At 32.7% G+C, this 111,332-nt stretch overlaps 13 protein-coding genes across 24 annotated transcripts; 4 read left to right on the plus strand and 9 right to left on the minus strand.

Annotated features, from left to right (window-relative positions):
• Positions 1–5,520: 5,520 nt before the first annotated feature.
• LOC8274135 (phosphatidylinositol 4-phosphate 5-kinase 1) lies at positions 5,521–10,040 on the minus strand. Of its 2 annotated transcripts, XM_015716052.3 has the most exons (9): positions 8,462–10,040; positions 8,201–8,365; positions 7,851–8,016; positions 7,617–7,727; positions 7,333–7,526; positions 7,110–7,240; positions 6,902–6,995; positions 6,068–6,424; positions 5,521–5,988 (listed from the first exon to the last, which is right to left on the minus strand). In XM_015716052.3, the coding sequence occupies exons 1-8, from the start codon at positions 9,613–9,615 to the stop codon at positions 6,115–6,117; spliced, it is 2,325 nt and encodes a 774-aa protein (XP_015571538.2). In that variant the 5' UTR covers positions 9,616–10,040; the 3' UTR covers positions 5,521–5,988; positions 6,068–6,114. The 2 variants fall into 2 exon arrangements, with proteins under 2 accessions (XP_015571538.2, XP_002513822.2); XM_002513776.4 differs by having other exon boundaries at positions 5,521–6,424; positions 8,462–10,039.
• A 10,819-nt stretch (positions 10,041–20,859) lies between these two features.
• Positions 20,860–31,152, minus strand: LOC8274133 (oxysterol-binding protein-related protein 1C). 2 transcript variants are annotated; one of them, XM_025156402.2, is made up of 10 exons: positions 30,044–31,152; positions 29,599–29,955; positions 26,993–27,092; positions 25,783–26,228; positions 25,431–25,586; positions 24,538–24,705; positions 24,320–24,460; positions 22,513–22,743; positions 22,078–22,191; positions 20,860–21,203 (listed from the first exon to the last, which is right to left on the minus strand). In XM_025156402.2, the coding sequence occupies exons 1-10, from the start codon at positions 30,605–30,607 to the stop codon at positions 21,036–21,038; spliced, it is 2,445 nt and encodes an 814-aa protein (XP_025012170.1). In that variant the 5' UTR covers positions 30,608–31,152; the 3' UTR covers positions 20,860–21,035. The 2 variants fall into 2 exon arrangements, with proteins under 2 accessions (XP_025012170.1, XP_015571546.1); XM_015716060.3 differs by having other exon boundaries at positions 25,783–26,231; positions 30,044–31,151.
• Positions 31,153–42,502: 11,350 nt separating this feature from the next.
• LOC8274130 (biotin--protein ligase 2) lies at positions 42,503–48,601 on the minus strand. Of its 3 annotated transcripts, XM_015716048.3 has the most exons (9): positions 48,135–48,592; positions 48,004–48,065; positions 47,777–47,925; positions 47,301–47,421; positions 47,002–47,157; positions 46,513–46,558; positions 45,720–45,786; positions 44,991–45,067; positions 42,503–42,901 (listed from the first exon to the last, which is right to left on the minus strand). In XM_015716048.3, the coding sequence occupies exons 1-9, from the start codon at positions 48,497–48,499 to the stop codon at positions 42,859–42,861; spliced, it is 1,086 nt and encodes a 361-aa protein (XP_015571534.2). In that variant the 5' UTR covers positions 48,500–48,592; the 3' UTR covers positions 42,503–42,858. The 3 variants fall into 3 exon arrangements, with proteins under 3 accessions (XP_015571534.2, XP_015571535.1, XP_015571536.1); XM_015716049.3 differs by lacking the exons at positions 42,503–42,901; positions 44,991–45,067 and adding an exon at positions 45,074–45,180 and having other exon boundaries at positions 48,135–48,601; XM_015716050.3 differs by lacking the exons at positions 42,503–42,901; positions 44,991–45,067 and adding an exon at positions 45,074–45,175 and having other exon boundaries at positions 48,135–48,600.
• Positions 48,602–49,684: 1,083 nt separating this feature from the next.
• Positions 49,685–54,536, plus strand: LOC8274129 (histone-lysine N-methyltransferase ASHR1). 4 transcript variants are annotated; one of them, XM_002513770.4, is made up of 15 exons: positions 49,687–49,820; positions 49,908–50,037; positions 50,111–50,256; positions 50,378–50,512; positions 50,586–50,640; positions 50,774–50,892; positions 51,304–51,392; positions 51,468–51,549; positions 52,021–52,125; positions 52,566–52,656; positions 52,731–52,850; positions 53,031–53,137; positions 53,282–53,351; positions 53,703–53,766; positions 54,040–54,536. In XM_002513770.4, exons 2-15 carry the CDS (start codon positions 49,938–49,940, stop codon positions 54,203–54,205), a joined length of 1,449 nt encoding a protein of 482 aa, XP_002513816.1. In that variant the 5' UTR covers positions 49,687–49,820; positions 49,908–49,937; the 3' UTR covers positions 54,206–54,536. The 4 variants fall into 4 exon arrangements, 3 of the variants coding, with proteins under 3 accessions (XP_048226875.1, XP_002513816.1, XP_015571533.1); XR_001534858.3 differs by lacking the exon at positions 54,040–54,536 and having other exon boundaries at positions 49,685–49,820; positions 53,031–53,187; positions 53,703–53,768; XM_048370918.1 differs by lacking the exon at positions 52,021–52,125 and having other exon boundaries at positions 49,686–49,820.
• A 665-nt stretch (positions 54,537–55,201) lies between these two features.
• Positions 55,202–61,335, minus strand: LOC8274128 (serine/threonine-protein kinase MPS1). Of its 3 annotated transcripts, none has more exons than XM_048370917.1 (6): positions 60,899–61,335; positions 59,688–60,110; positions 58,424–59,472; positions 57,296–57,496; positions 56,651–56,800; positions 55,202–56,006 (listed from the first exon to the last, which is right to left on the minus strand). In XM_048370917.1, exons 1-6 carry the CDS (start codon positions 61,053–61,055, stop codon positions 55,431–55,433), a joined length of 2,556 nt encoding a protein of 851 aa, XP_048226874.1. In that variant the 5' UTR covers positions 61,056–61,335; the 3' UTR covers positions 55,202–55,430. The 3 variants fall into 3 exon arrangements, with proteins under 3 accessions (XP_048226874.1, XP_015571607.1, XP_002513815.1); XM_015716121.2 differs by having other exon boundaries at positions 56,651–56,812; positions 60,899–61,334; XM_002513769.3 differs by having other exon boundaries at positions 56,651–56,812; positions 58,424–59,403; positions 60,899–61,333.
• Positions 61,336–65,842: 4,507 nt separating this feature from the next.
• On the plus strand, positions 65,843–67,767 carry LOC8274127 (probable basic-leucine zipper transcription factor R). Its single transcript, XM_002513768.4, has 2 exons — positions 65,843–66,731; positions 67,060–67,767. Exons 1-2 carry the CDS (start codon positions 66,032–66,034, stop codon positions 67,692–67,694), a joined length of 1,335 nt encoding a protein of 444 aa, XP_002513814.2. The 5' UTR covers positions 65,843–66,031; the 3' UTR covers positions 67,695–67,767.
• A 5,001-nt stretch (positions 67,768–72,768) lies between these two features.
• LOC8274126 (esterase) lies at positions 72,769–74,613 on the plus strand. The gene is made up of 5 exons (XM_002513767.4): positions 72,769–73,125; positions 73,205–73,414; positions 73,514–73,668; positions 73,811–74,075; positions 74,169–74,613. The coding sequence occupies exons 1-5, from the start codon at positions 72,888–72,890 to the stop codon at positions 74,444–74,446; spliced, it is 1,146 nt and encodes a 381-aa protein (XP_002513813.2). The 5' UTR covers positions 72,769–72,887; the 3' UTR covers positions 74,447–74,613.
• A 541-nt stretch (positions 74,614–75,154) lies between these two features.
• Positions 75,155–76,515, minus strand: LOC8274125 (glucan endo-1,3-beta-glucosidase). Its single transcript, XM_002513766.3, has 2 exons — positions 76,367–76,515; positions 75,155–76,189 (listed from the first exon to the last, which is right to left on the minus strand). The coding sequence occupies exons 1-2, from the start codon at positions 76,482–76,484 to the stop codon at positions 75,219–75,221; spliced, it is 1,089 nt and encodes a 362-aa protein (XP_002513812.3). The 5' UTR covers positions 76,485–76,515; the 3' UTR covers positions 75,155–75,218.
• Positions 76,516–78,085: 1,570 nt separating this feature from the next.
• LOC8274123 lies at positions 78,086–83,016 on the plus strand. The gene is made up of 9 exons (XM_048371233.1): positions 78,086–78,560; positions 78,689–79,185; positions 79,371–79,632; positions 80,014–80,264; positions 80,642–80,984; positions 81,412–81,621; positions 81,729–81,898; positions 82,020–82,284; positions 82,528–83,016. The coding sequence occupies exons 1-9, from the start codon at positions 78,314–78,316 to the stop codon at positions 82,791–82,793; spliced, it is 2,511 nt and encodes an 836-aa protein (XP_048227190.1). The 5' UTR covers positions 78,086–78,313; the 3' UTR covers positions 82,794–83,016.
• Positions 83,017–87,424: 4,408 nt separating this feature from the next.
• LOC8274122 lies at positions 87,425–89,965 on the minus strand. The gene is made up of 2 exons (XM_002513763.3): positions 89,050–89,965; positions 87,425–87,999 (listed from the first exon to the last, which is right to left on the minus strand). Exons 1-2 carry the CDS (start codon positions 89,330–89,332, stop codon positions 87,632–87,634), a joined length of 651 nt encoding a protein of 216 aa, XP_002513809.1. The 5' UTR covers positions 89,333–89,965; the 3' UTR covers positions 87,425–87,631.
• Positions 89,966–92,667: 2,702 nt separating this feature from the next.
• On the minus strand, positions 92,668–97,670 carry LOC8274120 (long chain acyl-CoA synthetase 9, chloroplastic). The gene is made up of 12 exons (XM_015716012.3): positions 97,519–97,670; positions 96,943–97,410; positions 96,772–96,852; positions 96,318–96,587; positions 96,038–96,169; positions 95,690–95,863; positions 95,336–95,565; positions 94,351–94,468; positions 93,983–94,114; positions 93,741–93,875; positions 93,466–93,672; positions 92,668–93,057 (listed from the first exon to the last, which is right to left on the minus strand). The coding sequence occupies exons 2-12, from the start codon at positions 97,390–97,392 to the stop codon at positions 92,893–92,895; spliced, it is 2,094 nt and encodes a 697-aa protein (XP_015571498.2). The 5' UTR covers positions 97,393–97,410; positions 97,519–97,670; the 3' UTR covers positions 92,668–92,892.
• Positions 97,671–98,224: 554 nt separating this feature from the next.
• LOC8274118 (small glutamine-rich tetratricopeptide repeat-containing protein 2) lies at positions 98,225–104,911 on the minus strand. Of its 3 annotated transcripts, XR_007214636.1 has the most exons (12): positions 104,664–104,911; positions 104,079–104,341; positions 103,325–103,358; positions 102,319–102,455; positions 102,049–102,115; positions 101,682–101,781; positions 100,481–100,644; positions 99,847–99,893; positions 99,713–99,763; positions 98,709–99,189; positions 98,436–98,631; positions 98,225–98,337 (listed from the first exon to the last, which is right to left on the minus strand). XR_007214636.1 is itself a non-coding variant. In XM_015716013.3 (10 exons), the coding sequence occupies exons 1-10, from the start codon at positions 104,734–104,736 to the stop codon at positions 98,848–98,850; spliced, it is 1,278 nt and encodes a 425-aa protein (XP_015571499.1). In that variant the 5' UTR covers positions 104,737–104,911; the 3' UTR covers positions 98,648–98,847. The 3 variants fall into 3 exon arrangements, 1 of the variants encoding a protein (XP_015571499.1); XR_007214635.1 differs by having other exon boundaries at positions 98,225–98,631; XM_015716013.3 differs by lacking the exons at positions 98,225–98,337; positions 98,436–98,631 and having other exon boundaries at positions 98,648–99,189.
• Positions 104,912–109,248: 4,337 nt separating this feature from the next.
• LOC8274117 (ribosomal RNA-processing protein 14-C) lies at positions 109,249–110,947 on the minus strand. The gene is made up of 2 exons (XM_002513758.4): positions 110,793–110,947; positions 109,249–110,531 (listed from the first exon to the last, which is right to left on the minus strand). The coding sequence occupies exon 2, from the start codon at positions 110,518–110,520 to the stop codon at positions 109,456–109,458; it is 1,065 nt and encodes a 354-aa protein (XP_002513804.2). The 5' UTR covers positions 110,521–110,531; positions 110,793–110,947; the 3' UTR covers positions 109,249–109,455.
• Positions 110,948–111,332: the final 385 nt, after the last annotated feature.

Raw genomic sequence — 111,332 nt, forward strand, 5'->3', positions numbered from 1 at the left:
ATGTGGGCATTTAATTTTTGAATAAATATAATAAATATATGTATGGCCAACATTTGAGATTATATTCATATTTGGACATATCACACGTCGCTTTGCAGAAACTCTGTCCACGCAGACAATAACACAACAAAAATTTGGATGTTTCCAATATTATCGCATCATTATCCAACTGTGCTTCTCGATATTCTCATTGTCAATGATAATAAATATTATGGAGAATTTACATTATATTAACACTACCATTCATCCAAATACAGCTATGTTCATCTTTTTCTTTTTCTTCTAAAATTAAATAAATACATAAAGAAAAATAATCTCCGTGAATTGACCCTAATATTATGGATGAGTAGGTTAAAAATGTAAAATAAGGATTTGGTACAACTAGCCAAACAAATGAATTTTATTATAATTCTATATTCTATGGATTGGTAGGTTAAATCCAATGGAAAATTGAAGTGTAGAAATATAAAATGCACGCGAGCAGTAGCTATCACGCATAACTATTATAATGACTATTCAGTTTCCGAACTGGGGTCTGCTTGACCTATTCCTATGCAGAAAATAACATTAAACATAAATAGAATTACATTCTGAATGAGATATAGTACTGATCTTTACAAATCAAAAGCTGTTATGTTCCAACTATAACTATATTTATTACAAAAACTCTACACTCGCCTCTCCTTCCCACCATCAGTTTTGTTGGTCATGTATATCATTTGGTCACGTATCTATCCACACGTGTATATGCATATACATGTATTTAGTACACATTTTAAACCTTAATTCACTCTTCTTTTCTTTTCATTTGAAGATTAATATCGAAAATATCACAACTGGGGTCATGTTTTTTTGAATGTGTAGATAATAAGTTCAGAATTCGAATAATGTGAGTCTCCACATTGAAGTAATGGCGAAGGAAAAGACTATCCTGAGTTGGGATAATGTAAACAGGCATCCCAAAATGTAAGAAACAAACAGTAGCTCTGGGTGGCGCCTGGTGTGGTGTGAAGGAGAGAAAGATGACAAGAAAGAGAGGAATATATAAGTATGCAAGTGCATGATGTGCAAGTATGGGACTGGTTTGTTTAACGGCTAGATATGCATGTGATAGTATTAGCCAAAGATTGGGATTGGAAATTTCTTTTAACTATTTTTCCAGTAATCATATATTATATTATATGTAATTTTGAAGTGTGATGAGTAGAACAATGTGAGGTCTCTTTTAGGTGGAAATTACTAGAAATCAAAAGCATTATCCGACTAAATTATTATATGAATTTAAGCTATTATGTCATTAAAAGAGTTATCTAATAAAATTAAAATATTTTATTTTAATATTTTATATTATTTTTATTTCTAAAAATAATTATTTGTTAAAATTATTAATTGATGTTAATTTTAGAGATAAGGTTGACACATTAAAATTAAATTAAATATTATTATTTTATTAAATGAATCATTTGATGATACAGTGAATTAAAATTGTATGATAATTTATCCATTTGTCAGACATTTATTAGTCTAATTAGGTTAATTTCGTTCCTTCTATAATTTTAATACATACAACATATGCATTAAGTATAAATGATTATACTCGTGATTTTTATTACTCTATTTCATATTAACAGTCACTCTTTAACAATTAATTGAATTAAATACATATTTAATATATTTAATTATAAAAAAAATAGTTAAATTAAATCAAATTACCCTTTATAAAATTTATTGCGCATGTTCTAATATAATGATAAAAATAAGAAAGAAGAGATATATATAAGTGATAAATAATTAATTTTTTATTTTAAAAATTAATCATTGATTGAAAAAGTAATAAAAAAGTATTTTTATTTCATATATTTTCTGTCTTATCTTATGATAATATTACAATAATGTCCTTAAACTCTATGTTTATATTGCGCTTATTACAACATATATCTAGCATGAAATATATTTTAGCTGGCTTGTTGGATGATCTTCCGAACAGTATGCTGGGCCCATGACATTTATATGCAAACTTACTAATATTTTGTAATTAACATTATAAGCAATTAACAGATAAATTGTTTTTTCATTTTCCTCTGATTGGAAAAACATACGGACTCGTGGATAAATATAATTGTCGGCTAAAACAAAAATGACAAAAAGATTAAAAAAAAAAAAAAAAAAAGAGTAAATTAAGGTACGAAAAAAGCAAAGTAGAACGTGCAAAATAATTAGCTGGTTTGGGCAATTATATCAAACAGTCAGCTAAAGAAAAAGGGTTTGTGTCTGATTTTGAAACCATGTATGTATCACAGCACAAACAAACAAATCTTTATTATGAATTGTTGCAGCCTTCTCAGCTTGCATAATGCACCTCTCTTTACTTTCAACCTTGGCAACTATCATAACTTTCCTTAATTGCCAACACCAGCCAAATTTCATTCTTTGAAGAATAAAATTATATATAATTAAATTCAATTGCTGTTAGGGTTAGGTCTTCCAAATAAGCTTATGAATAAATTTAATCGTATCAGTTTTCTTGACTGAATGATAATCCCAGAACACCAGCTGCTTTCCTCTCCTGCCAATACATTCCAGCAATACATATATAATTGCAAAAGAATTACTAATAAAACTCAGGCAGGATCCATTAATTCTAATGTTATAATATTCTCTTCCAACAAACGTATTCTTTTCGTATGTATCAAAAATTTGGTGCCAAGAATCAGAAGGGTAAAAAACCTGGAACTTAAAAAGGACATGGAACAATTAATGCATGTCTGCCGCAGACGGCTATTGTGTCTGAATTATACAAGACAAGCGAATACCGGTTCTAATAATTAATTCTTAATCCCTGTTTACTTCGACTAATTAATAACTAAAAATAAAATCATAAAATCACACTATAAAAAGATTTCTATGAGATTGCAATTCTTCGTACATCTACTTGCTACCAAATTAGGTTTTAGATCAGACAGTACCGAATTTAAGTTTTATTTTTTTTATTTCTTTTAAAATATAATATTTTATTCTCTATATCAAATTAATATATTTACATGCTAATAAAAGAAGTTATCGTTATTTTTGTTTTTAATTTTTATTTTGTAATTTTGTTTGACGTTTATGCTTTTTAAGGCATGTGAATATTTAAAGAAATTGCAATGGCGAGGCCCTTTCTCGCCTCACAGTCGCATTGCATAGGTAGCAAATAATGGTAATATACAACCCATCTGTACATAATTTGGCAGGTCTAGGCGCTGCAAAGCTCCATTTACACGTCGGTTTCGAGATTTGTGCACCCATGTTCAATTTGGTCCCTCTTCTTTCTGTTGTTTGTTTCTTAGGAATACTGCTCAGAAAAATCAAGAATTAGAATCAGAATTAGCAATATATACTCCCATCATTCATGCATATATGGTCAATTTCTGTTGTTCTGGAATGTACTTTTCAGCCAAATATTCTTTTCATATGGCATTTCAAAATCTTTTATCACCAATCAAGAAGTCCTAAAAATATCTTAAAAAACAAAATATTGATTAAACAGTACCAAATTAGTGGATAAATGGAATAGCACTCTTTCTGTATAATAGGGGGTCCCTCCATTGTTTGTTTATTTGAGAATAAAATAGAATATGATGGTAAAACTTTCTAGGCATCCACCACATGTTTCTTGAAGACATTGTAAGTTACTGAAGACATCATAGTATTAGTTAGGGAAAATCCACCTAACCTTTTGACTATGGTTTGGTCTAAATGTTTAAAAGAAAAAGAAAAAGATGATGGGAAATCCATAATTAAAAATAAAAAAAATTAATGAGCATATCAAGATTTGTAACGAATTACAGCTCATAATGGGTATTGGTACCTATAAAACTACACCAATGACTTTTAAATAGCCCTCAAGTTGAAAGATGCACATAGTAATAATAATAATAAGGTGTTTAGGTGTTACTGAAGTATGATTATTTAATTTAAAAGTTTATTTATTTAATTTAATTAAAAAAGGGTTTAATATATTTTATCTAAATTAGAATCTTAAATACTTTAATGAAAAGGGTATTTATGTTATGCCCCACCCAGACATCTTTCTCTCTCTCTCTCTCTCTCTCTATCTGTTGTTTTTTCTTCTTTTTCTTTTTACCAAGAAAGATTCATATACTCGAGCCCTGAGGCAATCAATCCGAGTACAATGCCTCAGCAGCACAGTTTGCTGGAGGATTACGAAAATTATTTGAACCTCTTATCAAATTTTTCCAGCTCAACAAATCTCAATGTCTGATTCTGATACCTTTTTGTTTGCCATGTAAACAACTAAATAGATATGACAACCTACCAAATAAGATGTTATATATTTGGATGTCAAATATAAACAAAAACCATTAATTTCCAAATTACAAAAAAAATAATTATTATTATATCTCACTTTATATTTTCTCTCTACTTTACAAAGAAAAACAAAAATAAGAGTGAAAATTAAAAGATAGATTCTCACTTTTATATTCATACATCCAAATAAGAGGAAAGAAAATAAAACTTATTTTCCGTAACAAGATGTCCAAACATATGGGCAAGGAAAAAAGAAGAGTTTGATGGAGAAGCAGTTGTGAAGGTAGTGATAATAAAAAAAAAAAAAAAAAAGAGAAAAATATCAAATGGTAATAAAAAAACAAAAATAAGTTTAAAAGAAAGTCATAATCAGTGAGAGATCCTAGGCAGTGGACACAAAAATCAGAATGATATAGACCTGTGCTTTGGGTCCGAGCAACTCAGACAATAGAAGGTCCCAAAGAAGAGAGCAACAGCTACAGCTACCACTACTAAACTTAACACACAGGTCAAAAGAGAAACCATAAAACTATTCTACTGTTAAGGTAGGATGCCACCACATCAGGCCTCGACTACTGTCACCACTCTTTGACCCCTCTCTCTACTAACCCAAGAAACAAAAAAAAAAAAAAATTAAAAAAGAACACTAAAAAGAATAAAGATTAAACCTCTGCACCACTTCCTAGGCTCTGATTTTATACAATTCAACCACAATCACTAAAATGCCCTCCTAAGTTGTCAGGAATACTGAATACTTCCTTCGATTTAAGTGTCCAGTGGCCCCAAGGGGTAGTATATAGTAATATGTACAGCCCCTGTTTTTCTTAAGGATAGGAGCACAGGGAGTAAAATTAAAGAAGGAGAGAGAGAGAAGAGAGAGAGAGAGAAGAGAGAGAGAGAGAGAGAGATGGTAAAAGGGAAGAAAGAGGAGGAAGCAGCGCATCTCTTCTCAAAATATACACTTTCTCTGCTTTTCATGCCAATAAGATTTTAACTCATCCTCCTCTTCCTCCTGCCCTCACTGCAAAAAGGAAAGCAAGAGACCCCATTTTCTATACAGCAGGACACATACAACACATGCACTTGCACAATTTGAATGGGGAAGAAAGACTGTGTGAGAGAGAGTCAGTCTCTTCTTCTCCAACAATAAGCTGATCCAAAACATTTCTTTTTCTCCTTTTTTTCCTATTTGTTTTCAGAGTCGCACAATCAAAAAATATTATATAATATTATAATAATGATATTCACGAAATTCCATAACTATCCATCTCTTTTTGTATTAAGCTGTACACTTTTCTTATTCCAAGAGACCCCTCTCCAACCCCAATTTCTTTTCTTTTTCTTCTTTCTTTTTTTCTTTTTTTAAATCTTTTCTCTGGGAAACATTTTCCCTGTTCCCTATACCTATCTTTCAAATCTTCACAATTCATAACCCTTAGCTCCCCACAAAAAAATATTTCCAAAAATATAATAAGAATTTAAAAAAAAAAAAAGGAAATCAGAACCAAGTTTTCCTCCTCCTCCCTCCCCTGAATTTACAAGAGCTTCCACCTTCATCTTTATGGCTGATCTTCAAAATTCAGCCAGAAGCCGACACGAAAACCTGCTGCAGCCGAGCTCTTCTACCACATCAGTAGTGGCTTGATCTCTCCTTCTCAAATATTATTTGCTCAAAATCTACTGCAGGAAAAAGGCTTAATTCCCTCGGTAGTTTTTCTCTTAAAAGAATGGCAGCTCAGATTCCAGCAAAAATTACCTTTTTCGTTTAACAAGACTGGTGTTCTTGCAATTTCATCCCCATTGCTACCTGTCTTCTATAAATATTCTGCCAATGAAATCCCTGAATCTTTTTGAGTAGTGTTTGGGATCGACTGCTGAGATTGAGGTAGGATCGGCTTGTAAAGATTTGTAGGCATGCTCTAATTTCTTGCTAATATCATAGTCTTGTAAGATATCAATGATCCCAAAATAAAGAACTACTTCATATATCTCACCACTTCTAGAAGGGGTCAAATGGTTAATCCCACCAGGGATGTACTGATCAAAATCACTTCTCCGCGCCATTCGTTCTGCTCTTGCTGGCATATTTGCTCCTAACCTTATCAATGGTTTCCTGCGTAGGATATATTTTCAATTCAATTCATTACTTAAATCCACATAATTGTTAGTAAATAACACTGATATAAACATAAAAATGGTAATCAGAAAAACGAACACTTAATAAACCAATTCACCACCAACATATTCAGCCAAAAAAGAAAAAGAAAAATCAAGGAGCTGCCTTGGCTCTTATCTAGTCAAGGCATAGGACCACCACCATGTACAAGCCCCACAAACCACTGCTGTCTACTGAAATACCCCCCACAATTGTAGCAATACAAAACAAGCCACTCTCAATTATTATTCAGTTGGTCATGATAAATTGAATGATAAAAATTAATGCCCAAACCAACACTCAACCACATGCTTTGTAATTGCTAGTTCCATGAATATTTACAAGTCAACCATTAATCGTGCAAATACTTTTAGCTAACCAACATTACCAAAACTGTAGCTAACGAGTCAAAACCAGAAGGAACAAGAAATATACCGGCCAACTAAAATCCTATCTCTGTCTTGTAGCTCTGCCTCAAGAAACCGGCAGCCACGCATGAATTTTTCATTTTGATAGGAATCCTTGTTTCCTGCATAGCATATGCATTCAATTAGCCCCCGCATATTGCCACAAAAAATCTTCTCCCAATTTTTCAATAATAAAAAAAGAAAAACACATTAAGCAAGATGGTAGAGTTAATTACCGGAGCGCAAAACAAATGGTGATAGCCCCATTTTGTCACAAGTATTATCATCGCGGAAGTGAAGGCCAACCAAGAGACTGTAATCCATAATTCTCTCAGCTTCCAAAAATTCACAATCCCGATTAATTTGCCTGCACATTATTGACAAGTACGTTAAGATAAATGCAGGCGAGACCAACTGCAGAAATCAAGTAAAATACAATATTTATCCACTAAAACTTACTTGATGAGCTCCTGGTACCAATTTCGTTGAAGACGAAAAACAAAATTGAGATCCAGGTCCTTGAGAGTTGTGGTTTCATCTATCTCACCCTCAGGCTTATCTGTTGTGCGGCCATGGGAGGATCCTTTCAGGTCAAATCTCCTATGTATTGGATACTCGGAGCAAAACAAATTGCCCATCACAATGAAGCGAGTCTGGTTACAAAAATAACCACATGATCAGACATGGAAATGAAATTGGATTACCAAACAAACCAGTTGAACTCCGCACTTCCCACCACATACTTTTTGTCCACCAATTGGTTTAACACAATGGACACCGAAGAACTTTGTCACCAATGAATTTTCATACCGACAAACATGTTGGTAATAACTGGGAAGCATCCTGATTAGCACCTAGCCAATGTTAAACAAAACTTCAGAACCAAAGAAATTTCCACTTATGCACCAATTGACATTTTCATGCCTCCACTAACTTGAAACTTAATAGAACAGAAATCGATGAAGTTGGCAACTAACCTTGACTTCAGATTTCTTTACAGTCTTGATCATGAATCTGTCATCCTGAGTAAGGTAAAAGAAGCTTCCACTTTTCCCAGGAGAAGACAGCTCTCTGAGGGCATCATTTCCACAAATAGCTAGCATGTAATCAGCAGTATCCACATGGAATAGCCCCCTCAAATGTCTATAGCAAGCAAGGAGGAAAACAAAACATATACAATCAGGTTAGCACCATAACATAAATATGATTAAATAAAAGGGATCCAGAAAAAGCACCCAATCTATGACAGCATACTAGATGAAATCAATTGAGATCCTAATTTTTCACGTTAATAAAAAGCATAAGATAGGTTGTATACGAATAATACCTAAACACCATTGGACAATAATCCTTCCAACGGAACTCCACAGATTGATGTGGAGGCGTAATCTTTGATCCTTCAGCAGGAAACCTAGTCCAGAACTTCTCCTTTGGATCAAAATCACTGGGCTTCAATTCCCTCAAAATCTGGGCATGTTTCCCAACGGAACACCTAAATAAATAGTACACCGTTACAAAATTAAAACCAACCTCCAAAATGCACAAACATCAGATAGATTATTGTTAAAAACAAAACAAACATAATTACCGGATGCCCAATTGCAAATTAAGCATCAACTCATAATTCTTATGGCCTTTAGATATAGTCTCCCCAGGCTTCTTCACTTCACCACCACTAAAACAGCACGGCCCTCTTCTGAACTGTCTAATCCCCATCCCATTCCGATCCAACAACCCTTCTCTATAAATCATTGAAGCTTCAACTGTATCAATAATATCACAAGTAATATCACCGGCCTCACCATCACTTTCCCATATGCAAATCCTTGGTAAATTCACCATATTACTTCCATCCACCGACGACCTCTTCCTCGTCGGCGGCAAAACCAAATCACCACCACCACTCTCTTTACCATTTCCAGGATAAAAAGTACCGGACAGTTCATGTCCACTCATTAAATCTTTATTATTCCAAGTACCCACATAACAGCTTCCGTCGGTCCATTTAAAAATCCCATTCCCTTTTGGAACCCCATTTTCCCACTGCCCATCGTAACGATTTCCGTTAGCCCAAACCAAAACACCTCTACCTGAAATGACGCCATTTTTCCATTCCCCGTCGTACACATTCCCATTTTTCCACACGTATCTTCCTTTCCCATCTTGCACATTCTTTTTCCATGTTCCCTCGTAAAAATCTCCATTCGCATATCTCTTTTGCCCGTACCCGTGTTTTCTATCGGCGCTCCATGACCCGCGGTAGGTGTCCCCGTCCGATCCTATAAACGTACCGAATCCTTCCATCCGACCCGACTTGAATTCCCCTTCGTATGTTGCTCCCGATGGCCACGAGAACTTCCCTTTTCCCGAGGCCTTCCCACGCCGCCACTCTCCTTCGTACATGCACCCGTCTCTCCACAAATATTTACCCGATCCGTTAGGCGCATTACCCGAAAATGACCCAGTATAGAGATCGCCGTTTGGAAGGACTTTCTCCACTGTGGTAGTGGTGGTTGAGTCCAGTGGTCCGGTGTTTGTGGGTGCGACTCTACGGTTGGCGGATTGAGATCGGGTTCGGTTCACCAAAATGGGTCTTGAGCTGTCTTTACTTTCCGGTACTAGAACAATAACCTTATCTTGCTCGTGTTCCTGTTCCTGTTGCTGTTCTCCTGATTTCTTCTTCTTCCCAGTTGAAACAACGTCGCTGATTGGCTCATCAACAAGTATAACTCCTTCACGCATTTTTGGCTCATAAAAAAAATTTAATTAATTCCCCTCCTTGTCCTTCTCTCTTCTCTGGAACCCACGGATGTCTATCTTAGCACAGCATTTGGTGAGTTGGTGAATTCGTGGGAAAGAAATCGCCGGCGAGAGGAATGGTGTTTGTGGCTTTAGGTTTTTCTTTTCTTCTTTTTCTTCTCCCCCTCTGTCTCTCTCTCTCTCTCTCTAAAAACTTTTCTTTTCTTTTTGTTGTTCTCTTTAGTGCATCGCTGTGTGTTGGGGGAAATAGGGAGGTGGGCAATGGAATCCTACAAACACAAACACCACAAGCAGGACAGGGTACACAGACAGAGAAAGTATAGAATAGTAATCAAACCAATCTAATCTAAACTCAGCTCAGCCCAAAATAAAAACCAATAATTATACAAATACTTTTTATATTTTCTTTAAAACCCAAAAAATAAAAAACGAAAATTACAAAAGTGTATAATGAGCCAGCCTTTTGCCTAGGGAACGTTGCTACTAACTATGCGAGTAAATACACACACTAACACTCCAGCTCAGCTCAGCTCAGCTTTTTTATCTTGATTTACTTTCTTAGTAGAAATTTAAATAAAATATATAAATATTGACATTACGATAATACCCTTAGTATTTGTCCATAATTACAGAATGGTAAAAACAGTGTAGAAGGGGCTGAGAAATAGAATTAATACCAATCTAGTTCTAGTTCTAGTTCCATTATAACGTGACGGAATCCCATAGGAGCTTGGGTCCCAACTGGGGTATCATCACGTAATTTCTTTGTTCCTTTATTTGCCCTTCTTGTTTGTTTTTATTTCCAACAAAAACAAGAAACTGGAAACACCAAAGAAAAATGAGAAACAGAATACCTGTTTTAGGACATAAAATTAGAGAGAGGGGTTAACTACGTTGGAAGAAATCCATAATTTTTGCATTGAGGCTGAGAATCCAAAAAATATTATTTTTATTTTATTTTATTTTTCTGGTAGGTAATTGATAATATTCTACAACTGGACTTTGGGTGGCCTTCAAATATTTTCTAACAGAATCTCGTCTATCTGATGATGAAAGACACCAACATCCCACGTTATTATTATTATTATTTCAAGAAAGAAAGAACAGCGAAAAAAACCAGAAAACTCTCTTTGCAATAAGTGTCATCCGTAGAATATTATCTTCTTACTTCTTAGTTAATCCCACCAAATTATTAACATAAAACATATCATTGTCATCTTATATTATTTGTCTCTAAAATTAGCACATCCTCCTTTGACAAAAATAGGTTGCTTTCTATATATTTCTTATTATTTATAAATAAATAAAAAAGGGCAATATAGTAATTTTCAATATTTAGTGAACATACTCATCAACTCATACATCTCCAAACTTTATTTGATTTTTATTTTAATATTGAAAGGCCTGTTGCTCTCTTTGGAAATGGCGGAGGTGCAGCTATGAATCATGAAGGGATGGACTTTAAATTACCATAGTATGGCCCATTTCACCTTTTAGTGGGTTGTCCAACTGTTCTAATTTTGTTTAAGTGACGATAATAATACGACCCGAAGATTTGGAACCAGTTTAATATGATTTAAAGAGACTCATAATTAAACATCGTTTTCATCCTTAAATTTATTGATCCCAATTTCTGTTAGTTTTAGCTTCAATCTAAAGTCATCTAGAGATTACCTAACTTTTTCCAAATGCTCAACTTCCTTTACGACAGTAACTCTTAGAAGAAACAAATAGAGGTCTGTGTGTTTGTTTGGGTCAATTATTAGACTTGGGTCGTTAGCAATTGGAAACCAATGCCGTTAAAAATCTATTTTTAATTTAACATGCCATTTCCTTTTATATATGTTTACAATTTGTTGAATATAAACCATTATTGTGGCCGTCCATAATCCATCATCATATACCAATTTTTCCAAACCTATATTGTCATTCCAAATATTGTTTACAGGGAACAAGGAAGAGTATGAAAATAAAATAAATGATGTAATATTCTGCACAACAGGCTAAATTTTGAGTTTTTCTTTTATAAGGGTAAAAAGATTATTTATTAAGCTCAAACTCGATAAATCAATCGATCATCTCCGAGAGATTTTCTATTTCAAAAAAGGATACACACACTCACATTAAAATTTTTATTATGATTTTAATAAATATAATTTACACCATGATATCTATAATATTCAAAATAAAATTCCCTAAATTGTCAACTCTCTACTCTCTGAAGCTCATTTGCAACAGATTTTACAGAATCTTCTTTGAGTTTTTCTCTTATATAATTCTCTAAAAGAAGCATCACTGATTTACTCTCAAGTAACAAATGCCAAGTAAATAATATATACACGAGCATCATGATGAACAATAATTTTCAGGTTTTTTCTTGGCAAAAAAGAAATTGAAGAAGAAGAAGAAGAAGAAGAGAGTGTAATGGGATGTTGGTCTCAGAATGCATGTGGACTAATAAATTCACCTTTAAAATCTTGTGACCCCTCATCACTGAGTAATCAATAATCTCTCATCTATTTGTATGACCTTTGTTTGAGGCACTCCATCCTTTCACACCTATGCTTTCAACTCCCCCATTCTTCTGCTCATCCATTATCACCTGCCCTATTTATTTATTTCTTCTTACTTAAGAATAAAGCAAAATGTTACTCTTTCCCTCCAGAAAACGTAGCCTTTTTTATCTGTCTAAAATTATAGTTTATTCGCTAATTTAATAATCAGTTTATTAAATATATTTTAATTAATTAATATAAATATTATCACATACAATTGATTCTTGCATTTTATATTTGAAAATTGTTTATTATAAAAAAGTCTAATAAAGCTATTTTAGAAAAAAATAGTAATAAAAATAAAATTAATATTTTTTTTGATATGCATGTAAATAAAAAGTCAGACTGTATTTTTTAATAGAACTAATTACTTAAAAAAATATATGTATTTTGAGCATTTCTTTTTTTAAATTATTCAGTTCTTTTAAGTTTATTACAACAATCACTTCTTGTATAATTTGTTTTCTATTACAATATTCCCGTAAATTTGAAATAAAAGTCCAACAACAATACACATAAATGGCACCGAAGATACTTAGAATAACAATAAAAAATAAAATAAAAAATCACATTACCAAAAATATATAAATATTATTTTTTAATCTCGACACAATTTAGATCAGTGCACCGTATCAAAAAGCTATTTTATTGACACGATTTTTTATTATTTTATTTTTATTTTGACCTTAAGTATGTGTAGTGTTGTCGAATTTTTATTTTAAATTTAACGGAATCCTATAATAGAAAAAAAAATGCTTATACAAAAATAGTAATTGTTGCACTAAACTTAAAAGAATTGAATAATTTAGAAAAACCACTCAAAATACATATATTTTTAGATAATTAGACTTTTTCATATAGAGAAAGCACTGTATAAACAATATCTTTGAATTGAGAAAGTGCAGACGACATTTTAGAGGAAGCATGGGAATGGAAACCCGCAAAATACATTAGCCTTGAACAAGTAAAATCCAAAGAGGATCCTTTGCTTATTGGATTTTCCTGTCATTAACATTTGTTCCCAAACAATAAAAGAAGACATTTTAACTCTACTTTACTTACTCACCTAACCATTTCAACAATGCTTTCTATATGCTATTTGTTATAGTATAACTCATTAATTCATTTTAAATAATTATGTGTTGCAATAATGCTTTTCATTTTATTTATTCTATAATAATATTATTAATAAATAATACAAATTGTAAAGAGAGAGAATGCACAAAGTAATTTTCTTCATTCTTAAATTTAAGAGAACATGATTTTTAGAATATTTTAAAAATGGAATATGAGTTAAAAAGTCTATTAAACTCCTAGTTTTAAAATATAATTTCTATAACAGATAATAATATAATTTATTGGAATGCTCTTATAGACTCTAACTAATGATTCTTTATCATATCATTTTTTTTATTATTATTATTTCAACTACTAATAAATCCAAGCTTAGGTGGTGACCTTGAAATAATCCTTCATGATAGAGAAGTCTAATTATATAAAATGTGAGATATTTTATGGGCTTGAATTTGATATAATAATTCTATATATTATAAAAGAATATTCGATTATTTAAATTATAAATTATCGGCAAGGTGGAGTCAAAGTTGAAAAGAGGGAGTTATTTCTTAAAAAAAAAATTAAGATGGACTTTAAATATATAACGAGTCTAAAAATATTTTTCAAATAATATGAAATTGAAATTAATAAATATAAAAATATTTGTATATTTTGAATTATATATAGTATTTTCTTGAGAAATTTTAAAGTTTGAAGGACTTAAAGTCAAAAAGTTTTAAATACAAAAGTAAAATTTTAAATTTTTTGAGAAATAAAATTTTAAGAGAGGAGCCAAACAAAATGAACCGGTCAAAATATCATTTATTGATTTAATTAATCTAACCATTTGCTAAATCGGTCTAAGAAAAATTAATTATATTTTATAATATTTAAAATAAATTAATAGTAAGTTATCAAATTTTAATAATATGTAATAAATTTTAAACTAATATTTAAATAATTAAATAATATATTTAAGCAGATGCATATTAATATAATTATATTTAAGAAATAATAAATATAAAATAAATAAATTGTAAAAATATAAATATTAAATTTAAATAAAATTATTGTTCTTCTTTTATATACAACTTATAAATAATTTTAATACAAATTAGTTCAAATTTTAGTATTATATTTTTTATTTTTTAATATTTTTAATAAATATATATAAAAGTCGATTGAACCGGTTTTGTCCGGTTTAACACAAGTTCAATTTGGGTCAAATTGGTTTAACCGTAAATTTAATTTTTTTAAATAAATCATATCAAATTAACCATCCGTTTTTTGTTGACCGATCAGTATAACCCGATTTTTAAAATAATTATGCCCTTACTTAATGATATAAATAAAAATAAATATTATCTACACAATATTATAATTTTAATTATTAGTTGAATAAAATGATATATAATTAACAAATTCCTCCTCCAATAATTTTCTTTCCCAATCAATTGCTTATTTAACACTTCAATGATATTAGCATATCCTCTAATCATTTGGCCATGCAACTTTGTGACCAATTTCAATGTATAACTCTATGTACTAAATTTTTATTCATAAGCAACATACCTTCCTTTTTTAAATGTAACTTAATTCATTATTTTTTCAAAAAAGATACAAGGTTTGAATTTCTTGTTATATTATTATCTTTAAAATATGGGCATATAACTGCAATTTAGGCTCCAATTTTATAGTAAACAGAAACTAATTAAGAAAAAGAAAGAAAGAACAATTGAAATAACAAAAGGGGTCGAGCCAAACAGTCACTTTTACGGTTGGGACGGGGCGCCTGAGCTGGCAATCTCATGGGACCCACGTTGTTGTTTCAGTGTTTCTTTAGCTGTCCTGATGCGGGGGCCATTGTTAAGGAGGTCGCTGTCCAAACAGTCAGACGTGCGCCTCTGTCTGCCACCTCGACGTTTCAACGGCGACATCATCGTCGCCCATGCCTTTTCCACGTGGACGTTTCATTAACATGACACCTGTTACTCCTAAGTTGGATCAGATGTGCTATGTCCTTATGTGAAAGTCTGCTCTTCTACGCGTTTCCGTTGCCGCGTGTTTGTCCACACCATGTCCGTGATTTAGCAAATGTTATTTGTTTGTATATTCCATTACTACAACTTATTGCAGTGATGCATTACAATCAAATAATGATGATACTGTACTGCCGCTCTTAAATATAGTTTTTTGAGCATTTGCAACCATTTTTATTATATTTTTTTATTAAATTATAGCTGATCTTTTACTTTAATTTATTTCAAATTATATATATTTCCAACAATACTTTCTATTTATGTTATATTTAATTTTTATTAATAAAAATAAAATTTTAAAAAATATGTCTCTTAAATATAAATTAAAAAGATAAAATAATAAAATAGTCTTAAGTGCCAAATTTGGCTAGAAAAAATATGATTTTTTAAAAAGTTATATATAAATCTTCTCATGTTCAAGTTAAACTTGTAATTTACTCTTTTAATTAGAAATCGATCGGTTGATTTTTTATTAAAAATTTAAATAATTTTAAAAAATAAGTGATTTTCATTTTAAAATTCAATTATTGATTTTAAATCTTTAGTCAAGATTATTCAAATATGATATATTATGTTTGATGGATTTATATAGAGCTTGAAAGTGAATTTTATCAAAAGAATCTTGCCAATCAAGAGAAAAGAAAATCAATAAGCTAATGGACCCTGTATTCAAATTAGCTTTCCGAGGATTAAATTAGTTATCATAATTGGATTAGTCAGAATGATAATAAGATGAGCAGCAAAATATGAATTATGTATAGAAAAAAAGAGTACTGATTGTTGGAAGTGATGACTTGAAAAAAAAAAAAAAAAAAAAACTTTTTTCTTTATATACGAACCGGCTCAGCAATTTCATTACACCTAATAACTAGGGACGTATGACTAACTTAGATTTCCATAATGTTACAAAAAAATTTGAGATATTTACAATTTAAAATTTATAAATAAAGATATAATTGAGCTAAATTATTAACCACTCACACTATAAAATAAGATTTGATTATTAGACTGAGTGTTATAACTATTTTTAATTTTAGTTGATCTATAGGGTAGCCTTAAAAAACCATTTTTATTGCAAGACTATTTCTTTCATAATCAAATGTTATGTGATGATGACATTGAATGATCTCACAAGGTAAACAAATAGATCAGAAACTATTCTATTCCTGAAACTTAGACTCCTTCCAAAAAACAAAAGTATAAGCAAATTATGGAAAGCTTTAATATCATCGTCAAGCTATACCATGTTTGCATTTGGCATTATTGGGTCACTATCGAAGACCAATTTTTAGATAAACTTTACGGTGGGTTTGATTTCAAAATAGAGGTTCTTGAGAAAACTAGAAAAGAAATTGTCAAACATTGAGGGAAATAAAAATGACAAGAGAAGAAAAGAAAAAAGAAAAATGAAGGAAAAGGAAGGGAATAAAGATGAAAGAGAAGAAGCAAAAACAGAGACGCAATATTGTTAGATTTAGTTACTAGGCCTACAAACCATGTGATCTTTCTTTTCCCTTCACGAATTTCTTGCGCAAGAAAGAAGAAGGCAAATTGGCAAAGGAAATTGTGAAATGGTCCAATAGGCATCCTATTCGTGTATCAAACTCTACACCCAATGATACTTTTATCTTTTTCTTTATTAGTATTATTTAGTAATGCTAAGCAAGGAAAATAATTTCCTATATTTCACTATATAAATAATAAATTCTTATTAATATTAGTAGAGTATGAATAGAGAAATTCAAATTTGATATATTTTTAGATTAAAAGATTACCAAAAATGCTCAAATGAAACAGTATTTTGATTCAATTAGCAATTAAAATGTTGTTTCAATCATTACATTTAGCGAACATTCTAAACATATATGCAACCCAATAGCAGTAATAATATTTGGCATATTTTTTATAATGGAGGAGAATTCTGTGCATAGAATATAGTTTAAAAGTCTTATATATTTCAAGTTAAATAAAGTTTGAAATAGAATTGCCTCCTGTTTGTAACAAAAATAATATAAAAGAAAATAAAAAAGGAATGACAAGAGACTAACTCCAACTGAAGCCAAAAACAGACAACATGTGATTTTAGGCAATTTTTAAACAAAGAACATGCATGTGGTCTGTACACCAATTATTTCAATTCTTTTAACCAACTTACCGATCAATTTCCTTGTTTCAATAAACCAAGGAAACTCGATGCTGCTGTTTCATTTTTGTAATAAAAATTGAAACACATATTCAAATGATGGAAAGGAAGAAAGAAGACCAAAGCATCTTCCAATAATGAAATAACCATTAAAGGTTAGAAATGTGGAAGATGTTAAGCATTACAATCCTATAATACAGATATGGAGAATATGGCATAGTATTTTGGATTCACTTTGATTTGATTAAATTTAATTTTGTAATTTTGAAGATGATAGTAGACCCAAATAAACTAATTTACCAATTAATTGGTTATTAGTCATATTCATCAGTCAAGTCAAGTTTGCAAATCTAACCAAACTCTGTCGTGTAATATAATAAAATACATGCTACTTAACTTAATAATAAATAATAATACTTGCATTTTGGATAGAAAGACCCATGAAGCTACATTGTTTGGGGTTGGCTTTGGGTATCCTATGAAGGCTTTATTTTATTCAGAGGACAAATTATAATTAATTTTTAGAACACAATGCTAATGTTACATTAACAAGAAGGCCATATAAAAAAGGATATAAACAAAAGAAGCATCTTTTTTTCCCCCGAGATCCATCTAACCATCTTATTCAAAAAGCTCATGCTGCCTAAAATATGCAGCAACGGGTTGACCAGAAATTGTTGCAATTACTGGAGCTGCTAGTAATACGAAAAACTCAGCTGCCATTTATTGTCGTTAATGGACTTAAAAACTAATTGGTCCCCAGAGATACAAGACTTTAATGGGAAAAAAATGGGGTTATCTTCTTACACATAAGCACACTTTTAAAGCATTCAACTACCTTATTTAATAAGAACATTGCAAGTACGTGCCAGTCCATATGCACCCCAAACCCAAATCTTGCTTTTAAAATTTGGTTTCAGGGCTATGAATATTCTCTGGCAGTTTTAATTTCAATTTGCATGCTGTTCTTGATGACACAAAAGATTTTGGCTTCTATACTTTTCTTTGGTTTCTTGTGAATATTATATATATTAATGGAAAAGAGAGTAACTTTTGCTTGCTTATAGTGAATCTTCAACTTAAGTAATGAAAACATGCGTACCTGAAAATGCTTTCTTTTTCTTTTTCTTTTTCTTGCTAATTTACCCATATTTTATTTTGGTCATTCATGTGATTCCCATTCTAAAACTTTCAAGATGTCAAATTTTCAATATCAACCTGAAAGACATTGTTATGTTTTCTACCAGAAAATTATAGATTATTTGAACAAAAAGATAACCAATGTACTTGACAATAACACTCAAGTATCTTATCTTAACAGAGATTGAACACTGCAAAATTCAGTTAGTAACAAAAGAAAGAATCAAATACAAAAGATCATAGCTTTCACAACGATTTTTTCTTTTGTTAATAACCAAAGCGTATCTTAATTCAAGAGATAATAACTAAATGATCAAACAATGGGGTCCAAATATATAGCCGTCCTATGCTCTCTCCGTTAGCTAACAACAAAGAGCAGCGACTGTCTATGCAAGAAAGCAGGCCAGTCAAATTCTACCAGCAAAGTGTAATCTGATGAGAGAGATAAAAAGGGAACCCAAAGAAGCATGAGATGACAAACCGAAAAACAAAACAAAAAAAAAAACTGCCTCGTTTGGATGATTTGCAGCTGTGCTGAAGTAATAAAATTATGTTTGTTTGTTTCTTTTATTATTATTTAAAAAAAGAAAAGAAAAGGGAAACCATCACCGATCAATCAGAAATAATAATAACAATCTGATATTCTGACGTGGGATACTCTTTGTGACACTTAAACAGAGAAAGAACACTGCTGATCTTTCTGTTTGTTTAGTTGTTGGGATTGGTTGGTTAGTTTTGGCCTTTTTGGGTCATATCTGAAATGGGTTTCCCCATTCGAACGGTGAAGATCAATTGAAAAAGATGGGGAAGAGGTGGAGGATCATGGATTTGGGGAAATGGGATATTGTTGGGTCACACATCTATCTAATCTTAATAGCATGCCAAAGAGAAACAGAAGCACATAATAAACTTTGGTATGTATGCTTAGCAGGTATATTAATGTTTGTCAGAAAGCCAATATCAGTATTGCGTCATCTCGTGATAAACCAAGCGTGGGTGTTTTTATGTCATTGTATATGCAAGTGAGAGAGGGAAAGTTGATAATAGCCATAGGCGTGAGCTTGAGCTATCTAAGAAAGAAAGAAAGAATACTATACATGACAATGTCAGATGATTGAAGTGTAGATTGGTCAAAAGAGTGATGCATTATCCTGTAGAAAGGAAAAGAAGTAAAGAAAAGAAGAGCATGGATTCTCGGAGGATTGGAGATAGATAGATTGATAAATAAGATAGTACCTCATTTCTTTAGACAAAACTTACTAAATGAATCTTATGAAATGAAGCAATCTGCTGTCATCCAAAAACGGCTTGATGTGAACCAGATTTCCTTGGTTTGGTTACACTTGCGCTTTTCTTTCTTTCTTTCTTTCCCTGGGTAATGGATTCAGACGACCTTAAATCCCTCGAAATCAGAATCAATTTTCTTTTGGGCCACCCTTCCTAATCTCCTCAATCTCATTATTCCAACTTCAACTTCCCCTCCTTGTTCCGAGTTCCTCCCCCATTTCTACATCTTTTTAAGTACTTGGTACTTTAACGGTTATAATTCTTTTAAAGAGATGGGAAAGGTAGATTTCGCGTTTGAGATCGACGGAGGAGCTTCAAAATTCCCGCGCACCAGGCGATAAAAACACTGCATTCCTTCTTTTTTTTTTTTTGTTTTTTTGTTTTTGTTTTTTTGAACAAGATACATTAAAAGAAAATAACATACGAAAATGATAGGACAAAGAAGAAAAATGAAAAGGATATATTTACGTATTTAACATTGAAAGGTTTTTTAAGACCCAAATTGGTGAAAATTATAAAATGTGAACCCAATAAGAAAAAAAAAAAAAGCTTGTCATTTTTCCAAACATGAGTAAATTCCTTTCACTTTTATTTTCCCGTGGGACCTCAACATATTTGCTCCACCATGTGCACCATAACAGCTGCAGAGCCACTTCACACTCTCAAATTGCCATTACATATATTGCATCCAGCATTTACAAGTGGTTACAACTTTGAGATGATAAAAACAATCATAGAAAATTATATATAAATAGTAAAATCTCTTTATAGTAATTTTATATATATAATATGAAAAAATATTTATATTTTTTATTTTTGATTCCTATCATTTTACCATCAATATTAAATATTAAATTAAAAAATAATTTAATTCCCAACTTTCATTAAGTTATAATCTCTTCATTTAAATTTTATTTGATCTAAAATATATGGCTGTAGAAAGATTTTACTGTATATATTATCAACATTTAAATTGGCCGGGCATAAATAAAAAAAGAAAAAGAACAAAGAAAAAGAATATCTTTTACTATGCTTCTTAATTTTACTTACATGGATTTCATAGGGGCAACTCTCAACTGCACACACCAACGGCTGGAAAAATTCTTAGGTGAACCGAGTCCAGCAGTTGTCCACTACCTATCCCCAAAAAATTTCTCAAAAAGAATAGATGGAAATCGAACTTTAATCAGTTAGCTGTTCTGCAGGAACTTGACCAAATATATCAGGGCACGAGTCCCAAATTCCCTGTTCTCTGGCCTCCCAGTATCCACCAATATAACGGTAGCCATCACTTCCTTTATCCTTTGCAAACCAGCGCGGTTTCCAGCCCCTCTCTTGCATCTTTCGGGCCTAATCCACACCAAAACCAAAATATAATCAGTTATTACAGAATAGTATACCAAGAAAATTTTCATCATCCCATCCCATCAGATATCAAAATATCATTCGAACCAAGTGCAAGTTCTATGGCTCTTTAACAAGAACTTATTGATTCATATACAGCAGTATTTGACTTGTAAGACCATAATATGTGAATGCAATTTACCCTGGACCAGTTCCTAGATGCACCAAATACAAGAAAATGCGGAATATGTTTTTCCTCAAACAAATAGAACCCTAGATAATCATCATTTTCAATAGGCCTACTGCTTTTTCACTTCCAAATTTTTGTTTAAATTTTTGAGCTGGTGCAGGTCACTTGTACAAACAATACAGGTCATGCTTGATGAAATTGCTGGTTAATTGGGCCTAGCTCTAGCTGCCGGTCTTCATCAAACAATTTTCACCCTCTCATATAAATTCCAAGATAATTTGATTTTCAAAAGAGAGCAATGTGGCTCAAACGCAAATTTTCTCCAGAACCCCATAAAACCCATATCTAAACTTTCAAGGAAATGAAGCCTTAATGCTAGATACTGCCAATCCATAGTGATGAAACAGAAATGCAGTACACAGTAACCCTACTGAATAATGACTAATATCATTTTATATCCTTGTCCATTTTGCATGTTGCTTTTGGATCAGTCAACTGAAACAAAATAATTCAAAGTGGCCCTAATGGTACAAATTGACTCGTGAGCTTCCACAGAAAAATTAGGCGTCAAATTGTCCAACCTTACAGGAGAAGGTCTGCTCATGAATGCAGATGGAATTAATAACCCTCACGCTTTTCCCTTCCATAGACACACTACATAAAAGGAGGGAAACAAAAGAGCCAACTGACCTGGCGTTGACGCTGTTCAAGTCGCAATTTCTCTGAATTTGCCATCTCAAACTCACCATTTTCCAAGTATCTTTGATCAGGTCTAAGCCTTGAATCTGTAGGTGGCAACTTTTCCTGCATAGGGAATGCACATAAGATGTTAATATCTCCACGAATATCTAAATAAACTGCAAGAGTCGGCTATGAATTTGAAAAAAATCCTCTGCCATTTAATGTTAAAACATTCAAGTAGAATTCATGTTCTTTCAATCTGAGGACGACTATGTGCCGCACTAATAAGTAGGACTACAGCTGAACATTTGACCTGCATACTGTACTAATACTACCGAAAAATTGACTGGTATGCTGAATAAATGCACAGGACAAGACCAAATTTTATTCCATTTAACATATAAAGACACTCAATTGACCAAGAAGGGCGACAAGCTGTAAAACCTTTAGTCCTGGAGTGAGCTCATTCAATGTTATAGCAAAGCGTGTCAAGTTATATCTCGTTGGAAACTGAGGCGGCCTGCTTCTTTTCCAGAGTAATTGGGCATCGTTTTCAGACTCAAATCCTTTTCCCTTCCCAGAACAATCACCGTTGACATAATGAATACTTTCATCCCATTTTCCAAAAACAGTGGCCACTCTTTTACCATACCTATCTTGAACAATTCCTTGAACCTGCAAAACAGTCAGGATCACATAAGTTATTGGTATCCACGACAGTAAATTTCTTTACTGTCTAGAAAAGTCCAGACACTTTTCCCTAAAAAATTTCACTGAATTTAGCAGTTGAAATTAATGTTCATCAATGCATTCAAAACACAATAGCCTGCTGATCAATACCACTCGTGCTTAGAGCATCTTCAATGATAAATGTCAAATTTTATATTATAGAAGGCGGTTTTTTAAAATGAAACTCCAACTTTATTTCTTAAACGTCAATTAAAGAGTTGGTTTGGCTCTTCACGTGTGCATTTTATTAATTGATTTTTTTAATTCCATTTTTCCAATTGGCAAAAGTAGCAAAGAAAAGAAAAGAAAAATTTAAACCATTCAATTTTTGGAAAAGAAGTAAATAAAAAATAAAATCTAAAGAGTGCATTAAACTTAAATAGAATTTTTTATTTTTTAAATTAAAATATATCATAAGATGCTTTTTTTATGCAAATAATGCTCTTTAAAACCATTAGGGATACTCTACTATTATTGGAAGAAACTATTTAGCAAAATGTTAACTTCCGTACGGTAATATTGTCTTTGGTACAAGAGATGACGTTTACTCTACTCCCAGATTTACAAAATCAAGGCTATAAAGTAGAAGTCTTAAATTTCTTGTCAATTAATTCAGCCAACATTTTTATTATTCACATTTTAATATCTCACAACATAAAAAGCACCTTCTGCTGTCATAAGAAGACAAAGAATTTGCAAAAGAAAGATTATTATTGGCAAGTTGAGGGCATAATGGTACACACAAAAATCCAACATGGAAGTCCTTTCTCCCAGAGAACAATAAAGAGGTTCAAACACTACTACCTAGAATAACTTGGAAACTGGAGATTGCAATTATTGCACTCTTATCTCTAAGATAAGTGGCTATTAAAATCACTATCTACAGAACATGCAACATGTACATATTAAGCATGCTTTAGGCGAAACGCCAACTTCATCAGAGTGAGCAACAAAAACAGCAGATAACAATTTTATGGAATCATATAGGAAGTAGGAAACATATATCTGATATTTAAGTACAATAAATGAGAAACTGCACCAACTTCAAGGAGATCCATAATAGGGGCCACTAAAGCATCAAGTAAATATCATCTTTTATCACTGTTATTTCTCACTTATAGAGGATCTTTTCTGCACAAGTACTACAAAAAAACAAAAAGGCACTGCTTCCAGTTGCTCTAGGACAGAGCCACGGATAAAACTCCTGCCTTTTTAAATGGCACGTCTCCAATCCAGAATTTGCTTTTAAGTTCTTTTGAATTATTAACCATATTTTAGGATGGAGTTCATCCATGAACATCACAAATACAAGTTATCAACAAGCATAAGCAATCAAGACGAGGCTGATCCCAGACAATGTTGGAGACTAAACATCTTCCCACTTTCTTTTATTTAATGAATCAAATAGCAGAACTGTAGATTGCTAGCGAAAGGAATTTAAACAATCATCATACTTTCATGGATAAAAGCCACATATGAATCATCCAGGGAAAAACAATCAATGTAGAAAGTGAGTGCACACCTGGTGAGGATTTCGATCTATGATGGATTGTTCCTTAAATTTTAGTTTGCACGAGTACTCGCGATTTCCCTCTATTCGCATTGTACCATAGTGATCACAGTATAGTTTTCCCAATATGAGATTGTATATTGATGTTGTTACCTAACATTTAAAAGGAAACCAATTTTAAACAAACTAGAGGGGGAAAAGAAAAGAAGATATACTCTGAATGGTTGTACCTTGCTCCATTGAAAAACTTCTCCATCATCGAATTCCAAAGTCAAAACACCAACAGGATCAAGTTGAATTGAGCGACCCCAAAATTTGCTTTTTAAATTGCTATCTCCCCAAAATTTCCATCCGGTACCCTCACAGTGACAAGCAACAACCATTGGGTGGTGACTGACCTGACAACAACATTAAGCTTCTTGAGATATGGAATTTAAAAAACAAAGAAAAAGAAACAGTAAAAAAAAAATGAGAGGGCCACAAATTAATCAATGATCAAATATCAACTCTCACTAATAGGGAAGACAAAAGATGATAGAATGCAAAACCCACTAGCTGTAATTCTCCAGTTATCTTTTCAAAATAACAGCATAATCATAGCCATAAGTACTGGTGGCTCGATAACTTATATATGTTCTTTCTTATCACTTTTCCTCCTCTAGTAAGATTCATCAGCTTTATGGCCAAGTCACTCTGTTACATTTTCTTCATTTATTACTTCAGCTTCGGCTACAGCATACAACAGTGATTTCCAACAACCAAGCAACTTATAGCATTTCGAAAAAAAGGTTTCCTTGGTTTAGTTGAACCAAAATCAATACTGGCCTTATAATGATGTCAAACGCAGTGGTACAGATGAACCTCTTAACTAAACCATATTCATGTCTCAATTTCTCATATACCTATCCAAGGGAGAAAACTACAATGTCCAGACTCCGTATGAGCTCATCATATCTCAATAGTTAACCCAAAATCAAATAGCAAGTTAAACAACCTTTTCGTAGAAAGACAGTTTAGGAAATCAAGTTGAACATTGTAGTATTAAAGGAGATATGCTCAAAGATGATCAGAGAATAGACCATAGTAATAATACAATTTGAACTATCAAGAGTAGACACCTAACCTTCTCAGAGAAAAACCGAAGGCCTTTATCTGGATAGTCTGCTTCATATGTTTCCCCTAATAAGGGATTAAATGGCTTGCAAATCCTTCCCTCAGTTGAAGCATATCCAGATACAGCAAAAGCAGCCACATTAAGAATCCTCATAAGGCTATTACCCTGCAACAGTTGAAATGTAAAAGCACCATATAAGTAGCTCATCAAGGAAGGAAAGAGAGAGGGGGTTCTTGAATACTATATGAAAGTGAAGAAAGGGTGCAACCTTGTTATAATTTATCCATTCAAGAGAAAACCCAGAAAGAAGAAAAAGAAGAAGAAGAATCAGGAAAATACAAATAAATTAAAAAAGGCTTACCCTTCTTCCCCAAGAATACGCTCGGTCGAGCAGGTATGAGTATTCCAAATCTTCAAAACACTTTTGCAGAGAAGAGAGAGGTTCATTAAAATAAACTGGAAGACAAACTTTAGTGAGGTCCTTCCCAATGTTATCCTTAATCATTGACCAAAGGCTGACACCTTTTTCTTTTTCAACTGGGTCAGGTAATTTCTTCCGCCGCTTCACATGAGGATAATTTTTCCCAACAGTTTTAATAGAAGGATCAATATCATCTTCTGATTCAAGCGGAAAAAACCCTTCGTCATCAGAAGAGAAAGACGATGTCCGAAAATCAGATCCACTACTTTTGAAGGAACCTGATGATAGAAAGTCACGAGTATCAAAGAATGTATTCTCTTCATCATCAGTTTCTTCCTCTGCAGCATCAACTCTTTCATTATCATCATCAGATTCAGTAGCACTTGCTTCTGGAAGAAAAGCCGAAAATTTAGAATGTAGCCAATTAGAGATTCAATAACATACCAAGCCAAGGAAAAACAAAAGAATTTTCACAAACGCGTGGGAGCACTAAACTACAGAACTACTCTCATATAAATCTTACTGTTAAAATTATTAAAACAAGTATCCAAAGCAAAAAAAGTGGAGAGATACACTGAGAAGTTTGAAAAAGAGAAAAGAAAAAGTAACCTTGAACAAGTCACAGCACTTAAAATTTAAAGCATATTGATGAAACAAGAGAAGTGAACTCTTCTCATGTTACGTCAGAATGAACTCAGTTCATAACTGGAGCATACCACCTAAATGTAAATCCTAGAAATCATTATTAAGCTTCTACATTTCAGTCGTGCAGACTAGAAGTACTCTCGGAATCCAAGATGCATCATCGACTTTATAACAATGGAAATTGCAACTCTCCATTATGTGGAAAATATAAGTTTCCAATAGATTATGTAGCTGGCATGAAAAAAAGAATTGAAAAAAGTAACAACCGTTAAAAAATTGTAGTTATGTCGTCTTTGCAAGTGAAAAATTCAGCCACGAAATACATTAAAGTGGTTATCTTTTAATATAAGAGCAGATAAGCTTGTGGCAGCATCAGAAACAATTCATTTATTCTAAAAATGAAGATATGAAATTAAACATCAATCCGATATACATGCTTTGGTATAGTTTTATTATAGTTGCTATCATTACTGCTATTACAGAATCTCAATAAACAACCACTTACCACTAGACTTGTCTTGTCTTAAGATAGAAGAAGAGCCTTGATCATTGAACTGTCTTTGACTTTCATCAACTACTGTATTTTCCAGGTCAACCTTTTCTGTCTACAAAATAAAATAGGAGAAGCAGTTCCTCAGCAGAAATTGGAATCATGTCTAATATATAACCTTGAAATGAAAACAGGGATGAGGAGATTTTAATTGAGACATTCAAATGGAAATAAAACCAAATAAAAATTAAGTTCGCAATAACTAAAAGTCAACAGAGACTGAAAAATTATCTATATGCTAGGGGACTATATTATTAAGAAGAATTAAAGTAAAAAGTAAGAGCCAAAAGAAAAACAAAAACCACATAACTAGCAAGGTAATTCCAGTACTATGAGAATGTAAAGGACAAAAAGGCACAACTGAAGATGGAACAGACATTAGGGTAATACGTATTAGAATCCTAATTGACAATTATGGTATGGAGAATAGCTAAAAGGTGATACACTGATTAAAGGCAAGACATAACATGTGGGTACAGAGACTCACTGGCCCCATTACAGCATAAATTAGTCTTCTATTTAAAATTAAGAGTACAGCAAATAATAAAAAGTTTAAAATAAAACAAAATACGTAACCACCTCTGAAGTGAAGCATTAACAACACTATTGAACTATCTATTTTTACAAAGTATTTTATTTTTTCAGAAAAGGACTTTAATCTCTATCTTTTAGCATAAAATTATCAAATTCCATAGAACAGCAAGAAGATTCTCCATATCCCCCCTACCTAAAAGAATCTTCCCATCAAGTTGAGCAATTTCATTCCAATAGATCTTAGTGAAACAGCAAAAGTTATACTGTCGCGTATTAATTCTAGCAATCTTTAAGAATTCATGTTATTATCAAAACCTGCACTTTATATCGAGCAGTAACCAACCTTTTGTTAATTAATACACAGAAAGAGAGACATTAAATTTCAAGGGAAGTACGCGAGGGACCCTTGTCTGGGATCACTGGGGTTGAAATGACTTGTCAAAATACCAAAAACAGATTAAACACTCCTGCTGAAAGGTCTGGCTTAACAGCGAACATTAATCCTTCACCAACACCATAACAAGTTGCATAAGTTATCTTCCAGAAAGGTCATTGAAGGTAACTATGGAACTGGAAAATAGATTCTGAATTGACAATCTCCAGAAATGCACTAGATTACTAGCTACTGCACCTTAGCAAGACAAACTACAACTACAACTTCCCCTACGAGAAATTCATTTTTGTACAGGATATCGTCACTGAATACTTCAATTAATTATCTTCTTCAGTTGCTGGAAAAGGGACACATGGAAAAATATGGAAGCCACTTGCATGGTGTATTACACTTCTCATTACTTTGCAAATCATAATTAAGCATTATCTGTTTCATATTACTAAAGGGCAGCCCATTATCAACAAAAAAGACATGCATGCAAATTTAGTTGCCCGGGCCCCCAATAACTGTGACTAATTAGAAGACTTCTAATATAACTTGTTCAGGCTCAGTAAATACTGCCAGACTCTTCAGAAAGTCATCCAAACTGCCACTGCCATTGGCATTAGTGATTATCTCTACAAAACCTGTTATTAGGATAATCATTAATGTCATTTCCCGATAAGGGAAATTCTTGCCTAGGCTTGATATATGTCCCCACCTATACACCAAACTAATAGATTATTAGAACATATTCATTAGTGTAAAATACCAATACCAAAGTGTAAAGCACTCACACATATGTGTCACTCGCCTATTAGTTGTAGTGTATATACCAAGCCTAGATAAAAATTTCCCGATAATCATCCCACTCACCTCCTCCTAACATCATCACCATCACTCTTTTTTTACCAATTCCATTGCTGCCTCACCAACCAAATTGCAATGAATCTATATATTACCACGCCACTAATTATATGCAAAACACAGAACAAAGAAAGTCCCCAAATAAATAAACAAATTTGAGGAAAAAATATTCAGTCAAAAAATACCATAAGTATTAGATGAACCAATTCAAATCCTGTATATTTTGTGTGCATACCAATAACATGGACACTAGACAAGGTACTGTATAATGTCGCAAATGCTACGATAAGCCTTCATCTACTAAAACACGCTAAATTATAAAATCAAAGACATAATACAAGATAATTTGTTTTGCATAAGGATAGAATTATAGATGTAACCTCTAATCAAGGGGAAAAAACATATTAGCCCCTTAAAATAAAATAAAAACCAAAATTTTATAATTAATAATTATTACTTCAAAGATTATACAAAAGACACGGGAAAAAAATAAAAAGAAAATTAAAAAAGTACATCTTTACACATAAGTAGAAATGTTAAGAAAACTTCACCTTCTAAGTATAATTTGATTTATTAAGTCTTAAAAAGAAAAGGAAAATCATTTTGAATTTGAATGATCATAGTTCTGCATAGGAGGAGAAAAATCCATCATAGTAGGGGACACAGTAGTAGCATAATCATCAGAATCAGAAGAACAACAACAACTAGTGGTAGTAGTAGAAGTAGTAGCAGTAGTAGAATTCCGAATTCGAATGTGATGGTGTTTCCTATTTTTGGTTACATGTACCTCTAACTGTCGCAATGTGTCGATGAGAAGCCACTGCTTTTGTTTAAGCAGCACAATCTGATTCTGCAATGAAGAAAACTCATTCCTCATGATCTGTTCGCTATCCTCAATAGCCGCTTCGCTAACGCCTTCTTCTAGAAGACGCTGCCTCAGTTTCTCGGTCGAAACGACAACGTTTTCTATCGGAGCCATTAATTCGCTGTTTGACATGCGTGGAAACATATCCTTTACAGCCTGTAATGCCTCCATCCATGCTAATCGATCCTCACGGGTTTCCGCTCGTAAATGAAGCCGTTTCGTGCCGGTGAATATCGAAAATCTCTTATCATCTGATCTACTCTCGCGGATCGATGACACCTGTTCGTCATTAATTACTTCAAGTCAATCTTAAAAATCTAATAATGAGCAGATTTAGGTAAAAAAATTCCAATTTGGTTTGAATTACCTTGAGATGGATTTCACCAACGGGGTTGCGCTTAGGCTGATGATAATGACCGTTGTTATTATTAGGTCTAGAAAGTCTGCGCATGGATTCTTCACCGATAACTTTGGATCCTTTCTCGGTTTCTCGATTAACGATGATTTTATCAGGACCGTGAATTTTATAATACGACAACACGCCATCTTGCAAAACGAACCATCTAGGTCGCCATCCTTTACCGTAATTCACCCACTTGTAAAGAATTCCTGATATTCCGTTACCTACTATATCATTTATTCTAACGTCCACCTGTTGTTCACGCGGAAGCGACACCGCATTCGCAGTTAACGCTGAAAGCGACGCCGTTAAGCTTCGCTGGTGGCGGTTATTGCTGTTCGTAAGAAGGAGGAGATTGGTGGTATTGCTGCTGCTGTTGTTATTATTATTGCAATCGATGCCGTTGAAATGAGAAGTGTGGCTTTGGTTAAGAGATCGGGTATTCGGGTCGGATCTAGAAGTGATTGCCATTGGAAAGTTATTTGTGGAGGAATGATCGGATACGGTTGATATACAACAAAGATTATGCATAGGAGAATAAGATGTTTTATCTTTCTTTCTTTCCCTGTTATTTAAAATGGAGGGAGAAATAGATCGGAGAAATGATGCATATCGGTGAAAATGATTTCCATGACTCGTTCGGAAGGAGAAAATGAGAAACCTGAAGAAAACAAGAGGAAAAACGGAAACAGATAAATGGCGTTAAATAGAAGGGAGGAGGAATTTGAGAGAGAGAAAGAGAATTCTGATAGCGGTAAATTCGGTGGAGAAAGGAAAGGGCGAGGAAAAGGAGAGGAAATAGAAGAACAAGAAGGAAAGAGTAAGCGGAGAGAGAAGGAATCCAAACCAAGTAAAATATCAATTCAAGTTGAATTTTGATTTCAGAATTGGGATTACAATTAAAATTTGGAGAATTGGGATTGAAATTTTTGGATCAGATAGAAAAAAATAAATAAATAAATAAATAAGCAAAAATGCGGGACGAGAAAGAGAGAGAGAGAGACAGAGACAGAGACAGAGAGACAGACAGGCAGTTTAAATTGCGAAGCGGTTGGTTATGTGGAGTTATGAGTCTCTCGCTCGCTCTGCGTCTCCCTTTTCAGGGAGAGGTTTTGTTTGTATGCACGAGGACGCAGCTGAAAAAAGATGTGGATTCGCCGCCGGCGTGTGTGATAGCGACGTAAAGGGATCAAGATGTTGGCACGTGGAGGGAGTACAGTTTGTAAACGTGTGTGATGAGGGTGTTTGACGGGAACTGAGCAATACGTGGTCCAACAGTGTACCGGTTTAATTTCCGGTCCTGCTTGTTGCAAATTTTCCCTCATTATTTAATACCCCCTATTTTATTTATCCCAAATAGAAATACAGTGAATGTATTCAATAGTGGTAGAACATATAAAATTTATACAGAAAATAACTAAAATTTAGTAAGAGTCATAAAGTCTTTATTGAAAATATAAGATTTAAATCTATTTTCTTTTTAAGACTAACACTCGTATTAATAGTGATTTAATAAATTATCAAGGTCACAAATGTATAAAATCATATTATTTGTTATTTTATTAATTTACATATTAATTATATTTATATAAACTAATATTAATGATATAATAATTAATATATTATTTTTTATTTCTAAATATTAAAAAACAATATTTAGTTTAAAATATTATTTACAGTTAACGTATGAATTACATAATATTTGGATTAGATTTATTATTTAATTAGAGAATAACATGTTAGTTTATATATATAAATTGTTCAATAAAGCAATTATTATATTATATGAGTGTACATTTTAAATTAAACGATCGTAAATTTCTTTTAACAAAGTAAATTTAATGTGCATGTGGAAGGGAGAACTTGAGTAATAATTAAGATTTACCATGATTTATGCTAAAGATTGACCCTAATACAATTCTTTTTTCTTAATGTTAACTAAGGAAAAATTAAAAGTAAAAATAATAGTAACTCATTATAGAATTTTTTTTAAATTTTGTAGAATAAGAAATAGAAATAATTGTCGATAGAACCACTAAAAGAAAAATTAATGTGCATGTGAGAGGGAGAACCTGAGTAAGAGAATTAAGAGATTCTTACTTTTGAAATCAACTTAAAATTAAAAAAAAAAAATTAGTGTTTAAACAATATTTTTTATTAAGTAAAATGTTGACTACTAATAATATTAGATAAAAAATAATAATATAAATCATCCATGGTCCAAATTTTTATAAGGTTGCATTTAGTAAAATTAAATGTCAAGTATTAAAAATATAAATATTTAATTTAAAAATATTAAAATTTCTAAATAACAAATCTAATATGTTGGATAATTGTAACTCCTGAAATTCAAGTCATTAATATTTTAATTGAACAGATATAACACTATAATATTAACCTTTAAGTTTTAGCTATCAAATGCATCTTTATATTTATAAAAATATAAATTTAGAAACAAAGTATTCTAATCAAAATAATTATTTCATAGATATAAAAAGACCAATAGCATAAAACTCCATAGTAATTTAAGAATATATTAAGGGCATAAAAGTTAAATTAATAATTTTGAGTCTGCAGCTAATATTTGAAAATATATCAAGAGAGTAAAAGTCACTCAACGAAATAAATATTAAAAGAGCAATCACTTAGCATTTTAACTTACCATCTTAACTAGTTTTTAAGTTAATTGAAATTAAGTTCAAATTAAAAAAAATAATTAATTAATTGCATCTTTAAATTGAATCTAAAGTACTAAATCATCTTAAACGTATAAGTGTTGAAATTTTTTAGCTTTAAGTAATAAGTTGGAAAAGACATAAATCATCAGTTGTGCAATATATATATTAATTTATTGAGATTTATATTTTTTTGATACATATGTTTAATTTTTGATATAATTTTTTTTATTTTAATATTGTATACTATTTTTAATATATATAATTCAAATTTTTTTATAATTTTATGATTTATTTATTAATTTATTAATTAATAAGTTACATTTCTAATTAAATACTCATTCTAATTTTAAAAAATAACATATTATTAATAAATTAGTTTTCTAATTAGATAATAATTTTAATTATAAAAATAATACCTTTTCATTATTATATCCACTAATAAATTAATTTTAAATTATACGATAATTTTATAATTTTTAAAAAATAATAATAATAAGTATATTAATAGTATTAGTTTATATAATAATTTATTTAATAAAAATTATAAAAATTTTAATTATTTAGTATTAAATCAATTTATTGTCATCGACATACATATCTTTTAAATATTATATGTTTACTTTTACCGATCTAGATAGCCGTAAACATGAAATAATGAAGCAAATTCGAATTAAAATATTGATTTATACGATAATTTATTATTATTACTCCGATTATAAATAAATAATTAAAGAAATTATAGACCCTTAAATGGGAAAAGGCATAAACACAGGTGCTCCTTTGTACTTTCCCGAATAAATATTCAAAACTCGTACTCCAGGATGAGAGTGCATACCGTGCATCTGTATAGTGATCTCACTAGATTATTACTGACTAAGTTTTTTCATAGGAGTTCAGGACGCTCCACGTGGCACCGAAGCTCTTATTTTTAATTCATTCATTAAGTGTTTGGGTCGTTTCTAGAATTCCAGCGACATATGGAACGAGGCAAGGCGTGGTCCGGTCCGGTTCCAAGCAACAGTCGGAAACTAATAAATGCATGGGTTAGGAGGCACTGTGAACGCGTCCAGGGTCAATTAACGTATAGTTTTAAAAACTTTATTTATCGATTAAAATTTAAATAAACTTATATTTTTATTTTATCCATTCAAAATTGATGGATTATAGATGATTCTTTTTTTAAAATTCTTATATTAAGAAAACTTAGATTCAAAATGGATTCAATTATTATAAATTAAAATACTAAACGTTGATTACAAATTCCATCTTCTTATAATTAAAATCATTTTCATTACTAAATAAGTTAAATTTTTTTTATCTTGATTTTGGATTTTGGTACTGATTAAGAATTAATTTAACCGTTTAAATGGAATAATTTCATATGAAAACATTTTGCATAATAATGAATATATTCTTATAGGTGGGCGGTGAGATGGAAGTCAAAAGTGAGTATTTGTTTGTAGGAAATAAACCCAATAATGCTATCTTTTATTTTAACAGCTGAGAAGTGACGCATCATCCCCTGGCTGCAACTATGTTTGAGAAATTAAATAAAATAAAATATAATAAATCTAAAGTAGTGAGGAACAAGTCATAAGTAGTTAGTTTGGTTATCACACTTGTGTATCAGTTTGAAGCATTCAAAAGTGGCTTTTCCACTTTTGACTTGTTTTCGCCTTCTCAGAGTTATTGACCTCCTTCTATATATATATATGAAATATCTTTAAATCTCCTCATTTATTTTATTTTCTTTGTTATTTTTACTTTAAAATTAAGTTATATTTTTAGTAAACTAATGTTACTTTACAATTAAATTAGCGAGCCAATTCAACTAAGCAATATTATTAAAAAAAATAGATACCGATATTTTATTTATTTTCTTAAATGAATATTTTAAGGAAGTCCAGAAACTTATCTTTCAATTATGTATGCGAAGGAATTGATATTTGATTGAAAAAGAAAAAAATAAATGTAACAACCAGACGTACGGCTTCCAGCATTTAAAGAATATCCGACGATGCCTATGTTTGTGCTTTGTAGAAGTTAAAAGTAGAGAGAGAAGAAAAATTAATTGTTAATAAAATCAATGACAAAAAAGAAAGAGAATTTCGAATCTTCCTTTGTGAAAGATTCCAACAAGCCTCTCCTCCTACACACAAAATCTTATTGTTGGTGTAAAGCGAGTTACTTGCTTTATTCCTTTCCTTGTGCCTCTTGGATCAATCTCTGTTATTACTGTCAATATACCTTGAGCTGGTGGCCGTAATATCGAGCTTAAATACATATTTATTTATTGCTCTAAATTTATATCAATTAATTAATTTAATATATTCAAATGAGTGCATGTGTTTAGTTGTCATTTGGGAGTTACAAAATGAGTGTCATCAAAATAAAAAAACAGCCATTTTTAATGAGTTTTAAGAGAAATTAAAAGGAAAAACATGGGAAAGCTCAAAAGACATCCATTTAGGTTTCTTTTTCTTGTTTTGGCTATAAATATCAAAGCCAAATTCATTTGTATAAAAATTGATGAATGATAATCTTTGTTTGCTCTTTGTGAGTGTTTTTGCTTAAATCCTTGCATAAACTTTGAACTTATCAATCTATTTTTAATTTGTGGCGTTCTCTAACCAAAATCTTGTGTTTGAACCTTAACTTATCAAGTCATACTTAGTTTGTGGCGTTTGGAGTTGAATTCAAGTGCTAATTTCATTGTTGGAACTAGTTTTCCCTAACTTTACTTGAGGAGATCGTTGGGTTTTAGAATCATCTTGATTAGAGAGTGTTTTCTTGCCTTCCATATGTATCATAATTTTATTAGTTATTAGGGTGTATGGTTGCTAAGATGATGATTTCCTATCAAACTTACTTTAAATTGATCTCATATATTTAAATTTTTATATTTTAAAATAAATTATTATTATTAAAATTAAATAATTATAATATTTAAATTTATGGTATTTGAAATTTAAAAAATTTATTAGTAGAATTTAAATTTAAATTTTTACTTTTAAAATAATTTTTATAAATATTCTTAATAAATATAAATTAATTAAGCTAAATAAGTTAACTATAAATTTTTTAATTATTATCAGTAATTTTTATTAATTTATATTATTAAATATAATATAATATAATAAAATATATTTAACGATAAATTATATTTTTAATAGTAATTTAACATACTAACAACAACCGCTAATAAAATTTTATTAAAGGGTTTAATTTATCAGCTATCGGCCACCAACTACCAGCTACATTTATCAGCTCAACCAAACAAACATGCCTTAAATGTCCAAATTAAAATATTTTTCATATTTTTTTTTTAAAATAAATTATATAAAAAAGCATCAGCCATTTTTCTAGCTTTGAATAATACGGTTTAATTTAATATTTCTACGAAAAAAAATAAATTTCCTTTGAAACTTACCAATCAAGAATAAGCTGTGGAATTTACTAATTAATTCCAATGATTAACACACGCATGGACCTGTTTAATTATCGGCCAAGTGGGGTTCACATATCTTATGTTAAAAGCATTTTTCTTTCTCTAAATAATTAATAATGATTAGGTTTTTTTATCTTAATATATTTGGTACGAAGGAACTTTTTAATATTTTAAATTAAAAATGTTATTTTCAATTTAAATAAAATTTATTATAAAATTCTGTCCCACTGTAAGAAGGTTTCTTTTCCTGCCGTCCTAATGTGACAATTTTAGTGGAACTAATCTTAATTATAACTGAACTAAATTCGTTACATACTCTTTATCTTTTTTTTCTTCTTCTATTTTTATTACTCTAATTCATTTTATCTCATCCTTCTTTCTTTATATTTGAGATACTCTTTTGTCTAGCTTTTAAACAAAAACTGCCATTTACCTCTGTTAAATACCAGCATACTACTAATTCTTTTAGCTTTAAACAAAAAAGTTACTGTATACTAAGTATTTAAAACCAATTAAAATATCAAACTGAATTTCACTCTTAAACCAAACAATAAAAATATTTTTATTTTGAATAAATTAATTAATTCTATTTAAAACTCATTTGAAGATTAATTCTGTAATAAATAAATGAAAGGCTTAAAAAAATATCCTGAATTTGGGACCTTTTTTTCAAATATAATCTATCTTTTAAATTAAAAATTCATTTTAATATTTGGCCATCATAAAAATATTGTATTGGCATTAGGGCTCATTAAAATAATTATAAAAGAAGATAAAATTTCAGGTTAGGCCAACTTTTAAGATACTTTTTTCAAATTTAGGCAACTCTTAAGATTTTTTAACTTTAGTTGTTATTTAATTTTAACATTCGGCCACCTGACTCATTAGAAAACTCATAAATTCACTATTATATTATTATTGAAACTCATCATTATGTACGAAAAATAATAAAAGGTAATGAAACACTGAGTTCTTTTGTTGTCAATTTTGGAAGACAAAAGAATCATCTTTTCATTGTCGTCTATTTTGATTGTTTTATAATTTTCTGCAAAATATTTAATTTCAGTACAATAAAATAATGAGTTTTGAATTTTTGTATGCGTCAGTAAGGTTTTACTCATCAAATTTCTTAGGCGTAATATTTTCTAATTCTGACATTTATTATTATTATTATTATTTGCCCTTGTGAATTATGAATCAAGAAAATGAGTGAATTGGTGGCCAAGACTAATAATAATAATAATAATATTAATAATAATAATAATTATTATTATTATATCAACTTTACGAACTGTTAAAATTGAAATAAAATTTTAGATGTATAACATAAATTGAATTTTTAAAAAAAAAGACTTGATTAAACTTCAAAAAGAAAAACTTAAAAGTTTAAAATTAATATTAGTTTAACAAGTTCCATGCGAATTTAGTATTTGAGTGGCTGAATTATAGCTAAATGCTAAAATTGAAAAAAATTCTTAATTTACAGATAATTTTTTAAAAAATTTAAAAGAATTGGTTAAGTTTGTATAAAGGTTCAGATTTAGGAGGTGTTTTAGTAATTAACCCTAAATGAAATGGTTAATGTGAAAAATTTGAACCAAAACACAAAAATAAAATAAATAAACAGTGACAGAACAGAAAGCACAGAGAGGATCACGGATTAGATAAACGTCCGAATAAGGACTAGTGAGTTTGACCAAATACAGATTAGTCAAGGACAACACGTGGCTGTCATTCGTCACCGTATCTGATAACCGTCCTCCTCTACAGTCGCATAACCTGCATTTTGCCTATGTACTGTCAGCACTTGTAATCACTGCTGTGGCTTATTCTATTGTACCTTTGCCTACTCCTCATCACCGCTGCTCAAAATGTCTTTCTTCATTGACGACCGTTGATCCTTCTGACTGATCTTATGCTTATGCTGGACCCCAGGCTGGAATCATGAATATAGATTTCAAATTGAATCGGGAGCGTTATTTATTTTTGGAATGAGATTTCATAAGTTTTTATCGGTGTTTTTTTGTTTTTTTTTGTTTTCATATTACTTTTAAAACTGATTAATTTAATACTAATTGATGATTTATTAGTTGTTAAACACAGTGTTATTCCATCTAAAGAGGAAGAAAGTAAAGAAAAGCAGTGCTATTACGAAACATATTGAGGATAAGATGATGCTGCTTTACGTTATATGTACCAAAAGTGACCAAACCAATCATTGTTTTCCATAAATGGAAAATAATCTTATGTTTTACATTGTAATTCATCTCACCAAACTTTTAAATTATGCATAATTTATTTTATTAGAGAGTATAATAATAAATCATACCTGCAATAGGCTTTTTAATTCGTCACATTTTCTTAATTATAATATTAAATTTTGGGTTATAAAATTTTTTTGACATATTATTTTTTATTCTTGTATGTATATTTATTTTTGATATATAAAATTTATATTTATATTTAATTGTATTAATTTTTTATTTTCTAGGATTAAAGTAAGAATAAAATACATTTATAAAGTTACAAGCTTACAAAATTTAAAAATCTATGGTCTAAGTGTGGATTTTGAAAAGACATTGTTTCAAACGAGATCCAAAGGTATTGTGCTCCACAACATAATGCACATTGACACATTGGTCAAACACATGATTTAGCTTAAAAGTCATGATAACATAGAGCCATTTTTAATCATGCAAAGCAGCAAAGAGAGGAAAAAGAAAGAGGAATTAGTAAGACAAACAAACGTGCATATCCTCCACATTGATTCAAAAATTTACCCAAGACAACTCGAAGCTTCAATTATTCTTCACAAGCAACCAAATATTGCTGTCATCATTAATATTATGGAAAATAAGAAAGGAAAAAAAGAAAGATCGATGGTGGCTGAGTACCCTATAGCCTGTCCAATATGTAAGTTAACTATTAGTAAGTCTTAATATAAACTAATAAATACACTTACAATTTGCATGTAATGTAACAACTATAGGAAAATTGATTTTATATACATTTCGGAGCGGATATTTCTCTCTATGAGAACCTTTCAAGTGCCCATTACCCAGTAGTCTAGAACACTACATAAACCCTCAACTCTGTGTTAATATTAGACACTCATGGTACTAAAATGTTTAAATACATAAGAGTAGATAACTAAAAAAAGCAACAAGTGCTATTTTAGGACTGACAGTTTTTGACAAAATTCGATTCAAAGTACTACATAAACATATTTAACATTTAAATAAATGAATTAACTCGATTTATTTATAATTTAAATAGATTGATATGATGAACTTATTATATAAATATTTAAACACATTTATTTAGTTGAGTTAAAAGATTTATATGTAAACACATTCATTTATTCGAGTTAATAGATTTTATATAAATGCATTTATACATTTAAATACATTTAATCAGAATAGTATATAAAAATATAGTTTATTTAACTATATTTTTTAATGTTAAATTATTAACTTATAAAACGTAGAATATATTATAGTACATTATATTACGTTTAAACATATCTATATTACACAAAAATTGTATTTATACCTCAGTACATTATGGATATGATCCATAGCTCCAAAAGGAAAACCCAATTGTAACCTAAAAATTATGGTGGAGGGTGGAGAGAGAAAAGAATATAGAGAGAAGATGATGTGAGGTATTATAATTATAGATAGTGGTAAGCATGTGCCTTTTTTGACTACTCTCATCGAAACCCCAATTATTATTCTTAACCTTATAACCTAATGAAAATCTTTGCATGCGTGCGAGCACGAAATTCCACAGATATGGAGATAGAGAGAGAAAGAGAGACCTGTTTTATCTTGCCAAGAAAATTTAATTTCTTTTGATGAGTGGTTTTGCCGACTTTTGACATTAAAAAAGGAGATTATGAACAAATTTGATCTTTCTCTTTTGCCAAAAGCATATATGCTTAGTGGCTTTATGGCTTCCCTCATCATTGCTCAATGTATTACTAGCTACTGTTATAGTTCAATGTCTAATTTATGAATATTATATTATAAAACTTAAGCTAATTAATTAAAAAAAGTGATGTCTTAATCTAGTAACACAATGAAATCATTCAACATATAAACTGAGAAGAAAGTCTTTTTTTTTTTTTTTTACTTTTTCTTTTTTGATTCAAAAAGTTTCCAAAGAAAATATATATAAATAAGATCCCCCCACTAGACCAAGTAAATTGTAAGGTAGAACCCAACCAAAGTAACTGTAGAAATTCAAAAGGTCCAGCATATGTGAATGGAATTCTCTCCAGTTCCTATTGTATTCCACTACATGCACCTAATGCCATTTTCTGTCATCTGTTTCCTCTTATCCCAAGTATCTTTCACCCACCACCATGGTCCACCATGGGGTTGCTGGCCATGTGATTATGCAAAGGATGTCTTTGACTGATCTTAATATTCTTCTTTCATTTCCTTTTGAGAGATGATGCTCTTCATGGACATTCTCTCAATGTGAGCCTCCTCCTCCCCATCTTTTTCTCCATCACCAATAATATCCTTTCCCATTTCTATCTGTTTAGGACTCTGTTTCTACCAGTACACTAAAGGGTATAGGAATATTGTTTGTTTTTGCAGACCTGTCGAGGTTCAAACTTTAAAATATTTGCCACCTAAATGCATTTTAAAATTGCCAACCAATAAAATAACTTAGAAGAACAAGAATATGAAAATCGTTATGGATACTCATGCAGGCTCACAGGATAATTTCTATTTTCTTTTATTCTTCAATTGCCTTTATCTATATTTGTATGGCATTACAATAAGAATGAGTTTTTTTTCCCTACATTTCCCCTTGCAAATTAAAATATATCACCCAACAAGGTTTTCAAACAAGATTATCAAATCTGCTAGAGCAGAAGACTGCAGGAGATTTAGACGAGGCAGCTAAACAAAGTTTTTAGATCAAAAAATCTTTTTTTTTTCTTTTCTTTTACCAATCCACCTATTTAATCCTCTTTACTGAAGAGGAATATACCAAAACTACAGCTACACGAGCAAGAAGGGTAGTATACTATCACCGTCAATTACTTGATTAAGTTGGACAGAGTAAGGGCTAAAAACCGACATATTTCTTTTCTTGTTGAATCTAATCCAGGATTCAGTTGTCTCATACCATCATAGCTACAAACAATAATCAAACATTTTTATACAGCCTCTAAAAGTTGCAAAGAACATTTGCATTCGTATTTTACTCAGACCAACAATGAAAAAAGTACGCTATCCCTAACGTACGTGTAGGCAAACAGACAAGGGTACGTGCAAGACAAAAGCTGCAAGGTTACGTGTTTGGTTTACTGGTGGGGGGGGGGGGGGGGGGGGGGGGGGGTGGCGGGGGCGGGGGCCCTAAACTTGGAAATAGAACCTAAAAGCTTTAATAAAATGACAAATCAATAGAACGTAATGAAATTTTCTCTCTTCTTGTTTTTGCAGCCTTTTGAGGAAGACTAAATCTCAATATGTAAAATTCCAAAATTATGATGGAGACAATGTCTGCAAAGTTGGAGCCTTTACAATGGGTCATTGCCACTCCAATAATACGTATCAAAGTTAAAACCAATATTTCTAAGTAGAAGCTAGTGCTTAATAGCATGTTTGAATAGCCATTTTCTAAAATATTTGGAGAGTTGTATAAAATTTTGAAACTACCAACTCTTGTAACAAGAACGAAAGTATCAAGTAGAAGACAAATCTTTTTGAAAAATATTAAAAACCTTTAAAACCTTTCAAATCTCATCCCACCTAATCGTTGAGTCGAGAATATAATTTAAAAAACACTTAATAATACCTTCTAAAATCTTTATTTACTTTCCGTTAGCTTCATTTCTGCCAATCAGTGTAAGAGGCTAGGGGTCCTTTTCTTTTCCATACTAACACAAAACATACTCACGGTATAAACATGTGCAAAGAGAGTGAAATGAAAGGAAAAGGAACACAAGCCCCACAATTATATAACATACCAGTGATTTAGGTGCCCCATAGTCAAGATATCTTTCAGAATCATCGGCCTTCGAAAAAGAATCTCTACCCTGCATGTTTTAATCAATCAATAGTAATAAAAGGTAATACAACAATGACAATCCCTTAAACAATGCTATTTTGACAACTGGGTCATAATAGGGTCAATTCGTCCAGCCACCCCTATTAAAGTAAGCATATCTTTCAAAAATTGTCCCTTGAACAAACAAACAATGATATAGCCATTGCACCGAATCAATTATAGAAATGCTTATCTTGTACCGTTTCATAGCTGGCATAGACGAGACCAAAATTTCAACAAATGATTAGATTAATTGATAGATCTTGACTCAAGATCTACATACTGGAAAATCAACTAAATAAATGTGATATAAGTTTTGCAACAGTACAATATGTGGTACAGTGGTCATATTTTACAAAATCTAACTTGATTAATGAAGCAAAGGTATGTGCTAAAAAAGAGGCAAAGAAGAAGTGTTATAGGGTCTCAATTTAAGAATCTACCTCAAAATAAAACAAAAATTTTGGGTTAAATTAATAAGTCTTAGAACAAAAAGCAAAATCTGATGTCCATAAAACATCCCCCGTTCTGCACATGTTCCCACAGGAGAGTTGATGCTGCCTTCAGTTGAAGGTGCTGAGGAATCTTCATTCCAGTTTCCTTCTGACTAGTCCTTTGAAGAAGTCAAAACTGTAGCCACATGAGAAACAAGAATCAGGATAGGGCCATCTAGAAGCAAAACATCCAATTGTAAAATTATATGAAAATAATTTCTGAATTAAAAATGTATTTTACAATTAAGAGAACATTAGAAGTGAAGGATGCAGAAACAAGTGGCAGCATGTTGCTTCCAGTTATTTAGTTGCAGAACAATAAAATTTGAAAAGCTGCAAGAAATTGCCAATGGCTTTCCTAAGCTTATACCACTATTGATCACCAAGTGGCAGGACTAAAGACTTCTGTATTAAATAAAATTATGTGACTGATTGTTGCATTTGGAGCCATTACAAAACAGTAGAAAAAGGAAAAAAGGAAGATAGCAGAGATAAATGAATAACTTTCCCACATATAGCCAAGACAAGACACAATAGACTCAATGGTTATTCCAAATGATTACATGAAAGAAAAAAAAAAAATTATTTAGAGGAGAAATTCTGGAAGAGTCGCCAGATTTATGCACTCTCAAAAGGCGACCTAAACTAGTAAAACACTTGGGGATAAGTATTAAATATTGCGAAAGCAAACTTAATGGCCTTAACTAGGGAGGAAAGTTTGACCACAAACTGGTATGCACCCTAAAAATGCAGTTTGGAAGATATATACCATAAAGGAAAAAGCTTTAGAATCCTTTCTCAACCCCCTTTTTTCTCTTTTCTATTGGGATCTTAGGGAAATGAAAATGCTAAAACTCAGAAAACTCATGGGACAGGCCTCTAAAGCACATACCCCTGCAATTTTTTCCAATGAAAGCATGATACCAGAAATTTTCTTTTCTGAAAAAAGAATCAGTGATGTTTTAAATCACCGATCTGTTTGTGGAAAAAAAGGAGGAGAAAAAAAAGAACTCAAGGTCTTACCAATGATGAGAAAGCTAGCAGTAAATTTTTCAAAAAATGAGAAGGAACATTCACGAGTTCCTAGAAGTACTATAAGGACTCTCTAACTTGCCTAGAGAAATGTTAGCCTGAGTTTTTTCTCCCCAAATACTTGTGGAGAATGATGAGATCAATGATGTTTAGAACTGTGGAAGTTAATTGAGAATCTAAGGATAGCAAATCTATTCAAAATAATACAAGTACAGAAATTGTAAACTTGGTCAGGCCACCAATAGAGGTCCTTTCTGTGGTGCAACTTGCTGAGCAATGCAGACCTTTGAGAAGTTTCTCAAGGTACTTACAAAAAACCAGAGGTATGCTTTAGAGTTAAACCATTTGACAGTAATGAGAATATGAGAATCAGTAATTCCTGTTATTAATATTTGCTTTGTTAAAAATCACTCCAGAACCGGAATGGAATTCCCCCATCAATAGGAACCACTTATTCTCCCCTCTCCCTTAGGAAAATGAACTTTCATTTCCATTAGAATCAAGTCAAAGCAATTATAAATAGTCATATAAGTGAAATAATAACTTGTCATTTATATTTATATTATTTTTATAAATTTGTTACATACAATAATAACAAACTAAATTATTACTATTTTTTCCAATAATTAAGCATTTGTTAGCAATGTTAATGATAAATGGAATTCGATTCACATTTCATATTGAACCAAACAACACAAAAAAGAAAATCATTCTCATTCCTATTCCTGACCTTCAACCAAATGGTTCCTAAGCTCCTAAGAGATCCAACAGCCCAGGTAGAAGCGCGCGGAATATTTTGAAATCCAACTGAAGGAGTATAGTAGAATGACTTTTATGTGGCAGCAGTTACTATGATGAGAGCCTTTACCCTAACTTGGTGGTCCAAGTTGTTCCTGCATAACCTAAACTTGAGGAATTCATACAACCCTTTATGTTTCTAAGGGGAAAATGATAATTGACATGTCAACCTTCTCTGTACATGGACCTTTTTGTTTGTCACATTCACCCTCAGTATTTAATGTGGACTCTAAGCGGAATGTAGAAAACTTCCAAGCACAGCATATGTGCTAGATTTTACTTGATATTACACTTATGCATGGGTCAGCATAAAAAACCACACACTTATTGAATTGGAAATTATTTACTTTAAACATTAAAGAATTCATATCTCCATTGAGAAAGAAATACTCTACCTATTGCCATCAGGATGAAGTTCACACATCACATTGTCTTCACCAATAGCTAGCAAATATCCTGAGGATGTCAATCCCTGCAAAAAAAAAAAAAAAAAAAAAAAGAACCTAATTTCAAGTTGCAGCACCAGTAGCATGATATCCCCATTTATTTAGCATCCCATCCACATGACATGTAATGGCGCCTGAACTGGCAGCAAATATTAATCAACCACATAAACTGTATTTTTTCCAAATTAATGACAGAATTATTTCCATGTATAAAAGAGATGGTTTGGTTGAAAAAAACAAAGGTATAAAAAGAACTGACTAAAGGCGTTTATTTAATTTTCTTTTCAAAGGATTAATAGGAATGCTAAACTAAAATGGACAAAGTTTAACTGCTTTTATTAGTTTTGACAGAAAACTATAAATTCTTCTGCAGAAATTTTTCCCCTGAAAATTAAAATAAAAACAAAAATAAAGAAGCTGGCTAGAGCTAGTCGTGCAAGGTAGCATTTGTACAGCTTAAATGCCAATGAAGAATGTTCCTATGCACAATTAATTCTTTGCCCGGACAATTTTCTTAAGACAGAGACAGGCAATCTTGCATGACATCCCCAATTAATAGAAAATAAAACATTTTGCATCCAATAGCAACAAAGTTAATAGACAACTTGGTGTGCATGTGCATGCATATTCAAATTTGCATGATAGAAATGGGCCTAAAATCCATGTAATTAGTCATACCTGAATAGTAACCACATTCTCCACCATTTGATCCCCACTGTTTTCTTGTACGATGACTCTCTGCCCACTACACAGACATATTAAACCAGAATCACAACCATGTTAACAAAAGATGATAATTTTTCATCTAGACAATTATGTTGAAGAATGCAGTTGGATTACGTGAATAAGATACGTGTGTCTTTAAGATAGAAAATATAATGGTCTTCTGACAACACAACTTGCATCTTTAGCAACATCCTAGCCAAAATAGATTGAAGGAAAAAGAAAAAAAAAAAGGCCATGAGACTAGGTAAGCATTTTCCAACATGTATGCCACAATTGTACAATATAAACATGTTAGTCTGCCACATCTATGTTGGGAATATTGGATACTCATCTAGTCTAATGAGGAATTTTTCATCAGAAGTGAATCAGTTACAAGTGTACATAATAATAGGCACAAAATAACAAGCACAACTTAACACCTATACAGGCGAAACACGTAAATGATACTAAGCCATTCAGCTTCTAGAAGGTTTTCAAGGTTCAGTAAATTTGTTTCTAGGTTAGTTCAGTGATACATCTGCAAAAGGTTATAAAATATACTATGAAGTTTTAATACACTAAATGGCTGCTGCATTACTAGACATGATGTAATCCACAAAAACCCTTCCATTGGGATCTTCATGCTCATCAAGATGCATGGACACAACATTTCAGAAGAGACAACGATGAGATGAGAAACTCTCTTAAGGCATTGATGGGTATGAATGTATGCTAATGAAATAAATAAAAAAAATGAACATCTCACCTGTGTAGCCATGTTCTGTAATACAGCTCCTCAAGAGATTGGAATCCTGGATGATATGCAATAAGACAAGGCATTATGATAGATAGGGTTTATAGTTTGAAATGAATCATATTATTAAGTGAAAGGAGTTGCAAATTTCAGATATTTTTATGCAACCATGGGAAAACTTTTTTTTTTAGTAATTTTCAAGTAATTATAGGATTGACAACTTATAAATTTAAAGTGAGGCTGTGTGAGATGCCAACAATACAAATTCTATGATGTCTGATTGGAATAATATAGGATTCAAGTGGTTTCTGTTTGAGATTTTATATTATGGGATGATTATTAGGGGTAAAAAGGTCATTACAATACCATTCACCATGAAAAGAAATCTCAAAAGCATTAACTAAATAAAACTTTGCAGGATAACAACTTTGAATTTAATTGGTATTAAATAGTGCTTTCTCAGTTGAAATAACTTTGCAACAAATCAAAGCGTAGACTTACCTTGATTTAAGAAAAGATCATAGAGACTTTCAAATTTGTTAAAGAATGCAGTGAGAATTTCTTCTCTTCTTAATTGTGAAGCAGCAGGAGACAATTCTCTTTGTACTGCATTCAAGCATGTTGTTGGTTTCTCATTATCAACGTTCAAACCTATACCTGCAAGGAGGGATAATGTATTAGCAGGCACGAGAATCTAGAACTCTGCCTCTTGTGTAAAGTATGAATTATATAATGGCAACAGAAAAAAAACATTTGCGGAGTTAGGCTACTAAGAACAACAGAAATTATAGTCAATTTACCAGCACTGACATTGAACTTCTTTGATTTATACGTTGAAGTGCATAGGATGCCGCCAACTTTTAGGCCATTTAAGTAAAGGTCATTTGGCCATTTTATTTTAACATCTAGAAATGGTAAGCCCTGAAATAGATGATATTGAACCCAAGTGAGAATGTTAATACAATCAAAAGAAAATTTATCACACACACCACCAATAGGCCAATTCATCCAAAGTGAAGTTTTAGTCTTCTTTCTTTTTCCCCAATCATAAGCAGATAATATGAACTTCTGCTCCGATTTACATCTTAGGCTCGATCCTAATACATCTTAGAAATATCATGAACCACAGCAAGGTATATTCCAATCAAATTTTAAAAACAAGAGATTACAAAACTACCATTATCTTTTAAAATCTCAATAATGCATAATAATAAAGTCAGATTAATAAGAAGAACAACGTCGCTTCATGGCAACTCATAATTGAAAGAGTACTTACTTTTTTGTGACAAATATCTTTTATTGCCTCAGTAACTGCTAGAGAAACTACATATTGCAACAAAGGCACAACACGGCCGTCCTCCATCTGAACACTGAAAGAAAACAATAGGCATCCCTTTGGAGATTCCCACACGTTCTTCGAGCGACCTAAGCAATGTAATTTAATCAATAGCCATGAACAAATATCACAAAAATTAAACATTAATGGCAAAAGTAATTACAAACCTCTTCCTTTAGACTGAATATCAGCAACACAAACAGTACCAATTGGAAGCTCGGAGAAATTGCTGCAAAACAACAAAAAAGAATCATACAGGTGCAAAAGAATAATATCATTTGGAGATTGCTTGGCTTACTGTGAGACGACATCGTGCGTGGAAGTTAAGCGCGGAGACCAAATAAGTAACCGACCGAATTGATTAGTTGAAAGGTTGTTAAAGAAAAGTTGACGATCGAAAGAAGCTTCTTTTTCCGGCTCGGAAATCTCTGATTCCAAGAGTAAAGATACTCGGGTGTTGTCAGGGAGTTTTATAGAGCTGCCATTTTGCTTCAGAGATTGAGCGATTTCATTCTCTGCTGTGGATTTTCCTGATAATAATAGCGTACAAATTGAATTATCCATTGATGCTAATGATCGATAGAGAGGAGAGTGCGGCTGGCTGCCTAGAGAGCCAGACGGTACACAAGTAATAAAACGTAGGCAATTATGAAGTAGTAGCATGGAGACTGAATTTCTTTTTCTTCTTCCTTTTAACTGTTAGGCAGCACAATTCGCGCTCCACCATCTTATGCGTTCACTAAATTACCCTTATTCCTTATTATTCTTTTGGCTAAAAAGGTAGGCCTGTACCTTGAAAAATTAATTCTCAGTTTATCATTTATGAGTTGATGAAAGTTCTTGCAAATTGTACTCTTTTGGTCTTTAAAATTTAGAAAATTCCTAAAAACTTATATCTAAATTCATTTACTCTATCTATTTTTTTCTAATATGATCCATCTAACTTGGATTAGTTGAATTTCTAAAATTTCGTATAATATCTAAAATTAATCATAATTTATAAAAATAATTATATTGATGAAAATTTGTACATATTTCCTATAAACATTTTATTAATGGACAATCATCATCAAATCAATAATTTATATTTTTCTAATATATAATCCATATTATTTGGATAAGATCGGAGTGTCTCAATTTCTAAAATTATAAAATATTATATAAAATTAAATAAAAAATTATACTATTATATATTTTTTCTTTAGAAATTATAATACTAGAACAAAATATTCATAGGTATTGAATAGCTTCAACAAAGGCATTTTCAAAACTCTTAATACTCTATATTTATAAGAAACAAATCATGATACTTATTCCTTAATTAAAATACATATAGTTTATCCTTAGAGTATATTTTCTGAAGATTCCACCTCTTGATTAGCGAAGTACTAGAGGCGAGTAAAAAATTTAGTCAGACTAAATTCTCTTTAAATCATATTAAAAAATTAATTAATTAAATCAAATTGTCTAATTTTTCTTTTTTTCTGTGTTTTTAATTTAATTTTGATTATAAAAACATTGAACTTATTAAATTAACCAAGCTTGTTAGTTATTTAAAATATATATATATTAAATTATTAATTAAATAATAAGTTCTAAACTATCGATTATTTGATTATCTTTATTCCGTTTTATATTTGTAATAATCAAAAGAATGATCATAAATCGGGTGATTTTCTTATTAACAGAACCGACAATTTGTCTTATGATCAGTTTGGTTTTTATTTGGAATTCAAAAATAAACTGAGGTATTTTTTTATTAATACAAACAATTAAGTGAATCGTAATCCCCTAGTAACCACTAATCACCTTTTTGTAAAAAAAAAAAAAAGACAAGGGCAATCATGTCAACAATGAAAAAGTACAACGTGCGCCGCATCATTTTCTGGGCCGGTAATAGTACTATTTAGCTACGGAGAAACCAATACGAGATACTGTGACAGCGCTGCTTGGAGACTTTATTGTCACAGGCAGCTTTAACGCCGTAAATTGTTTATTTTTATCCACGTGGTATTTATACAGTTCCTCTAGTTGTAGGAAACTTCTAACTTTTGCTGCTGCTTTATAACAGAGAAAATTTTGAACATTCTGGAGGCAGCTCATGGAGGAGTTACAGGCCGCTCTTCAAAATTGGGGTTTACGTGTTGCTAATGTTACAGAGAAAGGACGGAGTCTCGTCACCACCAAGGACTTCAATCCAGGTATATCACAATTCAAATCGCTCGGTTTGAAGAAAAATGAATGAATTAACTAAAAAGAAATAATTATGCGCAGGAGAAGTAATAATAAGTCAAGAGCCTTACGTTTGTGTACCGAACAACTCAGCAACTGAGTCACGATGTGATCGATGTTTCAGTTCCAGTAATGTCAAGAAATGCTCTGCTTGTCAAGTTGCTTGGTACTGCGGCAGCAGTTGCCAGGTGCGGGTTTTATGTACAACTCTGCCTTTCAATTTTAGATTATAGTTCATAATGTAGTATGCAAAACGATTAGGCTTAGTCGCTTTATCTTCTGATGATATTTGTATATAATCATGTTCAGAAGTTGGAGTGGAAGCTGCATCGAATTGAGTGTGAGGCTCTATCAAAGCTTGACAAGGATAGGCGCAAGTATGTTACACCTTCTATACGTTTGATGGTCAGACTCTTAATTCGAAGAAAATTGCAAAGTGAGAAGGTAATTAGTTTTATTAATTCTGTCCTTTTCACTATTGAGTTTTCAATTGCTTGATCGATATGTTTGAATGCAGATTATTTCTTCTACTGCCACAGACAATTATGATTTGGTGGAGGCATTGGTGGCTCGTATGTATTATAAAACTTGCATGTTTTGTTTGATTTGGTTTGCTTGTGCTTGATGATGCAATTTCGATTTTGATAGAATTGCAGTTCCTCAATTTGCTTTGCTTTGTTTTGTTTGACCTTCTATTTTGTGAAGATATGAAAGACATTGATGAGAAGCAACTGGTGCTATATGCACAGATGGCCAACCTTGTCAACTTGATTCTTCGGTGGCCTGATGTTAACATAAAAGAGATTGCAGAGAACTTTTCCAAGGTCTCCAAGTTATTTTATTTTATCTTTTTTCTGTTCTTGTACTTACAAATAGAGCACCTTTAGTTTTCTTTTTAAGTACTCCGTTTCGCTTTCTATTTTTATTTCTGTAGATGTAAGATACTTGAGATAGCTTTAAGTTTTTTATATGAAGGCTTCATTTTAGTAGTTTGATAGTCCGTCTTGAGTTTGTCTTGGGCAAAACGGAGGGAGAAATTGCACATTCTGCTGGAATATTCTAAATATGTCTTTCTTTATGCTTTTAACTTGATGGACACTTGATACAATTTTATGCATTTGAATTGGATACATCATTAGCAAATACAGGATGAAACTGTTGTCTAACTGGATTTATATTCCAATAAATTGTTGTGATGCTTAGTTCTGAAGTCTGATCTCAACAATCAAATGCAGCTTGCTTGCAATGCCCATACTATTTGTGATAGCGAATTGAGACCCCTTGGCACAGGACTGTATCCGGTTGTTTCCATTATTAACCACAGGTGACTACCTCTGTTGAATGTTGTATTTGGTTATTTCTCTTCTTCTTTTTGTGCTCAATGGTTTTGATGCTGCAGCTGCTTGCCCAATGCTGTTTTAGTGTTTGATGGAAGGTTGGCTGTGGTGCACACCGTGCAACATATACCTAAAGGTTCTGAGGTAAGACATATTTATCTCTAATGTTCATAGCTAAGAAGTGCAGATTTCATTGTTTACCGGCTAATCAGATTTAACCCTCTCATTTGACAATTGGGTATCTTCTATGTGTTATTCACAAAATACAATGCATCATTATCTCAAGATATTTATGCATTAAATGATGATATCATAACTTAGGATGTTGAAGACTTTGAATGTCTGAAAATAATAAAACTTGACATGAACTTAGAACCAAAGTTTGTGGGTCAAGGTGGGTAAACTGTCTTCTTACCTGAATAAACATTGAAAAGTTTTGTAGTGGGCTAGATGGCCCTATATTAAGTTGGAGCATCTAAATTACTTACCTTTAATATGATGTTTTCTTTCAATACTTTTTTTTGTGTTGCAATAATGGATTAAAATCCACTGTTTTTTTGAAATTTTTAACTTCATGTCATTTCTAAATGTAGTTCTTTGGTTCTTCTATGTAAGGTGTTGATAAGTTATATTGAAACTGCTGGAAGCACTATGACGCGGCAAAAAGCTCTAAAACAACAATACTTTTTTACTTGCACATGTCCGCGCTGCATTAAAATGGTATTTTCTTGTTGAATTTTAATAAGAGTCTTTCTTTTGTTTTCTTTGTCCTTTTATATTGTTCCATGTTAGTGTTATATCAGAAATTTAAGCTTTGTGAGGAAACTGCTCATATCTTTTTATTACCATAGTAATAAAAAGTGCAACTTTAAGAACAAAAAGATAATTTAGCTTGTTATGATCTTGCAAATAGAAAAGGTAAATAGTGTGAGCAAAGAGTATATCAAATTCAGTTAAGTTTTATGTGCTCAATATGAATTTTTTATTTTTTATTTTCTTATTTTTAAAAAAACCCATTTATTTAAATTAAATGTGAATAGAAGCTTAACGAGAAGGGTTTCTAATCTCTATATGCACCCATATATAAGTGCGATGTGTGCATGTACTTGCACACTCTTTGCCCCTTTTTGGTTGTTAATAAAGCTTATGGCCTATTGAAGGGTCTACTAGATGATATTCAGGAGAGTGCAATTCTGGAGGGTTACAGATGCAAAGATAATAGATGCAATGGTTTCTTGCTTCGTGATTCTGGTATGTGATTGGGTTGTACTCAGGTGAATCAGATGGTCCCTGCAGCCTTTTCAATTTTGTATTTGAATATGCAGATGACAGAGGATTTATATGCCAACAGTGTGGCCTTCTTAGGAGCAAGGAAGAGGTAAAAAAGTCGGCAGCTGAAATAAAAGCGACGTCAGACAAGGCTTCCAAGTCTATATCATCTGGAAGTATCCTTTACTGTTGTTTGTGTTGAGAACCATTAGTCTCTTTGGCCATTTGATCACAGAGGTTCGTTTCTTTCTTCCCCATAATTTTAATGTTCCTCATTTTGATAAACCCAAGTCATGTTGGAACAGCATCTTTCTTCAATTAAAAAATATAAAAATTCGTTCCTTAACTGGGCTTAGATCTGCAGGAAGCCGTTTCTATATATAAGTTGATTGAGAAACTCCAAAGGAAATTATGCCATCCCTTTTCAACTAGCTTGATGCAAACTCGAGAAAAGCTGCTAAAGGTTGAACTGTGACTGCCTTTATCTTAGTTAACAATTCTCTCATACTTGCAGTTAAGTTTTAGTCATATGTTGCTCATTGTTCTTAGAAATATAAAGCAAACATTTACATATGCATGTGATTATCCGAATCAATTGGCTTTTCAGATGTTGATGGAGCTGGAAGACTGGGGAGAAGCTTTGTCATATTGCAAATTGACCATTCCCGTGTATCAAAGTATGCCTTGCTTCAACTATACTTCTGAATAGAAGATGTATAAACACGCTTCTTTGATTGTTCCCATGCCTTTAATAACACACTGAAATATTAGGCTTTTAAGAGTAAATATTCCTAGGGGCCTTCAAAAATTAAGCTTTAACAGATAAAGTTGAAATGCTAACAAAACTTTCCTATATATCCATCACACGATTGCTAACAACCTCTGTATATTGCTTCAAAATCAAAATTCTCTCTTGGTACTTTTGCATGCAATGGAACAACGAGATAATGTGTCCTTGAACTTTTGAGTTGCACGGTTGACATTCTACTGCTACTGAATCCTGAATTCAACTTTCTGTTTTAATGCAGGAGTATATCCAGAATTTCATCCTTTGCTTGGTTTGCAGTATTTTAGCTGTGGAAAACTTGAGTGGTAGGGTTTTTCCATCCTAATGGAGTTAGTTATAAATTTTATTTTGGGATCTTCTTTAGATTAAAGATCTGAGTCATCTCTTGAAGCATGCAAATTTCTTAAACTGGCAGTGGCACCAGTTGAAAGACTTTTAGATGGGTAATATGTCAAAAAGAGGGCATTTAATGATCAAGAAAGATCAGGCTCCTTAGAGAAGTATACTGACAATACCTCTGAGAGTCCATTTTCACGATTTTTTCACAGAAAGTTAAAGTGATATTGTTGATGTTACAGGTTACTTGGGGACACAGAGGCCGCTATCAAATCACTGACCAAGGCACTGGATGTACTTCGAATTACACATGGGACAAAAACGCCCTTCATGAAGGAGCTCATGATGAAGTTGGAGGAAGCACGTGCTGAGGTCTCTTACCTTCGTGCATCTAATGATGGCGAGTAGCAGTTCCTGTAATCATTTGAAATACAGACATCTGCTATTGTTAGTACTAACATCTGTAGTAAGGCATACCTCTGCAGCAGGGGAAATGACCTTGCAACGGAAGTCTTCTCCACTTCGATTTACTTGTCCCGCCGTGCTATCCTGCAGGTTTTCTCTGCTTTTCTACTGGGTGCACACTATACTTCTGCTGGAAATTTCTTGTCTCAATTTATTAGTCAGCAGATCCGTAGTTGGTCTTCCACTTTACAAGAGACTATTTGTCGTATATTGGCACTCACGATGGATGTTAGAGAATTTCAATACAAATGAATTCAGCAGAATTATAGTCGAACTTCCTTTTCCAATAAATATCAAAGTCTGAAACATCTACCTTATTTCCTTGTGAACAACCCATTTGTCTACTAATAGCAAAATATTTAGTTGAACAATAGTTAAAAGAAAAAGAAAACAGAAGAAAAAGGTCATCTAACGTATCATTTAGCAATTAGCAGGATGCTGGCTCAATGTATCTCTCTCAGGTGTGTAGAGATAGCCAAGGCCTTATGCGGCCGCTCGTTCTATTCTCTGAGGATGATTGGCTTTAAATTCAGTAACTATAGGTGTTATAATTTCGATTAGAATAACAATAATAAATGTAATAATTCATTACATAAATAGTTTTACAGTCACTTTATTTTAATGTAAGATTTTGATTGTTGACGGAATAGTATTAGTAAGTCAATTTTCAAAAAGAAGAAAGAAGACTTTAGGACTTGAATCGTTAATGTAAAATGACGAAGAATTGTAAGAAATTTAATCAAATACATTAGGTCAGTTCAGGCCCTTCTAAGAGATTCTGGATTTATTTCATGCCCACTTTTCGAAGGCAGCTAATTAAACCCAAAAAAAGAAAAAAAAACAAAAAAAAAAAAGAAAGAAAGGAAGCAGCAAAAGGTGTATCTAATGTGCAAAATGTGAATTGCAAAAATTTATGCAAACACACGGGTACTATTCCACTTGAGCAGAAAATGTAGTATGTACCACGTTATCTTCCATAAATGAGTTTCCGCTTTGTAAGTTATACATTAGGAGCTGAGCATAATGCAACTCCTCTTACTCAGACACAATAACGTGCAACATGGATGGACGATTACATATTACAAACAACTGGAATAGAAGGATTACGCATAATTTTCTGATAATCCCTCCAAGGACTCGACATATTTTTACAGTTGAATAATCTTTTCTATTCCCTCTCCAACTTTGACAGACATTCCCTCAGTTGAAAGCAAAGCATAGACATTTGGGACAACAACTTACACTGCTGGTTTTGTGATGTTAATGACTGAGATGTTAGAGATGCAATTGGATCCTTAAGTAGTTGTCGTATGTCATACCAGAGCTTAGAAGCTTCCTGATTATCAGCACAAGCTTCAGCAACAAGTTGAAGCAGCTTACAGTCTTCCTCTTTAGGAATGGATAGTTGGGTAGGGATTGGAGGAACGAGAAAAGGGTGTTGGAGAAGTTGAGGAATTCTCCATCTTTCACTGCGATCCCAGGCTAGACATTTTTTCATAAGATCAAGAAGCCATGGGTTGGGAACTGATTCATAAGTTATTTCATGGTTTGGATCTGTTATAACTTTGAACTTTGCCCAGAAAGTCTTGTACTCAGCAAAAGGGGTTCTCCCGTATACCATTTGGTAAAGTATGCAGCCAAGCGACCAAATGTCTGATGGCCGACCACACTTTATGGTGTTTCCATTTGCATCACACTCATTGCACATGAAAGCCTCAGGAGACATGTAACTTAGTGTACCCACCTGCAGTAGTAGAAATTTAACTGTTAACCAAACCCTGTGGCTAAAGTATCTTAGAAATATGGTATAACTCACAGAAAGTAACAAAATTGCTTTTCATCAATATTCAACACCAGCATCAATTAACAAAAATAAGATTTTTAGAAAACTGTAGGAGATCAACATCATGTCTGCTAATTTTTAATGAATTCAGATTCTTAAGAAATATGACTAGTCATAATTCATGATGAAGAAGTATAATATATGCAAGTAACCTTTGAAAACAGCACAGATTTACCAAAAAATATTTATGGATCAAAAAAACAAAAGAAGAAGAAAAGCACATGCACACACATAGAGTAGATTGATTACTTTCTAAAGACTGAAATATACGATGCTCAGTTACTGAATATAGCAGCCTTTGGCAATTTGAAAATATAAATAACTGGTGGTTCTTAAATATCCAAGTAAGAACCCCCACCTCAAAAAGAAGTGTCATGCGAAGAAAGAGGCAATATTTTCTAATAGCAGGATCTGGCAAGTCACCAGAGAGGACAACAAACTAAACCCACGACAACAAACTAAACCCATTCTAAATCCCAATCTAATCATACTTCTAAATGAATTCAATAATAAGTTGAGAGAAGAAGGCCACAAGTGAACATTACCTGTGAATCCCTTTGGATGTTGGTTGTATCACTCATTATGGCTTTAGCGATACCAAAATCAATCAACTTCAGAGAACCTTTGACAAGAAGAAAATTAGCTGGCTTCAGGTCAGAGTGCACTATGCGTTCCTCATGTATGGTGTTGACAGCCTGAAGTATTTGCTACAAAATATTTTAACTAAATAATGTCAATCTTTCATTTCCTGAGCAGTGAAAAAAATTGATCAACATTGAAATTCATTATGTTCATAGATTCATTTGAAGATGGTGTTATATTAAAGACAATGTCATGGTCAAATTCTCTTTCTACAGGTTGAAATACCTAGATGATGAGGAAAATTAATGAGGAAAACATATTAGTAAATGAAATTATGCAAGCAATCTAGGTCAAATCAATAAGAACTGATTAACTCATAGGCTCAAAAGTTCAACCAGCACGACCAGTGTCCCTGAGAAAGAAAAGAATGGCACAACCTTTCAAGATTCAAATTGATTTCATAGAAATAGGACCAGCACATATGTTAATAAGTACTAACTACAATCATCAAATGATTGGATAAGCTTTAACCAGAATGAAATAGTAAAGTAGAACTTCACTGCAAATGTATTCAGCAACTACTAGACAAGGTGAATGCAGTCAAGGACCTGCCAGTAAAATCTGAGCCAATTCTCGTCTATGGTCTGATAGGCGCTATCCATTTCCTTCCATTTCTGCGACAGCATATGAGCCAAATCAATTTCCCCATATTCAAGGACCATGTATATGTAACCATCATCCTTAACTCTCCCATCCTTATTACTCATGGATTCATTCATCACTTCACGGAGCAAACTTTTGTCTGTCACCTAATACCAGTGAAGATGATTAGACATACACCAAAACCAGAGAAATAGATTTAAAAATAAAAACCTATAGAAAAATCCTTAAGTCTTTGAATTAAGAGATTCTCACAAATTACACTTTCCCCATACAACCAAGAAGGACAGTAAGTCCTTTCCACACATGAGATAGTTTGCAACAGGAGTATTCTTGTAGAACTAACGTTAGCACCACTTTGGAGAATGTCCTTATATGCATAAAGAAATAGAGCAAGCAATATATAATGATTAATACTGAGATAACACATCTTGACTGTTGAAAATGTGTTAAAGTACCTTCATCTTAATTCTTGAGATATCAAATCTATTTTTATTTGCAAAACTTAGCATTTGTTTCTTTTCTCGAAAAAAATGAAAATCGGTGTGATAACCAATCTGCAAAAGACTTCTGAATTTAGAGATTACAACATCATAAACAAGAGGTCTCCATCACTCTAAGGAAAAATCGTATATCCCAAGAAAAATATTGGTTTTCAGATTAGCTTCAAAAGAAGTATAATACATGTTCTTCCCAAAGTCTGCCATAGCTGCTATTCTTTTATTACAAGATTGAGAAATGTTCAAAAGTTAAAGTTACCTTGGTTCTCGTACATTCATCTAAAAGGAAAAAGTTCAGACTAAAATATCAAATATTGAATTAGGCCATCTTGACATCAAAAGCTTCAGTGCCCATAGATATTAGAGTTATGCAATTTAACTTGATTTTATCATTATATCTAGGTATTTTCAGTTGTTATCCTCTTCTTAGCCTAGTCATTCAAGTAGCACAATATTCCATGTTTCTATGAAAGCATAATAAGAGAAGTGACATGGGAATATTATAGACATGCCATCATGATTGCTATAAATTCAATGCTGATGGACATAGAAAAAGTTTTAGTTGCAGTTGATTACCTCATAGTCTATCAACTGTATAATGTTGTTCTTTCCCTTCAATTTGTTGAGGTACAAGATCTCCTGACAAAAACCATATGCAGTTGCATAGTCACGACCCTTGAGCTTGATTTTCTTGAGTGCATAGATTGTACAGTCAGAAGAAATGACTTTGTGGACCTCACTGCTTCCTCCGCTGCCTATCTTACCAAGCCTTTGATAGAGCTTTCCATTAACTTTAAAGAACAAGTCAGGATCATAATTCTTTTTACGAGGCACTGAAGCACCTTTACCACCTGTAACCTTTTCTTGTTTTTCTGGTTTAGAAGACTCCAACTTTACATCTGAAGGTGGGTTTTTGGATGATGGATCCTGAGGCTGTACATCAGTAACATCATCTGCTGATACTCGCTCTTTAGTTGGCTTTTCACAAACATAAGAAGGATTCTTGGGAATGTCAGTTCCCTTAGCCAGACGGCCTTCATTTTCTCTAGGCACAGGATGTTCCTTAATTTGAGCATTTATAACGGATGTAGAAGGTTGGGCCGCAATAGATGTCTGGTCAATTAGCATCCCACTTGTGTCCCTCAGTGAAGGATTAGACAGCTGCTCCATATTTTTTTGACTTGCATGCTGAGAACTTGCATTTAAATCTCCCAGTGGCTCAACCGCTGGTTCTACTGCCGCATGAGTTCCACCTTCTGGATGTGAACAAGAGCAGTAGGTTGTTGAGTTTAGTATGGGTGCTGAAGTAGAATGGACAGATGTTGTGGTGGCACATGATGTGCCAATAACTGAAGATTGAGTAACAGGTTGGCTTAAAAAGTTTCGTAATTGGTGCAGTTGGTCCTGAACTGCCATTGTTCTTTTTGCCAATAAAGATCCTGCACCATCAGACCTCAAACAAACATCAGAATCCACGTTCTGAAAATTCCGATGCTTTGATTCCTCATTGATAACATTTAATGCCTCAACTGGATTGCTTGCGTCCCATTCCATTTCTGTCAATGCAAGTGAACTCATATAAGAAGATAAGTTCTCCAATCCAGTGGCCATTTGATGATCGGCCCCTGCATGTTGTAAGAGAAGGAAAACATGTATATACATATATAGAGGAGCATAGTGACAAAGTCAAGAATGCTTTCCCATCAACAACAATGAGAAACTTTACATGCAAATCACATTGAAGTTCTTATCATTTTTTTTTACTAAAATTTTCTTTTCTTTCAAGAAAAGTCTAAACAAAACAAATTTTTAAAAATTAGGGATCTGTATAATATATTACCCTGGGAAGTAGCATTGTTTGCTATTGAGAATTGGACCTTTCTCTTGCTGTCAACATGTTGAGACTCTACATGTGAAAAGGACGCTGGGATTGGATTGTTCTCTTTGCATTCAATAGCTGATTTAGATTGATCTCTCTGGACGTTAAAACTTTCTCCAAAGGTCTTAGTGATGGTGGTGGCTGAGATAGGAGGAGGAGTAATTGATGCATCTTCTGGAGTTTCCCGAACAACAGCAATTACTGGATTCTTGGTGTGCATAATAGTTGAACTTGAATCTTTTCTAGATTGAACCTGACTTGATGGATTGATGACATCATGAAACTTCTTGGGATAAACATCAGAAGAAGCTGCGCTAGTTTGAGATGTATCACGTTGCGGAACCAATATCCGCCTAGGCATTAGACTATTTGTCTGCATGGTACCTAAAACAAGCATACCAGGCATTCAGGGATTGACAATTCTTTTTAATTCAATAGCAAATAGTGATACTTGTATTCTTCCCTGTTTCAGATAAGGTGTTTCCTTGAATTATCTATATCATGTGAAAAGGAAAAAGAAAAAGCTTAGTGATAAAATTTCCTGAACTTTTCACATTATTTTAGTTCTTTCCTGTTAAATATTAGCCTAAACTATAATATTGGGAACAGACTTATCCAAGTTACAAGGAAAAGCAAAAAATGCATGTATAAGCTCTATACAACTATATCAATTGAGAAAACAGAATATAAGTTTTACTTAGTTGTAATGCTAAGTCTTGCTTTACCTTTTCTTTTTTTTTTTGGAAAAAAAAGTACATCAATTTTTCCTAGTATGTGATCAATTTCATAAAGAAAAAAGACATTAAGAAAATACAATTCGTTGTTATTAGTTTTTGGAAGGGAATCCAGGTAGTAATTTCGTTTTTATATTATATATATATTCCTAACTCACTGAGTTGGATGAAATTGTTATGAGTGTTATTATTATGTAGACTAAAATTGATAAAATTTAAAACATAAGACAAATTCGGTTAAAAGAACGTAATAAAGCTCTGAAAGCAAATGCATCAAAAAAAGCACATATTCAACCTAAATTTATCACTACGAAGGCCAAAAACACCCAATTTCAAACTTATAAAATTACAGCCCTAATTTTTCACAATTGTAAAGAAAGCACATAACTAAAACAATCACATGCTTTCATAACATTTGTAGAGAGACAAAGAGGGCACCTAGGGCGCGGTGGCGCTTGAAGGCGGCCTGAACATGCCGGAGAAATTCCGGCGGGGAGGAGGAGGAAGAGAAAGAAGATGAAGAAGACGACGTCGAGTCAGAGTTGAGGATCGGACGTGCAATATTATTCTTCGGAAGGTTAGCCTCCCTGTCCATGGCTAGATCTCAACGGCATTTCTCGTACCGGAGTAGGACAATTTCGGGTGGACTAGCGAAAAATGATTCGATCAGTGAAAGATTAGGGTTCAGGCAATGTTGACGGAGAGAATTAGAGAGACCAGACCACTGAAGACGAATCAGCTATCATAGTCGCTGGTGACCAGCAAGTAGTTCAGTAAGTCAGTTCTCGGCGCTGGTCGCTGCCAAAAGGACACAGATGAGATTTGAAATGGCTTGTTGGCGCTCTTGCTGTTTGCTCATTCATTAATGTAATGGGCCAATTTTTAGAACATGGGCAGATTTGGTTGGATATCCTTGGACCCGTATCTATCTACTGAAAAGGCCCGTCTGGGTAAACAGTCTATGATGGATTATAGCTGATAAATTGTTATTAATCTTTGGTATAATTGTTGTGTTTTCTTTAAATTATACATTCAAACTAATATAATTATTAATTTTATATTTAATAGAAATGGGTTTATTATTATTTTAAATAAATTATATACATAATGTTATATAAATGATAATAACAACACTAATAATAGTAGTAGAAAAATAATAAAAATAATGATTATAATAACAACACTTACTTGTTTACACATAAATATAATAAATAAGTATGAAAATATAAAATATAATAAATAGAGTACATTCAAATAGTAAATACTAACTTTTATATTTTTACTACACTATCGAGTTTATTTTCTTTAATTATATTACTTTTTCATGATATTTTTTATAAAGATAGTTAAGTTAATTTTATTTTTGAATATATAATTATTTATGAAAAGTTTAAATGTGAGCTGGTTAGTGTTCCAACAGCTGCGAGTTACTCATTTAAAATATATATATATATATATATATATATATATATATATATATATATATATTAATGGGCTAGGATTAGGCCGGACCTGTATTCAAGCCTTGAACATCCGGGCGTCTTTCTTCACCTAAATCGGATCCCATAAGCAATACGAATAGGCGACCATTTCTAAAGTAACCGGGTCAAGCCCTTGGAAGAAATGAATCCGTCCGAGTAATGAAGTTTGCATCATTTCCAGCCCATTAAAATACACGTGATCATTTGGACATGGAGGAGCAGTATGACTGTTCTTTTTTCTTTCTGTGTTTTGTCCAACTTCCTCGAGGAAGGGGAAATTAAAGTGTAGATAAGATAATTATCATTGCGACACACTGATTGAAGTAATAATAATTGGTTTGGCAGTCAAGTCTTAGAGGTAGGTGTTGAGCTTTTCTGAACCTCTTGATGAATCGAGGCCCTACAGAGACAAGTCCTTTTGTTTGTTCTCTGCAACTCTTGGTAATTAATTTTGTATGTTAAAGCTGACGGAGCACCGTACTAAGTCTGCCTTCTTGCCTCCTCACCTAAGAATGCATCTTATTTGACAGACCTTAATTACAGTATGTATGGATAAACTACCAATAATATTGGATATATCAAACTATCAATGATTTTTGAGATTTGAATAAAGAAAATTTATATTAGAACTCGGTAAAATTTATATAGTAATTTACAATCTCAAAATCAAATAAATAGAAATTGATTATACAACTAATAAAGATATTTTAGATATTTATCGTTAAATTAACAACTAAAAGATTAAGCGACTAATATTGATAGACGGACTAAAAATAATAATTCATCTGTCAAATTTGATAAAAACAGTAAAATAATTCTATTATCTATTTTTAAGAATTAATTAATATCTATCGATGGCTGAGATGGAAGATTGAATCTAAAATAAGTATTGAAAATGATATGCGACATTTAGTAGATCAGAAATTAATTGAGAATATTAAGCAAACTCTCAGATAATATTAAAAGAATTATAAATATTCTATTATTAAAAATTAACAAGTATATATTTTGATATACAAAATAAATATAAATATAAAATATTAAGAAATATATAAAAAAAATTACTCATAACAATTATTAATTATTTTGATGAGCAATAGATTGTAATATTGCGAGAAAAATGTTTTACTAAATGACACTGAGCCATGTACGTCCATTAGTTTGTAAGGGATTCAATGCTGACTTTGATAGGGATCAAATGGTTCTTTCTCTATTAGATTTATATATAGTATACAGTCAGCCCTACCTCTATTAGTAGCCGAAACAACTCCCACTAGATAGCCGCCCCTTTTTCTCTTTTTACAGCCTCGTGGATGGAAGAAAGAAGGGAAGTTATAGAACGGGGCGTGCGTTTCATTCTCTTCGATCTTATCTTTGATTGCTTTTTATGAAGTCGCACCGGGAGCTAGTGCTTGCTATCTAAGAAATGCTCCATGAAATGTGGTATTTTAATATCACCAAGTGCTACACGTGCATATGCTAAAATGTTCAATTCTTGCATTGAGAAGTAGCCAAGTGGGTAACTAGGGTTTACTTATGAATTGTTAAATGCTGTATTTACACATAGCTTTAAAAAATTAAAAGAAAAAAATAGAACCTCGAAAAATGCTTCTATAAAAACCTGCATAATCTCCTATCAACAATTGGTGTGAATTTTGAGTCCACCGAAGTCTGCTCCCGCAAGTGGACCATAAAACTCTCTGCCACTTGAATTAATTTTATTTTCTTTTAGCTTTTCAATATTCTGTTTTTTTCTATTACTTATTATTTCAGTTTGAAATACAAACAGTTAATAGTCCTGAATTGCATGTAATTGAGGCACTCATTCAAAATTCAAATCGTGCTCTAATTGATAATTAATCATTTTCATTTTACTCAATATATGATGCAGCTCTAAATGTCTTTTATCCTATTCTTTAAAAGCGGTCCATAAGAACAAAAATGTCGTTAAAGAATTATATAATAAATAAAAGATTTTGCTTGTGTTTCTACAACAAAATTGAAATGAAAAATAAAAGCACTAAAACATAAAGCCCTAAGCTTTAGCATATAAATATCACAGAGAAAAGCTCCACATCTGAACTGTCACTGCTTTGCTTGTCTCCATGATTTTTTTCTTTCCTGATTCTTTAATAAATTTCATGATCACCTTATTAGCAACGGTTACTACTTGAGATCTTTCTCCTTTTTTTCCCCTCTTTTTTGTTTCTGGCCTGGGATTATGTAAATGTTGCCATGAGGGTTAAAGGTGAAAAAGCAAGAGTATTAATTTTGATAAACATGGTTACTTGTTGAGTTTAATTTAATTAATCAGTACATCAGTAAGTATTAAAGTAGAAAACTTTATTCCATAGCATATGGGGTTCGCATGATTTTGAGGCAAAAGGAATCATGCAGCTTTCTTTTTCCCCATAAAGAGGGAGAGCTCCATTATGGTGTAATTAGTGTTGATGATGTATGGCACTTGGGCCTAAAAAATTCTACCTTGGGATGACAATAGAGCTTATTAAGCTGATTAATGAATCAATCCCATTAATCTTCATCATCTAGCTGGTTTTAATTTATATGCTTTTTCAGAATGTATAAGATTTGGAACATAAGAAGCTTGGCCTTGTTTGTGGGATCCTTCCATCTTTTGATGTTTACTCTTATTGGCGAACACAGCTTCGCAGTGGGTTTTCAATCGAGAGTTAACATTAAATGGGTTGGTTAAATTAACATTTCACTTAAAAAAATAAAAATAAAAATTAATATAAAAGAGAGAAAGTTAATCAAATCGAAAATTGATTAAGAACGTGTTAGTTGTTGAGCATGTGTAAATACTCATTAGCAACATCAAAACAATAATAGAAGAAATTATTAGATAGATTTAGTTTATTTGTTTATTTGTATACTAAATTAATTGTATAAAAGAAAATATTAGATAGATTTAGTTTATTACGTTGTTCGTTGTTTATTTGTATATTAAATTAATTGTATGGTATATGATGATATGTGATTTCATTTATTAATTATTATATTTTTATTGGTTATATTTTAATCATGAGTTATTAATAGTAATAAATAAATCAACCAATGAAAATGCAACAATTAAAAAAACTTAAATTATAAAATAAAACTAATAAATATATATATCTTTAATTCTAAATTAATATTACTTTAAATTTAAATTATAAAATACTATTCACTATTTAAATAAAAAAATTTCAATTAAAGTAACTGTCACCGTACAATTAATATACGAATAATATCATAGACTAAATCTATCTAAAATTTTTTTGTACACTAATTAATTTATTCATAATGGAATTAGCGCTACAATGAGTCAAAGTTTTTATTGTTATTATTATTATTATTATTATTAAATTATTATCATCATTTTTCAAATGCAAGTATAGAAGATAAAAAGAAAACTTATCCTCTTATCTCTTTTTTGGCCTTTTTTTGGAACGCATGAAATTCCAAAAAGAGACCTTCATCCATAATAAAAAAATTAGTAAAGATAGAGTGACATAATAATAATAATAAAAAAAAAAGTAATTAAATAATTTATTTCATGAATAGTGTTATAATGAATAAATTTTTTATATATAAAATAAAAGCAAAATCATTAATAAAATAACATGTTTCATAAAAAAACTGTTATGTTATTAATGATTATACAATTATTCATATAATAATTTACTATATTTACCATATTTAAAACAAATAATGTGAAAACTACAGACAACATTAGAGAAATTTAATGGGTATGGAGACAGTCCATATAAGTAAATTATATGAGGGCCCCATAATTGATATCTTCTGCTGCTGATCCAAGTATCTCTTAAGTTATTGAACGGTTAGATTCCCATCATTAACAATCTCATACACAGAGCCAAATATCTTTCTATAAATCACAGTTTTCCATATCAATATAGCACAATGACTCCAAAATTCACAAGAGAAAAAGAAAACCCCTTGCAAAAACAAAGGCTTCACTCCATCACCAGTACCCCATCAGTTTTAGAGCATGTGAGCAGAAAAACCAAAAACTTACCATTTCTTTAGCTCAAGCTCTAGGTTTAGTTCACTCATCAGTGCATTCTCAATGGCTAAACCTAAACATTCAAGAAAACCCACGAAGGACATTAACCAAAACCAGCACAAGAAAACAGAAAAACCACCTTCATGGATAGTTGTAAGAGGCCTTTTTCCCTGCAAGGACCTGCAGACACACCAGCAGCAGCAACAAAAGCAACAGCAGCAGCAGCAGCAGCTAAAGCAAGAACAGCAACAGCAACAAAAGCAAGAACATCAGCAGCACAAGAAGGAGAAGAAACATCATCAAAATCGAGAACAAGCCTCGGAGGAATCCAGCAAGAAATGCAAGAAAATTAAGTGTTCAGGTTCACTCTGCAGCAACACAAAGGTCATGCATAGGCCTGAAACAGCTTCCCCTGAACTCCAAAGGAAGAGGGCTTCAATGGCCTTAACTAGTAGTAGCAATGGTGCCTCAAGCAGATCCATGAAGGCTCCTTTAAGTGAAATTAGTAATGGGGTTCTTTCCTCTACTAATTCTTCATTGTCTGCATCTTCTAATTCTTCCTCCATGAGCAATGCTGGTTCTTTTAGAGGAATGCCTTTCAGGAGATTCTCTGGATGCTATGAGTGTAGAATGGTGGTAGATCCTGTTCTTGGATTTACTAGAGACCCTTCTTTGAGAAGTAGCATTTGTTCTTGCCCTGACTGTGGTGAGATCTTTGTGAAAGCTGAAAATCTAGAGCTTCATCAGGCTGTTAGACATGCAGGTAACTCTCCATTTCCTTCAAATTTCCACTTTCCATTTAACTTCATGTCGCCTTCTATTTATTTGTTCTTTAGTTTGTTTGTTGAAACAAAAATAGTTTGCTTCCACCTTTTAGTTCATTATAAATATTCTGTTCAAGGCCATAAAATCCAAATATAGATTAATTTTCTTTAGGTTCCATAGGGACTGTATTTTGCTACTTCTGGTTACTTACTTCATTAATGCACCATTGCTTTTGGTTAAATATGCCTCATTCAATATCCATGCATTGAGCACAATCACCAATTCAAGCACTTTATTAACTCCATTTTTGGTATCAAACTTTGCAGTATCTGAACTAGGTCCAGAAGACACAAGCAAGAACATAGTGGAAATCATATTCCAATCAAGCTGGCTAAAGAAACAAGCCCCTGTTTGCCAAATTGACAGAATCCTCAAAGTCCATAACACACAAAGAACCATCTCCAAATTTGAAGAGTACAGGGACTCCATCAAAGCCAAAGCCACCAAGCTCCCAAAAAAATACCCACGTTGCATAGCAGATGGCAATGAACTGCTCAGGTTTTACTGCACTAGCTTTACCTGCTCTTTAGGCCTAAACGGCTCAAACAATTTATGCAATTCAATTCCCCATTGTAACGTATGTAGCATTATCAAGAGTGGGTTTAAAGAGTCCTCTACAGGGGTTGTTAATGGAAATGGGATTCTGACCACAGCAACAAGTGGTAAAGCACATGACGAAGCTGCAATATCAGAGGACAAGAGTGATGGCAATAGTGAAAGGAGGGCAATGCTGGTATGCAGGGTTATAGCAGGCAGAGTTAAGAAGAGTATGGAGGGTAACATGGAGGAGTATGACTCTGTAGCTGGTGCTGTAGGAGTTTACTCTAATTTAGATGAGCTGTATGTGTTCAATCCTAAGGCCATTTTACCTTGCTTTGTTGTGATCTATAGTGGGTTTTAGTAGATTCTAAAACTTACTAATTTGTACTTTTGTTACTTTGCTTTGTCCAGTAAAATCTTGATATTGTCTATAATGATTTTTTGAAGTATTTGAGCATGCATCAGCCAAATTACTATAACAAATATGTAGTTGGGGTTTGTGCGGAATAATTAACAATCAATTTGGTAGGTTGCAACTTGGCGGGTATCCCATACAGGGGCATTAATTGTACATTGGGTGTATCTGCTGCATCATCCTTACCAAGGCATAGCAGCACTATAAAGTGTTTGGCTTTTATTTTTCTATTTTTTTTTTTATCACATTCCAGAAATTATATCTGATATATACTCTAAATTAATTACATATAAAAAAAAGACAGCTATAAACCACAACAAATTCTATCCAACTTTAGTATCATAATTAGGTATTTATTAGTACTTAGGAGGATATATTTAATTAAAATTTTTATAAAATTTTATAGACTTTTTTAAATAAATTATTTTTAAAAAGTTTTTAAATTCTGAACAATTTTTATAGAATTTATGATTTAATGAATGACTTTACAGACTTTATTTAAAAATATTTATATAAATTTTTATTGAATTTCACATACTATTATTTATCTATTATTTAATTATTTAAAAATAAATTTAATTATTTTACTTTTATTATTTTCTTCATTCTTTTCCGCTTAATTTAAATATAATTCCACATAATGTTATATGTAAAATAATAGATTTCATTTCATTGTTGTATTAAATTCATATGAATTTTTTTTTATCTCACAACATGACTATTATTCTTTTATCAAGAGAATATTCTTTTTAAATAAAATTATCATATTACTATCTGTCTCTAATTAAACCACCAAATTCATGTCATACTCGTTATATTTTATTTATTATTTATTTGATAAATACTTAAACCAATAACAATCACGCTTACTAAATTAATTGATAAAAACTTAAACTGATAATTGTGCTTACCAATAGAAAAAACTATCCAAATAGTCTTCCTAATAAAATCTAAAAGCCTGTATATGGTGGAGTTGTTTGCTCAAAATAATTCATTAAATGTTTCATTTTAAATTTATTTTTTTATGAGGTCCTTTTAAAATTGAATTAAAAATTCTTAATTAATTTTTTATATGTGTGAATACAAAAAGATATTATTGATAAATAATTTTTAATTTCTATATTTTTATCATTTCTTATATATTTTAAAATAGAGAATATAGTAAAGAGAAATGAAGAAGATAATGCAGAAAAATTTGAAAGGAAAAAAAATAAGTTTTAAAAAAAATTCATTTAAATTTTGATGAAAAGTGAAAGAAATCTTGAGAGTTTTTTATTCATAGTAGTGCATAAAAAATTATTAAAAGTATATGAAAGTTCATATCTATAAAAGTCAACAACTTTTTAAATACTAACTTACTTTTAAAAACTTTATAAAAATTATAATTAAATACTTCCTAATTTTCAAAGACTTTTTAAAAGTCTTTAATAATCTATATTGAATATCTTATTACTCATATAAAATTTTTCAAAATTATTATTAGATATATCTTGATTTTTAAATTCCGTCAAAATCTTAAAAAGTCTTAATTGAATACAGCCTCTTTAAATATTTCAATTTTAAATATTTATAAAAAGAATTTCCATCTTACCTCTAACTTAATATCCTAACCATATTTATTATTAAGAAAAGCATAGTAAATAAAATAGATCACAAACTCAGTGCTATAATTATGAAGGGTTTGACTAGTTCATCCACATTCTATTGTTTATAATAATCAATTCTTGCATTGCATCCATTTCTTAGTAACACTCACACGTGTAATTCAGGTTTTCCTAAGTATTAAACTTTATGTTATTTCTCTCCTTACGAAAAACTTACAGTTGTTATCTATTGAATTGAGTGTGATTTTCTTTTAATACACTATTAGATTCTAAGCTCTTAGGTCATAAGGTCTTAAAACAGTTCACTTAGCAGCCGTTTTTCCGTAGGAGAAGGCCTAAACAAAAATTGCTAGAAGAAAGATAATAAACTAAATTTAAAAGACCTATTAAAATGCTAGCATGCTACCCACAAAATAATATCTCAGATTTTCCATCTTTTGTCCTGGTTTGTACCAGGGAGCGCATCCTGGAAAAACACAGGATTTGTAATCGACTTATTAAGACACTAAGCATGGGGGAGCGAGTACTCAGAATCAGAAAAATAGTGAGCTGATAATCTGAGCTTTGTTCCCCCAGTAAGAGCTACTAGTACAGAGCTGATCACTGTGAGCCACAAAGCCAGTTAATGGGTCAGGGCGTGCGCTAATGCGTTAAAAATTTGTTAACTGGCCTTGTTTTGTAGCCTGTATTTGCGGTCGCATTCGTGCATGGAGGCTCTTGATTTGTGTTACATTTCCATACCCTGGATTTTATATATTATTATTGACCCTTGTTTTGTACTCATTACCTCATGATTTCGAATTTTCTTGATTTCCTAAAATAAAAAAGATTAGGCATCCACGTATGGGCTTAACATGCATTTATAATATACTATAGGAAACAAGTAGTAAGACTTATTGCCTCTATTCTCTAGAGATTTTGAAAACTGGAATCAACTCGCCAGGATTATCAATCTCGGGGCTTTAATTCACTATCACATAGATAAAACTGAGGAGGAGTCTAATGGCTTGTAACTATTCAGTCTTTCCATGTCAGACGGGTTTCATTAATATTTATAGGAATGGCAAAGTGCATAAAAAGCCGAATCAGATAATTTATCACTTAAACAATAGACCCTTAACCCATCATTTTATTATTTTCCTCATATCAGTTTTATTTTAAGCAAGGCAAAACTGATCATATTTTGTTACCTTGCTGTTCTCAACAGTCCTGCTGTAGCTCCAAATGGATGTTGGTCCTGGCGGAAAATATATATATATATATATATATTTAATGTCCTTTGGCAGTAGCTTTTGGCTTTAGAGTCGTTGAAAAGATGAAAAGAGAAGAATTTCACTGCTTTAAAAGAATGGAAACAGGCAGAATTCATAATGTAGAAGCAGTAGAGACGGAGACTAGAGAGGTTGGAAATGATTGAATAAGAAAGCAACGTAGCATGACAAAAAATAAAAAAATAAAAAAGTGATTAAAGAGACACTCAACTGCCACAAGCATGGAATGAAGCCTTAAAAAGCAAGGGATCAAAGGTTTGCATCAACTGGAACCCACCCACGTTCCATTTGCTTGCTCATGTCATGTCTCTATTACTTCCAGGTCAAATGGCTGGACCATCCAATTTTGGCTAATTTTAATTTTTAAGGACCATTCCATTTATTTTTCTCAGCATCCAACTCAGTTAAATCGAACTGAATTTTAAGAATTTCAAGTAATTAAACTTTTATAGTGAAATTTGGTTTCAGATTATTATAAATGATTCAATTCGCAAATGGTTCGAGCTTAATTTAAAAATAAATTACTTAAGTTTAAGAATGTCTAGTTTAGTTATTAAGAGCTAGTTAGCTATTTATCTTTAATAGGTAATATTATTTTTAATAAATTAGAGAAAGTTATAGCAATAAATAATTATAGAATATTTAACAATTGTTGATTATGCGTCTACTTGTTTATAAAATATTTTTACATAAAGTGATAGTTGATTTGGATTTTTTTTCTCTTTTGGATGTTATTATTCTTATTAAAGTTAATCAATAATGGATTAGTTTGTTCCAAATTAAAAATTTAAAATTATTACAAATAAATATTTTTTAAAACTATAATTAATGTTTGATTTAATATAATAGTTAAATTACAGTATTTAAAAGAAAAAAAAAATTAAATTAGTGTGAGTTAAACTCTAATATCCATTTTTAAAATAGTTTAACTTATTATAGTAATAAATACAGTAAAATTAATTATAATCTTAAATAGTTTATTCTATTTTAAATAATTTATTTAATAAAAATAATATGATATTATATTAAATAAATTTATGGAGACGCGGGCCAAACTTGAATATTGTCGAACTCTATAAGTCTATTTTGATTCGAGTAATTTTAATTTGGCCCAATATTGTTCCAGTTCATAAATGTCATGGAAAATTTCAAATTTAAGAAAGGGCATTGGCATCATGAGTTAGGCCCATTCTCATGAAGACAAAGGGTCTCTCCTCCGGAGTCCCATTGGACTGCAAAATGCAGAACAAAGAGAACGGAAGTTCTGAAGAATTATGTAGCGTCCCGAACATTTAAAATTTCAATTATCAGGAGATTTTCATGGTGCTATATATGAGTGGAAAATGGTGGCAGATATTGTGCTTGGATTCACGAGAGACCCTTTTCTTGAGAACCGGCACCTGTTCTTGTCCTGAATGTCGGGCGATGTCTTTGTGAAAAGCTGAAAGTTCTGGAGCTTCACCAAGCTGTTAATTTAGATAGTTTCTATTTTCATGAGAGGCAAAACACGAAAATTTGAGTCCTAAATTCCTTTTCAAGTCTGGCTTTTTTCTCTTTCTTTTTTGTCATGTCAACCAAAATGGAATTTTATTTAATAATCAAAGGATACTGGCAATGCCAACACAAAGGAAGAACAAAAGAACCTCTGAACACAACTATCTTAAAACTCTGCCAGCTAAGGGCTAAGCTATTATACTTTGTCGATTTTCATCATTTGCTCACCAACCTTAAGCAAGACACCAGAGGAAATAGAGCTAACGACACGTTTCTAAGAAAAGATTTGCCGGTTAAAGACTTCTTTCTTTCCAGGTTGAACAAACAGTAGGCTACTCTTCTAATGATATTCAGCAGACTCTTGCTTCCCAGAGCACCAGCTGATTTGTCTGTTCCAGCTGAACAGTACTTACTGGCCTAAAGATCAAAACAGCTCGCAGGACTTTCTTCCAGATAGCCTGAGATATACTGCAGTCAAAATATAAAATGGGGTATAGTTTGGCTTCTTTTGTTGTTTTAAATTTCATCATTTGAAAAGTATGCTCGGATTGATGTGACAATGGAAAATGAGTGAACGCAACCCATATTTCATGACTGGATAGGATAAGAGACGGTTCATATACCACAAGTGAGAAAGTAAATTTCAAAAAACTGTGGATTTTGAAATTTAGGTAGCAAATACAAAGTCATTTATTTGAATAACATTTGGGTACTCCAACTCATATCTCATAACCATATAAAATTACTACTCCTCTGCCTTTAATTCCAAAATGGAGTTTCCTAACCCCGGCAAGCCTATCATCATACTCTCTTTCTTGTGCCTGCTTTCCATAACTTATGCTTCACGGAACTGTGAGTTCTCAGCGATCTTTAACTTCGGAGACTCGAATTCCGATACTGGAGGATTGGCTGCTGCCTTCACTCCTCCCAACTCTCCTTATGGACAGACATACTTTCACATGCCAGCCGGAAGATACTCCGATGGAAGGCTCATAATTGATTTTATAGGTTAGATTTATTTGTTCTTAATTACCTTCTTATAATTCTAATATATGGACAAACTGATACAAAATTATATTTGTCTCAGCCAAGAGTTTCAATCTGCCGTATCTAAGCGCATATCTTAATTCCTTGGGAACCAATTTCAAACATGGCGCAAATTTTGCCACAGCAGCATCCACAATTAGACTACCTACTAGTATTATTCCGAACGGTGGATTTAGTCCATTCTACCTTGATGTGCAATACCAGCAATTCGTGCAATTCATATATAGATCAAAGATGATCAGGGAAAAACGTAAGTTTGTATGACCTTTGATTAAGATTTATAAAAGAACTAACTTTAATCATTTATAATACTCACTCAGTCTATATTTACTTGGGGTTGGATTTGTAGAACTGATACATGATAAAGATTATTTCGGAAGGGCTTTATACACATTTGATATTGGTCAAAATGATCTTGGCGCTGGATTTTTTGGCAACTTGTCCGTGGAAGAAGTGAATGCCTCTGTCCCTGATATTGTCAATAGCTTCTCCGTGAATGTTAAGGTAAGTTCTTGTTTTCTGATACAATATCTTTTGAGTGAGATCAGAATTCATCAGGGGCACCCAAAATTCTCCAGCTAGGTTGTCATCCTCATCGTAAAAAATGGAATGCATTATGCTAAACCAGTGAAGGTTTTGGATGCAGAACATTTATAAATTGGGAGCTAGGTCATTTTGGATACATAACACGGGGCCAATTGGTTGTCTAGCTTATATCTTGGAAAATTTTCCTTTAGCAGAGAAAGACAGCGCCGGTTGTGCAAAAGCTTATAATGAAGTAGCTCAGTATTTTAATTTCAAGCTGAAGGAGACCATAGCTCAACTCAGGAAAGATTTGCCTTCAGCTGCAATTACACATGTTGACATCTATTCTGTGAAGTATTCCTTATTCAATGAACCCAAAAAATATGGTAATAACAAACCCATATGATTATCAAAACTAATTAATGAATTATTAGTTAACTTAAGCATGACTTTTGATTTTGTGTCTGAACTATGCATAGGCTTCGAGCTTCCACTTGTGGGGTGTTGTGGGTATGGAGGAATATACAACTTCAGCGATGTTGCTGGATGTGGAGATAGAGTTATAGTAAATGGTAGCCAAATAATTGTGGATTCATCATGCGATCGACCCTCAGTTCGAGTAGAATGGGATGGAATTCATTATACTGAAGCTGCCAACAGGTTTATTTTCAATCAAATTTCTACTGGAGCATTCTCTGATCCACCTATCCCCCTGAAAATGGCATGCCACAAAAACACTACTGTTGTTGATTATTAAACTGTAAATCATATTAATAATGTCTGAAGGCCAAATAAATTTTGTAGATGAAAGAAACCTGGGCGTCATAAATACTTGCTAATCTCAATTTTTACATATAGATTATTGTATTTGTATGTGATATACTGTTATTAATTATTAATATTATTATTTTTTAAAGATTTAAATAATGTAAAAATAATTGCATTAGCTAGTTTGTTGGAAGATGAAAGCAAGAAAGAAAGAACAAAAGGAAAAGAAAGAGGAGCCAAAATCCCACATAGGAAAGGGAAGGAAAAGAAAGAGGAGCCAAATCCCACATAGGAAAGGGAAGAAAAAATGAGAGAGTTGCAGATTGAATCTGTTCATACCATTTTGAGGTTGGAATCATAATCTCACATTATTATGGAACACAAACTTAAGGATATACAATGTGAGGGAGGTAAACCATTTCATTTGGTGCAAGTTCAAGTTTAATTTGATATAATTCAAAAGCTAACCTTAATTCAAAATTCTGGATCCGTAAACCAAAAACCCAGTTGTATAAAAATGTTCAAATTCGATTGTGTATTTCTAAATATTAGTAGTAACTCACTTAAACTGTTATAAGGACATTAAATCCATAATTAGTTAATTATCAGAAATTGCACTTGTTAGGAATGCTATCATACATAATTTTCAGCTATAAGTTTTAATTTTAAATATTCAATTTTATTAGTAGTATTCTGCACCATTTCTTCTTTATTTTTTGGGAAAAGAACTATAGCTTAATCAGGAATGGAAATACTGTAAATCAGTTAGATTCATCCGAGAAATTTATGGGATAAACAGCCCTCTTGTTCGGATAAAACAAACCCCAATGTTGCTCCACTGCTTCACCTTGCTTTCTGTTCTCATTAAACATGGCAAACAAGTAAGCCTCGATTGGCTTCCCTGGCCATTTTGGTGTTCCACAGGAGGATAAAACATGCCTCACTAGGTTCGAGTTGTATGCATATGCATTTTCATTGCTTGCCACATCTCCATCCCCGGCGGAGGGCCAGCCGGTTTCTGACACCACCACAGGGACTTGAGGTGCTCCGGCCTGCTCCAATGATGCATGTAAGGCATCAACAATGGCATCAAACAAGTTATAGTAATTTAAGTTACCATCCTGTACAACAACATTTTGAGAGGTGAATAATGCATATTCTAGCGGAATGTCATCAGGGTCTTCAACGTAGGCGAAGTATGGATATATATTAGCAAGAAGTGGCGCACCAGTCCTGTTTAGGTAGTGTGCAATAGGTACCATATAATTCAGAGTCTCTTCGGCGAAAATCCCCGCAGAGGGCGGGTAGGACACTCCCATGACCGAAGTAGAAACAGAGGTAGAAACCTTGATATGGGGGTGAAGACCCCAGATTCGTAATGCATAATGCAGGTTTCGCATTGCAGGAAGAACATAAGTGGCGTAGGAGCCCGGAATGACTTCATTTCCAACAGCAAGGTAACGAAAATGTACATCAGGCCAGTAGGGCCTAATGAATCTTTGAACCCAGTTCTTCGCTGCAGTATAAGAGGCTGCAAGTTGTTGGATTTCTTCATTTCTTACTCCAAGTAAAACTTGGATACCGGAACAACGAAGTGCTTCTAATGCTGAATGGTTTGGGTTGTAAAGTCTGATTCGTTCGATGCGGTTAGATTTGTACATAGAAATTACTTCTCTCGGTGATGGAAGGTTATCACCTAACATCCCATAGCATACTCCTATCTTGGAACTACCTAATTAAGGGAAAGTGCAAGACAAGTCAGCACATAATTAATTATATTACTAGTGCTTACTTAGTTAGAACATGTGCACGGTGTGCCTGGTCTTATTATTTGTGTCTATTGATCTTTATTTTCTCTCTTTCGGGTAGTTTGTAAGGTGACTGAAATTCAGCAAGAAACTGCACTAACCTGCTAGGATCGGTCCAGTTAGAAGATGAAGAAGGACCCAGAGATGGACCATTTGAAATCCAAAGGCCATTGGAGATGGGTATTGCCCCTCTTGAAGTATTGTAGCTTTGCGAAACATTTATAACAAGCACATTTTTTAGCCCTATATAAAGGGGTCATAACCACTACGTTTAGTGCATGAATGGAATATAAAGTGAAGAATGGAAAGAGAGAGGAACTATCTCAAAATGCTAAGTTGATATTTTCTTACAATTCATATGCTCTTTATTCTTGCATGTATTCTGGAACTCTTTATGTGTTCAGTTTAGATTGAATTTCCATGTAAAATTAACTATTAGCAGCACCACAAGTATTGGCTTTTCTTAAACCCTCCTTTCATCTGCTGCTGCTTCATGTTCTACTCAATTTATAGCAAATGTCTCCGTACCCAATAGGCGTGGCTGAGATTTGTTTTTGAGGTGACCTACGGCTTGGGCTGCACTTGTTTATTTTTCGAGCCCAGTATATTACTATATATATCTGATACATCTAAACGAAATTTAGTCGAGTTTAAATGATTTTAATAAATTATAAATTATAATTTAAATTATTCATTAATTTATGATTTATAAAAAAAAAATATAGCATCATTCAGTATTATTTATAGTTTTATTCTCATAAAATATATAAAAGTATTTTTATATCTATATATTTATAAGCAAAGATTAAAAAAACTTTATTTTATATCAAGCTATTAGTATTAATTTAGTGATCTAACTCATACGTTTATATATCAGCCGGTTCATAAATAAAACAAACGTGCCTTTTCTAATTTGAGGCCGGCCCATTTATCAAGTTAAGTCTAGCAATATTGGGCTGGAACTTTTCAAAATTATTCTAAAATCAATAATTTATTTTTATTATGTAATTTTTCTTTCAAAAATACTATTTTTTTAATTTTATTTTTAGAAATATAGTGTAGTTATTTTTGAGTTTTTCATTGGTTGTTTCCTGGCTGTTCTATTGAAAAAAATAATCAAAGAAAAGAAAAACCAATACCCCATTTCTGAAAAAGAAGAAGTAAAAATACCCTATTTTTGATATTTTTATACAGTAAAAATAAAAAAGTTGTACCGTATTTTTTTATATAAAAAAAAGATATATGGGTATTTTTGTTAATTTTCCAATATATATCATGATGCCCAATTCCAGACCTAAACAAATCAGTAGTATTAGGTTTAATTTTGTTCTGTTTCTAGCATCTCTGCTGTAAACAAATTCTTGGCTCCAAGAAATACTTAAGAAGCAGTATGGGAGGTGACAAAACCTGATCATCATTTTCTAAATGGAGACGGTCGGGAAAGGGACATGAAAACTAATTAAGTTTAGGTTATAGTCGCTAGAATCGTTTTCAGAACGTAAAAACAAGTACCTAAATGATAAAAAATACTTCAAATTAAGAAACAACACATAACATTAAGACAACATATTCAGAGTCAACGCTTGGCAACTGAGTGCATATATATATAATATATGTATTACACGTTAGTTTCCAAGGTTTGATCCTTGGATCAATTTCGAGGGGGTTCATAGACAGGAGAGAGCTTCCTAGCATGCATAGATTATGAATTATGATAAAAAAAGTTAGCAGGCTTAATTCCCTTGTTATTATATATATATATATATATATATATATATATATAAGGATATTATAACTGAACCTCTTTATCTTCTCATGCCAACAGCAGATTGATAAGACAAAGAAAGGGGTTGATTCTCTTGTATAATGTGTTTTTTTTTTTTTCCTTTACAGAATCTTAACGCCATAAGACCAAGACAAATGCGATTGACAGAACCAAAAGTTAAAATAGGTTTATATCCATATATATATATATATATATCGAAAACCTACTTCTCCACACTTCATCTCAAATTTAAAAGCTGTTTTTTTCTTGGTTAACTTCTAATATGGAGCTTCATGGTTCTAATTTCTCTTCCTTGTGCATTCTTTTCATAGCTTTGGCTAAATTTTTGAACCCTGTATTTGCTTTGACAAGTTGTGATTTCCCGGCAATTTTTAACTTTGGTGACTCGAATTCGGATACCGGTGGAATGCCTGCTGCTTTCATTTCCCCTAACCCTCCTTATGGAGAGACTCATTTTCACGTGCCGGCAGGCAGGTATTCTGACGGAAGGCTTATAATTGATTTTATTGGTAAGTAATTTTGTCCTCTAACTAGACTTTTAAGTAGCCAGCCAGCTAAAGTTAATTGAAATCTTTTTTTCTTTCCTGGAGTGGTAAATGATTAAGATGCTTTGTGATCTTCTCTTATTGACAATTAGCCGAGAGTTTCAATCTGCCGTATCTTAGTGCGTATCTTAATTCCATGGGCACAAACTTCACAAATGGAGCAAATTTTGCTACCGGCGGAGCCACCATCAGACTGCCATCTAGCATTATACCTAATGGTTTATCCAGTCCATTCTTTCTTGAGGTGCAATACCTGCAATTTATGCAATTCAGACTCAAGTCACAAATCATAAGGAAACAAGGTACAATTCCTACTTTGGAGAAACAATGTACGTCAATAACAGTTATAACAAAAAAAAAAAAAAAAAGGACACCATTAACTTTTTCATTGATGAACTTGAATCCATATATATATGCAGGTGGCGTATTTGCAACATTGATGCCAAAGGAAGAGTATTTCTCAAAGGCCTTGTACACAGTTGATATTGGGCACAATGATATTGGAGATGGACTTTTGACTAATATGTCAATTGAACAAGTGAATGCATCTGTTCCAGATATGGTCAATGAGTTTTCAGCAAACATTTGGGTACTGAATTTTAATACCCTTTGCTACTGATTTTATGATTAGTAGTCGAGTTAATCAGAGGAAGGATCTGTCAAATTTGAGCAATGAGATACGTACTAATTAAGCATGTATTAATTCTAATATAATGAGTTTATACATGTATAATTTACTAGATAACTGAACTATGAAAGGTGGTGTTGATGCAGAATTTGTACAACTTGGGAGCTAGATCATTTTGGATTCATAACACAGGACCGATTGGTTGTCTTTCTTATATGTTGACCAATTTTCCTGCAGAAAAGGACGAAGCCGGATGTTTAAAACCTCATAATGAAGTTGCTCAGTACTTTAATTTCATGTTGAATCAGTCAATAGTTCAACTCATGAAGGATTTTCCTTTGGCTACTTTTATATATGTTGATGTCTATTCTGTGAAGTATTCTTTGTTCACTTCACCCGCCAAATATGGTAAGCCGCTTGTTTATTTTTATTTATTTATTTTTTTTCTGGTTTAAAGTTAATTCTTGAGCTAGAACATTATAACCTTTGATGATAATGAAATAAAATTATATAAATTGTTTAACCATATGTAAAATTTATATTATTATTTGGAGCTTAATCTGACGATAAATGTGTATCTCGACTTAAGTAAAGTTTTAAATTTGAATGCATGTTTTTTTATTTATCATTAAAAATTGAAAATAGAAAAATATTTAATAATTAATATATGGAATACCATTTATTATATTATCTATTAATCAAGAGTGGTTCAAAGTTTAATGAAATTTCAAAATTTGATTCTAAAGAGCAAAATAGTGTTTTAACTTATCTTTTTCTTATGAATGGTAGGTTTTGAGCTTCCACTTGTAGCATGTTGTGGCTATGGAGGAATGTACAACTTCAACAATACTGCTCAATGTGGTGATACAGTTACAGTAAATGGCACCCAAATAGTTGTGGGCTCATGTGATAGTCCATCTGTGCGAGTAATTTGGGACGGAATTCATTATACTGAGGCTGCCAATAAGTTTGTTTTCCATCAGATCTCAACAGGAGCCTTCTCCGATCCACCTATTCCCTTGAACATGTCATGCAACAAACATTGATGCATATATATAAAATAATCTGTCATCTTGGAAACATTAATTAGTAAAGGGAAAAGGGTTGAACCCTCCATTCATACTTGTTCAAGAAATGCTCCATTTGTTTGAATATTACTGAAACTTGCTTCTAAGTGTACCTAATAATTTTTTCCCCCGTTGAGCTTCACCATTAAATAAGGAATAATCCAAAGAATTGCACTTGTGCTTAAATACCTTGGAAATGGGGTTATTGACCCGCCCCGAATGGGGCAATTGTACATAAAAAAGAATTTCTGCAGAGTATCATGGCCATAACATCAAATGCAAAATCCATTGACCATCCACAACTGAAGCCTCAACTTGGATAGCTATGACTTATGAATTATTAAATATAGCAAGTTGGATGCTATACATCTCATTTACTAAGGATGCACATGCACAAAGTTATGCAATACTATAAGTATAAACTATTTCTTCTGGATCTCAAATGCTACTGCTTTTACTTCCGAATGGGTTCCTCTTTTTGTATGTTTCTTGTAACTTTTGCTGTCATCTTCAACCCCATATTTGGTTTGAGAAGCTGCAAGTTTCCAGCCATCTTGAACTTTGGTGACTCGAATTCCGATACCGGTGGATTGCCTGCTGCCTTCTTTCCCCCGAATCCTCCTTATGGTCAGACTTATTTTCACATGCCGTCTGGGAGGTACTCTGATGGAAGAGTGATTATAGATTTTGTTGGTGAGTAAATGTTTACTCAATCAAGCATATATATTTAGTCTAGTCATTCTTCATCTATTTGATTCTTTATAATATCAACTATTATCGATTAAATTTTACTTTTTGATTGATCTTTTTAAAAAATTTACTATTAACATTAAAATAAATAATATAATAAGTCGTTATAGCGAATAATTTGCATTGCAATACCAAAATATAAGCCAAAAGTCAAAGCATGATCGGTATTATTTCTAAATGCCACTTCAAATCTTCTATAGCAATTGCTGTTCATCTACTTAAATCAATCAATTGGGTAGATAAGAACAAAAATAAATAAAAGAGTGGAGACAGCCCAACTTAATTTCTGAAGTGCAGCAATATCGTTTCTTTTTGTTTGATATAAAACTTCAATTAATGACAATTTCAACAAATTGGATTTATTTTTCAGCTCAGAGCTTCAATCTCCCATATCTTAGTGCATACCTGAATTCCTTAGGAACAAGCTTCAGTCATGGTGCAAATTTTGCAACTGGAGCGTCCACTATCAGACTGCCTTTCAGCATTATACCTAGTGGTTCATCCAGTCCCTTCTTTCTTGATATACAATTGTTGCAATTCATGCAATTCAAGAACCGATCACAAATTATTAGGAAACAAGGTACCTATACATTAATTACTTAATCTCCTACTTTGAAGAAGGTGGTAATGATGACCCATTAACACGTCCATTAATTAGTTTCAATCTGCTTTTGCATACATGGGTAGGCGGTGTTTTTGCAAAATTGATGCCCAAGAAAGAATATTTTCCTAATGCTTTGTACACATTCGATATCGGTCAAAATGACCTTCAAGCTGGACTTTTACAAAACATGTCATTCGAAGAAGTGAAAGCATCTGTTCCTGATATTATAAACAAGTTCTCAATCACTATTAAGGTACTAATTCCACCAGTAATCATTTAAAAAGACTTCATGACAATAATCTTTAAATAATTAATTGTGTTTTATATATATGTATATATTCAGAAATTAGTGAAGTTGGCATGTGTTGATGCAGAATATAACCAGATTGGGAGGCAGATCATTTTGGATTCATAACACAGGACCAATTGGTTGTCTTCCTTATATTTTGACGAATTTTCCATTAGCAGAAAGAGATGGTGCCGGTTGTGCAAAAGAATTTAATGAAGTAGCTCAATATTTTAATTTCAAGTTGAAAGAGACGGTGGCTCAACTCAGGGAGGACTTTCCTTCTGCTGCATTCACATACGTCGACATTTATTCTGCAAAGTACTCTTTAATCAGTGAAGCAGAAAATTATGGTAAATCCCACAGTTTTTTTCACATTATTTGATCATTTTCTTGACAGAATCGACCCAACAAAATATGATGATCCAGATAAGAAAAATGAAAGAGCCAAATAAGAAGAGCTAGGTTTCATTTTCAAGGCAAGAAAACGTTTCAAAAAATGTTTCTTTTTCTGGGTCGAGTCCGTAATAGGCTATTACTGGTTGTAAGTTCTTTCGTTTAAAGCTTATGCATCACACTGAATTGGTTGATTGTAGGATTTGAGCTTCCACTAGTAGCATGTTGTGGTTATGGAGGAAAGTACAACAACAGTAATACTGCTAGATGTGGAAGTCCAGCTATTATAAATGGTACCCAGATACTTATAAACCAGCCATGTGATCGCCTCTCGGCTCGTGTAAATTGGGATGGAGTTCACTATACTGAAGCTGCCAACAAGTTTATTTTTAATCAAATTTCTACAGGAGCATTCTCTGATCCACCCATTCCCTTGAATAAGGCATGCCATAGAACTACATTTTGAGATTAACCAAAGATATTATATTGTTAACGTAAATTCATATATTATGTTAATGGCAATTTTCTAGGGTCTTGAATAAAACTAGAAGTATTCCTAATACAGTCAAGACTTCATGTCCATCGGATAAAATCTTTTTTTTTTTTTTTAGATTCAAGACCATTTGAGTGTAAACAAATGATCCAATACTTCTATTGAGAATGGCTTGCCACCAATTCCACATTGTGCATAAGTTCTGTTTATTATTTGGATGCACCTAATTATATTAATTATAGTTACTAAATCACATTGATAACTTCTATGCATGTTCTAGCTCATTTGAGAGCTAAATTTGCACCTGCGTTTTTCTTTTCTCAAATTAGCTTCTGCTATTTCGAGATTTTTTTAAAGTTTTTTGTGGATAATGTCACTGCCCTTCTATGCACCATTTACTAAATCAGTACTCTCATTATAGTTTATTCTATCAGAACCGTTACTCACAGCCATTGTTACTAAGATTACCCTAATTTCCTTAGAATAGCCATTGATTGTAAATTTTCAAATTTTTTGTTCATAACACATTAAAGAATTTGCCCATAATTATTGATAAATGAGACTTTAAGAATCATATTCGAGTTCTAATGCGATGGCAATTCTTGTCACATCTACTTGAGGAATTAATAAATTTGTCCATCGATGTCTTCTCCATTTTGGTAGGATTAGCTTGGACACTAACTGATTATGGCAACTCCAACAGCCCATATACATATATATTTATCTACAACCACAAAGGTACTGACTTTGCCACTAACATTGGTGAATCTTAATGAGTTTTTGATTCAAGTGTTACTATAAATAATAATAAACAGTGAGACTTTTACCTTGAATGCAAAATTTCCGGCCAATTACCAAAAAATAATAAAGAAAAATTTCCCTCTCATATTATATATATAGTCTACTTTTCCTATTTCCAATTTAGGTGACATATGTTCACACCTCCAGCTTTTAATAATACAAATATCTCCTAAACAATTTGCCTTATTATTTAATTTATCTATCTGTTTTTTTTTTAAAAAAAAAATAGTATTTTACTTCCATTAACTGTCAACTTTAAATATATAAAATTGGTTAAATTAATATTTAAAATAAAATTAGAAATTAAATTAAAAGTCTTTTGTATTATTATTTTAACTTCTTGTTTAACAATTTAGATAAAAATACATGAACAGAAGTGCCAACAATAGAACAAACCTAGTAAAGGTGTTTTGTAATATGTTTTTGGAAAGAAGGAAGAGGAACCGAACGTCCAACTGGCAAGCTCATTTTATGGCAGTAGCAGATCAGTGCTGGATAAACGCAACGCGTGTAAAATAAGAATTTCTGTTCAAAAAAACACACTCAGTTTCTTCTGGAGAGAATACAGATAGAAAATTGATTAATGATTACTGTTCTCAAATTTGTTTTCCTATATTCAGACAAAAAGAAAGAAATGAGTTGGGAATAGGTCCAGAAAACATACTAGAATTCCATCATATGCATCCACAGTGTGGACTGTACTGTAGAAGATGGAATAGAGAAGGAGTTTCAGTCAAACAAGTAATCAAGAAACAAAAGAATAAAAATAAAAATAAAAATAAAAGGTCTTATCTCAGATCTAATGTCACATGCAGAGAAGGTTTCAGTGTCTTTGGGCTCATTCTCTCTATGTGGGCAGAAAATTTTATTTGACAGAATAGACTAAAGAATGCATAAGGGCTTTATTTTATCACATCAAGGAACATGAAACTAATAGGATTACATGCCCATGCCTATGCCCCACGATAGCTATTCAACTATATATATAACGTGCCCCCTACCCAACCACTGCTTCTTCTTCCTATTTCCTCCCTCTTTTCCTCTTTCATTTATTGCTGGGTTCATGTTAATGTGCAAGATAATCCTCTTTCTGTATGTTTTTTCTTTCTTTTTGGAAAGAAAGAAAAAAAAAAAAGGTTGTTGGAAGGTAATGGCAAACCCAATCAGATGACCCTTTTTTCTTTTTCTTCAGCCGCGTATACATCAATTATTAATATTATCAACAAAGCAAAAATTTTACATTATTCCTGATATGCAAGAATGTTAGTAGTGCGGGTTTTTATATAAATATACAAAAGCCAGCACATGCGTATCCCCATTTTAATATGCTCTGCTCGACAGAGAGCCAAGGAGTCGGTTTAAAAAGGGTAATCAAAGGTGCTTCAGCTCTCTCTCTTTCTAGCTATAGTTTATAGCAAGTCATTAACAGAAAGTTAACGTCCCCAAGTGATAACTGCGCATAAGAGAAAGTGACACTTATCTGAGTTTTATTCAGCTTCAAATTAATGCACTGAAAAGAACAAGAGAAAAAGATGGAACAAAGAAACTCAAGAGTTTCTAGAATCTAAATCATTAGCTGCCTCAAGTTCTTGGAATCAAATTCCTAATGCAGAAATTAGAGAAATTCTCTTTAGATATAAGTCGAATATATTGATAATATCGCGTCAACGTGTCGTTCGCAGCTTAATCAAAGTAATAATAATAATATACATATCTGAATTCAGAAACAAATATTGGGAAAGGGAGAAAATTCATGGAAAACTTTGGATATGGATGTGGATAGGAGTTTCCCTCTCTTATTTTTTGGGTTATGAGTTGTGGCACAACAAAAGATGTCTCCCAAAAGTCATTTTGACTTAAAAACTCTGGTTGCTTCCTTCTGATATAAATAAATATATAGTGTTACAGTTAGAGGCAAAGAAAAGTAATGAAGAGGTGTGTTCGCTTTAAAGTTGTGATGCCTGCTGCTTTTTGTTGATGTCGTTGGTGGATGACAGAGTTAGCTTAGGTATTGGGTTTGGGGTCCTCAATATTCTCAACTTCCATTCTACTCTAAGCTTTTTCCTATACATGCTCCTGCTCCTGCACACATTATCCCAACTTCCTCACTTGCATAATTCATAATAATAAACAATAATAATAATTATCATTATAATAAACCCTTTTTCACCGTAATTAATTATGCACTAGTTTTACACGAATTAATCATATCCTTAAATCTATTCTAAGCATATGGAGTACATTTCAAGCAAATTGGTATATACATATTATTTCAATCATTCAATGCATGTCTTTTCTTCTTCTTCTTTTTTCTTAATTGAAGGTCTAATAGTTAGTGGGCTACATAATATAGTGGTTTTACATATATATCTTACTGTAAAGTGCTGATGAATATTAAATGGAAAAAGTCAATCACAAAATCTTTTATATTCTCATAAATAAAAATCGGAAACATATATAAATTTATTATTTCCTTGAATTACATGGCTGATAAACAGGAGTAGATTACTCTTATATATACATATATATTTGTCACACTCTCTGCACAGGTTTATTAAGCACTTCGATTGAACTTATTTAATGATTCCCCTCGTGGAGATATTATAGCTGCTGATTAGTGGGGGAGAGAGAGAGAGTGAGATGTGGGTACTTTCATTTTCATGGCAATGTAGATGAATACATGTACAGTGCATTCTTTAGGCATATATATATATATATTCTGAAATACAAAAGTATGTTAGATCTGTACCATCTAGTTCTTGTAATGTTGCTGATGGAGTTAGATGAAAGATTAATGTGTTGTCATTTTCGCCCCACTCATATACACGACTTTTTCTGAACGTATATATGCATCCATTGTAGAATTGGTCCTATTAGAGAGAATGGTCCTCTTCCCATTCCTATGGCTTTGCTTGAGTTATCAATCGCCACAACTTCTAACAGTGAAACGCACTTTCATTCAACAATTGCTGCTGATTTGTGTCGATTTACTTCTGATTTGTATATAAATTCTACACAATTAAGAAAAGAATTACTGCAAATTCTATAAAAGAATATTAAAAAAATTAAATGAATTACTAGGTCCAATGTGCATAGACCAATACCATATTTTCATTTTTTTTTTTTGTATTTACCCTAAACATAATAAGCTCAAAAGAATCTAAATAAGAACTTTTACAGCAAAAACATTCTCAGCCGGTATAAGTAATCATAGCATAATGCAAACAACTCCACTAAAAAGTATCAACAAGAAAAAGAGAATTAAAAATCAGTTAAGAGGATATTGAAACGCATACCTTATTATTTGTTATTGACACAGTTTTTCTAATGACTCGATAGATAAAAAACGACAAATAAAAGCAGCTTCACTTGGCCTGCTTTGGCACATACAGAATGAGTCACACGTGTAAGTGAGAAAACAAAATGAAAAGTAATGATATTTGATAATGAAACTTATCTTTCTTTTCTTCTTCCCCTCCATATTCATCAAACAAGATATGATATCACTTTAAAAGAAAGAAAAACCCATTTAAATGCCCTTTTAGAAGAAGCAAGATTATACATGTTCCCACCTGGACAACTATAAGACAAGTTCCGACTTCCAACACTATACACTCAGGCCCCTTTCGTATATTGCAATGTTTCCCACCTTTAATTGGATGCACCTAACATGGGTCCATTTAATGCTTTCTAGTAATCTCTTTTTTCATCTGAGATCTGCCCGCCACACCAAACAATTTTGGAAATTATATTTACGTACCAAAAATCATTAGTAATGATAGTAAATTTATGAACATGAAAAATTGAGAAATGAAAATCAAGAATCTCAAAGGAAATCTCTTTTTCTGTAGGTAGGAGCTAGTGATGATAGTAAAGTCATATAAATTTTTGACTCTCCTATCTCAATAATACAGAACTTTACAGTCCATAATATTGAAAAACTAAGAACCCAACGACAAAGAGGAATGGTGGAGGAAAAGGCTTATGTCCCTTTCTATTGAGAATTCTCTTTATTCTTTGGTCCTTCTCTTTGTCAGAGACCTTATCCACCCCTTCCTCATTACCTTGACTCCCTCAACTTTGGTTCCCACGTGGCACATGTTTCCTTTGTTGGACCTCTTCAATTTGATGACCTGGAACAGATGGCCTATCCGCTTTCGCCACCTCAGCGCAGCGCGTGGTCTTGCATGCTCTATCACACTCATTGTCTCCTTAGTCATGTCCTTGTTGATGTCTTGTTTTGCTTCTTCTTTGCTCATCTGATTTTGGTTGATCCATGACTTGCTGCATTGCTTCTCTAGACATACCTTTGAAACTGTGTTGCTCTTTTCCCATGATGCAGCACCATTGTCTTCGAACTTGATTGATATAAAAGAGTCTGAAAGAAAATTAAAGAAAAGAAAGTTAATTAACATGTTCTTTTTGTTTAATATCATCTGTTAGGAAGCGTTTTGTATATATATATATAAACACACCTCCACTGTTTTACCATTTAATATATGCTAATGAACAAGAAACGACTTAAAATTGACACCAAAATGGTCCCTCTTAAATTGTCTTTGCATGGCCTATGTGCAGGCTCATTGCATAATCTAATCAAACTATTTATTCCCTAATGATTTTGCATCTTACATACCTTATCATATGAACCTTTTTCCCCTTGAAGATTAGAAACTGCTAATGACCCATTTAGGAAACAATCCCTAAGAACTTTTTAATAATTTCCACGAACATAAATTACATATTGTTATATTTTAATCACCTCTAGAATCAAATATATTTTTATGTTAATACACCTGCACTACTTTACCATTTAATATATGCTAAGAGAATGATGAAAAAGAAATGACCTAAAATTGACATCCAAATGGTTCCTCTTAAATTGTCTTTGCGTAATTGCTAATATTTATATGTCCATAAACCGCTCATTCCCTAGTAGGGATTGTGCATTATTATCCCTCATTTTAGAAACCTATTTTCCCTTGAAGATTACAGATTGCTAATGACCCATATAAGAAACAATTCCTAGAAACTTATATAACAATTTCTGATCATGAATTATTCACTCGCTAAGTTTTTTAATTGCAACTTTTATACATATTTAAGATGAATATGTGATTTCTATGCATTAAGCAAGGAAAAGAAAAGGAAAGGCTTATTATACTAGCCATAAAGCTATTCATGACATTAAGATTCTTCTTTTCCATGTGTCAACAATCTTCTCAGAAAATAACCATGTTTTGACAACCTGTAATAAATTCTGCAGACTGGTACAAGGACATGCAATATCTTAATTTTTCACTATTGTCAGTTGAAATTCAAGAACAACATCAAGAACAGCTAAACAGGCAGTTGTAGTATCCTTACAACATATAGTATACGAATTATAATAGAGCAATAACAGCGGCAGCAACAACAATAGACGTACCTTCTTCTGGACTGGTAGAGACATCGGAGTTATTATCATCAGAAAGCTTCCAATGCCGGAATTCGAGACGATTGAGAAGAGAACTCAAAGTAAAGATCTTAGGAAGACTAATGGGTGGCTTCTTAGGGGAGACGTCTTGAGTTCTAAGTGTTGCTGTTGTTCTTGATGATTGCTTTGCAGCCAAAACGAGAAGCCTTTCATTTAAGCATACAGCACAAACACCTATAACAGCATCTTTTGGATGGAAATAACAGCAAGAATTGTCTTCTCTATAGCCATTCATGTTTATACTTAGTCAAGAAAGAATGCAAGAGAGGAACGAAGAAGAAGCAAAGCAAGAGACTAATCTTGAATGTTGGACTAATGAAATGAGAGAAGAAAATTAAATAGCTGGTAGGATATGTATATGTTTTATATGTATTGTTGTGTTGTAGAGATTTTATATTACTCTAAGAAAAGAAGGATTTTTTTTTATCTTTTTTTTTTTGTTTGTAATAATTGACTCTGATTTAAAAGAGAATTTAATATCAGTTGAGTTACATTGAATTGATTTTTGTTTTTCAGAAAAGAAAAACTAAGGCAATTGTAGATTATCATCAAGATGGCCCACCAAATGAATCGAATTGAAGAATATAAGAGAAGGATAGTGATTTTGGAGATCTCAATCTAGAGACATTGTTGTACACTAGGTGCAATTTTCACAATTTTAATTTCTTTGTTCTTTTTTTTTTTTTTTTTTTTCTTTTCTCCCCATGGTTAAATTCTCAAGATTGACTCTTTTGGTAACAAACTTTTCCCCCTTGAGGAAAATCCTTGGACTGGGTGCTTCTTATTGGAATTTTCATGGAAACTTGCTTTGCTTTCATTTGCTTTTGTATTACTTTCCTTTTTCCAACTTTTTATCCAAAGCAATATAAAAAGAAACTCTTTTTATTTCTTTTAAGGAAAACACTTTAAATCCATTGTATTTTTGTTTTTACATGAATCTCATATATAGTAATTATAGATTAGAAACTTCTATTGAAGTCAAATTAAAATTCTCTAAAACAATTAGGCAAGTCATTCTAAATGGCATTGACCATAGATAATAAGAGCAGCCTCATTTATATATTTGGCTTGTTTTTCTATCCAAGAAAGGGTCCAAAGAACTTCCAATTATTGAAATACTTGGGTGCTGCTTTATTTATTTTTCTTCTCTTATTATACATTGTGATTTAAAGATCATAAGCAATTTTGGAATGGGTCTAAGGCTAGGTCAAAATTTGCAGCTCCCACTTGATTTTGGAACTACAAAAAGTTCTAAATTTCATTGATTGAAACTGATTTCTTAGAAGTTAGAACTTACCATGTTAACTTTTCTTGCCCTTATTTTATTTGTGAGGCCTTCTTTTATATTTCTTTTGAGAAAGTTTGGGTAGTCCAAAGCATGTGAGGAAGAATGAAAAGAATTGTCAGGTAACAGTGACTTCAAGCTTATAAAAGTGGGGCTTTATATTATGTTAAGATTATTTAGGTATCTTTAATTTCTAAATATAAAAAGCAAAAAAAAAAAAAAAAGTATATATGAAAAGCAATAATCTTCGTTAAAAATAATAATTTATTTAAGAATACATTAATTAACAAACTTAATTAGTACTAAATTTTTCGTTTAGTAAATTAATAGTGGAAGCATATTTCCAGTTCTCTTGACTTAGAAAATTATACCTTAGAGAATAAACTAATAAGAAATATATTTAAAAAAGTTCCCTTTCATCTCCACTTTCTTTAGCTTTTGTTTCTCTCTTTCTTTTCTTTCCTCTTTTACCCTTTTCCAATTCCATGCTGCACAAAAAGGATGCCACAACAACAGGCACACTGTTGTGGAAACAGATTTTGTGTGATATGTAGAAAAGAGAGAAGAGTTGAGAATCTAATATTATTAACAACAAAAGAAGAAGAAGAAGAAGAAAGAAAGAAAGAAAGAAAGAAAAGCCTTTGGAATAGTGTCAATAATAAAACATCCTAAAAGGGATATTAAAAGTGATGGAAACAAGCAAACTAATGGTCACATGGGGAGAAGGGAGGGCTGTTTCCATATTGGTTGGCTTCCAGTCAAGTTCCCATCAATGTACCAAAGGGTTTGATTGTGGGTCTCATCGTGGCACCACCACACCACCCTATTTTACTAGACTTGCCCCAAACTTAGCCCTTTTCTTTGCCAACAAATAGTTCCCACACTTTAAGGTCTCTATTCTCCTTTTACTAAATATGATTACAAATATGGTATCTTTTTAACTTCTTCCGCCCTTTAGATTTCTATGATGGCTTGCAAATGAAATGAAATAATTTAGATTTTTAGGCTATAGACTGCTCTTATGGGTTGCTGGCCCGAACATGAAAATTTGTTCATTTTGTAATTATGTGTAATTAGACTATAATAGAGATATTATCATAAACGTCTTGTTTGTACAAACAAACTGTTGTGTAAGTTATTATTATTATTTTAATTATTAGTATCAATCTGATTTTTATACAAAAAGTCATTTAATATTAAATTAAATAAATATAATATAAGTTTAACAAATAGCATAAATAACAATATTAAGACCAGAGCTAATATTTTAGGAATCTTTTCTAAAAGGTTTTAATATTTTAAGTTTTTTTTAATATTGTTAATTAATATTATTGATTATATTTATAAACTAATAACAAAAATATAATTAATATGCCCTTTTAGAATTACAATTTTCATTTAATTAGAGAAATAGTTTATAATTTTTATATTAATGCTATTTCTATACGGCAAAATTATGGACATTTATTAGAAACAATTTAGAACTCAGCTTCTGGTAAAGGCAAATAATTTACATTATGTTTAGAAAAATATTGCAATGGACAATGCCTACGGTTGAAAATGTGTTAAGCTTGATTGGTGATTCAAACAAGCATTAATTGAATTTGAAAAGTTGTAGATGAAAAAAGAGAGTCAATCTTATTTGAAAGAAAAGAAGCATGCAAGTTAATAGTTGAGTTGGGTTCCCAGCATAAACTGCAACCTAAGAGTGGAATGTGAGATTTTTTTCAAGTAGTTTGGTCTTTCCTCTGCTGTCACATTAAAGACAAATTCCAAACCCTCTGCCTTGCTTTCTAGCTACTAGGATAGATATCTGTCCTTGTGAGAATTAGTCAAGCAACATTTTCAATGATGTAATTCGAGATATTCCAAGGAGACTGCTGCCATAGTCAACCTTGGTCCGGATAGATAGATGATTATCCATATATACCAGAATATTTATTGTTCGATCGAGGGTTTAATTTATTTTTGCATCTCATTGTATGGCCAATCTGCCAGTCTAATATTTTATTGAAGAACAATAATTTGTACGTCGTTTGAAATAGAATTCATAAACATGAACAGAAAGAGTACATGAGAAGGGCATCCTATAAAGCAGAAAACTTCAGTTGAGAATAAAGAACAACTCTTGCCTTGCCATATTTGTGGACCATTATTTTCAATGCAAGTTTGGTCCCTCTATTCACTTATTTCAATTTTATAGTGGATGTCTGATGACTTGAATTGGTACATTACCAAGGAACCAGTCGCAAAGCGACTGGAGAGGGTTAAAACCATCATCCCCATTACCTGATATTTGAGTCTTTATTCAACGATAAGACCTGGATATACACAGAGAAAGAAGTACATATCTTGTTCTGTAATTAACACTGCAAAATTTGTGGTACAAGAGACGAGAGGAATATAAGAACAAACTAAACAAAAAAGAGAGAAGTAGGAGGAAAAACGAAATGGAGCCACTTGTCCTAGAAATTCTGCACAATCACAACAAAAATATATTCTGTTAGGACTTATTGATATAACTTGGAGAGCTCATAAGAGAAAGCCTTCCTAACGGCCTCTCTCTTGAGCTTGAGAGCTGCCGTGACAAGACCGGATTCAGGAGTCCATGGATCAGACAGCAGTTTGATCTTTGCTGGTATCTCAAACTTCTCCAGCCGTGCTTTCTTAGCATCCTGGAAACAATGAAAAATGAAGGATAAGTTACTAGAAACAGAAACATTGATCCAGTTACAACGTAAAAAAAACACAACTAAACGAGGATTTTCTTTCTGTTGTTACTTAGAGAAGGACATGACGCAGGGCTGGCAGTCTCCATTTGACAGGGCCAAGTGCCTTCAGACTATGGAATCCAAAAAATTCCCAAGGAGGGTTACAGTGTAAATGCTTTTGATATATGCAGTTTCATCCAGACATGCAGGATTATCTCATCTCATAAGTACATTATTTGTGTGTATAGGTTTTTTTAAGAAATGGTTTCAAGAAGTCGTGCATAATGAAAGAAATACTTAATATGTAAAATGCAGGAACCCTATTTCAGTCCAGCATTCTACTCCACTCAAATTATGATTGGGAAAGCATACCTTGAGAAGTGATGCTTGTACTTCCTTTTTTGTTTCATTTTTCTCACAGAGTTCTGCAAAATTAGCATAGGCAATTCCCTGTTTTGAAGCCCATTCTTCAAGTGCAGGTTGCGCAGCCACCACAAGGGCCACACAGTACATATGAAATGGATCGGCATGAAGCATCATGTTGTCAACATAGGGGCACACACTGAGAGCAGCCTCAACCTGTGCGGAAAACATTAGTTCCAAGGAAATTCCCCAGAGATTGGAAAACTTGCATTTTACCTTCATACCTTTCCTAAAGAGACATATTCTCCATGCTGAAGCTTGACTATGTCCTTTTTTCGGTCAATTATCTCAAGGCAACCATCTGCATGAAACCGCCCAATGTCACCTGTGTAGAACCACCTCATTCCTCTCTCATCCACCTTTTCACATTAAAAAAAAAGAGGACATTATTGACACCCATAGCTAGTAAATATTGTTGGCAGAGGCTCCATAAAAGAAAAGTTGCTGTGACATCTGAACTTCTTACCTTATATACTTCCCTTGTTTTCTCTTCATTCTTGAAATAGCCAACAGTGACACTAGGACCACCAATAACTATTTCTCCGCGAGGCATTGGTGAATCACTAATTAAATATCCACCTTCAGGCCAATCAATTAACTGAGAACAAAAACATATAGTAACATTATTAAATCTATAATTCATCTCCTGATCGTGCAACCATGATCTGATATCATCAAAACAAAAGCATGGCTCAATATGGGGAAAATCTCACTGTCAACATAATGAGACAAGACTTCATCAAGAGAAATAGTATTTCTATATCGCAGTCAATGGATGGGGTGGTATAATTGTCAAGTCAAAGACAGAGCTCACTAATTTTAATTGTTTCCCACCTTAATATATGTGCAAGGAAGTGGATTTCCAACTCGACCAACTGATGAATCATCAAACTCAGAAAATGTCCCGCCAGCACAAGTTTCAGTAAGACCATAGCCTTGGCCGATTGGAGCCCTGTACAAAAATGTTCACCGCTGCTCAGAGAGAAAAATTGAAGCACCAAACCAAAAGAAATTGAAAGACAAGCAAGGAAAAACCATATAAACATAGGGCAATTTAATTTTATTTCTTTAATCATAACCAGAAACAGTCTCTTCTGCCCATGTGCACACGAATACATTTAGCATCTTAAGAGCATTATTATTTAGTGTTTCCTAAATTAAAAGCATGCATCAATTTCTCTATGACATTCCTTTAGCTTGATTTCATCACATTTAGAACCCATACTTTCAGCTCCTTTATACTTCCCCATCTTTACAATTTTAGGTTTCAGTTGTATAGGCTGATAATAGACATCAGAACAATCTGGCGATGGAGGTTCAGCATTAATATAAATGCCCCTCAATCTAAGAAGGTAACCTTTTTTGTTTAACTCGTAAAAAAGGATTGAAAATAGTTAACTTGAGGGCTCAAGATCTAAGTTGACACATATCATGATGCAAAAGATGATGAATGAAACAACTAATGAAATTTTATGTCCATTCTTTAGTATTGTATGCTTAAAAAAAACACATACAAACATGCATGCAGATGAGAAGCGTATATATAGCAAGACCAATTTGGAAAGAAAGGCAATCTCAAGGGATATCCTGGTAAGAGTTTGACAGAATCACAAATTTTATAAGCTATCATGCGTTTATAGTTTAGCATTGGTTTACAATTCTACTGCATCTTTATTTTCCTTCAGTTTTTTTCACCTTAAATGATAATCATGGATGATAAGAAAAAATTTCAGATATTAGGAAGATACTGCCACAAGATCAATGGCTAATCATCCATTATATGTAAACAATAGCAAGAATTTGCTAAAATCATACTAACCCAAGGCAAATGTTGATAAATCTTTGAGTATCAGCAGAAAGTGGAGCACCTCCGGAGAGCAAAAAGCGAACCCGACCTCCCAGAACTGCCCGAACCTTTCTAAACACAAGGAAGTTCCAAAGAACCAATTCCAGACCCCAAGCTCCAAACCAGCTACCATTCACTGCAGACAGTCGACGGGCATATGCCAAGTCAAACAGTTTCTTACTTAGGCCACCCTTCGCATCCACCTGAAGTGTTAAGAAAGTTTAACAATGAACCAACCAACCTATCAGAGAAAAGGTGTCACCCAAAAACAGATGCATCCATGCATGTATGTGTTTCCACTCACATGCATGCACAGGCATATCTAACCTTCTTGCGCACACCATCTCGAACACGATCAAGTATTGCTGGGACAGCTGCCATCACAGTCGGCCTCAAGACAGTGGCATCCCCCTTTGTTCCCCTTTTGATCTTGTTTGATGTATCTGTAAGTGTCAAAGGGGTTCCATATCCTATAGCGCTTCCAACACCCGCTACTATGTTCTGTAACATGAATAGTGAAATATGTCACAACATGCTGAAAGGAATCATATATAGGTAGACGTGAGTGTGTTCCTGCATTCATCTCAATGTGCAAGCTTGCATTCTAATGTGCTAGGAAAGAGACAGAGATAAAGCTAAAGTGGTAGTGCACATTAATATACAAAAGGTTTATACCTCAGCAGCTAATTCAAGTATATGAGCCAATGGTAGATATGCTAGATAAACATCCTTGCTCTCAAGGCCAGGAACAATTTTCCTGACTGAAGAAACTACGGCTAGGACATTAGCATGTGTCATCATCACACCCTGTCCAATTGACATAAAGGGAGTGGTTAAGTGCTATGTATATTCAAATATAGCGTCAAATTTCCAAATATTTTGAAATAGAAAGGTTGAAAGCACAGGAAAAGTTTCAAGCTTGTAGTTATATAACATATAAAAGCATGCTCCAAACCTTAGGCAACCCAGTACTCCCACTTGTGTACATTATCACTGCAATGTCATTTGGTAGAGGTAAATCAGCATCAATGGGCTTTTCTTGGCCAAGTTTCTCCACATTAGAAAGTGAGATGATTGTCCAGCGACCGCTCTGCTCTAATGATGATGCACTAGATGGAATTTCATCATCCATACAAATCACACGTTTAACTGTGTCAAGTTGTTCGCTGATGTCTGCAAGTTTCTTCAGTTCGTTTTTCCCACAAATGACAGTTGAAACCTCAGTCTGACGAGGAAAACACGTAACATTAACATCAAACAATAAGGTAAAATATAAGCAAAGTAGATGTCTAAACATCCCTAAAGAAGATCTGAATTTAACAAATGATGATTCGTACTTGAATAAAGTACATAATAGCAAACATCAAGAGTTGGTTGAGAAAAGTTTACAAATAAATGCAAATTCGTACTTCATTTAATGAGTGACAAAGAGCCTCTTCTCCCAAAGATGAATATATAGTAACCACAGTAACATTCCTCCTAAAGCAACCCTGATACAAAGAAAAACCCATCAATCAAACTGTTTTATCCATAAACAGGATTTTAGCCAATCAAAACAATAAAAGAAACATCAAGTCAACCTGCAATGCAATAAACCATTCAGCTCTAGTATCAGCAAAAATCGCAACGCGTTCATTCCTTAGATGGCCAATTGATGTTAACCCAGAAGCAAAGTTTGAAACTTTATCAAACACTTGGGCATAAGTCAACCATTCATACTCTCCTAAATGCAGTTTCTCAAAAGACCTTCCATCTCCACTAACTTCAGTTTCTTTAGAGATCAATTGCCTTGTTCCAAGCAAGAATTTATCACTATGCTTATTACAAGCATACTCAAAAAGCTGAGCAATAGTAATGACACCTTCCCATGCTGTTTCTAAAGGTGTAGAAAACCCAGCATTCCTTATCGCATAACCAGGCTCGCCACCAACATCAATTGGAACTCCACGTTTTTTAGCATTGTGTTTCGAGTTGCGAAACAGGAGAGTGACTACAAGAGGAACAAGAACTCCAACTATATACGCACTCATCTTTCAATCGGACCCAATCTGAAATCCACAACGAAAGCAAAGAGAGATTCAATTGTTAAGTTAGAATTCTAGGATATCAAATGCATGCCAGAACAAGAACAAATTCAAGAATGTAATTATATTTACCTTGAAAAGAAGAGTAAGCTTAATATTGAGGATTTAATCGATGACGTATAAGAGTTGAGGAGGCGGAGAAGTCGAGAGTTGTAGAAGTTGGAGTTTCAGGAGCTTTGATTGAAGCCTTTCTTTCTGTAACTCTTTTTTTTGGGTAATTTTGCCTTTGTTTTTTTGTGTAGAAAAAATACAATTGGCTACTTTCAGAACCATACATCTGTCAGTATGAGTTCAGGGGTAGTTATTATATCTGAGCCGTAGAATCAAGTGATGGAAATTGATCATGCGGTGAATGCGGTCGAGATCAAAAGAAAATAGTAGCTTGCAAGAATCGTAACCGTCAAATTTTTTTTTTATTGTCGGACCAGCGACGGGAAGTGTATTTTTTGCTGTATATTATTTTTCTCATGTATTTTTTTGGTTTGAAAGGCTGAAAAAGTCGACTGTTAAAGGCCATGTTTTGGGAAAATCCCAAAAGAAATTAGTAAAAGTAACGAAGAAAAAGAAAGCGTAAAAAAAGAATTACATCATACGGATGTCATGTTTTGCTAAAAAGTCAGAAATTTTGCTTCACCTAACCCAGAATTAGGACTACCTCATAACTGTGTTCTTTCCTTTTTCCATGGTAAGACGAGATCAACCGTTTTTTCTTATTCGCAGTAGCTATCAGTAAAACATAATTTATTTTATTATTAATACTATTATCAATAAAATATAATTTACTTTGTCAAAAAATAAATCATCATGTCGTATCTCAGAAGGAAAAATCAAGAGAGGCCATAATAATAGCTTCAAAACTTGATCATCATCCTTCTCCAAATTTATAATGTTCTGTAAATTTAGTCAAATGTAGGGATAAGATTTACAGCTTATTTTTCATAAACAAATTATTTTATTATTATTATTATTATTATTATGGTGGTATTTACCAGATGAAGTCAGCATCTGATAAGCGTAAGCAGACTTTTCCACATGCTTTGTTGTCCATCTCCTCTGCAACATTATACATGATGACGCACTAGAAAATCTTACTGCTATAATGATTCTGACGTATTCCAGTAGCTGTATGAATAGGCCCGCCCTGCACAGATCCATTTGGTTGTGGCCCAAAGAGCCGAAAAGTGCCTGCTAGCAACCATCGTATCATTTGCAAATTGCATTCCATATTTTATTTAAACAATCCACAAACTTAAATAACAAACCTTTATTTTCTACTCTCTTCTCTTCTCTTCTCTTCTCTTCTCTCAACACGTGGCAAATTACCTATGACAGCTCAGAACATATTAAAAACAATTACCACGAGGAAAAACAAGATAATGATACAAGCTTTGCTGTAAATGTTTAGTTCGGGGGTGATCTCCCATCGGTTGTGTTTGTATCTTGAGGTTGTGGATTTCCATGGGTTGCTGCCCCGGAAAACATGCCCATCATTGATCTCAAAGCTCCTCTTAGTTCCTCAGGCACATTTTCTCCAAGATTCAAGTTGATATTCCCACCTAGTCTTACTTCTGGGTCTTCAGATCCATTAACGTTCCTATCTTCCCCTTGTCTCTCTTGAGGGTGCTCTCCCGTGAATTGAGCAGCCATGTTGCGGAACATGTTTGCAAAATCAACTGGAATGCCATTCATGTTGAATGGCATGGATGTAAACTCGTTATTAGGTTCTTGACCAGAGAAATTCATCTGCACATAGTAGGATAAACAATGATTTCCTAAAATAAATAAATAAAAAAGCAAAAGAATGCAAAATAGGATTACAGACGGTAAATTTAGACTTCAAAAATGGGGCACATGAATACCTGAACTTATGACAACTGAATTGAATATAAGAAGAATAAGAAAACCTTTCAGGCCTTCTATGGGCGCTCAGCGAGAGCCTTTATGCTAATAGTAGTCAAAACTCGAGAAGAAACCGAAAATAACCGAGTTCAATAATGAAAGAAAAAAATCAGAAAGGAAATGTAAGTAGATAAGTTCTGGGGTTTCAACTTTCAACCGGAAGCAACTAGTGAAGATTTTCCACAACAAAATCCATGCTTTGATTGCTTTCATGTTCTTCTTTAGCACATAAGTGTAAAAAGTTTGAGTATGCTACTGATGTAAGTTAGTCTTAAGAATCTATTTAATTTTTAGAAAACTGTATTTCAGTTATGATGACCTAAAAGTCAATTTTCAAATGGGCAGAAAGAATAAAAGTAGATATAACCTGATCCCTTCCAGTCCATTGCTGCTCTTCTTTCAATTTTTGCTCAGCTACCTGTGTTTTAAGGATAATAATTGACATTGATTATCAAAGAATAAGAGGAGGTAGAAAATAAAGAAAAGACAGAGGAATCAAACCCGAATATTTTCTTTGACCGATTCATTGTGGGGATCCAGTTCTAATGCTGAAGAGAATAGAAAATGAGATATCAGATTTTTTACTGGTATTTGCATGATAGTGTCACACATTCAACAACATACCTTAATATCATTGCATCATATTCCAAAAATAAAGCATGATTAGATTCCAAAAAGAAACTATACCATAATGGCTCGCAAGCCCGCCATTTTGCTATCATGAATTCAAATAAAATCCATCCAAAATTGCAAGAGAATACTCATATATTCAATTAACTTTCTTTTGGGTTGAAGAATGTCAATTACTATAGAAAATAATATGGACACAAATATTAACAGATTTAAGAATCTCAGGTGAAGCACCACTACCGATCATACATGGAAAAGAAAATTCAGCCATTAGAAATCTGGTTAACTATGTTCAGAGCATAACGGTTACGCTCAACGTTAAGAGAGTAAGAACTAAGGAATAAATAAAATTTATATACGTACATAAAATCCAATGATAACCTAAACAAAAATAACTTGCAGAATGTAAAATAAAGAACTAGAGTGAAGCTATGCACTAGGATCCATCTATATTGCATTATATGAGCAAAACTAAAGCATGTTAAAGAATCAATGCTACACTAACCTTTCCTAAATCCTTTATCAATAGCATCCCTGTAGTTCCCTTGAGCATAATATGCTAGTCCAAGACGACTGTATGCCTTACTGTAATGTGGGTCAATTTCGATGGATTTAAGACAATCTCTGATTGCTTCAGTATACTTGTGGATCTGAGTATACGCAGCTGCCCTGTAATGGATACATCATGCTAATCAACTCAAAATTTGAATTGCCATAAACAATATAAAATTCCCCAGTCACATCCCAGTCAAAGAATGAATGGATGGTTTTTACAAAACGGAGGTTGCAAGCATATACTTCGACATTGCAGTAGACAGCCAGAATCTTAGGTCAGTGGAGTAAACAATAAATATGAGCTATTAAATTAAATATTCAGGTGGGGTCAAAGTAAATTATAAGTGGGTCAAGTATAAACAACTTACAAGCAATATTTATTATTATTTTTGGAAGTTGATTGAAGTCAATTAACCCTACTCACCGCCAGGTGGCTGCTACGCCACTGCAGATAAAATATCTATGTTTTGTCTACACATGGCTGCTGAATGAATGATTGCGGGTTTTATTTTCAACAACATAGATCACATATTTTATTTAAACACAACTAGTCCAATAAAGCAATAAAAATAAAATGTTCCCAATGTCATTGAGCAAATGTCCAATATCTTTAAGAAGGGCAAAAAAAACTTTTATCCTTGATGATTTGATAAATGTCCTCAATGTCTATTGTGTTGCTCATTCTTGACAAACTAGTTTAATGATTAAGGCTGGAATCTTTAAGAGCAAGCAACAGAGCTCAAATTCACCATTGAAAACTCCCTCACATAAATGTCAAGAGAGAAGAAGTAAACCAAAATATGTTCTTTGAAGACAATATACCAATGGTAAAAGATGGTCCAAGATGCATAAAAGTGAACAAGTAAAGATCCGACTTGAGGAGATATACAAGTTTATTAACACTCTGCAGAGTGGCATCCAAGACAAAGAAGAGTAAAGTGAACAGTCACATAATACATAAAATAAAAGATAAAAGCATGAAACGAAAACTAGATTCAAATAAGCAAAACAGAAGCAATTAGATAGATGTTGTGACTCTAAAATTCTGCTGAAGTATGAAAGTACACCTGCCAAATACTTCTTACTTACAGAAGTTGAGGTAAGAGATTCACATAGTGCGAGTATATTTAAATAATTGATTTGAAGTGCACCTGTTACAATAGTAAACAGCATTATTTTCACAAAGAGAAATGGCACAAGAATACAATTCAATTGCATCAGGGTATGTCTTTGACTGCATTGCCTGGTTACCTGAAAGCAAAGACAAAATGACATAACATAATCAGCCTAAAATTCAGAATAAATTAAAATGGTCCAATCAAACTTGTGCAATGATAAACTGTATCAATGCATGAAAAAGCAACCATCTCATCTCCTTGGTGTGCTATAACTCACTCAGCAAGACAGACAAAATCTAGAAAAATTTAAAGATTGCATATCCATAGCTATAATCTAGCTTAGAGAGATTTATAAATCAAAAGCATTTCAATGCATAGCGGCGGACATACTGAAATGCACCTTGTGACTTTAATGTCTCTGCCAGGCTGTTCCGGTTAAATGATTGGCATCCAGCTTTTTCCATTGCCTGATACGGTAATATCATTTATTTTAATCAATCTTTGCAATGAAATACAGCAAGGACAGTTAGCATATATATTCCCTACACATCAAACTTTGTACTAAACCAAACATACAGACATGTCTTATGGTACAAAAAAGTTAATAAAAAACTGATAATTATCTTTTTAATGCACCTAGTATATATGGGCAGCGACAAATCTAAATTACATTTAGAGCATCATGAAATAAGCGTGTTGCTTTATCCAGTTGGACAGGATCATCATTTCCATCAGGAGTTGTCTTAAAAAAGTGAATTTTCTCAAGGGCAGCACAAAATTGTCCAAAGAGTTCATCTTTGGATTCCCCTGTCAAATACATTAAATCAATTAATGTTAAATAGATAAAAAACTTTATAAACAACCAAAAAGGTTTAAACTGTCAAGATATCAATCGAAAACTCAAATTCAACCCTAAAGCAAAGGGGAAAGAAATGCACACAAAAGCTTAAACTTCTTAAGCAATTAGGTTTTAAACAAAACGCCTAAGAGCAGGCAATAACATTGCCATTCACCATGCTAATTCCAAAGTTTTAAACTTTTGACAATTTTCAGTCCATGGTATCTAAAGTAAGAAATTAACCACACTATAATACTTCAAATGAAAACAAAATTTGAAGTCATCAAAACATAGTCACTAGGACCATCAAATGTGCAAAATATAAAAAATGTGTAACTAATTCTTCTATGTCAGACGATATACCATAATGTCAAACTAATCTGACATAGGAGTTTATTGAAAAGCTAAAAGGTGTAATGCATGCAAGCCAATTTTATAGCATGTTCACATGAAGAATTTCCAGCAAAGAAAGAAAACAAAAGTAGAAACAAGGAATTTAAAACTATCCTGATGTGAAGATATTTCTATAAAAAAGAGCATCCTAACTTTCTTCTTTTCACATTTTAATACTGAGTGCTCTGGAAATCCCATTTTAAGCATATTTTCTAAAATCATCAATAGATAAACATTGATAACAGTCTGGCTAAAAGAAATAGGCAATCAACATGCCACTTAATACTTCATGTCCATAGATAGCCATCTGTATTATTTGATGCCTTGTTACACAAACTATTTATCTGGTGTGTGAAAATTGAATCAATACAACAAACACACACAATAAACAAGAATCAATATATAATTACTTCAGGTGCCAAGAGAGGAAAAAGTGCTAGCCTACCCATTGTATAAGATGGTCCCATCCAATCATCACCCTGCTCAAAATGATATAAAATGGTTATGAATGCAAGTTAGTAAAAGCATGCATAAGCAATATGCATTATGCAATAAAAAAGCACACAAAGAAGACGCATCATAGAAAGAAAAAAAAAAAAATTAACTGCGTGGCCCAACAAATAAATACAAAAGGAGCATCATTCTCTCTGCAACATAGCATGAATTATCTCCATTTTTTCTATTTCATCCATTAATAATCTTACCTTCATGAAGGCATTACTAATTCACAAAGAGAAAAGTAGCCATTGAGGACTTGAGGCTACGATGATCACTTTTAGAAAACACCGGGCTTATGCTATGTTAGATAGATAAAGGTTTACCTATTAGGAAGGAGACATGGGAGCAGATCACTTGGAAAAGATAGTATGCCATATAAGTGAACGGAAGTTAAGTTTCAGATATTCATTTCCAGAATTTATGTGTCCATTTATCAGTACCATAAGTAATCAAGACCCTCATCTTCACACATGCAATTATACTTTCGCAAGGATTCAAATAAGCTCTCACTAATGCCAAAGAAATGCATGCCAGAGCAACACAAACACATTGCATATGTACACAAGAACCACCAGTTATACAGACTAAAAAAGCAGAATATGCTTAAACATACATAGGAATATATTGTAAAGTATGATGACGAAAATGAAGATGGTGAAGTATGTTATGCAAATAAAAGAAACATGTAGGAAAAGCAGAACCTGCTTGTGAGATTCCAGTGAAAGATTAACATCACCAACATTCTGGGCATGGGATAAATTAGGAGAATTAACTGGAGTAGGTCCACGACTCAAATCTGAATTAATCTTTTGATCTGCATTTCCGTCGAGTGAACGAAATAAGTCGATCAACAAACCAGGTTTTATCGAATCATCGGCGGCTGTTGAATCAATTTTAAAGACCTCATTCAAACATTCCCTAGCAACATCTAGTCCTTCAAGATCAACACCAGGTGCAGGTTGAACTAAAACAGAAAAAATTACCATCAGAATGTGAAGCAGTTTACCAGAAAACCACTAATAAATCAGTAAATAAAGGACTATACGCCACGAAAATAAAGAAAACCCTAAAAATATAGGCTATTCAAAGTAAGCCTGAAGTCTAGATATGCACATTCCAAAATTAAGTAAATGCATTCTTGATAATTCAGGAAAAAAAAAGCTTATATTACAATCAGCAAATGATAAAGCCGAAAAGCTTGACTATCAACACTACTGCCAGAAATTATCAAGGTATGAAGTGATCATACGGGTATCAACATATTACGTGAGAGAGAGAGGAATAACCAGAGTCTAGGAAGTCGAAGAAGGCGCGAACAATACGACGGGAAAGAGGAGAATCAGTTTTCAGGTTAGCCATTTGTTTGTTTGTCCGTTCGTTAGAGAGATTGAAAGTCTCCTATGTCCGAGAAGAGAGAGCCGCTTGACGAGAAAAATGTTTTTGTTTTTTCTTTTTTTTAAAAAGAGTTAAATTTCCGGATGACTAAGTGTTTGGTTGCAGGATTGGAACTGCACCTAACCAAGATTGGAATTCTATACAGCTTGTATGTTCGGATACTCTGGAGTGCATGTCTATGCCAATAAGTGCAAGGAGTCATTTTCACTTAAAATCTTTTATACTATATACAACAGTTCACCACTTGAATCTCAAACTACCATTATATTCTTATTGGGATAATTGATATTAGTAAACTTACAGCAACACTTGGCAAATGAAATCAAGCAAGAGTAAGGTAATTTAGAAATGATCTAGCATACTTTTCTAATATTTACATCCATGCAAAGGGTTTACTTATGCAATATATATATATATATATTTGTGGCAAAAATTTACTTGTGCACTAGTCATAGAGTCCAATTTGACCTGAATCTGAAGAAAAGTAAGAGTACAAATTCTAATACAATTAAGACGATCTACAAATGTGGAGTTCTCTCCAATATAGGCTAGAAGACCTTCAACGTCTATATAAAGAATGAGTATATCACACTTACAGTATCAAACAATCTTACACACTTGAACACTTTAGTCACCCTTACACAAATTACTTTATCATCGGAATGAGTAGTCGAACAACCCCGTCCGTTACTCTAGAGATTAAGGTCAGTCTTTGAAGATTCTTATTGATAGCTCGTCTCAGCTCATTGAGTTATAAATTGGCACCGTCTATAGAAAATTAAGAAGTTAAGGTTGCCGCCTTTGAATTCTTATGATGGTTTAGAAGATCCACTAGGCCATCTTAAAAATTTCAATATTAAAACGGAATTGCATAATATATTAGATCCTATGAGGTGCAGGATTTTTCCTACAATCCTGAAAGAAAGTGCTCAAAAATGGTATCAAAACTTGTTGAATAGCTCTATATATGAATTTGCTACTCTTGTTGAACTATTCAAAACTCGGTTTGTCACTAGCATTCCTCCAAATTAGAGGTCAGGTGATTTGAAGAAGTGTATCTACGGGTGTAATGAGAATTTGAAGGATTTTGTGGAAAGTTTCAACAGTGAAGTTGTCCAGGTTGAAAAACTCAACCAGGATATAGATATTGACACGATGACCGACAATACTTGTATGAACAAGTTCAAGAATTCACTAACTATCGACCCACTAGAGTCATATGCCGAGCTCACAGTGTTATTAGACTGGATGAAAATTAGCCTTGTTGCCGATTTCCTAAATATCCAACTCCTCCAGAAAGGACAGATCAACATCCGAAAATTTAGCCTCCATAGCCTTTTTAACAGCTTCCTCGTAGCAGGATAGAAGAAATGACATCTCTGAATAAATCTATCCTTCTCAGCCTCCAACTTCTCATTAACTGTAGTTTGATCAGCAAGTTTGGAGTAGTAGCATTCCAACTCTAACTCGACAATGCAGAGATCGACATTTCTCTTCTTGGCCATGGTCAAGCTGAGCTAAGTAGTAGCATTTTCAGCTTGGGCATTAGCAGCTTGAAGCTCACTTTCCAACTTTCACTCCCGAGCAGCAAATTCTTCAGATTGTTTTTGGAGGATGTGCTTAAAGTTTTTCGCCTTAACGCGATCATAAGAAGCTTGCTCAATTAGTTATCTGTCATAATTTTTTCGAGCATTGCCTAATGTCACAGCCTGAAAGGTCGGGCATGTATTAAAAAAGAAGAAAGGAAAGACATTTGATAAGAGATAAAGTTACTTGAAGGATAAGAGACATCTGAAGAGCATGAAACTCTGAAGGATTCATATTCTTGAGCTCCTTAATATCATACTTAAAGTTTATCAAGCCAACAAGCTCTTCAGAAAAAGGTGTTTGGACCATAAGACCTGCCCTCTATTTTTTTCTCCAGAAAAGGCCGAGGGTCAAGACAACAGTTACTGGTAAGAAAGTCAACCTCCCCACAATCATCCTCATCTATCAGCCAAGGACGCTTTCCACGATCTCTAGAAGATGAAGGAGGTCGCATTGCCAACGTCCGATCCTCCGCCGACAGCTCCAAGCTCAAGTCGGGAGTAGCCGTGTTATCTTTAGTAGTCCCATGCTGAGCCGAGGCTAGTGGATGAATAAGCAGAGCCGAGAATGAGGAAGCAGACCTCCTTGCCTTAGTGAGTTTGATCTTCTTAAGTTGTTTCAAATCAATCATTGCCAAGAAAAAAGAAGTAAATGATCAAATTAGAGAAACATAATGGAGCCAGGAACAACCAGAAAAATAAAGGGCTGAGTAGGTACACCTGAAGAGCTCTCACCTTGCTTAGCTCTCTATTGTTCAGACATTTCAAGACCGGCTAAGAATTGATTTATAAGGGGAGTGGCCATAAGAGGAAACTCTCATTTTCTAACATTCAGTAAGACTTTATGGTTGCTTAGGTCCTCCTTAAGGTTTAATTTTGGTTGCTTTCGAGTCGGCAGCACATGCCACCTTCTTGAGATATTAGTGAACTCTGATGGATGAGAAACAAGAAAGTATTGATTTCACCAATTATGAATGGAGAAAACAAGACCATCTAAGATTTGTGACCATCTTGGGCTCTAAGATAAATACAACTAAATAGAAGGAGGAAAAGAAGTACAGAGTAAAAATAAAGTCAAAATTTTTACATAATTGCTTAAAAGCGACTAGAAGACATATGGAGTTGGGATGAGACTGAGTTATAGAAATATTGTTATATAAGATAGCAGTCTTAATAAAAGGATATAGAGGTAATCTAAGACCGGCTTTTAAGTGCTCTTCATACAACACTATGTGGTTTGCTAGAGGAGTGTTGTTTCCGAGAAAATGCTCGGAACATTTCAAAGTAAAATCAGAAGGGATATTATACCGAACTCTAAGATTTTCTAGGCGAGGAAGGTCCATAGTAGATGGATACAGATGGTAATCGTTCTCACCATCTTTGAAAAATATTTTTAAGTTTTCATCTTTCGTGTGATTAGAGGTATATCCATCAAGTAAATATAAAAGAAATGAACTCGATCTATTGTAAGTTTGAATATGTTATTTCTCTATAAGTAAATGAAATTTTTTATCTAATTATATGTATGTCTGGACCATCCGAAATGTAAGCTAATAGATGCTGCGGTATTGAACGCAATTCACCTGAGAGTAGGAGAATGAGCCTACAGAATTTATCAAGGATAAAAGAAAAGAAGTCATGGCATTAGAATCTTCTCTCATTGTTCGTTATTTTGTTTGCCAAGTGTTTTGACAGTTTGGCGGCACCATCCCCAAATATATATTAACAGCTTCTTTCAGACTCCTGATAATAAGATCAGAATGTCCAAGTATCGCCACACGAAGAGAGAGAAAAAGCGGTCTTATTTTGGCGTCTCATGTCCAACTCATATTTTCCAGGCTATACACGAAACAGAACATTAAACAATTTAATATCGGAATCTCTGATAATTTTGGACTAAAACCCGTTCCCCTTGAGTTCCTACACATTGAAGAAATATTACAAGTCTTGCTAGCAAGGCAAACCTTCCTGCTGTATCATCTAACCTTTCTCTATGAGTGAATTATTGCTAACAGTCGCCCAGCTTTCACTATCTTCAGCATAGTAATTCAACTTCACCACTAATCGTATGAGATCTGCTAACAACATAAAATGTAATTTAGCAGTGCATTACTATAATTCAGGTTATTTCAAAGAAAGAGGGAGAGAGAATAAGATAAATTGCTAACGTGCTAATACACTGGACTGACAACCAAAGAGTTGAGCTGGCCACCTGCATTTAGAACCATAGCTCAGAAGATAATTTACTTCTCAGACTGGAGAGCAACTTGTCTTTTTCTTTTCTTTTGAATGAAAGGGGGGCTAACAGTAACAGCCTAAAAAAACAATACATAGCTTCTAGGTCAGGATGTCTTGCTGCAATAACTCCATTTTGAGGAAGCAATTAGGAACATGACAACCAAAGCCGTAATTGAACCCCATATTGGCAAGATAATCAGCACATCTATTGCCTTCACAATGAACATGCATGAACAAGATCTTCCAGACTCAAGAGAAACTTTCATCTGTGATAAGGAAGCGGATATGCACAACTGACAAAAAATATCCTAACGTACAAACAGATAAAATTATGTAGAAAACAAATGATACTACAGGTGAGATCAATCCTTTTCCAAATGAAAGTTATATATCCAGCAAACCATGAGAAGTTTCACAAATACATCAATTGTTGCGTGCTCATCGTGTCCTAAATCAGTACAAATGCATGTTCCCAAGACCAATCTAGTAAAACAACCAAAATGTGCTATTCTTGCATAGTGATGAAGAAATGATGTAAGGAGCAAGGGGATAGTAGCCGAATGACAATCAAGAGCAAGAAAACAAGATAAAGCCAGTGCACCATTAAGTCTAGAATTGAAAATAATAAGAATCCAAAACAAGAGCATTGCAGTAAAGCTGACAATAACATCCGCTTTCATCATTGCAACCAAATATCAATATTTGAACAACTATTGTATCCGGTGGTAATGGCAAAAAAGAAAGAAATAGTAGGGAATTGAAGAACAGGGTTACTAAAACATGACTTTTCTTTTTGGCTATCAATATCAAGATAAAAGCCAACACTATTCTAAGAATAAGAAATTACAAATAAAAATTTCTAGCCTGAACCACCTTCATTTGAAGCTTCATTGACATAACCTTCCTTGCGACCTTCAAATCCTGGCCGCAAGAGCTTTTTCTCTCTCTTTGCAATTTTATTCATCTTTTTCTTATGAATTCTATCAGCTATGTTTTGTGATCTTTTCTGCTGTTTTTCTGCTTTCATTTTTTGTTGGGTTTCAAGTCTCTCCTTCCATTTCTCTGCGTTCTTTTGTTGCCTCTTCTTCTCCTTCTTTAGGCTCTGATTCAACAGCTTTGGATTATCATGAACCTTAACCCCTGCAGCTCTATCGGTTGCTGCTTTCCATGAATGCTTCTCCGTGATAATATGTCCTTTCTCTGGGTCCTTCTTAGCTTCCTCTAATTGTTTTGCCTTCTCAAGTTCCTTCATTTTCGAAAGTTTCCTCTTCTTCTTCTTTCCATGTTCTTCTTCACTCCCAAGCTTAACGTGACTAAATTTGAGTTCTTTTGCAGCCTCAGCTACATCCTTCTCCACATTTTCCTTTGATTCCTTCAATGTAGGTTTCTTATCATCAGACTCTGAATCCCTCTTGCGTTTCTTTTGCTGAATTACTCCCTTCTCATTTTTCCTCTTTACCTTATCTGAGCCACCAGTATTGCGGCCTCCTCGAAGCTCTTCAATTTTGCGACGAAGTCGCTGCCGCAGTTCTTCATAAGTTGCTGATTTTTCACCATCTTCTTGTAAACCAGACATTATTGGATGAACCTCCACTTCTTCCTCATCATCACTCTCATTATTTGATTTTTCCTTCTCCAAGTTTTGCATGAGCAAATTTAGGGTAGTTGTGGAAGACTTTTCTGGATCTAAACGATCTCTCCTTGCTTTCTTAATATTTTCTCTTGACTCTTTCTTTGCAAGTGCTTTTTCATCCTTGCTAAGGCCCTGGAACCATTTCTTATCCGTATCGTCAACTGGTAGATAGAACTTAGGAGGGATAAGCTCAATCAACTTGTCAAAGAACACAGAGTTCTCATGAATGAGAGACTTCACATCAGTATCACAACTGGGCTCACTGACAGCATTCTGCTTCTTCTTCTTCATCTGTGCAGAATCTGCAATTGCACAGCAAACCATAACCATCAAAAGATAAACAAGTGAATGAAGTTTCCACTGAATGTAACTTGTCCACAAGAATTTAAAGCGAGAGAAAACAAAATTTCCCAATGTGTTTAAAAAGATCCTTACTTTATAAACAAACAAATAAGAGAAATTCAATCAAATCAATAGTTACAATACTATTAAAAGATACAAATAAAATTAAACAAGTTTCAACCGAATAAATAAATCAAGCAGAGGAAAAAGAAAAAACGAACCTGGACAAACTGCGAAAGACAGAATCTAAACCCTAGAGTTTTTGTAAAGGAGAAAAGCGGTTGAAATAAAACAAATCGGGTTATAGATGGGCCGGTTAATATAATGCTAATTTGTCCGACTGTAAATCGGGTTTGGTCAGGTTGGTTCAGTGCAGCCAATGAAGCCTAATCCAACCTGGTTAGGGTTTGAATTCGTTAAAAATTCCGTATTACATATTTACTAATAAATTAATAGCTAACAGTATATAATTATTATAGTTTTAAAATTAGTATATAACATATTAAAATAATAAAAAATTATTTTCTTTTACTACTATTCCTATACTTGGAAGATAAGACAATTATTACATTAGTCAAATATGTTCTAATTTCAAAATTTTTTGATATCAATCTTTTTCATCTCGTTATCATACACAAATTATATACATCATTAAAATTTATTTTAAACAATTTTCTTTTATCATTTTATTGATTAAAAAGACTCTTATTTTAATAAGTAGCTTATTAGCATTATTTTTTTTTAATGAATTTTAGACAAGT

Source organism: Ricinus communis, chromosome 2 (assembly GCF_019578655.1).
Source record: "Ricinus communis isolate WT05 ecotype wild-type chromosome 2, ASM1957865v1, whole genome shotgun sequence".
NCBI classification, from domain to species: Eukaryota; Viridiplantae; Streptophyta; class Magnoliopsida; order Malpighiales; family Euphorbiaceae; genus Ricinus; species Ricinus communis.

Coding starts and splice junctions, on each gene's coding strand:
- LOC8274135 (XM_015716052.3), bottom strand. CDS start 9,615: ATGCGTGAAGGAGTTATACTTGTTGATGAGCCAATCAGCGACGTTGTT. Junction 8,017..8,200: donor TATTGTCCAATGGTGTTTAG/GTATTATTCGTA, acceptor TGCTTGCTATAG/ACATTTGAGGGGGCTATTCC. Junction 6,996..7,109: donor ACCATTTGTTTTGCGCTCCG/GTAATTAACTCT, acceptor TATGCTATGCAG/GAAACAAGGATTCCTATCAA.
- LOC8274133 (XM_015716060.3), bottom strand. CDS start 30,607: ATGCATAATCTTTGTTGTATATCAACCGTATCCGATCATTCCTCCACA. Junction 25,587..25,782: donor CGTATTCTTGGGGAAGAAGG/GTAAGCCTTTTT, acceptor CAACTGTTGCAG/GGTAATAGCCTTATGAGGAT. Junction 24,461..24,537: donor AAGTTTTTCAATGGAGCAAG/GTACAACCATTC, acceptor TTTAAATGTTAG/GTAACAACATCAATATACAA.
- LOC8274130 (XM_015716048.3), bottom strand. CDS start 48,499: ATGCTACTACTTCATAATTGCCTACGTTTTATTACTTGTGTACCGTCT. Junction 47,422..47,776: donor AAGATATTTGTCACAAAAAA/GTAAGTACTCTT, acceptor CATCTATTTCAG/GGCTTACCATTTCTAGATGT. Junction 42,902..44,990: donor CTTCATCCTGATGGCAATAG/GTAGAGTATTTC, acceptor ATGTGGCTACAG/TTTTGACTTCTTCAAAGGAC.
- LOC8274129 (XM_002513770.4), top strand. CDS start 49,938: ATGGAGGAGTTACAGGCCGCTCTTCAAAATTGGGGTTTACGTGTTGCT. Junction 52,657..52,730: donor TTTCTTGCTTCGTGATTCTG/GTATGTGATTGG, acceptor TTGAATATGCAG/ATGACAGAGGATTTATATGC. Junction 53,352..53,702: donor GACCATTCCCGTGTATCAAA/GTATGCCTTGCT, acceptor GTTTTAATGCAG/GAGTATATCCAGAATTTCAT.
- LOC8274128 (XM_015716121.2), bottom strand. CDS start 61,055: ATGGACAGGGAGGCTAACCTTCCGAAGAATAATATTGCACGTCCGATC. Junction 59,473..59,687: donor AAACAATGCTACTTCCCAGG/GTAATATATTAT, acceptor TACAACATGCAG/GGGCCGATCATCAAATGGCC. Junction 56,007..56,650: donor ACATCCAAAGGGATTCACAG/GTAATGTTCACT, acceptor CTACTACTGCAG/GTGGGTACACTAAGTTACAT.
- LOC8274127 (XM_002513768.4), top strand. CDS start 66,032: ATGGCTAAACCTAAACATTCAAGAAAACCCACGAAGGACATTAACCAA. Junction 66,732..67,059: donor TCAGGCTGTTAGACATGCAG/GTAACTCTCCAT, acceptor CAAACTTTGCAG/TATCTGAACTAGGTCCAGAA.
- LOC8274126 (XM_002513767.4), top strand. CDS start 72,888: ATGGAGTTTCCTAACCCCGGCAAGCCTATCATCATACTCTCTTTCTTG. Junction 73,126..73,204: donor GCTCATAATTGATTTTATAG/GTTAGATTTATT, acceptor TATTTGTCTCAG/CCAAGAGTTTCAATCTGCCG. Junction 73,415..73,513: donor AAAGATGATCAGGGAAAAAC/GTAAGTTTGTAT, acceptor TTGGATTTGTAG/AACTGATACATGATAAAGAT.
- LOC8274125 (XM_002513766.3), bottom strand. CDS start 76,484: ATGTTTCGCAAAGCTACAATACTTCAAGAGGGGCAATACCCATCTCCA. Junction 76,190..76,366: donor AACTGGACCGATCCTAGCAG/GTTAGTGCAGTT, acceptor TCCCTTAATTAG/GTAGTTCCAAGATAGGAGTA.
- LOC8274123 (XM_048371233.1), top strand. CDS start 78,314: ATGGAGCTTCATGGTTCTAATTTCTCTTCCTTGTGCATTCTTTTCATA. Junction 79,633..80,013: donor CACTTCACCCGCCAAATATG/GTAAGCCGCTTG, acceptor TATGAATGGTAG/GTTTTGAGCTTCCACTTGTA. Junction 81,622..81,728: donor ACAAATTATTAGGAAACAAG/GTACCTATACAT, acceptor ATACATGGGTAG/GCGGTGTTTTTGCAAAATTG.
- LOC8274122 (XM_002513763.3), bottom strand. CDS start 89,332: ATGAATGGCTATAGAGAAGACAATTCTTGCTGTTATTTCCATCCAAAA. Junction 88,000..89,049: donor CTCTACCAGTCCAGAAGAAG/GTACGTCTATTG, acceptor ATTTTCTTTCAG/ACTCTTTTATATCAATCAAG.
- LOC8274120 (XM_015716012.3), bottom strand. CDS start 97,392: ATGAGTGCGTATATAGTTGGAGTTCTTGTTCCTCTTGTAGTCACTCTC. Junction 96,588..96,771: donor TTTGTCACTCATTAAATGAA/GTACGAATTTGC, acceptor TTTCCTCGTCAG/ACTGAGGTTTCAACTGTCAT. Junction 95,566..95,689: donor GAGATGGTGTGCGCAAGAAG/GTTAGATATGCC, acceptor TTAACACTTCAG/GTGGATGCGAAGGGTGGCCT.
- LOC8274118 (XM_015716013.3), bottom strand. CDS start 104,736: ATGGCTAACCTGAAAACTGATTCTCCTCTTTCCCGTCGTATTGTTCGC. Junction 104,342..104,663: donor CTTCGACTTCCTAGACTCTG/GTTATTCCTCTC, acceptor TTTCTGTTTTAG/TTCAACCTGCACCTGGTGTT. Junction 99,764..99,846: donor CGGTCAAAGAAAATATTCGG/GTTTGATTCCTC, acceptor CTTAAAACACAG/GTAGCTGAGCAAAAATTGAA.
- LOC8274117 (XM_002513758.4), bottom strand. CDS start 110,520: ATGAAGAAGAAGAAGCAGAATGCTGTCAGTGAGCCCAGTTGTGATACT.